Raw genomic sequence first — 105,756 nt, 5'->3', positions numbered from 1 at the left:
GCGTTAAATTGAGTACGCATGTGTTTTGTAAGACAGTTTTGTCCTTCAAAATAACATACATGAAAAAAGACTTAATTAATCTAATTTTAATACTTAAATAACCTAAATGAAACCTTTTAAAATGTGAGGACCAAATTAACATATTTTAATTAATTTATGAATCAAATTGATAATTAAATTTATAGTATAATACTTTTTTATTGTAATTATCCTTTTAAGTTTATTTTATATAGATCAAGAAAAATAAATAAATATATAAAATATAAAAAAATTACAAAATTAATTTTATTATTTTATTTTTTATTTTTTCTTCTTAACCACGGCTATGATGGGACGGAATAAATAGTATAAAAAATTTAAAAGGAAAGTAAGATTAAAATTAAATTAATATTAGCTATTTATATATAATTGCACAATTAAAATTAATCTTGTATATACTTTCATTCTATGCTGACCCATGTACACGCCGCTCCATGAGGTCCGGACTCGACTCAGATTGTACTGTACGATGCTCTGCCTTTTTTCCTTAACACTGCCTTTTTGTGTGTTTTTTCCTGTTATTTTTGTTTATCATTTTTATCCAAAATGTCAAACACTACTTAATTTCTGCATTCCGGAAAAATGAAAATATTGATTTTCTGTTAAAAAAATTATAATAATAATAAAATATAAACATCCATAACTTAACAAGTTATAAACAATTAAAATAGTCATAAGATAACGATTAAATTTTAAGGTAAAACCATTGCATATAAAAAAATAAGTTTTCTTAACTAAGCTATTTTAGTGATTTCATCTATGCTTAATAAAAAGTAATATTTGAAAATCTCTTGAATATAATAAAATTTATATTTATACAGCCTTAAGAATATTACTAAAAATCTAAACTAATGTTTCAAAAGAACATGAGAATAATTCAAATTGAGATCTCTCCGACGGCTTGACTTGAAGTCCCTTCTGAATATTGTTTATGGAAATAATTTACGAAAGATGCTACGTAGCTGTTGAACCAAGAAAGTGAACTTTAAAATTTGCCGAAAGGTGGGCCACTCGTATTATTAAAAACAAATGGATAAGTGGATAACTTACGTGCCCATTTCACTCATGGGTGCGGGTGGCCTGGCCCAAGCCCTATTAGAGTATTTTAACCCAGCTAGACCACTAAAAAAAAAAAGTTAACTTCTCAATGAGTCCTAGTTATAGAAATTTTCTCTTTTAATCTCTATACTTAGACATCTCCTTAGCTTTTTTTTCTTCTAGTCTCTATATTTAAACATCTCTTTTTATTCCATACACATCATTTTTATCTCTTGTAGTGCTCGCTGCAAGAACTAAAATGATATATGTAGTGACTAAAAATGATTAACAATTATATGTATAGAAAATAAAAGATGTTCTTTTTAAGTATAAAGACTGAAAGAGATTATTTTATAATTATAGGATAACTAAGTAATTAAATCTTAAAAAATATTACCTTTAGAAAAACCTTAAAAAAATAAACAGCAAGAATATATAGTATTGAAGTTTGTGTTGGAAAGGACCTTGTTTTTCTTCTTTATTTTTTGTCGTTTTACATAAGGCATAATTTCACACGTACGTAGCCGTGTATATTGGTAGCTGGAGATAGTCTTTATGTAAAATTGCATTTGATTTCACGTGTGACACAATAGAGTCCCAACTCATTACTTTTCTCAGTTTCCAGCATACAGGGAAGAATGTTATAATCGATGCTATAGGATTCCAAGATTTTGGAGTCGGATACAGCGAAAATGAAATTGACTTTGCCTTTTCATGTTTGAGTCGATACGAAGGAGTCTAAGTCTAGGAAATATAAGTGCACAGGGTTAACTGAAAAGAAAAATATCGAGGTTGTTTTCTTGAAAAGAAAAATAGTTATTTTATAGACAGTTATATAGAATTTTTTAATCATAAATTTATTTGCGGCTACTGTATATTTTAAATTAATGTAGTTCTCATTTAATAGGGTTGCTCATTTTTTTGCAAATATCAAGTATTTTATGTTTTTTTTACTTGACATATTCCTTTTACAGTCACGCATCATAAATAAAATTAGTTGTTAACCTAGTAAATTAGAGAATATTTATGATTTCTAACCTAAGAAAAAAACACATTTTCTTTCTTATTTTTTTATGAATATTCAATCAAGTATAAATTTACAAGAAAAACAGAATTTTGTGTAATATTTTACATTGATTATGCATATTGTTATATTTAAGGTGATAAGATGACTAAAAACATGTAAAGTACAAAGTCTCTTAGCTTAGCAGCATGTTAAAAGTAACCTTAAAGTAAAAATAAATAAATTAAAAATTACCTTAACTGGACAGGTTATTTTCAAAGCCTCAGTTTAGTGAAAAAAGTACTCCATGAAACCAATGCTTTTCCATAGATGATAACTTATTAAAACTATCGATAAAAAAAAAAAAAACGAAAAAAGTAGCTGCCATAGCAGCATCATAATTAATTCATGCTTTGACATTTGATTCTTGTTTCAACGCAAACCAGTGTAATCTAACCCGTCGGTTTAGTTTTGAGCAAAACAAGGAAGAGTCCAAACATGCATATGATGCCCCACAAGAAGAAAAGGATTGATTGGATGCTTTTGGTTTTGGGGAACCAAAGCCATCTAATCTTGAAAGCACTACTTAATGTTAATGATGTGATGGGGTCAGCCAAGGTGGTTTCATGTGAATTTCGGTTTGATTCACTACCAACTACCGTTTGATCTATGGACCATCTACTCTATATTTTCATTTTAGTCTTACCATTTTCTTTATCTTATTTGGCATGCTAATGATATTAATTTGAAGGGAAAAAGGATCCCAAAAGGAGTATAAGGAAAATCAAATCTAAGAAAAGGTTCAATGCAACTTGAGCCTAGCTGAAATAGTTACCAATTATTAATTAGTTATTGCATGGGGATCTGTTTAAAGTCTCGGGATTGCATTAATCTTTTTCTATTGAGTTGAATTTGTAACCAAAGAAATTATGAATGTTAGGAAGATGTTGATGTTAAAATTGCTCATGAAGAATATAGGGCATTGCTGCGTTGATTATTCACACTCGTACGCATTCAAACTTGGGTTATTCCATGAATTATTAATTTGTTGGGAGATATTCAATACATTGATATTTCAAAAGGAAAAACTCTCGTGTTATTTAGGGAAGAGTCCTTGAAGAATATATAAATTAACATTTGACTTAAATATATTTCTAATGCATGTCAAATGAGCAAGATTTTATATATACTAGTCTTTATAAAAAAAATTATTTTATTTTTATTTTGTAAAAGTTAAAACTATTATTTTTGTCCCAACTATATATTATGTGATAAGTGACCATCCTAATTGATACTTAGGAGTAAGTATAATACCCTGCCAACATGTGATTTTTTTAAAGAAAAAATCTACATTTATAAAATAAATGTTTTTTTTCTCAACATGAATTTGAATTCTAAATCATTAAATGAATACAAATTGTTAATATTTGTGTCAACAGTTACCGTAAAATAAATGTTTTGTTTACTTTAAAATAAGTGTTAGGAGCTAAAAATAATAATTTCATATTTTGATAGAATGAAAATCAAAGTAAAATGTTATATGGGGATTTGCTCATATTAGAGAGACAAAGAACAATGATATGAAAATTTAAAGAGATGGAAAACAAAGAAAGGGATTAAAATTAAAATTTGCCCATTTTAATTATAGAAACAAAAGAAAATCTAGTTTGTTGGCAATTGTTGATTTTAGATCAAAATCTAGAGATGAAAAACAATGAAAAAACTTGAGGGAGATTTTAAGGTCCCAATTGTTGTTTGTTGGCCGATTAATTGACATGCGTACGTCGAAGATCTTGCTGATAAACATAAAAATTCTGCAACTTAATGCACGATCTCTGGACGGGACCAGCACACATGCAACATGCTCAAATGGAGATATATATATATATATATATATATATATATATATATCACAATTCACATCCCATCTGATTAGTTGAGAGTTAATTAGTTGTATAGAAGGGTTGAACTTGTTAGCTTTTCAGTGTTGCAGTTTGGTAGTTAAGTTGGTGGACTCAATTACACATGACTTTGTTTATAAATACTACCTCACTATATAAATAAATAAGCTGGAACAACCATGCAAGTGATTCACGTAGTTGGTGTGGCTGATTAGTTTGAGTTTAAATTCAAAGTCTAATTCAATTCATCAGTAGACTATATTTTTTTAGTTTTGATTTTATGAATAGACGTTCAATAAATTAATACTAATTAATGTCTAAAACACACAATAAATAGAACAACAATGAATCAAAGTATTAAATATTCATTCCATTGACGAATATATACATAGCCAATAAACTCTTAGGAATATATTAAATAAAAAATTTAATTGCAAAATCTATCCTCTTATTCTGAAACTTGGGATAAGTATAAGATAGCTAGAAATGAAACCAAAAAGGCGGTGAGTGAGGCAAGAGCCCAAGCTTTTGACGGACTATACCAAGCTCTAGGAACCAGGGACGGAGAAAGATCTATATATAGGCTTGCTAAGGGTAAAGAGAGGAAGACTAGAGATTTGAATCACGTAAAGTGTGTTAAGGATGAAGAAGGCAAAGTCTTAGTGCATGAAAAAGATATCAAGGAAAGGTGGAAGGCGTATTTCCACAACTTATTTAATGATGGATATGGATATGACTCTAGCAGTCTAGACACAAGAGAAGAGGACCGGAACTATAAGTACTATTGTCGGATTCAGAAACAAGAAGTAAATGAAGCGTTGAAAAGAATGAGTAATGGTAAGGCGGTGGGGCCAGACAACATACCTATTGAAGTGTGGAAAACTCTTGGAGATAGAGGTCTTGAGTGGCTCACCGAACTCTTTAACGAAATTATGAGGTCAAAACGCATGTCGGAGGAATGGAGGAGAAGCACGTTAGTGCCAATCTATAAGAACAAGGGGGATATACAAAATTGTGCAAATTATAGGGGAATCAAGCTCATGAGTCATACCATGAAATTATGGGAAAGAGTGATCGAACGGAGATTAAGAAAGGAGACTCAAGTTACTGAGAATCAATTTGGTTTCATGCCGGGAAGGTCGACCATGGAAGCGATTTATTTATTACGGCGGGTGATGGAGCAATATCGCATGGCCCAACAAGACTTGCACTTGATTTTTATTGACTTGGAGAAAGCGTATGATAGAGTGCCTAGAGAGATTTTGTGGAAAGATCTAGAGAAGAAAGGGGTTAGGGTTGCATATATTCGAGCTATCCAAGATATGTATGATAGGGTATCGACTAGTGTTAGGACACAGGGTGGAGAGTCAGACGATTTTCCCATCACAATTGGTTTACATCAAGGGTCAACCCTTAGCCCCTACCTTTTTACCTTAATTCTGGATGTCCTCACGGAACAAATCCAAGAGATAGTGCCGAGATGCATGCTTTTTGCAGATGACATAGTCCTCCTTGGAGAGTCGAGGGAGGAGTTGAATGAGAGGTTGGAAACTTGGAGACGAGCTCTAGAAACACATGGTTTTCGCCTAAGCAGAAGCAAATCGGAGTATATGGAATGTAAGTTCAACAAAAGAAGGAGGGTTTCTAACTCAGAGGTGAAAATAGGAGATCATATTATCCCTCAAGTCACACGGTTTAAATATCTTGGGTCTGTAATACAGGATGATGGGGAAATTGAAGGGGATGTGAATCATCGCATTCAAGCAGGATGGATGAAATGGAGAAAAGCATCGGGGGTGTTATGTGATGCAAAGGTACCGATCAAGCTAAAGGAAAAGTTTTATCGGACTGCGGTAAGACCGGCGATTTTGTACGGAACAGAATGTTGGGCGGTCAAGAGCCAACATGAGAATAAAGTAGGTGTGGCGGAGATGAGGATGTTGCGGTGGATGTGTGGTAAAACTCGACAGGATAAAATTAGAAACGAAGCTATTAAAGAGAGGGTTGGAGTAGCGCCTATTGTAGAGAAGATGGTGGAAAATAGACTTAGGTGGTTTGGGCATGTAGAGAGAAGACCGGTAGACTCTGTAGTGAGGAGAGTAGACCAGATGGAGAGAAGACAAACAATTCGAGGCAGAGGAAGACCCAAAAAGACTATAAGAGAGGTTATCAAAAAGGATCTCGAAATTAATGGTTTGGATAGAAGTATGGTACTTGATAGAACATTATGGCGGAAGTTGATCCATGTAGCCGACCCCACCTAGTGGGATAAGGCGTTGTTGTTGTATCCTCTTATTTTACCTATTATATTCAATCAATTCCCTTATTTTTTAAATCATTATTTGAGTTTTATATATTTCAAAATACACTATCTTATAACTATGATGTTTGAAGTAAGAATTTAAAAGTATATATATTTTAATTTATGGGAAAATAGAATTTAATCTTATATATTATATTTTAAAAGATAATATATAAGATTATAAAAATATAATAAATTAAAAAAAATTGAATTTTAAATTATTTTTACATAAAATCTATATTAATAATATATTTACCTCAAATATTCTCAAATAAATAATTGAGTATTGTGATAAAAAAATATGTTTCTTACTTAAAAATCATAATTATAAATAAAAAATACTCATAGGAAAATATATTGCATAACCCACTTCGCATTCCGAGGGCTTTCATGCTCAACTCATAAGAAAATGATGACGGTAATCACAATCTTTGGCAACTTTTTGGTCCACTAAGTTTCTTTTCGTATATAATGTTTTTTGACTCATCATTTTTTTCTCCCATTCCTCAATCTTTCGCTATTGCCTTTTGTTTTCCATCATGGATATGTACACCAATTAATTAACATGATATATATATATATATATATATATATATATATATATATATATATATATATATATATCCAAAAAATATTTTTATTATGAAAAATAGGAAATTATAAATATAAATTGTTAAATATTATATTTAAATAATTAGAATTAAAAAAATATACATAAATTTTTTAATTAATCATATAATTATTAATTAATTTTAATCACATAGCCATATAATCTAAATTTGTGGATTTTATTTTTTATATTCGACCTATACTGTATTTACAGGGTCAATTAAATTAAGGTTCAGACTTCAGATGGAAGAGATTAGGGTTCAAACCTCTAAACTTATATTTAATTAGTTTTCTTAAATTTTAAGTGGTTGTAATTTTTTTAAAAAAATTCTGTATACAAAACTTAAACACGTACATATCATCAACGGAGTTAATGAAAAAGATCAATCCTTAGCATGCGTATAAAAGCTAAAATGAACAATTTTTTTCCTACATGGAACTAAAACTTAAAATTGCGGCAAATATAGCAACAAAACGAATAATTAAACCCTTTCTGAATTTGTGATAAACAGGTGCCCTATTATGTGTTTTCTCTGTTATGAGATGTAGCCGTAACTTTTTGACATTCTATGTAGGTAATGAACTGTTTGATTAACAAAATTCACAATCATATATATATACACAGGATGGATTAAATTTCATTAATGTAACTTTCATAATTATTATAATATTTTATAATTTTTAATTGAATTATATTTTCTTAAAATTTATCGGTTGAATTGAATTTTTTTTCCTACATAAATTATATATATAAAATTTTATATTAATTTAAATTCATTTCATATCTTATTCATATAAATTAGAATTAAAGTAATATAAATATTTTAAAATATATTAAAAATAAATTATTTAATTTTTGTTTGTTGTTCAATTTTGACAAAATTTGATATAGATGATCTTGATAATATGTAAATATAATTTAATGGTTAGATTAATAAAAATTATATTTTATATTAAATTATAAAAATAATATAATAATTATTAAAATTCTACCACTGTAATTTGATTATATATATCAAACAACTTTTGTTTTGTTTCACGCTATGCCGGTGCTTTATTGAAAGTAAGAAGATCAGGTGAACTTATTTGAGAAGGCAACTGTGTGCAATGTTTGATGTAAGGTTCTGAGAGGACCTCTGAAAGAAATAACGAAAGACTGAAATGTTTGAATTCTGGTTATTAGTGCTGATAAATATTCGATATCAGTCCGATGCCATCAACGTTGTAACCCATAAACATTGCAACGTATTTTTTAAATTAATGAATTAATTATATAATTAATCCCTTAATTACATTTTAACATTTAATTTAATTTCTTAATTATTTAAAAATTAAATTTGATTCCTTAATTGTTTAAAATAAAAAAATTATAACCTTAAAATATTATATTTTTTATATTGATTACTCGATCGACCATCGATGTAAAAATTTTAATTTAAATAAAAGTTAAATCATTTGACAACATTCTTATATTGGTTACCAAATAATTGATTTAAAAAATATAATATTTTATATAAGTTATATTAACGATGGATGAAAAAACATTAATTTTTATCAAATAACTAATAGATCGGACAAAAATAGTATAATTGTTTCTATTTAAATAATTGAATAATCAAATTAAACCTTTTAATAATTAATAATTAAGAGACTAAATTTAATCTTAAAATATAATTAAGTAACTCATTATATAATTAAATCTTAATTAATTTATAAAATCTTAAAGTTCAGACGGACGTCTTCCCCAATTATATATGTACTATGATAATTTATTGTCAGCATGTTTGGTTTGGCCTTACCTCACTTAAAATAGACGTTCAATTCCTATATCAGAATAAAAGAAATTCTATATAATTTTTAGTTTCATCCACGTCTTTTCTATTTAAGTTTCCAGTACTTTACTTTCCAAGTTCTTTAATTAAGTTGCACTTCTTTTCTTCATTTATTTCCTCCTTAATTATCCAATAAATTCAGTTTTCTTTTGCTAGCATTGCACATTTTACATTTTCTCATTTTAACTGATTTCCTTTTATTTATTGCAATTCAATTTATAATCCTTCTTATATTTTAAGGTTTCTTTAAATTTCAATGCATTTGATCTTTGTTGCCGTTATCTTTTGAAATGTCAAGTTTTTTCACTTACATTTTGAATTCTTTATATTTTGTAATTTGTTTTAACTTTGCAATTTCTTCACACTCTTTCTATTTGTGCTTTCATTGAGATGATTAGATTGATAAATTTACAATTAGATTCCTTTAAAGAACAAATCAAATAGATGTCTTGTTTACAAGTATTTATACTTGTTCAAGATTATAGTCACCATAATAATTAAATTCATCATCGATTGTCTGATGACTAAATCAAAATTAGCTATTCATTTATTCGTAAATCAAGATTTTTTTTTTACAAACATAGATCAAGATCTTAATATCTATGAATGAAAATCTTAATATTTTTCATAGATAAGTCATCAACTGAACTCTTAATAACTTTTTATCCTAATTTACAAATCCCCAAATACTCTTATAAAATATTTTATTGAGACTTTGAAAAGAAATTCAAATCGAATTAATAGAAAATCTCGAGATGAAATTTACTATCAACACGCTATAATATTGAATCACTGACCTGTTTTTTTTATCTATTGTACATAAAACTAAAAGCAACTTCAACCATGGTCATGATAATAATACCACTTAACATTGCCTTTTTTCTTTCATTGACCTACAACAAGCTGTGAAAGCACCATTCTATGGGTCTAACATAAGCTGCATAATTAGCTACAACAACAATATTCACAGCCTCACGGGCAAAATACCAAACGTGACTAATACATTTAATCGAGTATTAAATATGAAGCAACTAGATACTACTGGAAATCATACACAAATTTTATATCACTGGCAAACTCCTGATTGCCCCATGGATGTCTCGTATAGAAAAAGAGCAACTAGAAGGATGCAGCTACAAATTCTTTCTTCCCTCGGTAATTTTCATAGGAAATAAGATAACTGTTCTTGCTTCCTTGAACCTCCTTCCCCATACAATTCATTCCACTGCTTTAACTCACTCATTCCAGCCCCCTCAGCTGCGTAGCTTGCAGCAACCTGTGTTCCAAGAAGATGGTCAAATCAAATGAAGCAATCTTATCATCATGTCACTAGATTACTTCAAATAAGCAACAAAACCAGGCACATGCGACCAAACTCAAGGTATATAATGGTAAATCCAAATGTTGATTTAAAAAAACAAGAGAATCCTAGTGGTAATAGAGCAGTCTTACCTGACTCTTAGCCTCTTTGAAGTCCTGCATGTTCAAAGGTCTAAGGGTAATAACTCTTTCTTGTTGAACTTTCTCTTCTGTATCCGGAGCTTCTTGGACATCGTTATTCTGTCCTCCAGCATCCTTCTGCTTTTTCTCCTGCCCCAAACAAATGGAGAAATCGCCATGATAATCATAATCATATATGATTACATTAGATCTTTAAAAAGATTGCAAAGTTACCAGAGTCTTTAGTCTCTCTTGCTGAATTAACTCTCTAACAGGCCTGTAAGCAGCAGTTGTGCACAAGTTCTGCATTTAGCAATTAGCAACAGTGAAAAAATGTGTTAGGCACCTGCGCATCAGAAGCTGTAAAAGCATTTATAGTTTGTGACACGATAATTAGAAAATTGTATATACCTTGAGATCACTTCCGCTATATCCTTCGGTCATGGTTGCGACTTCCTTAAAATCAAGTTTCTCATCCACCTTCTCTTTTGCCAAAAGAGTCCTCAAAATCTTTTCCCTGTTCTCGACAGATGGCATCCCTACCATAATTCTGTAAACAAAAGACGAGCATTGTAGAAATAAGCACAAATGATCAAATATTATTACTGAATTTCAGGGCATTCAGATTGTAACAAACATATCAGCTTCTCCCTCCCTCGATTTAAATTTACATCAAAGAGGAAACATAAACATAGATGAAGAAAGTAGAAATATTGTGGCAACCTCCTTTCAAATCTCCTAATTATTGCTTCATCGAGGTCAAATGGCCTATTGGTTGCAGCAAGAACAAGGATGCGCTCCCCGGAGTTTGTCATAAGTCCATCCCAATGAGTCATAAACTCATTCTTTATCTTGCGCATGGCTTCATGCTCTCCAACTCTGGTCCGCTGTCCCAGCATACTATCAACCTCATCAACAAATATAATAGTTGGGGAGACCTTGGCGGCCAGCGTGAATAAAGCGCGAACATTCTTCTCATCTTCACCAAACCATTTAGAGGTGATGGTAGACATGGATACATTAATGAAACTCGCGCCAGCTTCTCTCGCAATGGCCTTTGCCAGCATTGTCTTCCCGGTGCCAGGAGGCCCAAACAGCAATATTCCTTTACAAGGCTTTAGAAGGCCTCCGCGGAAAAGGTCTGGCCTTCGAAGAGGAAGCATAACTAGTTCTTGTAGCGACTCTTTGGTCTCATCTAAGGCACCAACATCCGAGAATTTTACACCAATCTCGTTTGCTGGTATTACCTCAGGCCTTATTCGCTTCTCAAACTCATTGTCCGGGGGAACTTCCTGTGTCTGAATAGAAAATGTTTGAAATTATACATGTAATTTACAGAAACAATAAAAAAGGGAGAGTCAACGCTTCAAAATAGAAAAAAGGTTGAGATGATGTCCACTTGCAAGCATGATTTCAATACTATTTTAAAAAATGAAGGAGGAGGCTTACAACTTTGGATACAGGAAGTGCATTTTCACCATCAGTTTTTCCCACTGAAGTTGATGTATCTGATTCAGCCTTTATACCGGGAGCAGGATTTTCTGCCTTTTTTTCTGGTTCCCCAACAGCTCCTTCTTCGCTCTGCTTTATGCAAGATGATACAAAAATAGAGAAAAAGAATATACATAATGTTATTAGTACCTGGTAGGTATTATTCACAACTTAATGCACATTCATGTCATGCAGAACAAACCTCAGACGTGACTGCTTGGGCTTCTAATTTTAATGTATCATTTACACTGAATTTCCCCTCCTGGAATATACCCAATGCACGGGACAAACTGTTTCACAAACAATAAGTACAATAAATTTACATAGTACTTGTAATTAAAGTTCCCAGTCTCACCTATTGCATGGAATAACCAATTTGCCATTTCTGTATTCAGGATCTTTGCTATTCATTAAATGATAAGAAATTGCTGACACGACAATCTCTTCTATATAGTTACTGAGAACCATTGTATCTGCCACGCAGATGGAGTCCAGGTCATCACAATCAAGATCATTGGCTGCAAGGACTTCCATGATATGGTTCCTGTTATCCTGAATCTGTATCATCTTCATGTCCTCTTCAAATTGAGACTTCCAGCTGACAAGACAAGATTCATCTTCTGGAGGGCTGATTTCTATGTTGTAGGGGAAGAGGGAAGCAAGTCTCTCATCCACTTCTCTGTAGTCACTACCATAATCTAGAACTCGTGAACCAAGAATCAAAATTGGTCCATGTAGTTTATTCAGCATTGTCTGGAATAAATTATATATCCTTTGTGATCTATACAACAAATTGTCAACATCCCGCAAGTATAGAACAATGGGATAGGTTTTTGACACATAAACTAGAACCTGCCAAAGTGAAAATTTCACTTTTGAAATCATTCTTCATGCAAAGCCTTGACAAGTTAATGTTAAAGCTAAAATCTGTATATATATAATAAAAAAAAAGAGTTATTCTATTCTTACAACATTTTTCTACAATATTTTCTTGCAATTCATTTTGTCTATCTCTCCCTCTCCCTCCATCACATTACTAATCTTATTCCACACTTTCTCTCGGTTCCTTCTTATCTTTCTCCTAATTGTAGAAAAATTTGTAGAAAACATGAGTAGGAATATAATTTATAAATAAAAAATAAAATTACCTTGTAAAGAGTTTGTATGAGAAGCTTCTCATCAAAAGGCCAGCTGGTTATGTGCTTCTGAGGAGCTGGAGGTAGATTGAAGGATATACGGAATCAGAAGAGAACATGACCAAATTAGAATGGCAACGGTGTGATTCAGAACTAATATGAATATGACTTAACTTTACATTGTGCCAGGGCTCAGTTTAAATGAAATTTTTAATAAGCACTTACAGGGAAAAAATAAAATAAAATGAATAAAAAAGGTAAAATGCATCAAACTTCTGTTTTAAGTTAAAATCAATTTATCTACTTTAACATTTTTAGAAGTCCACCCATTAAAATTTTCCATAAATCGAAGTGTATAAGCCAATTTTAACTTATTATAGTAGTTTAATTTATTTTACCTTCCTAATTCATCTTATTTTCTTTTCCTATAAATATTTGTTGAAAAGTTTATCCAAACTGACACTAGTTTTCACTCTAAACAAATAATTTATGTACTAAGCCAATCCTATAAGACATTAGAAAGCATCACTTTGACGTATGTGTTTGAAGTTAATCCAGGAAAACATGATGACATTGTATCCTTTTTTTCTCAAATTCATGCTTCTAGCATTCATAGCATGCCTAAATCAGGTTCTCTGTGCAAAACTAAATCTCCCGCAGACGGTAACAAGTCATCACGGAAAAAAATCAAAAGTTCTAAGTTCTAACTAATCTTTTTAAACGTTTCTTGAATCAACCTGAATTTGTAGGATTGCTTTGTAAAGCAAGGCTACTGATATTTGCAGAAGCAGACGCATTCCTACGCATCTTGGTAGGATTATTAGATCCTTCAGTCTTCCTGCAAAAGAAAAGGTAAAAATTCAGTTATAGGATAAATAAACTAGAAGAGAAATTATATGTCTTCCCATAGTCAATAGATAAACATCAATTCTTCTTACATTGACAGTAGCTCAACGCCACTGCGTTGCCTGGGGAAATTCCCTGCAAGTAAAAGCTTCTGGTTAGAGATATGGTTTTTTGAGTTTTTAACAAATACGCATCAGATGGAAACGCTAATGTCCAAAATTAACCAGTAGCTATTAAAACTTGACAACACGTGAAACCCTGCCTAACTCATCCAAACCCTGAATTCTGAAGCATGCTTTCATCAAGTAGAAACAAGAAAGTATCAGCATTTACTTTTCTCCTGATAAAATGTAAAAAAACTTATTCTTGAAACCAGAACAAGGCTGAAAAATTACGTATCAAAGATTAATAAAGCATTTGGCTATTATGTCGTGTGTGTTTGGAACCTCCACTCTCTCTCTCTAAATCTACTAGAAGCAACAAGAAGTTAGATATGTGTGTGTCCAAACACACCCGAAGTAAGTTCTCCACCCTAGATCAGAAAATGTTCATCAAGTTGTACCTTTAGGCTCTCCCCTCTGTTGAAAGATAGAAAATGAACCAAATAGCTCAGATAGCCGCTCCAAAGTTGTCTCGGAGATAGACCTTTTGAAAGACTGCAATCAGAAACAAAGGAAAAAGAGTTAAACACCTGTGTTAAGTAAAAAAAGCATGACATCTTCATCTATAATGCTTAGAAGTAAACAAGCAATAAAAGATAAACTAGGAAGAGCTTACAGATTCTTTGTTGGCAAAACCATATTTACTCTGAATCTGCAAAGATGACAAAGACAAACCAACCATTATGGACATAATTTAGTTGAGAAAGTATTAAATGACAGCAAAACTTTTCATAGTCACCTTCAGTGAAAAGTCAGTTAAATCTAACAGAAGTAACTTTGCCTCAAAGTAGTGAGCTAAAGCCTTGGCAAGCACTTGTTGGTAAAGTTCTGTAAGACATGAAGGAGAGAAAACATTAACTGATAGTAGAAAGTAGAAACATTAAGCTCGTCAAATAGCATATTCCAAGTAACCAACCTGCTGGCCCTGAAAGCAGAATAGTCCGGCTTGCAGGAGCAAGATTCCGCGTATGCCTAGAAACCTCCGCATGCTTCAAATGGACATAGCCAGCACTTGTTAGCAAGACCCGTGTCTGCTCTCTGTCATCACGTGTAGAAATGGAATCGTTATATACTTATATCAGAACAGAGATTCCAAATTTAATTAATTAAAATAAGTTGTAGCATTAGATATTTCGTCAAATGAGAAAGGCAATATACTTTTTAACGCCTCTATTATTATTCACTCAAATTTATTAGAAATTATTAAATCTCACGACTCTCACTTCTTATTTACCGAGTTTCTATTAATTTTATAGTTTTGAATCATTTTTAACTAATACTTCCTCTAGTTCTTATCAGAAGACATCTTGGACACCAATCACACAAACCAATAAAAATAATTAATTTAGTTGATTTTATTAAAAAATTTAAAAAATGTTATTAATTTACCAATTATGTTCTTATTAGTAATTACGATGCATCATTAATAATAAAAAAACACATAAATACTTAAAATATTTAATAGGAATTCTAAAATGTCTTATAAAAAACACAATTTTTTTTTCTAAAACTATATAATATAATAAGAACAAGAAGAAATAACAGTGTATATGATACATTTTCTTAACATGCAAGATTAATCCTGAAAATCATCTTACCCTGCCTCTGCACCTGTAATTTTTTGACTGGCGGAATACATCTAACAAAATACTCCCAGTTATAAAGACAAATAGAAAATAAAAAAAAGAATTAACACGAAAATCTTATAAGAAAGACAATAGCCATACAAACTAAAACATGATTTTCCAGAAATTGAAAATTTTGCTATAACATAGTTACTCTAGAACCAGGATAATAGAAATTATACAATTCGTATAAATACAAGAGTTAATATAGTATACAATTCGAGCGTGTAGGAAAAAATATGAATTGACGCATTAAATATGAATACGAGGAAGCATAATAGAAAAGAAGGAAAAAGGTTTGTTATAAGATTGAGAAAATACCTGAGATAATAAGGGAATTGATCAAAAGTGACCTTGCTTTCTCTGCCATCGACAACTAGTCGTAGCATTTCGCGCTCCATGTTCTCCGGAGTAACGCCGTTTGAAGATGAATTTTCATTAGCACCCCATTTCGTAACGCCTTTTCCAGCCAAACCAATTCCCACTCCTACTCCCACCCCAACACTCAACGCCGATAACAATACGTTTTTCTGTTCCATCACTACAAATTATTATTGTATCTTCTATTTCTATTGATTAACACGAGTTCCTCTGTTATATTTTTTCAGAATGCAACCGCAAAACTTAATCTGTGAATCCCCGACATGGGGAAAATAAACGTACTAGGAATGAAGAAAAAAAGGGAAAGTTGTTTTGTTTTTTAAGGAAGCGTGTGTGTGAATGGTGTTTGAGAGCGAAATGAACGGATCAGGAAAGAGAGGGAAATTTTATTTAACGGCGGAAGGCACAGTTCCCGCTATTTGTGGAGCGGCCCTTCCTCTTCCAAAGAGGAAAAAACACTGCTGACTCATATCTCTATTCTGTAACGTGTCATTGTTTTAACAGTTTATTTGTCGGTCTAACAGTTTTCTTTTTCTGCCCTTTCTCTTCTTCAGTTTTAAAATACCGATATTCTACAATATATTTTCTCTTCTGATATTTCTACAATAATGCAATTAAAAATAAAGTACTTATATAATGCATCACAAGTCGTAGTTATTCTGTAGAAAAGAAAGTTGTAGTTATTGGAGTTGTGTTTTTGTACTAGTTGTACTAATGTGTTTTTTATTTGATTTTAATGCTGGAAGAAGATCTGCAATTGGCAAGTGAGGGGACAATGCATCAACCATCATGTAATTCAACAAGTAGTAGCTTGCTACTTGCTAGGTTCTTTCTCGCATTTAGTACTGCTGGCACACTTTCCTATTTGTATAGGAGTTGATTGATTAAATATGAATGGCACAAACTCATACAATTTACCACTGAAAGTCAGAAACGGAGTCTGCTTTGATTGGTACATGCAGATCCACCATGTTTGGGCTCTGTATGGCACGGGATGCAAGTATGGAATGCAGTGGATGAAGGACTTTGACGCATTCACGTATTCAGTTAATTGCATGAAGATATATAACTCATTTTATTTTGCCTTTATTCTCCTTAAAGTATATATTCAAAAATTGAACCATCCGTTCTTTATCCTATGTGTCATACATGAATACGTCAGTACGTGAATGCATGAAATCCAATTACAAATCCGCAGCTGTATGGAATGCACACTTTTCTATTTGGTGCTATTTTTTTAATTTAAATAAATATAAAATATACATTTAAAAATTATTTTAAATGATATAAAATGCATAAATTCAAATCAAATAAATCAAGTAAAAATATAAATAATTTATATTCAAGAAGTAAAATAATAGCTTTTAAAAGTTAACCAATATAAGTAATATATATATATATATATATATATATATATATATATATATATGAGATATCTTATTAGAGAAAATATCTTTTATAATAGTGAGAAGATTAAACTTAGATCTTATAATCATATATAAAGGGTGGTTGACATTTAATGTTAAAAATTCACATAATTCTTTAAGTGCTCACGTGATATTAAATATTGATCGTTCATGTTTAATTATACTATCTAAATTTAATTTTCTCACTCTTATATAAAATGCATTCCTCTCATATGATATGTCACACATATAAAACAATACTTAATTTGAGAATTAAAAGTTAACATGAAAAGATTGAAATCAAACAATATTCTTTTTTAAAAAATTGAAAAATATAAAAATAAATATTAAATAATAGAGTAAGTTACACAAGCAACTTATGAGATTTCATAAAATTATAAAAATTCCTCTTAGTTTTTCTATCCCTATACACTTATTAATTGTTTAAAAATGTTACATCAACATTCCTCCTAAGTTACATTGATCTCCCTTAATTGTTTGAAAAAGTAGGCTAAAATATCATTTTTGCCCCTCTATTTTTTCAAATATTCAATTTTAGTCATTTATTTTTATTTAAGACATTTTTTCATTCACTATTTAAAAATATACGATTTTAGTTTCCATGTTTTTAATTGAGATATTTTTTTCCTCATTTTTAAAAAATTTACGATTTTAACCCCTTATCAATTTTAGACTTGTTGACTATGTATTTTTTAATTCTTTTTTATATAAATTAAGCTTGTTAAAAATTAAATAATTAGTCATGTGCATAATAAACAAAGAATTGTTCGTCAACATTTATGCATGAGAGGTCATAAGAACTTAAATTGCTGATTATTAAAAAATGAGAAACAAAATGTCTCAATTAAAAAAATAAGAGACTAAAATCGATAACTTTTTAAAAGAGGAAATGAAATGTCTCAATTAACAAATGGAAAGACTAAAAATGCATATTTGAAAAAATAGGAGGACGCAAATTACATTTTAACCAAAAAAATATTACATATAAAAGAGATTTTTGTAAATGTAATCAAATAGACACCTTTGCCAAATTTCATGGATGATTAATGTAATTTATTCTAAATAATAAGAAAGTCACTTTAAAAAAAAACAGAACATAATAAAAAAAATTCATATGTAAGAATAAAAAACTTAGGTTTATAATATATGAAGGGATTGATCACATATATATGTTATATATCTTTATCAATATTTTATTCTAGATTCAATTAAATATATAATTTAATGTGTTACATATCAATTCATCATCAGCTCAACGTATTAATTTTCTTTTATAACTAAGAAGATTTTTATTGGAATTTACATGCTATCCATTTTAAGAAATTCAAGTATAGAGAAGGAAAAAGGGAGAGAAAAAGAAAGAAAAAAAATATTTAATACTATAACTTTATTACAAGAGAGAATAAGGAAAGTAACTTATACCTTCCTTTTTCTTATCTAGCTTGTAACTGTAAGGAGAATACAGGCAGATAAAATAATTTATTATTATATTTTATTTTACCAATATAATTATTAAAGACAATTTAGTTAATGTAGCCCCTAAATTTGGAGTCATTATTTCTTTCTTCTAAATTTTCCTAATACTAAAAGAGAAGCACGAAGTAAAGAAAAATAATTTGTTACACATATAACATCAACTCTTAATTATTTTTTCATGACTAGATTACTTTATCTTCTAAAGTGAGTTCCTTACCAAAATCAGATTCTATTCTAATCTTCGGTATTATGTTTGTTCTGAGTAATATTAATATACTTCGATGGTATATGCAAGAGCTGCAACATAAATATCACATGAAAGGAATCAGAACATCTATTATATGAAAGGGAAACAAATCATTTACTAAAGAACCATGTTAAAATTGAATTCCCTATGTTAAAAAATTACAAACTCGAGAATAAACTGTCCCACGAGACCAACGTACTAGCAGGCCAAGAAGCAGAAATACTTTGTTATAGAACAGCTCTCAAAAACAACAGGTGAGAAAAGAGTGTTGAATTGAATGCACAACGTAGTCCGAGTCACAAAATCGTGTAGAGCCTGAGCCTCCTCCTGTCTGTCTACGAACCCAGTAAGACTGGCAATTTATGATCAACTTGATTATTTGCGACGTCTGTTGTTTACTAAATCTGGATTGCCTTTCCTCATCATGGCTACAAACTCGTCATAGTTAATTCTTCCATCCTGCAACAAATTTGGGAATGGATGGTTAAAATAACAATTAAACAGAGAGAATATACAAACATCTAAAATGTCATTCTAGGATAAGCACCAACGAGAACAAGGATATGGAAGAAAGCAGCGTACATTGTCTGCATCAACTTCGGCAATGATTTCCTTTATTGTTTTCTCATCACCCATATTATATTTTTTAAGGGCAGACTCCAACTCTTCCACTGTGATGTACCTATGAAAACAGAAGCAAGTGCATGAAGTCAACATAAGATTCAAGGAAAGGAAATTAACATGATTTGATGTTCATTGAACGAGAGAGACACAAAACTATAGTAAGACCCATCTTTAATTTCGTATGACTCGTTCATTCTAATTTTGTGTCTTTCTCCCTCCCTTAGCATGACCCGTCAAGTTAGTAAATAATGAGATGTTTTTTTACTCCAAAAAAGAGATTACCCGCTTCTATCCTTGTCAAAATATTCAAAAGCTTTATATAGGTGGTCCTCTCTTTCCATTCTATTCATGTGCATGGTAGCTGTTATAAATTCAATGTAATCAATGGTCCCATTTCCGTCCACATCAGCCTGAGAACCAAATAATAATGTAAAATCAAGAGAAATGTTAAACTTATTATTAAACAGCTCAAAAGATATAATCCAACTATTTTCCCAGCATTGTTATACGAATAATATGATCATTAAAATTTCACAGGACAATAAGGGTATTCTGTAAATGCACAGCATATTCAAGGACTAACGGTCACCTTAATCACAATTCACAAGCACAAATCTAGGTTTGGATATATAAAATCATCAAGATAAGAGGTGAAATTGCAGGGAATGAATTCATCCATATATCAGGGGTGTCATCAAGCGACAGCATAAGAGCAGAGAAGAGTTAACATTAGTGTTCCAACTTTTTTTTAAAAAAAAGTTACCAAATGAAGAAAGTTAACTGCAGGGGATTAGGTAATACAAAAGTACCAAAAATGCTAAGGTATAATCAGACAAAATTCTTACCGCTTCCATCAATTGCCTTACTTCAGACTCAGAAACCTTAGTACCCAGTTTTGGCAGACCAGCTTTCAACTCTTCAAAAGTGATTGTTCCACTGTTATCTGTGTCCATGGATTTAAACATTTCCTTCAAACCAATGATTTCTTCTTCAGAAAGGTTTTCAGCAATAACCTGTAAGAAAATAAAAGAACTTTCATATATAATCCTTTGATCTAATTCAGTTATGAATTCCTCTCCCTATTTATTTTCTAATTTGGTATTTTGATTGACATATACCATTTTCAATCCTTGAGGCTTTTGACATAATGGTAACTTTATATATTATACTAAAAGCTTGATTATTAAAATATTGATCAATACAACAAAAATGATGATAAAATATTATTTACCTTCAGAGCAACTTTCTTTAGCTTGTTCATTGCCCTAAATTGTTTCATTCTGGATAAAACAGCAACATCTAGAGGTTTATCAGATGCTCCATCTTCTCTCATCCAAGGATGATCTGGAGTATATATATATAACATTTTATTATGGATAAAACAACAACATCTAGTGGTTTCTTTTTTTCTCACTTCTTATCATCATTCTTAAAAATAAATTAATATCTTCAATATTATAATACTCACTAGAACTTAAAATCTTCTTGAGATTAATATAATTTTTTTTTCAATTCATACTCATCCAAAGTTTTCAATTTGTAGCATTCAAATTGACTTTGAACAGAACTAAATTGATCTAATATGCATACAAAATAATCAATATGAAAATAATCTTTAGTTAAATGTGCAATCTTATGCCTAACATATTCACTAAAATGTCTTTTTTTATAGATTATACATTTATGCATGAATTTAAGCTCTATACAAATTTTAATAGTCTTTTTTGGGTGAGATGAGAAGGTTGAGTCCAAACTAGATGCAAAATCATTTTTCTTAACTTTTTTTAAAAAAATTAATAAAATTGCTCTTAAATGGTTTACATATCTTAAAAATGTGTGATCTTACTAATGAAATAATATATCACATTAAAAAAATTATCACCGAATTATAAAAATATGAAAAATATTTAAGTGAAAGCCTAAGGCAACTGCCTCAACCGCCTCACAGTTGCCACAGCCCTGCTGAGGAGAGTGAGCCTTGTCACAATGGTAAAGTTGTTGCCTAGTGATCAGATCACATCACTATGAAAGATCCTCGTGGACTGGGTCACCCTCTTTTAAAATAAAAACAACCTCTCTCCTAGTTGGGGTGGGGGTTAAGGCTGCATTTGTCCGTATACCACTATGAAAGATCCTCGTGGGCTGGGTCACCCTCTTTTAATGGGAGACAGGTTCGCAATCACTCTCAAAAACAAAAAGTTACCACAAAACAAAATCATGCATACTACTTGTAACAGGGTTGTGATGAGAGATAAAAGAGCACATTATACATGAGGCAGAGAAGAAAATAGTTACAGGAAATAGTTACACATCTCCCGTGACTTCTATGATGAAGAAAAAATGGCAGACATACATATGTCCTAACCTACCATTTCTTCTCCTTTTTAGAGGGGATTAAGTGCATGGAGATATTTTAAGATGTGAAAATAAACATCCATTCTCCTCTTTATCCTATCAATGAGACATGGTACTACATTCAATCATTCATATCCTTAACAATATCATTGATCAATCAAATGAGTAGTGACTAGTGACAGCTTTCAAAATAAATATTCTATCTCTTATCTGTTTTCTCAGCCTCACTGTTACTTTGTTATCCATCCCACAGATTAGAACTCTCCAGATACAGTTAATGTTATTAGATATACTATTTCTTATCACTTTTGACACAAAAAATTACAACTACAAGAAGAGTTAAACTTACTAAGAACTTCAACTGCTGAGAGTCTTTGTTTGGGGTCAGCTCGTAACATCTTCTTAACCAGATCTTTGGCACTACTCGATATGGAAGGCCAAGGATCTGATGCGAAATCAATATGGCCACGAAGAATAGCATCAAATATACCCTGTTCCTTTTCTTCATACAAAGGACAAAAACACAGTAAGAGAAGGATAGGAAAGGCATACTATTTGTGTCATAAAGGTAAGGCAGCAAATAAAGGACAAGAAAAAGGAAATTTCCATACTAAAACACATAAGAACTAAATCAAAGCTAAAAAATCTGAACCAAAAAACAAATGTACAACCATTTAACATCCTAAATCTCACGCAGATATACAATAACAGCAAAACTCAGGGTCAAATTGTGATGCAGGATAATCTCAATTACAAAATTAAAATCCTAAACAAAACAGTAAAACCTAATAAATTAAACATGAAATATGAAATTGGTAACAAGAAGAGGAAGTTTACCTGACCAGAAGGGAGGGACACCAGAGAGCAAAATGAACAATATAACGCCAGCACTCCAAATATCAGCTCCGGGTCCATAGCTTCTGCGCAGCACCTCAGGAGCAACATAGTACGCACTCCCGACAAGATCCTTAAACACATCGCCTGTTCTGAAAATGGTTCGTTGAGAACCGAGACAGCACACAGCAGACAGTAACAAGGCGAATTTAACGAAACGGAACTAACCGGGCTTGAAGAAGACAGAGAGACCGAAGTCCGTGGCCTTAAGCGGCGAGTTCTCGTCCTTGCTGAGGAACAGGAAGTTCTCCGGCTTGAGATCTCTGTGCATCACTCCCATGGTGTGGCAATCGTGGACCACCGTCACGATCTGGCGGCAGAGATCTGCGGCGGCGCGCTCGGAGTAGTGGCCCTTGGCGATGATGCGGTCGAAGAGCTCGCCGCCGCCGCAGAGCTCCATGATGAGGTTGACGGAGTGGCGGTCCTCGTAAGCGCCCTTGAGCTCCACGATGTTGCGGTGGCCGGTGAGGTGGTGCATGATCTGCACCTCTCGCCGGACGTCCTCCAAGTCATCGCGGTGGACGAGCTTGCGCGTGGCGATGGATTTGCACGCGAATTGCTGTTTCGTGTGTTTGTGGGTCACTTGGTAGGTCACGCCGAATTGGCCGCGGCCCAGCTCGCGGCCGAAGGTGTAGGTGGAGCGGGCGTCCTCCATGGGCCGGCCCAGAACCCGGCCTACGGAGGGCTTCGAATTGGGAGGAAGGACAGTGATGCCGTTGGAGGGTTGGGGGTGATGATGGTGGTGATCGGAATGTGGCTGGGTTTGGGAAGAGGGTTCGCTGTTACAGTTCCCCATGGAAACGGTGTGTTGATGCTTCTGCAACTGCTGCTTCTTGCTGTTTACTCAATCAGGACTGAAACGTGAAACCATATGGACTTTGATGACTCAGTTGAACGTTCGTTTTTGGTACAACCCATTTTTACGCATTGATGGATAAGGTGTCGTGCAAGATTAATTAATTAACTAACAGTTTAACACTAACCTATGCTCAATATATATAGAATAAAATTAAATAATCGCAAATTCACATATATGGAAGATGTGTTCTGATTTCACAGGGTTAATCACTCGGAAGATTTAGATCAATATATTATGAGTAATTATGCAAATGAATTTAATATTATATTTAATTTAAAATCTTAAAATTTAAATTTATAGATTTTTTTCTATTATTTTATTTTTTTTATTTCTGACAAACGTGAATTTTACTTTTAAAATAGACCAACTTAATGCATTTGGGTCCTTCATCCTGGTTCTTTTGCCACGGTCATTGAGCTTAATTTGAAGAAGCTTCTTGATGCTTGTTTTCATGTTCCAGTTCCACTGCATGTTGGCTACTTGGCAGTGACACGTTCATCCGTTGAAGATGCTCATTCTTCTCAATATGCACATTTTACTGTTTTCTCTTGTGAAAGTTTTTCTGTATTTTAATATTTTGTTTAACAAACAAGGAAAGTAGCAAATTAAACTTATTCTTACTGTTTCTTGTATATTTCTTTGAAATTAACAAATGAAATAAAAAGATGATGTTATTTACATAGTTATTTATTAAAATAGGAAATAGAAAAAACCCCTTCAATGTTTTTCATAAGATTCAATTAACTTTTTTTCATCATGATATTTTGTTTAATAAACGGTAACTAATCTTTATAAAAAAAAACATAAACGATAAGATTCAGTCAACTACCACCAGCATTACAAAACAGTTAATAACATTAAAATTGTATTAAAATTGTTATTTTTTATAAAAAAAAATAGCAAGCATGCTTTAATTCCTTTTTCAAATATTTTTATTAGTTTTAATTTCTATAATCTCTCTCGTCATTAATATATTTATATTTTAATTTTTCTTGACTATTCATGTGAATAATCAAATTAAAATTTTTAAAATGCTTTTTATACAAGATAAAATTAAACAACAAAAAGATATAATGATAACCTAACCATTAGCTACTTCACTTTAATAAAATAAAAATGCATGTCCTACAAAGATATAATTTATAATTTTTTATACTCTTGTCTAGCATGCAAAAGTTTACTTCTGGGACAAAGGATGATTCATTGAAATCGATATGAGATTCCAATCACATTGTATGGTCAGAACTATGTTATATATTTAAAAGAGAATGAGCTCGTTGCTTGTCTCATATTACTATATCTTACCATTGACACAAAATGTAAGAGTGGTGCAAAAAAATAGCATAACTACAAAACTTTCTAAAACCAAACATAGTTGCCAGAGTCGTGCGTGGCTGCCCCAAGGGCGAATGGAGCGATAGCCTTATGCCTCAAATTTATGTTGTTGATTTTTTAGTTTTTACGTATAATAAGTTTATTATTATTTTTTAAAATTTATTTGATGATAAATTTTACTATATTATATGTACTTATTTTATTAGTGAAATTATACAATTTAAAAATATGTATAAGCATAAATATTGTTATAATTGTCAAAATAAAATTTTCAAAATTATTTTTATATTCAATTTGATATAACAATATTGTAAGATGTTGATTAAATGAATGGCCATAAGATGAGATATTAAAATTACTTTATTATTAAATCTTAATTAAAAATAATAAAATATAATTTTTATCCTCCTATTTTTTAAACAAGTGATTTTAATCTTCTATTTTTTAATTAAGATATTTCATTCTTCACTTTTAAAAAATTCATAATTTTCATTTTCATTTTTTATTTTAAAATTTTTATCTCTCAATTTTAAAAAAAAAAAATCAACGATAATCCATGTGACTAATTTCAAAAATTGACTACGTATTTTTTTATATTATTTTTATATAAATTAAACTTATTAAAAATTAAATAATTAAAAATATCTTCTGTTACATGACTAAAAATTTAAATATAAGAACTAAAAACATGATTTTTTTAAAATAAAAAGATAAAATATCTCAATTAAGACATAAAAGGACTAAAATCACAAACTTAAAAAAATAATAAAATAAAATAATAAAATATACTCATAAATTATATTATAATAGACTCAACATAAAATTTGCCTAAAACCAAAGAATAGGTAGACGCAGCCCTGATAATTGCTGATGAAGACCAGAAGAAAACTCCTTTGATTTCTAGCTTACTCCCAACTTCCAATGCCCATCCCATACTCACATCAGCAACTATGCATATGATTTTGTTTGTCATCACCATTCAAATGAATATCTTCTATGAGCTTCTCAAGCATGGCAGAGAAGGCCATTACATAGTAAGAGAAGGCTTCCCTATATCACTTTTTGTTAGAAAAATAAAATAAAATAAATGAGTGAGAAGAAAATGCAAAACCTTAAATAACAAAACAATAACAGCAAAGTAATTTCAGAGTATGACAGAATATGGATCAACAATATAATATAACATACAATAAGTACAAAGAAAAAATAATTTTAAGGGAGAAATTTTAAATAATTTGGATCAAAGTATACAAACGTTATCCTTAGAGAAAAAATGTTCACACTGCACTAGTAGGATGATTGCGCTATTCTCCTAAGATATAACAATTCGTTGGTTTTAATAGTGTGCAGCAAAAAGATTTTTAACCTTTTGAACACCTTCTTGCTCTCAAACAATAATTTTTTCATAAGAAAAAGAAAAGAAGAAATTAAAGAAAAGTGCAAATTGTTTTTCTATTGTGTTTTTTTTGGCTAAAAGAGAGTGATATTTATATACATAACCCAAGTGTAGTATCTTAAAAAAAAAACTGCAGCTTAGAGGTTACTCCCAACTTATAATGTGTAGTGTGTAGAAGAAACAAAATCTCAATAAACCAAATATAATTAGAACTAACCATTGAGCCTAAAAAAAATCTTGTTACATTAAAAAATCATAATAAAATAAAACAAATATTTTATTTTATAACAAAAATTTAATATAAATAATATATTTTATAAATTTTAAATTATAAAACAAATATTTAGTAACACTTTTATCGTCCTCAGCCATTAGGCACTGAGACCAACTCGATGGTGTGATTCATGAAGGCTTTCTTGCTCGACCACTGAACTCATCACCCGTTTGTCGGTGAAGTTTTTCACAAAAGTTTTATTCGGGGAGAAATGGAACTGAAATAATGAAATTTTAATTTAAAAATTGCATTGCAACATTTACTTAAAAAAGCCATTAAAAAAATGGTGTTGTTAATCTATTTAACCTAAATCTATTAAGCCTTTACTTATATCCAGCCTCAAGACAGAAACTCTAATTCTTTGCACTTCCAGATTATTAATGCCTTCTCTCTTGCACTTTGCTTCGTTGGCCTCATGCCTTCATTTCAATCTATGCATGTGTTGGATTCATTGGTCTTCTTGTTCGCAACCATTCTTTTGCTCTTATTTAGTAGGAAAGAAATAGAAGAGAGAAGATAAAATTAATTTATGTGGTTTGATGGTATGAAAGAAGAAAATTGAAGTATTTTAATGGAACCTATTACGTTACTTCTCACTTATTTTTTTTATTTCTTTTTTATCTTTTTTCTATTCATGGTTTATCTAATTAACGCCTTTAATTTTTATTTTATTTCTCACTTTTTTCATATTTTCTTATTATTTTATCTAATATTTTTGTTTTTAATATACAAAACCTTACATTTGCAGTAGATATGGCAAGAAAATCCGTATCCGCGGGTACACGTCCGAATTCGTTCCGACTTTGACGGGTAATATCCAAGTTGACCGGATATGGATTTGAGTTCGGATTTTCCCCGATAACCAAAAGTTGGGTGCAAGTATGAGATTATTAGATTCATCCCGAACCCGAACCCGAACCCGTCTTGCCACTTAAAATCTTTAGAATTTTTGCATAGTTTAATCAAAAGGCATAGAATTTTTATTACTAGTTAATTTTATTTTAGAATTTTTACATAATTTAATATTATTTTCTTAACTATTTTTGTAGACACGCGCTATAATAAATTTATTGATATATAAGTAGTTAAAAATAAATGTTTAACGATCAATTTATTTTTTCTAAAATCAAATTTTTAATATTTTTTTTTAAAAAATATTTTTCTAATTTGAATCGTGTATGTAACTGGTCGGAGATACTCGATACTCGACGGATATGAAATAATAACCTTAAACTTGTCGGGTATCATGTACGGAACATGTACGGATATGAGAATAAGTTGAGAAATCGAGATAAGGGATTAGGGAGACAATATCCGTACCACCTCGTCCCATTGGGTCTAATTTGCAGTCCCCTGAGGTAGTACATTGTTAGCTTTGTTGTCCTTACCCTAATCCTCCTCATAAAAAATTACTTAATAAATAAAGAAAAAGAAAAAGTAATATAAAAAATGACCAAACCCTTAAGACAAAATTCTCATTTAGCAGGAATATCTTATTCATCAAAACCTGTAACCAAACATGCTCTCTCTCCACATAGACCCTATAAAAAAACACAAACCTAGTCACGTTGCCATCCTCTCTTCTCATCCTCTAAAGGCTGCACTCTCTTTTATCCCTCAAAAACCAAAACCCTAATGGCAGAGCGCGGAGGTGGCGACCGTGGCAGCGACCGTGGCGGTTTCGGACGCGGCTTTGGTGGGCGAGGGCGCGGAGGTGACAGGGGCCGAGGCCGGCGCCGAGGTCCCCGCCGCGAGGAAGAGGAGAAATGGGTCCCAGTGACCAAACTGGGCCGCCTGGTGAAGGAGGGAAGAATCCGAAGCCTTGAACAGATCTACCTCCACTCGCTCCCGATCAAGGAGCACCAGATCATCGACACGCTCGTGGGTCCCACCCTCAAGGACGAGGTGATGAAGATCACGCCGGTCCAGAAGCAGACCCGGGCCGGGCAGAGGACCCGGTTCAAGGCCTTCGTCGTCGTCGGAGACAACAACGGCCACGTCGGGCTGGGCGTGAAGTGCAGCAAGGAAGTGGCGACAGCTATTCGTGGCGCGATTATTCTGGCGAAGCTGTCTGTTATCCCCGTGAGGAGGGGGTACTGGGGGAACAAGATCGGGAAGCCCCACACCGTCCCGTGCAAGGTTACGGGGAAGTGCGGCTCCGTTACCGTTAGGATGGTTCCCGCGCCGAGAGGTTCGGGGATCGTGGCGGCTAGGGTTCCCAAGAAGGTGCTGCAGTTCGCGGGGATTGATGATGTTTTCACCTCCTCCAGAGGATCCACCAAGACCCTCGGCAACTTCGTTAAGGTTTGTGTATTTTTTTACCAATTTGTTACTTTTCATATTTTAGATTGCCGACGACATTGTAAAAATTTAGGGCAAATTAGGGTCGTGCTTCAAATGTGACAATTAATTTTTTCTTATTTATGTGGATTTTAATTTTTATTTATTTTAAATTCATTCGAGGTTTTTTGCGATTATTGTCTGCAATGCGTGAGTGTTGAAATTGGGGAAAAAATTGTCACAGTTGCAATTGCGGAGTTCAATTTGAAACCTTTGTGTTTTATATTTTTTATGTGAATTTTTATTTATCGTATTTGAGTGTTTCTGATGGGCTTTGTTTTGATTTTGTGTTTTGGATTATCTTTGTTTAATGGAATAATTCGTTTTCTTTTTGTTTGAATGTTTCGTTATTGATTGTTGATGAGGATGTTTTAGACTACGGAATTCATGTATAGTTCTACTGTTCTACCTTTTGCCTGTGTTTCTAACTTAGAAGACAGTCTACTCTTCAAGAGAGGTAGTTCCATTGTATGGCTTTTTGTGTATGAATGTGTTTGAATAAACTACCAATTTTGTCTCTGAAGTATTACTGTTTCTTCTAAGTAGTTTCTAAAGCAATAAAACTATTTGAGTAATTTTCTAAGTATTGATTATTGAATAATCTTCACCCAGTACCTATGTTAATGTATTTTAGTAAAGTTTGGAGCCCCATTTGAAAGATCTTTTAATATTCGAGGCACTATTTAGTATTGATTTTAATGTATTTGAGGCACTATTTCTCAATGTAAGTTAGTCTATGGTGTCTTTGCTGCAATTGAAGGCATTCAAAATGCATCATGGATCACTTGTGTGATTTGTTACTCGTGTGTCTATGTGCATGATCCTTTGTTAGAGAGGCCAGTGTGTATCTATGTGCATGATCCTTTGGTATAGAGGCTAATGTCCATGAAAGAATTGCTCTAATATTGTTTTAGTACCCATAATGATGTTGCTTTGTATTTTTGACAGGCTACTTTTGATTGCTTGATGAAAACCTATGGATTCCTGACACCAGAATTCTGGAAGGAGACTCGCTTCTCCAAATCTCCATTCCAAGAGTACACAGATCTACTGGCAAAACCAACAGGAAAGACTCTAATCTTGGAGGAGGAAAGGGTGGATGCTTGATTTGCTAGTTTTGCTTTATGGATGTTTTAGGAACTTCATTACTTTACATACTTTGTTGGTTCTGTGCTTTACTTTTGGTTTTGATAGACGGTATGTCTCTGTATGCATTTTGATTGTTTCCAAGTTTTAATTGACTGCAGTTGAGTACCATAGATTTCTACCTGTTTAATTTGGTTGTGTCATCCAAATGACAGAACTGCATTACCCCGGCTAGCTTCTCAGTGGAAATATAAAAGTGATTTTTTTTATAAATGAAAATAAAAATGAGGAACGGCTTGAAAACTATGCTTCTGCGTTACTTATACGACGAATAAGGAGATTGTAGTAGTTATTATCTTTCTATCTTGCCAATTGAGTTGCATCTAAAATTTTCTGCTCAAGATTATCTACTCACATAGGAAGTCTCCAAGTTTTTAATTATAGTCTCTAAGAATTATTTTAGCATTTATTTATTTAAAATGTTAACAACTCATTATAACTAATTACAATCACCATTAATTGATAATGAATTGAATTCATTTTAGACTAAATTAATCCGGTTGATCTCTATAATAATGTTAAATTTAAAATTGTAACATTTTTTACAGATTTTTTTTTGTAATATGTTTTATTTGTTAAAAATAATTATATTTTTCATCATAAATCCTTATCCTTAATATTATAATGTTATATTATATTTAAAATTTTAATATTTTTACAGATTTTATTTTATGATATTTAAACTTGATTAAACACACGGTCAAATTTTATTAAAAACGTTAACAACTCATTATAACTAATTGCAATCACCATTGAATTGAATTCATTTTAGACCAAATTAAATCGCTTGATCTCATAAATCCTTAATATTATAATGTTATATTATATTTTTTTTAAAATTTTATTTTATGATATTTAAACCTGATTAAACACACGGTCAAATTTTATTATAAACGTTAACAACTCATTATAACAAATTGCAATCACCATTGATCCAATAAGGCAAAAGAACACAAATATATATTAAAAAAAACTGCTTGATCCAATAAGAACAATAATTTAAAATTGATATTTTTATTTATAACACTCAGCAGTTAAACAATAAAATTGATTGAAAAAGATATCCAAGTCTCAATAAAATAAGAAAACCAAGACGAAAACCAGTGACTCAATTCTTGGTTCATGTTCCACATTTTAATTTTGAGTATCAGAGGCAGGGCTGTTATTTTAGAGATCAGAAACAGAAGTTTACTTTTGAACAATAACAACATTATTAATTATTCCTTAAAAATTTGAAATGTAATATCTCCCCCTAACAAGCCAATTCAATTGGGGATGGACACTCACTCTCTCAGATGCTGCCACAAGGGAAAGTTACAGGGGCAGTTTTGTAAAATTTCCCCCAAAGTGACAACTCAAAGATTTGATCCGCATTACAAGTAAAACTCACAGGGTCTAGAGTCTAATGCACTAGAAAAATATATTGGTTAAATTCTTCCCTTTTTTGCACTTCTGAATCCCTAAAATAAAGGTTATTAGTAAAATTAAGTTTCTTATGTATAGATAAACGTATTTATTGTATTTATTTTAGCATTTTGATATAATTTTTCTTGTATTAGGAAGACTTTTGATTTTGTGTAATTGTGGGATATGCCCCGTTTATTGGTGTATCATTTTGAGTTTAATATAATTTACATTTTTTCAAGAAAAAAAAAAAACAGGATTCTTATAACAGATTCAAACCAAAATATAAAATGACTCCTCAAGCATACCATATGATGAGGAAAACAAAAAAATATGCACAAACAGAACAAATAAAATAGAAACAGAGAATTTGAATTAACACAAAATATAGTTTGTCTTTGTGGAAATTATATGGAAAGTGAAAGCCAGGTATCTTCCATAGGTTACCTTGAAATTCAGAATCCTTCACTCAACATAAAATAACCTACCTACAAAGCGTAGAGCAGAGACCGAGAAAAAAATATATCTCAGTTAACGGCTCCAAGTTCATTCAGCAAATGCAAATCAAATAAATAAGATTGAGATGGAAAAGGCACACAAATGATTGACTCGAAAAACATAACAGCATAGTGTCGTAGATGAACAAGATCAACGGCGAATTAAAGAGGAATTAAGATTTAATACCTCGCTGTAATTAATAGTAATTCCTCAATTTGAAGTGATTTAATTATGTTGTTTCCGCAGAGCTTGGGGAACGATTCTAGCTAGGGTTTTGACTTTCGACACATTGGGATTATGAATTTTTTATGGAAAAAAGGGTAGAGAGGAGGGCGACACAAGACATTGATGATCGAACGACAAAGCCATCATCATTTCAGGTAATGGCCGTGTAGTTTTTTTAGCCTTGAAAATTAAGCTAAGTTTTTTTATTCCTTTTTAAGTTATCAACTTTGGTTGACACGAGTAACAGAGCAACTTCTATTTTTTAACAAAGTATTTATTGTTCAGGATCGAAGTCATTTTCTCAGCCCCTCAAAGCTATTAATTTATATAGGTTCACTTCAAATTCTTAGTTTATAATAGTTTATATAGGTTCACAATTTTTTTTTTCACCGTGTCATCTCAAACATACTCTCAGTTATACTACAAATCGCTTCACCCGTACTAGCAATATGTGTGTAGTATCTACTTTTAAGCTTAAATCTTTCTCATAATTTTTTATTATTATTATTAAAAGACACTGGTTTTATTTTAAATTTTCATAAATGGTATTTATTACAAACTTCTATTTAAAAATTTCACTTGTTATATTAAATAAAATGGTTAAATATTGTTATAAAAATCTTGATTTATAGTATTAAATTATTATTGTAAAGATAATCCAAATTTAACAAATTATTCCATTAATTTAATATTTTATTCAACTTCACAGTTAAACAATTTTTATCAAGAAAATGGGTAAGCTAACATTTTGATCCTTAAATTTGGCGGAAATTAGTCACTATTGTAATTATTTATTTTAAGTGTACTATCGTAACTAATTTAATGAAACAAAAGAAAAACATCTTTGAATTTATAATTTGCTGTTATTCATGTTGCTCGATCCATTAAGTGGTCTTCTTTGTTTATTTGATGAAGCATCCTAAGTGATTTTTGTATCTGTGCAGAAACTATTTTAAAGATTTTAAATCCAAATGTGAAAAGTTCTAGCTAGATGCTAAAGTTTATTCCTTGAATTTGATATCAAACTTATATTAATATCCGAAATAGACAAAATTAAAAAATAGTTCCTAAATCTATATTTCCTCCTTCTTATTAGTTTACATATTAACTCATAGTTATTTTCTTTAATAGAGGGTCTTAGTTGACACCCCAATTATGTTCGTAATACACACCTCCGCGTTAGATAAATGACTTACATTGATAAATTATTATTCAAATAATATTCCGTTAACTAAACTAATTTTAATTTTTTCCAAAATTAAATGCTTTTTAAACTAATAAAAATGATAACTTTGATTACTAATAAAAAAGAAACTTTCTTAAAATATATAATACTTTTTACATTTCATGTTCATTTACTAATACTGGTATACTACACGGAATAATTATCAACAATTAAGTCATTTTTCACATAATTTATAATTTATGTATTTAAAATGTTCGTTTAAAATGAAATAACAAAATTTCAATGACTAGCATGACATAATTTATGAGGCTTGCATTAAAAGGTAATAAACTATTCCTAAAACAGATGCTGTATTATACATTTTTTTCCCCTTCTGGGGCCGCCATTAATAATGGGAGTGCAGAATCATACAACTCTAGAGGTCATTACGTTCTTGAGCCCTTTGCACCGAGATTATATTGCATTTCCTTTAACCCTATTGCACAATTTCAAATAAGGTTATTGCCGCAAAGACGAGAAAGAGAACACCTCCGATGTAGGCAATAACCTTCAAAAGGAATGAAAAACGGTGTTTTTAGTTTATGGCTGCATGAAGGTAATATTCCAAAACAGAAACACAAATGTAGGTCCGAGCTTCAATTGTAGTGCACTATCTACAGAATATAAAATGTGTGATTATAAGAGCATCCGCATTTTCGTACGCTTAAAATAAGGTGCTCTTTAGTCTTAAATCTTAATACAAACCAGCATGGAGACTTCAGTTGGCTATATATATTATCCGGGTGAAAGAACATATTCATTCCCAATAAGGCCCACTAGATGAACGTCTAACATTGCACTGTTCGTAGCAATCATATATATTTTATGCAGGAATAGTGGAATTCCATTGCAGAAAATTATGTACAGAAGAGCTCCATGAGCCAGATTCTATAAGTAGCAACGATTTAAGAAAAGCATGTTAAAGATCATAACTCAATTTCAGCTATTTTCCCTAGTATTACGCCCTTTTGGTTAAATTGGTTAGTTATCTGCTTGAGATGATAGCAAATGTCTAGAGAGTTTCATATTTATAAAATCTGGTTGGGTTACTCAACAGGGAGAACCATGAGATTGGAACCAACAAAATACAGCATATCAAGCAAGAAGTTACCTTCTCTGACAAATACGTCCCAAGTAAAGAACCCCCAAGTACAGCTAGCTGCAGCATATATGTAAAAGATACATTGAGAATATAAGAGCCCAAAGATATTGCAAATTGAATGTGTGAAAGGACAGTCGGTCCAGAAAATATGAATCACATGAATTAAACTCTACCAAAATTGCCAAGGTCTTCTTCAGATAGCCTCATTTTCACTATTTATTTATTTTGAGCTTGTTGTGGGTATTAAATATAGCTTCTCACGTATCAGGAAACAACAAAAATATAGCTTGAGACCTGCTTTAGCTATTTTTATATTATCGAGTAAGATGTTTTAGAATAAATTATCAAAAGCCATCACGAAAGTGTTTGTTTAAACTTCAAAGAGCACTTAGAAAATGGGTACAACCGTACAAGTAATCAGCAACTCATTTTGCACTGGGCCTGTATTTACGGCCAGTTTATTAATATATTTCCTTTTTTCTTTGTTGCCCTTCAGTTGCAGATTTTGGCAAATCCAATTTTCGTATACTGTTCCAGAAGCTTAAATTAAATATTATCATGCATGTCAATGTTAAACAAAGCATTTACTGTTACTTTGAAAGAGCAGATCCCCACATTTAGAAGTTCTATCAATTTATTACTGAAAAAAGAGTTACCAAAGTTGCAACACCATGACCGGCCAGTGCTCCAGCTATGACTCCAAGGGGAGAAGAAGCTGCTGCTAGGGCTGAAAAGTAGGGGAAAAATAATTCAGGATCTTTGAAGATGAGTTCAGTGCATGACAAGAAGCAAGATAACATGTCTTGGTATTTGAAAAAAAAATGAAAATTCAACAAGAAAATTATATAAACTGAAATTGTACTGATCCAAATCAATTGACACTCAACTCTTTACAGGACAAGCAGATAAGTTATCTTCAAGATTTGTCAATATCAATATTTATTTATTTATACATTGGTTTGTTTAATAGGGATTTCAGAGCAAGATTTCTGTCAATATCATAAAAGAATGATACTAATGAGAAGAAAGGTGTTATAATTATAAGTGGTCCATATATAACAGTTAGTTTTTGTGAACCAAAATTTCTAACTTTAGAACTCACCAATTGTGGAGAAAAATGACTTATCGCCCCATTCAGCAACAAAAACCAAGAGAAAAGTACTGGCAACTGTGCTGGCAGCTGATAGTATCCCAGCCCCATTTCCAGAAAAATCGGAAACTGCTAGCTCTGCCTGGTTAAGAACGGAAACATTAAATTGTAGGAACCATATAAAATATTGTGAACCAGTTCAAAGTGAAGAATAAAAAAACTGAGCTTAAACCAATATTCATGTAGGCACATTGTGCTGCAGTAAATGATGATTAGATACCAAATATTATCTCCTTCTGCTCTTCATCGGATTTTTGGCTATCACTGGATGAGGCATCCAGCAGGGTAGAGACCCCAAAGTACACCTGAAGTCAATTCAGTACAACTTAAGAGAGGGTAAATCTAAAACAGAAAATGTAAATAATGTGTGCCATAGCAAACACTATTAGTCTGTAAGCATTTTACTACACATGAAGGTGATATTTACCAATAGGCCAACAGCAGCAATATCATCAATAGGTAAATCAGTTTCTCAAAACCTGTGCAAAGCAACCTATTAGATGAAGTTTTTGAAAAGTCTTTCATAGTCAGATTAATGACTTCACGTTACATGGTTTTAGACCCGAACCCAAAGGAAGGCACAGAAGTAACGACATTTATAGAAAACAAGGAAGAACGTCAACAAACTAAAGATATGTATGCGTCACAAGCAAATAATTTTTTGCAAATGATTAAATATGTGTTAAGAAGAAATTTGACGTTGTATTATGATAAAACTGTTTCATAGTTGGTCAAAGGTTCGTAAAGGTTGAAAAACAACATTTCGAGTTATTTTCAAACCATATCCTAGACAATGTTAATCATATTATTTAATTGTAAACATGTGAAGAATGATTGGAAGTTTGGAATTATTTTCACTCTCCCAGTATGGCCAAATCATATTTATAAGCACACAGTTCATAAATGAATCAAGGAAATAAGAAAAAACCTGAATGGCAAGATTTCATCAACATAATGAAAAGTTCGTCCAAGGACAACAGATATCAGAGTCATTGCCCTGCCAATAACAAATAAACTCTAATATTAACGATTTAAAGAGAAGTGTATAACTGAAGATACATGCATCTTATAAATAAAAAAAAATTAGCATTTATAAAAGTGGCACTCCGTAAACGTTGATATGGTTCTTTTACTTCTAGACACAACATAAGCCAGAAGAATTCTGTACAAATGCACCACTTTGCCTTTCCAGAAGGTACATAAAAAAAACCATTAAAGTCTATTAATATTGTCCACAAGCCAACTCCCTGCAGGATTTTACCATTCTAGGTTGTGAATATTTTCACCATAGTTGTTTGAATAGACTTATATGCATGGCGAGTAATCATAAACAAATTTAATTAGAATACATTGAATGGGTAAAGGTATTTTTATATTGTCATTTAATCAAATATGATAAATTTATTGACTTTAACAATAACTATTTAAAAATTCATATCTAAGATTATTTCTTATTGACCGTGTCAGTGAATAAAAATTAAATTTGTCACAAAAAAACGCCATCAAGTCAAAAAATAAAGTGCAAGGACATTTAAATCACCGTGAAACAATAAAAAATACGCAAGTGCGCCAAATGTTCCAATAAAAACAACACCAGCTGAATTCCTAGCTGCTAGTAGCGCCTGCATAAAACATCAAACACCCAAATCAATAGGATCGTGTTATTTGCTTAGTGATAATGCGATTAATGTGCACTTACTGCAATGAAAAAGGTCTTGTCTCCCAGTTCAGAGAAAAATATTAGCAGAAACGCCTGTGACGGAGCATAAAAGAAGCAAAAGTATATTGTTTTTGAGTAGCGCAGTAATTTATATCCAAGTGATTCTAGATAAAATGGTAGAGTACACTCTAAATCACATAAGTAATAATAAATGTTTAAGTAATGGTAAAGAAAAGCTGCATTCTCCATTGTCAATTGCAATACATCAAATTACGGTTCATTTGTCCGCTTTTTATTTTTTAACGCATTGTAATTAAAAAAGGTGACAGGGAGATTTTCCTAACTGAAGCAAAACCTGTGCTTAAGTCACCAATATCCCCAAATATAGTGGAAATGTCAGAAGAAGAAGCAAGTGCTGGATAAGAATCTTGAAGTGTGAGGAAGCCGAAGAGCAGCATAAAGTTGAGAAGTTTGGTGGATAAATTAGTAATAGCAGGAGCAGAAGAAGAAACAAGAGGAGGAGGAGGAGGAGGAGGCAAGGAGAATTTCCAATTGGAGATGTGAGCAAGTGATCCAGGCGAATTGTTGGAATTCCTGTAAGCTTGCGTTGGAAATTTGGTTTCATTTCGGGAGGTGGCGAAAGTTGAGGTGCGGAGAGTGGAAGGAGGAAGAGGAAGAAGAAGAAGAGTGGAGTGAATGTGAGTGTAAGTGAGAGTGCATTTCTAATTTCTATGGCACTTCCTTCCTCTGCTCCTGCCTTGGATAAGCCCCGTGCCATGAAAAAGCATCCGTGCTCAGAGTGGCCACTCCCCTTGCCATGAAAAAGTCACCAGTCCCACCAATAACCGAAATGTCTCTGGTATTGTTCATCAAAGGATCAGCACCAGCAAAGTTTATGGTACCCTTGTGCATGGTGGAATTGAACACCAAGGAAAAACCAAGCCAAGCAGTTTGAAAACGTCTTTCTTGTCGTACATGTAAAATCCCTGAGCGCGTCCAACTTGGGGCGAGTCACCAAAATGGTTCTGCCCAGCCAAGATTGTTCTATTGGCCCATGTGGGTGCACCCACAATGGCCGCAGTTGCATTCTCTGAGTTGTGACCATTGTATATAATGTCGTGAAAGTAAAAAACTTACTTCTGGCATGGCTCACGAACCTTTTTTCTCCAACTGGTGGTTGGAGTAGTGGAAGATCCGAACGAGAAGAGGAACAATAGGAAAATAGATGAAAATGAGTCTCGTTGTTGAAATTAATAGTTTGTAACTAGTGTCAATGCAAGATATTGGACTTTGAAGTTGAGATTGATAGGGAGCAAATTAAATAGACGCATAAAGCAATGGGTGATGAGGAGCAAGTGGCAAATAATTAAAGACTTTCCAGCTCAACATATATACGTGAAGTTTGTGCAAGTCTGTTTGTGTTGAAGCAAAAAAGAACTTGTTTTGGTTAGCTTAACGTCTACGACTAGCAAGATGGTGCATGTTTGAAAATTGAAATTCCGTTCATTACCTTCCAAACGTCCGTTTAAATCAAAAGATAACTAGGAGTGCCTTTTGCCAACGTCCGTTCAAGCTTGATTCAACGGAATTCCAAGCATGCTCATGATTGGCGAGGCACCAGAGAAATTAGGGACCCTCTCCTATAATATTAGGTCTTGATTAGATTACGTGTGGATTCAAAGAAAATAACTCTAAATTTTAAATATAAATAAAGGAAGATAAATGTTATAGCTAGTCAATTAAGGTGGCCATCAAGATTTTTTTTAGCTGGTCAAGGTTGTTTTTGTAAAACCCGAACTGTGTGGTTGGTGCAGAATTCATCTTCTAAATTCCATGCTACACTTAGAGTAGGTGCTCAAATACGGATAAAAAAAGTAGGGGTCTCAAATTTAATGCATTGACACTATGAGTCAAATAACATGAATCAGGTAGATTGAGTTGTAAGAATTCAAGCTGAATTTATTTTATGGTGGCTAAGCTCAATTTAACCAAATAGGTTATATTAGGGTAACTTATTTTGCTTGGTGTTTATTTGTTTAAATAATAAGTCTAATATTACATGTGTTGTTAATTTCTATTATATGTGTGTTAATTTCTATTTTAAGATTAATTGTTTATATATATAGAGAGAGAGAGAGAGAGAGAGAGAGATATTTTAATTTCCAGCATTTGTTTTATTGTTATGATTGATGCACTCTCTTTTATTTATATTATTATGTATTATCTTTTGTTATTTTATAGTACAAATGACAACTATTATATTTTATATTATTATAGAAACACTAAAATAATATAAAATACAAGATATTACTTCCATAATTTTCTGTTTTAATTTATAGAGATTAAAAAAATTATTGACATGTTATATATATATATATATATATATATATATATATATATATATATATATAATAATTTGATTTTAATGTTTATAATTATTTATTTTTTAAATATAAGTGGTTCATGAACCAACAACTTGTTTAAGCTGCAGCTCACCAAGGACAGAGATATAAAAAATTTATGCCACTATTAGTCCAACTCAACTCAAAAATGTTTTGACTCATGAATCTCTAATAAGTCGTGCTTTATAAACCAAACCAATATTTTAAGAAAATAATTTTATTTTTTAAAAAAAAATTATATTTTTAATTCGATTTTTTCAATCTCAAAATAATTTAGTCTAAATACTTATAATATGTTTTTATTTTGTATTATATTATATTATAGTTATTTTTTAAGATTAAAATAATAAATTAAGAATTAAATAACTAGAAATGGGGGAAACTATGTACTACAGAACTACAACTCCCACTTGCTAATGTACTAATGTAGCAATCATCAAATTTTAATTCGCAAATAGATTTTAAGCCACTACAACATTGTTAATGTTCCGCTCAATGAATTCATCCCCATTCACCAACTAGAAGTCGGATTAAAATCACGTTATTAGTTTTATTGTCACATCAGCTAATCGTTTGGTAATTCAACAGGTTTGAAATCATAACCAATAAATGATAAGAAAATTGGGTAAATGATGACAAGCTTTTCTATGTGTAGACAAACATGATTTTGTGCCATGTAAGCTATTGTTTTTATATGACTAGGAATGATTTATGCAATAAAAGAATTTATGTTTGATTTTATTACGTGTAAAATTTTATTGAATGAATAATAGTTATACATCATAAATAAGATTAGCCTCTAATACAGAGAATTAAAGAACGTTTGTGAACTCTTAACGTAAAACAAAAAAATATTAATTTTGGTTCAATAAAAAATGAGACATAAAGTAAAAATTATAAGAGATTTCTTCTACTTCAAAAAAAAATTTGATATGTGAAATCTTTTATTTAACACGTGTATTTTTTTACTTGAAAAAAATTAATAACAAGCATTAATATATCTTAAAATCAAACTTTAATTATTTAATTATTTTATCCTTGCATCGACCTGCATCATCCGAATCGATTTCATTCAATTTCTTCAAATCTCATATCATCCGATCAGTTACCTCCCTCCTTTAATTTGGCTTACCAAAATAAAACCTCCCTCTTTCTAAGTCTGGCAGAGAATTACCCTACTCCCTAGTTCCAACAAATACCATTCAACCCAACCTTTACTCCACTATAATAATTTGAAAAATAAAAATGAAATTTGGTATGAATTTCAAAAATGAAAAGGGATGAAGTTACACCCATATAACTAATGTGCAATTTTTGTAATCAATGTAACTAATGTGGGAAGTTGAAATAGAATAGTGAAGTGGTATGTAATAACAATTAAAGGGTAAAAGATTCTAAAGAAAAGTGGAAAATATACTGGGATATACCTTTATTACTATTATAGATTTTACAACTACAAAATAGAATTGGAATTGATGCTAGAATCCTAATTTTACACCATAAATCTTTGCACAACTCAGTCCTATAATAAAAATTCCAATTCTAAATCAATTCCAATTCTAAGGAAAATAAAATTTTGAACTATTAAGTACTACTGTAAAGCAAAGCTGCATGGAGTTCAGAAAAGCCCAAACAAGTTGGTGCGATCCTAGAGAACCGTTAAGCAGATTCTGAATCCCGATCAGGTACGTGTTCCTCCATTTCTGAGTCCGAGATAGTAAAATTTATTGGCGCCCCATTTTGAAATTGTTGCATCACCAAAACGGATGCAGTTGTGGGGTAATCTTGTGATGCCAACAAACCACCAACAGGTCCAAGTTCAGGGCATTCACTTCTTTTCATAGCACTGGCAACTTCACTGGCTGGCCTTGAACCCACAAGAAACAGATTGCAGCTTTTCAACTCACGGATAATAGCAACTGTTTCTGCACCATCTTTTACTACTTTCTCTTCATAGATGATGGAGTCATCATTGGCTATTTTCGTCTTAATTTCATCGAGGAATTCCTCATCCTGTGAGATTAATTTGGTGCTAGTGGAGTCACCCACATCAACTCTTACAATCTCTCCATTCATTGGTTCCCCTACAAAGCGAATAACCAGCAATCTGATGCCAGGGTGCTCAGCCATACGAGCTCCATAAGCAAGGGCTTCATGATCATCACCACCACCAAAGAAAAGCACTGTAACACGATAAGAAACATTACTTGCGGAGACATGGGATGTACCACCAAGCCCACGATCAACAAAAATTCCAACTGAGCATGGTGCATGCTCAAGTACCCTTTTGTTAACCCATCGAAAATCATTTCTGGTGATATTTAGTGAACCATCCAATCTTTGATGCTTATGAAATGGAAGAATAATGACTGCGGCTCCCTTCCTCTCAGCGGTTGCACAAATGTCTTCATGTATGTTGTTCATAGATGAGATTGCAATCATTGGCCGAATAGACACTTGGCTTAGTTGCCTGTAAGCCTCAAATGCCACAATAACATGGTTAGAATCTGCATGATGGCCTTTGTTCCAGAATGGCAACCCATTTCTTCTTGCCTTGTGTACCATTAACATTGATGAGGACCTCTCAGAGAATTCTTTAAGGTGCATTGCATACACACAAAGTGCATCACGCTTCTGTATTCCTCTTGAAGCCTCAATCAAATTTATCATCGATGGAATATTTCTTGCACCATGGAAGCAGGCAAGAATCCTCAGTTGGCTATTTGCATTTTTCCTTCCAATTGTTCTATATTTGTAATTTGTTATTTTTCCCTTTCTTGCAGGCTTATACACAGCAGTCACGAGAGGAGTGGTGATGAAGGTAGTAAAGACAGCCATAAGAACCATAATGGCAAAGGTCTGATCATTCAAAACCTGCAAAATGCATGATATATTAAATATCCATCATGACAATAGATAAGGAAAACGCACCTTGTTAAACAGATTATAGGGAATAGTGAGAGCAAGAATATTGAAATACCTTTCTATCTTTACCGATGTTGAGGACTATTAATTCAACCAAGCCCTTGCAATTCATCAAGAACCCCAACACCAAAGCTTCATTAAAAGGAACTTTACAGAAAAGTGAAACAAAAAGAGTCCCAAGAATCTTCCCAAACGAAGCTGTAAATATAACAAAAGCCAGAAGACCCCATGATTGCGCCCCCTTGATGGTGGCTACATTAGTCTTCAATCCACTTGAAACAAAATAAAGAGGAAGAAATAGACCAGACACTAGATCCTCTACTTTCTCCACTAGAGCACTGGCAAACGGTCCATCATTTGGAACCAAAATTCCGACAACAAAAGCACCAAACATGGCATGGATTCCTATAGCATCTGTGACAAACCCAGCAGCCAGAACAGCAGCTAATGTAGCACATATGTATACCTCTTCAACTGGTTCACCTTCATGGCATCGTTGGCTCATCCATTTGAAAATCGGAGGGACAATAAGGATTGCGCAAATGACAAAACCACACCCAGCTAAGAAGACCCACAATGACACGAGTGGAGATCGATCATGACCTGACAAGGCAACAGCAAGAGCAAGCAGAATCCAGGCAGCTATATCATTAATTGCTGCAGCTGACATAGCTGTTTTGCCAACATTTGTGGTTAGAAGTTTCAACTCGGCCAAAATACGGGCTAATACGGGAAATGCAGTTATGGACAGAGCAACACCCATAAATACAAGGAATGCGGCATTATCTGAACCTTTGGCAATAGTTTGCTTTAGAACAAATGACGTACCAATTCCTATTACAAAGGGTAGGCTTATTCCAGCCATAGCAATAGCGAGGACTCGATTTCCAGATTGACGCAGAGATTTAAGATCTAACTCCAGGCCTGCTAAGAATAGAAAGAATATAAGGCCAATGTTTGCTAAAGTGTCTAATACTGGAAGACTCCTGGGTGGGAAAACTTTCTGCATATAGCTTTTGTTCCGTCCAAGCACTGATGGCCCGAGAATTATTCCTCCCTGTCAATAGCAGTCTTACACATTTTAAAACCATTGTACATATTTTGGCATGTGTGTTTCTCTAACATCTCTACCCCGACTTATGAATTGTTTTAAATCACATTGCATTATACACGATAACTTTCACATTATATATATAACTCATTTAGACTAGTGAAACACAGTGAAATCTGGAGACTATGAAATTATATAGAAATTGGATACGAAAAACTCTTGTCATATGCCAATTGCCTCGTGAACTAGTAGCAATTCAACTTGATTACGAAGCAAATGATGAATGGTTTATTCCCTGTGAGTCATATTGCTCTCTCTTAGCCCTATTTGCTAGGGACTCTCTTGTAAGTTGTAACTATTAAACAGAGAAAAAGAATTGGATCTTACTAATTCAAATAACTAGTTTTATTTTTTTCTTGAAAAAAAAAGTTTATTAGGGGAAGGCACACCCCCCACAAGGTCAGAGAAGACCCCCAATCTTAGCGAGGATTTATAGTAGAATTTAAATATCACTTGCAAACAGGAGAAATCTGAGAATTGAATCCAAATCACAAGTGTGTGAAGAAAACTCGATCAGATGTGTCAATCCTGTTTGCTATTTATTTATATTATGAGCCAGAAAATATAAGCTAAGTTAATTAGATTGATTAAAAATCAAAGAAAAGAAATGAACTTACAATGATCTCTGCAATAACTCTAGGTTGCCTTAAAGGTTTAAGAAGATATGCCAGTCCCCTTGAGACTACAAGAACAAGGCATATCTGCAAAATAGCCAGGGGAAGCGCGAAATCAAGTGGATTGTCACCCTGAAACGCACCGTTTGATGTGGCTTTCATTGGCTGCGGGCAAGCATTTCCAGATGTAGCATTGGAAGCCATTTCAACAGTCCAAAATCCACAACTAACAGCAGATCCAACTAAATTTCTGCAGAAACATTTATCTTAAATTCTTAATCTTATGTTATGTAACTCTGATATAGAAAACAGAAAACTAATAAAATCAAATGAAAACCGTAAGTACTCATTGAAAACACACTCCAAATCAGGGTAACAAATCTTTTGAAAGACGGCACCTCTCCCGCACAGTCAAAACAAGTCACTCACGCAACGCACAAACATGTCCAGCAAGACGAACGTATTGGAAAATGCATCTCTCTTTTTCTCAACAATTTGTTATGAGTCTTATAACCCCAAACCTTTGAGTGCCTTTGACTAATAATAATAATATAAATTTGTCTTGTGTAAACAATAATAATAAGTATTAAGTATATTGATTAGAGAGTGGCTGAATTTAACAAGAGCAGGTTAAAAAGGAGGCAGGCATTACCAGTCATTTAGTTTGCATGTTGTGCTCATAATCGGCAGGAATATTTGAAAGCAAAAGTAATGATTACCAAAGAAAGAGAGGAAGCAAATAAAAGAAGAGCACCTGTTTAACGTCAATGGTTGGTGAAGGAAGAAGAAGAATCGGATTCACTTAGTGGTTCTGAGATTTGATTCCTAGAAAAAAAGGAGACACATAAGAAGACAGAAAGGGGAAGGGAAAAGAAACTCAGAAAATCGGAAAGCAAAATGGAGAACTTACTTACCTGTGACTACGAAACAGAGGGCACCGAGTTGACCACCAAATAGAACGCCGTATTTTATTCACATACGCGCTTTTTTGTTTCTGGTGTTGTATGAAATTGACCTTCTTTAAAAACTTGAAAATCTTCGTTCACGGGCCCAATCCTTATCTTTCAATCAATTTTTCTGCATTAATTGTTGTTTTATATAAGATTCAATCTCTCCGTCAAAAAAATTGTTTCTTGCATGATTTATTTTTATATAAAAATATCCCTAATTAAATAGTCAAAAGTTATATTGACACATATTTGTGAGAGAGAAAAAATATTAACAACAATAAATTTTTAAAAAAAAATATATATATATATATATATATATATATATATATATAAATTGAGGATAAATCTATTACTTTTTTTATTGGAACACAAATTTATTATTATTAATTAAATTAATTATTCTTCTCATTTCTTGTTAATTAGGTAATTGGACTTTATAGATAAAGACATATGGAGTAATCTTTTTATACTTTTACTAACATTAGAACTTACTTATAGCAATATATTAAAATTTAACAAAAAAATATACTTCATTATTAATTTTGTCCACTTATTTATAGATAAATATCTATTTTAGTTTTTAAAAGTGTGTAAGACTCACATATTAATATTTTAAATAAAAATGAATTAAAAAATGAATATATAAAAGTATAATAAATTAACACATCTTTTAATGTATATGTTTATTTGACTCATTTTCATGTCATGTCTCATTGATGTAAATTTTTTTACGTGATTCTCATGTTTCTAAAAATAATTAACTTTTTAATTTAGTTTCCAAGCTTAACACTTTATTATTATTTTAATTTTTAAAACTTAATCACTTATTGATATTTTAATTAAAAACTTAATCATATATTATTATTTTAATTCTAAAAAATACTTTCCAATTTTCAATTAAATCTGATTTTACTTATAAATATTAACATAGACATTACGTTTATATTTAAATTTTAATATAGAAATAAATAAATATTATTTTCAATTAACTTCTTATTACATGTTTCCATAGATATACCAGGTAAACATCTCCTTAAAATATTACCACCATAACAAAATTTTAATAATAATAATAAACTATCCCCATTTAATATACACATTAGACTAATTTACCTATCAACTGCTCTCTTAATCCCTCGTTAGTCATTAATATCGTTCAACCTCGACATCGTGTTAGTTTCCTTCCTTAAAACTTATAACAAAATCATGAAAAAAGATTTTCAACCTAAGATTGAAAGACCAATGAAATTATAAAAATAGAGAAAAAGAAAGTTGAAAAAAGAGATTAAAGAAGTAATTATCATACTTAATCCAATCATAATAAAATTAAATAAGAATGCTTTTCAAAAAATTGTGTATTCACATTGGACAAAATACTTTAAAAAATTAAAATAAAAGACTCATAAAAATACATCTATACTGAAAAACTAATCCCTTAAGTTAAATGTGCATGATCGCATATGTATCAACGCAATAAACTAACGTTAGAAATCACAAAATATTAGATAAAAATAAAAAATGAATAAAAAAATATAATAATATTATGGTCTACAATTCCAGTTTCATGTGAGGAAAGATGGATAAAAAATGAGAGTTGTGCGAGATGAAGGGTAAGAGTTGTTATGGATGATAAATTATATATAATTTTTTTATGAAAGAAAGAAAAAATAATTAAATTAAAAGTGAGATAAAATAAAAAATAAAAACTGTCATATTTCATGTGACAAAAGATGATAAACAAACAATATTATAAATGGAGTCTTATAAAAAATTAAATATCATTTTAAATTTAATTATTATAAATAGTAAAGTAACAATAAGTTAATTAATGAAATATCTAGTTAGTTGTAAACGGTTGTATACTTATACCTCTGTACAATTAAATTTATCACCGACATAAATTTATAATTTAATATCTGACTTTCTATTTTATACATATGTGATTCTCCTCTCCAAAATAGATTTCACTTTTCTCCTCACCAAGATAGATTTCAACCATATAGGAGTAATGTCCATTGCAACTCCGTGTTGGCTATTTTGATGAACTAAATTATCTAAACATCATTTTTCTTTACTTTTCTTTAACAAACTTTTTTTAAATTTAAATCTTCAAAATTTATATATTTATATTATAATATGTATATTTTCTTAACAAGATTTAAAGTCATTTACCTATCTATCTATTTTTCAATAAGAATGCTCCCTCCATTTCTATATACTCAAATTACTGAATTCATCAACATTAAAAAAATTGATTATTTAGTTTATACCAATAAATGTATCTTAAATTTATAATTTATTTTTAGAATTATCTTTATCATTAATTTTTCTCTCTTTTCTAATTATTTATCAATACATTGTTTCTCTTCTTCCAATAAAGAATATTTTTAGTATAAAATAATTAATATAAAAAACATTATTAGTTAAGTTTTATAAAAATAAATAAATAAATTTTAAATCCAGGCCTTATAAATAGAAACAGATAAAATAATATTTTTGAGATAAATATTGGTTCTTCTATCGTTTTTTTTTTCGATACTTTCTTCCATCGTTTCTCAATGACATTTAAAGTTGATTACATATGAATGTATTTTTTCCCCAAGAAAGTTTGATGTTTTTGGCATACTTATTAAATTAGCTACTACTACCATTCACAGCAACATGACATCTCACTGGATATACAAAATTGTCTATGATATAAGTATATTTTTTCAATAATGTCAGTTAAATATATTTTTATAATGTATAATTTTCACTGCTATTCATTTATAAAATAATGATAGGAGAAGGTACACGAAGATACCTATCCCCACACAAGATTAAATCAGTATCCTACATTCATAATCCCACCGAGAATGGTTAGTTATATTTATGTAAGTATTACACATAAATAAATTCATCCTATACGTTAATTTCATTGTAGGCTTGAATAGTTACTTTCAGTAAGATGTATTGTTCCCTCCACACGCGCGTATATATATCTTCAAAATTAAAAGTTTAAAAGCACAATTTTAATCGTATCACCTAACAGTAGTTGTTCTCATTTCTTCTTATACACTTTATAAATAAAATCTCATAAAAAATTATTCAAGTAATTTTATGAATAAGAAGTTCGGTCAGGTCATTAATGTCTTATAACTTTTAGCTTTTGTTGTTGAGGGTCAAACGTAATGGGTGTATCATTCAACTGGAACTTCAATGGTATTATAAGGAAACACAAACCACGTTCTCATAATTTAAGAGAGGATTTAGATTAATAATAAAATTATTATAAAAAAACTTGATTCAAAATTTTAAAAAAGATGAGTATAACGTAAATACGAGGTTTATTTTTATTTCTTACAAAATAAACAAGAGGGTAATTAATCTCAAGAAAATAAGATCGATGAGATTACAATATAGTTATTTGTGAATGAATCAAGCAGTAGTACTAGTAGCAGAGCGCACCGAACAAATTTGGACGCCAGACACAGTGTTAGACGCACCCACGTGTATTAACAATAACAAAAAGGGGAAAGAAAATAATAAATGAAAAGATAACAGGTAAGTCGATGAGAGAGAGAGAGAGAGCCATAAATAAAGGTGGTAGAGAGAGATGAAAAGCGAGGAAGGTGAAGCGGAAAAGGAGGAAAAATTGGGAGAAAAGTTAAGGCGAGGGGTATTGGTAGGGAAAAGTAGGGGCCCCTTTACTCCAGTGCCCTCTTGGTCTTGGGCTCACAACAACCATAGCAGCAGCGTTCTTTCTCTTTCTGCTAGAAAGCTCGCCGCGGCTCTCTGGGAATTCAACCACTCTTTCCCACTCTTTCAAATGCATCATCATCGTTCTGCTAACAACGCTGCCGCTTGCGGCGGAGTCGGCGCTGATCCCAGACTTCGCCGCCACCACCATTACATCCTTCATAAACACAGGGCTCCGGACATCTCCAACTTTTTGGCTGATGCTTCTCCCAGTTCCCCCGATCAGGTACTCCTTCTTTTTGTCTTGGCGATGGATGATCCTTGAAGGATGTTGGGGATTAATGTTTACTACTACTTCTACTAGGTTAATTAATAATATTAGTTTTTTTTCTTCTTTCTTTACCGTATCTTTGTTGACTTGTCGTTTATTATATTAATGACAAATGCTGTTTCAGCATCTGTGATTTATACTTTATATTTGTAAAATTTCCTTCCTTGTCTGTTTTTTAAAGGACACACTGAATCTAAATTTTGATGTACCTGATTCTTTGACCCATTTTATGCTGATGCTGCTTAATTATGAACTGACATTTTCCCCATTACTTTTGTGTAATCTGAAGTTCATTTAAACTGATATTTCTCTGCTCTTTCATCAGCCTGCTAGCGCCAGCAGTTTGAGGAGGCATGTTGCAGCACCCCTGATGCAGCATCATCGGGCAATTGAGAGAAACAATCATGCACTGCAACCTTTATCTCCTGCAAGTTATGGTAGTTCCATGGAGGTGAGTATCAACCTTGCCCCAGACCTTTCTTTTTCTTTTCTACTGGCTAACACCTTTAAAACTTAACTATAATGAGGCACATGATAGTATCCTTCCAAGTAAACATGTTTCTTTTGCGGGATTTACCAATTTGGCATCTTGTATAATGTGGATACATCGTAGTCACAATTTCAATGTACAAGATCGGCTAGGCTTTAGAAGTTATCTGAATAATAATCTATCAGTGTATCATGGGAGAAATATAAATTATTATGAGTAACCAATTTCCCTCGTACTGGGAAATTCAGTCAATAACTAATTTTATCTAATATAATGAAATACCATGCCAGGAACAGCTTTGTTGTAGTTTAGCTGGCTGCCAAAATAATTTTTCAGAATGATATCTATAAATGGAGCATATGTAATAAATCGTAAGTTTGTCTAGAGAATGAAACAAAATCCTAGTTTGAGTCACTGTGTTTGTAGGTATACTTTCAGAATAAATTACCACTGAAGTGTAGGTCTTTCTAAACATTGGTTCAAGAACTACCTTCTTGTGCCAGAGTGTTTTCTAAAACATTTACTGCAAATACTAGGTCGATCATTCATCATCTGTTGCGTACAAAGGATAGTTAATATTTATCCAATACTTTATTGAATGCTGTGCTTGTCCTTTCTTGGATTGCAGATGACACCCTATAATCCTGGAGCCACTCCTACTAGTTCCTTGGAATTTAAGGGAAGGATTGGGGAGCCACATTATAGTCTCAAAACATCTACAGAACTTCTAAAAGTGCTAAACAGAATATGGAGCTTGGAAGAACAACATGCTTCTAACATTTCATTGATAAAAGCATTAAAATCAGAGCTAGATCATGCACGTATTCGGATCAAAGAGTTGCTTCGAGACCGACAAGCAGGTCGACATGAGATTGATGACCTGATGAAGCAAATTGCAGAGGATAAATTGGTTCGGAAGAGGAAGGAGCAGGATCAACTCCATGCTGCCATTCAATCTGTGAGGGATGAACTTGAGGATGAGAGGAAATTAAGAAAACGATCAGAGAGCATACACAGGAAACTAGCTCGGGATCTTTCTGAGGTGAAGTCCTCTCTGACTAGTGCCATAAAGGAATTGAATCAAGAGAGAACAAGAAGAAAACTATTGGAGGACCTATGTGATGAATTTGCTAGGGGAATAAATGAATACGAACAAGAGGTGCATACTGTCAAACACAAGTCTGATAAGGAATGGGTTCAAGGGGCTGATCATGATCGTTTGATCCTCCACATATCTGAATTGTGGCTGGATGAACGTATGCAAATGCAGCTGGAAGCAGTTCATAATGGTTTTATGGATAAATCCATAGTCGATAAACTAAGTCTTGAAATAGAGACTTTCCTTAAAGCTAAACAAAATAGTAGGAGTACAGAAAATATTGCAGTAAGGAATTGCCGTAATTCCTTGGAATCTGTACCACTGAATGATGCCGTCAGTGCACCACAAGAGGTTGGTGATGACGATGATTCTGTGGGCAGTGATTCAAATTGTTTTGAGTTGAACAAGCCAAGCAACAAGGGATCTAAGGTACATGAAGAAGAGCCTGTCGGCAAAATTTTTGAGGAGACATCAAAAACCAACCAACCAAAGAAAAAACCAATACCACGAGAAGGGTTAAAACATCGTAGCCCATGTAGCCTGCAAGTGGAGTTTGAAGAACAGATTGCTTGGGCCATGTCATCTGATTCGCATAAGAAGTCCCAGTCAATTGATGCAGATCAGGGGAAGACCACAGATACTAGGCCAGTTGAAGGAATTGTATCTGAAAAGTCTGAACACTTTGAGATTTACGAAAATGATGATTCTGAGAGAAAAAATATCCCCACTGAATTGCACAGCTCCAGTAAAAATCACATTATTGATAATCTCTTAAGAGGTCAACTTTTGGCATCGGAAGGTGGCAATATGCATGCTGAAAATAATTATGGTGAGGCTTCTTGCAGCAATGCTGGATGGAGGAATCAGGCAAGCCCTGTGAAGCAGTGGATGGCAAAACTTGCATCCCAAGACCTTGACATATCAGAGGCTTCCAAAGTGCCTTCAGGATCAAAGGAGAGTAATAATACTTTGAAAGCAAAGCTTCTTGAAGCTAGGTCCAAGGGGCAGAGATCGCGTTTAAAAGCCTTGAAAGGTTCCTTTTAGAGGTGGTTTAGCTTAAACATAACATGTTGGAAAATTCAGGCTAAAGGTAAATAATAAGTTGTGGGGAATTTGCATCCTGTTGATGGTGGTCATTACACTTCCCCCTCGTCTCTTCCTTTCACGTGCAACTTTTGTTCATAATTTTCACTTTGTATCTGTAACAAATTTCTCCTTTGGGTTTTATTCTCTCTCTATATATACTACTGTAGATGTCACGCATGTAGCTAAAAGAATCGGATCGAGTCTTGAGAAGTGAAAAAACAAGTATACAATTTTGGATAGTTTTTTGTTTCTCATTATTATGACATGCTTGCTCCAAAATTTCATACTGTGATGCGTTATTAAGACAAACCATGATTTGATTCATGGATATTATTAATCTATAATTATATATGTTTATTTGGCCGCGCATCACCATTTTTGTTTTTGTAAGTTACAAGATTAGGTTACGTGAATAGTATGAATAACTTACAAAAGAGTTTCTCAAAAAAAAAAAAAAAAACTTACAAAAGCAGTGATAATAGTATAATATGAATGAGGATTTCAATAAGTTTGTGGTTCATTTATTAACTGCTAATTTTTGTTGGGTTGGGTTCAAAATAATCGACTAGCTATCCATTCTTGACTATGGAGCATTTTTTTTTAAATGTGCTCCTAGTTATGTTCAATTTAGATACACTAAAATAATTCTTTTAGACATTTAAACTTTTTTTTGTCTAAATCATGTATATTTTTCATTGGAAATAATCTTGTTTAAATGTACTCATGATTATGATTCAAATTCAAAGCCTTTGATTGAGTTAGAACATGTGGGTTGATCCATGTATTTAGTGGAAAACATTTAAACTTGAAGAGAAATATTATGGAAATATATTTTAAAAGCGATTTTGCATTTATTAATTAACAAAGAATAAGGTAAAAATTAAAATAGAAGCTAATGACAAAGCCTGTTGAGGTTAAGGCAACTATCAAAGAGGTCCTGTGACCTGTGATAACCGGAGAAAAAAAATAATACGGGCCAAATTGGTCGGGCCCAATGGTAGAATCCAATTGAAGAGGCGTGACGTGACTCGGGACCACACGTGTGTCTGAGAAGAAGATCGAAAAGCAGACGGTGTCCCTAATGGCAGCGTCCTTCAGGTGGATATTACAACTACACAAGGATGTTCCAAAAGCCGCACGCTTCTACTCCCAAGGCTTGGACTTCAGCATCAATGTCTGCAGCCTTCGTTGGGCCGAACTCCAATCCGGTTCTCTCAAGCTTGCCCTCATGCATTCTCCCAAGTACCCTTCCTTTTTCTCACGCCCTCCATCTGTTCGATATTTTGTTCATTCCAAATTAAGCCTTAATTAACAATGACTAATAACAAGATTACTTTCTTATTCAGTTGTTTTTTTTTTATTCTTTCTTTATGATTTTAATAGAAATGTTTGGCGTGCAATATTGGTCCATGGAGTGGTCAGCTGCTGATTCACTTTCAAATTTCAATTTCACAGTGAGCAGCAAGCCACACAGAAAGGGTACTCATCGCTTCTGTCATTTACTGTGACTGATATGAACAGTACATTAACTAAATTAATGGCGTTAGGAGCTGAACTAGATGGACCCATCAAATATGAGGTCCATGGAAAGGTATTGCAATTCATTCATAGCTTTGAATTTGATATTGCTGAGGACTTATAAGTTATAAGGTCTGATGTGATTTTCTTGTGATCAGGTTGCAGCTATGCGGTGTATTGATGGACATGTCTTAGGCCTCTATGAACCCGTGTAAAGATACATGACATAGGAGATTCAGTATCAACAAAACCCTCTTTAGTCATGGTGGATTCCCTGCAATAATTGATCATGTTCTCGTCAAGACCTGAGAATAAGGCAAAATGATTAGAAGATTGAAAAAAGCTATTCAATTTCAGATATCTCCAAATTATCTGTCTTGTAGATGGGGGTTTTTGGTGCCATCCATATCTGCTAGAAGTGACAGGAATTCACCTTTTGGTTTTATTTTATTTTTCTCTTTAAGGATGACAGCTTCTCCTTCCTCCATGTTGATATTTTTTTATTGAATTTTCGTCTCCCTGTTGAAACATTGTAACTTGACGCTTTTAATTGTAGACTTTGCCCATGCAATTACTCAACGATTGAAATATTTAAGGATTAATGTATTTCTCATGTGCTAATACTTGATTTGGCGTCTGATACAATCTCTGCCATCCGTAGAAAAGATTCATATGTAAATAGTAATTTTTTCATGTGATACATGAAGATGCGGTGTGGTCTTACCCAAGCTGCTGCAAAACATGATGTGTTGTATCACTTGTCACGTTTTCGATTCCAGTTTTGAAAAAGGGGATAGTATCACACATTTTCATAGCTCCCGTTGATGGAAATGAGGAAAAGAAAGAAACAACAGTGGAACATTTTCTCATTAACGGGAGGGATTCAGATCCTCTGCATAGATTTGAACGTTGCTGTAATGTTCTAGAAAAATGCTAAATTTAAAATTATTGAACAAAACAACGTGAATATAACAACTCAAATGTGATTGGTTACTTAATTTTCACTCCAACCAACCCATGTATGGTTATTACTTATTGGTTCTATGATTGGTCAAATCATTAATTTTTGCTTTCCTGTTTTTTCATAAGAAATAGCATTTACTGAATTCTCTATTAACTTTTATCTCCATCATTATTTATCCTTAGCAATTCCACTATTCTTATGGTGTGTTTGGTATGGTGGAAATAGAAGAGAAGAGGAAAGAAATGAATTGTTTAACATGTGAAAATGAAGAGAAAGTTTTTAAAAATTTAGTGGGGCTCATCAAATGTTTTTCTTTTCACGTTATAATTGATTATGACATGTCTCGGCTCTCTTTTTATCTTGTATATGATTTCTTATATAATAATAATAATAATAATAATAATAAAAAAAAAATTTATTTTTAAAATCAAATAATCTCAAAAAGTTAATTTTCACTTTATTTTTTTGCTGTATTTTTTTCAACCAAATAATATCTATTTCCAATCTATTTCTTACCTATTTATCTTCTTTTCTTTTTTCACCTATTCATTTCCACAATGTTGAGAAAAAGGAAAAGGAGAGAGGAAAAGAAACTAAGAAAGTGTCCGGCATCAATATTATTATTATTATAGATATGTAAAGAATAAATTAAACGAGTGATTTCTTTTCAAAAAAAACTTTTTTAAAGTAGATAATAAGAGGAGTTATTATTGTGTGAATATTATAACCCATTTGAAAATTCGGGTTTCACTTGTTGGCTATGTGTAGGTGTAGCTTCACGAACATCCCTGATGTCACACAAGATACAATTTCATCTTACGTGGGAATACAAAATATTAGGAGAGAATAAAGCAAATTTTAGAAAAGTTAGCATTCTTGTACTTAAGATCAACATTTAGCTCGAAAGGTTTTAAGATCAACATTAATTTCTCACAACGTGATACATGATGTACCCTTGTTTAGTAAAGGGGAAATATCATGGAGAAGATTGAAATAAGTGAGAAAAAAATAAGGGAAAAATTATAGAGAAAAATGGAGACAAGAAAAAAATCAAATCTTCTGTAACTTTTATCTAGATCCCATCTTCACTATTAATTAGGAAAAATTATATTTTCTTCCCATCCTCTCTCTCCACTAAACAGTCCATTGGTGATCTGTGGGGTTGAGGTTTGATCACATTTCATACCCTCGTTTAAACTTGCATGGTCCACGAAGGTTTGTTCTCTTTTCTTATTGCTTCCTCTTTATCAAATAAAAACTTGACCAAGAAGGACCGAGCAACCAGATATATCTAACATTTTTAATTGAATCCGAATTGAACAAAATGTTATTTTTCTTTCGAAAAATAAACAAACTAGTAGTTGCATACGGATCATGCCTTAATGGAAGCATCTTGAATATTGATTTGAGAGATAACCAATGCCATTCACTAAAGTTTAGAAATTAAATACCAAATAAGGAGACCATATGTATGATTTCCATGTTCTCCACTAATAAAGAAAAGAGCATAATGATAACGTTATTATTGTCACATCAATTCAAATAAAACTCCCTTGCAGCATTATGATATACGAACATCCAATTTCAGTCACTTCCTCAGTTCTCTGGCTCCTAGAAGGAAAAACAACTAGAGCCACCTATTGTATTGACTAGTTCCTAACATATTGTTTCCGTAGTATTGGATGAGTGCACTCTACACACAGATTCGCAAGTGGACTATGATGATTTATTTATTTCCATATCTTCAGATGATACTGGACGAGACTTTTGTGATAATAACGGACAGATCCACTTCACTAACTCTTGATACTTTTCCAGATGGGTTGGAAACATCTAGGCCCCGGAGAATAAAGGAAATCAAACTTTACCTAAATTAAGTACATTTGCACGCAAAACGCAATGCAAAATTCCATTGTCAAATCTTGAACACTATAGCGTGTGTCTATTAAACGTGGCAACGGTTCACTCACTATAGGTGATTAGCGCGATGAAATTCGGGTATTTTGTTTTTCTTAAATCGCTTATAGTCTGAAATAATAACTAATTGACAATTAATGATAAACAACTTTAGTTAAATCTTGTACGTGTTTAGAGAAATGATCAATATAATCATCAAGTGATGTTAGATTCTGTACAAGGGGAAAGACTACTATTGCCTTGTTCCAGATTTAGACAACCGCATGTAGGGTCGAACCCCCCACTCATTGCACTTAGACACAATGTCTGAATTATTATAATTTTTTATTATTTGTCTTCCACTCTTATTAATAAAAAAACAAAAAAAGAAAACCTTCACTTCTGTTTTCTAAAACTACATGTATCATTACATTAATGTAAAATTTAGTTATTAAATTAATCTTCTTCAAAAATTTAGACTTTAGTATTATATTAATCTTTCAAAAAATCTTATTACCCAATTATTCTTCCAAAGATTTAACCAAGTTACTGAGTTACTCTTTCAAAAATCTAAAATATCATCATATACGTCTTTATTAAAAATAAAAAGATTTTAATAGACTAATTTGGTAACAAATTAAATTTCTGAGAAATTATTTTGCTGACAAAAATCCTTTAGAAAATTAAAGTGATAAAAAGAATTTTTAAAAGACTAATACGGAGATATACGGTGATTAATTTAAAAAAAAAATTAAGGTAGCATTTTCATAGTTTGAGGTTTTTGTTTGATAAAAAAGTGAAGCTGCGTGCTGCCTGATGTTTTTGTTTGAGCTTGATTTCATACTAATTATCTTTTCCATACTGAATATCATTTGATGTAGTAACAAAGAAAAATACCATTTGAAGTTTTCATACGAAAAAAATTTATTAAAATTTATTAATTTTAAAAACAATAAATCTATCTAATTATGTTATCATTCTACTCTATTGATAATCTATTATTTTTTAATAAAAAAATCAAAACATAATGACGAAATGAAAGATAAGAAAAATGATGAAAAAAACTCAAGTAGCAATAAAAGAAAATTTTAAGAGATTAAATTTATCGAAAAAATTATTACAGAACAAATCTGGTTTATTATCTATAGGTTATATTATATTTGGGGAATGTAATTGATACTTAATATGTTGGTTAAAATTTAATTTAAAAATATTTAATAAATTAATTGTTTAATCAGCTGATAAATGTAGAAAGATATAAAAACATGCATGCTCATATATTTTTTGTATATCTAATATATATTTTATGTAAATATAGTTTTAATGATTTTAATTGGTTTTGAATTCTTATTGTTTATATTTGTACATTAAATATTTTATTAAAAAATATAAATAAATATTATAATATTGAAGAATTGAATAAATGAGGAATTTATTAATAGATTGAAAGCAATAATAAAACAATAGTAATAAATTATACACATTTAATATAAATATCTCAAAGTACAAATTTCTAATTATATGAGATAAACATATTTATCAAAGGCATTTATAATGCGTAAATTAAAATTACAATTAAATATTAATACATTGATAAGTAAAAGTTATTTCCGTTATTCAATATCTAGCGCGCTATCTCCTGTTCCACTGTTGTGTTCCCTGTCTCCCAACGAAAAAATGAAGTGCGATTGAAATCTTTCTTTGACATTCTTTCAGAACAGTGCAGTTGATTTGTGTCGGAGTTATGGGATCCCGGCTATCAAACTTTTCCCGTATGATTTTCAAGAATATATAGGGACAATTCCAAGAACTAGCTCCTTGCAGCCTCATATATATCATATGCATTCCGCTCTTAATTACTTGAGCTTCATGTATATCAAAGGCAAACATCTTCATGTATTGGAAATCAATCTTCACATCAAATAAAGAAACATATGTAAGATCATTGAAAAAATTTAAAGAAACGAAAAATAAAACAGCAGTAGCACATATGTTTCATGGCTGGCAATTATACATCGGAAATGCAATTATTATTGCACCTGCAAGTGTGGAACTACACATGTACACAATCAAGGGTTATATATATGACAGATTTAATCTTAATCATCCGCTTCATAAGAAAAAAAAATTCTGATTAATTCAGAATTTTTATATATATATATATATATATATCATTGCACCACTGTGAACTTCTTCTTCAATGGGGCGAGACTCATTACGGTATGCTCAGCCTGTTGTTACTACTTGGTGACACAATAATCCTTAACCTAACTCTACTTGGAAGAGTAGAAAACCATGAAAACAAGGTATATACTAATATACGTGTGAACCTTTTTTAAGGAATTTAATCTAATGTAATTTATTTGTTTTCATTTTTTTCTTCTAAATTTTTTAACTGTAAAATTATTTACCAAAGTTTGAGGATACAATAATTTTAACATTTAACTCCCTCAATAAAATCCAAAGAATAAAAATAAAAAACAAGTAAATTATATTTCAGATATTATCGGTTATCCCCTGACATTTTTTCTACAAGTAACAATTTGATATTACTAAATTAATTGAAAATTTTATTTGTAATAAATGTAAAAGAGTAAAAATATAAAGACAGAAAACGTAAATTGAATTAAATTTAAACCTAAAGTACAGTACTTCTGGTTAATATGCCCTTTCCGTATCAACTTTTGTGCAAACTCCAAAGTTTAGCAATTACTACCTATTCACCTGAGTGAATAAATGATTAAAAACAAGTATATATAGATAAATGAATATGCAACACCCACCACCAGATGTCCAAATCTAATATCATGTAAATCAGAAGCTAGAAAAATATAGGAGAGACAGAAACGAGCGAGAAAAGGGAGCTCCCTTCAGTCCAAGTACAGAAAACATAAGATTCAATTTGTCTCCCGTATCATTCACTCATTTACTGAGTATTATTCATTAATTCACTCAGCATGTGTATGAATGAGTCGGCAGCTAATTAAATCCTATTATCACCTATGAGTGGGCTGAAGAGAGCTCTCTTACCTGATCAACCATCCCAAATGGTTATCATGACTATCATATACATGTGTCCATTAGATCAGCCAATGATATTTGTAATCTGTTTGATGTTCTCGTTGGAAACAGACAGAGCCATGTCCAAGACAGTGAGCAAGACCATCACATGATGAGATGAGAACCTTAATCTTATTGTCGTGTAAGCTTCTCACAGAGGCACTGAGGGAACCAAAGGCTTTTTATAAGCTGATCACATCAACAGGAACCAGTAGAACCACTGCTGTTAAGGTGCGTCTATTATCATTCGGCTTTATAATTTTTTGATAAAATCTAAAATAAATAAATTATGAGTGTAATTTCAAGGGATGATGCGTAAACATTTTTATACTTTTTATACTGTAAACTAATTAGAAATTATAAATAGATATAACTTTTAATAGTTATTACAAAAATTAGTAAATTTATCGTATATATATATAGTAAATTGTGATCCAAAAATAATGTAAAATATATACATTATTTTTTATTAAATGATAAACTTAACACAAAATATGAATTACTGAGACAACTTTCTTCTTCTCTTTTTTATGAAAAGAAAGTTATTCATATTCTCCTTGTCAGATCATTAGCCCTACCAATTAGTTTTCTGCATCCTGAGTACAGTCGCGACTTGAATATATATAAAACAAAAAAAAACAAAAAAAAGAAGGGAAGTGCTCAGCGAAAAAGGAAAAGAATAGAATACATGACCTGTGAACCGGATGCCATGCTTCTAATTTTATAAACAAGTAAAATTGGATTTAGCTTGCGCTTGATTGTATTAATTAGATCGTGATAAAACATGTCACGCTGTGTGCTTTACAAGCTAGTAGAGGCGGTATTATTTTCTTAATTTTCAGAAAAGAATTATATCGCCTAATTAATGTGTGTCCATGCTACCTTTACGTATTCATTTTTTTCATGCATGCCCAACTTTTTTCATTACGCAGATTAATTTTGCATATACATTCTTCCGTATGTACTCGGGATATATATATATATATATATATATTAAAGTTTGTTAGTTAAAAAATGAATGACAAGACAGATGAAACGCTGGAGATTCCAATGAAAAACCTAATCTTTCTAGGGTTTACCCTGTGAATTAAAGACAATACTTTAGCTGGGTATAAACCTAGTTTGACAAGACCAATTATAGCCTTTCTATGTCTGCCATGTAGCTATATATATGAAAACCGAAAAGTTAAGGGGAATATTCAATTCTTGTAGGAGAATATATTTTAGAATAATTTTAAAGTTTTTTATAACATCATTTTGTAAATTCTCCCATTTATTAAATAAAAATAATGAAATGTATTTTATTTTTTTAAAATATTAAATATATTTATTATTTATTTCATATTTACAATATAATTTTTTTATATATAATAGGAATATATAATATTACTCGATATTTTAAGAATGAATTTGGCAGACAAAAAATCTCATATGCTCCATACCCATATTTAAAGTAAAATTGGATGAAAAGAAAAATAATAATTAGATTAAGAAAAAAATGAGTTTTATAAAAAGTTTTTTCTCCCTCAATATTATGTGTAGAAAATAGATGAAATAAGAGGCAAAGAAAACAAAGCATTATTAACAAAGAGATATGAGTAATAGGTGAATTCTTAAATTTCTGATTAATGGGTAATGAGGAGATACAAGGTTATATACAAGGTGTTTTAACCAGCTTAATAGTAACTAACTTTCTATGCCAGTTATTCTAACTCATTGACAGCTATTCTAACTAACTTTCATCCTGTTATACAATTGTAATAACTAACTTCCTATATCAGCTATTCTAACTAACTTTCATCCCTTTATACAATTGTAATACCCCCCCCCCCCCTCAAGTTGGAAAGTAAATGTTAATGAGTCCCAACTTGCAAATAAAGGAAGAGAAAGTTAGAAGTACTAAAGGCTTTGTGAAGACATCTGCAACTTGGTGTTGAGATTTCACATGAACAAGCTTGAGGATGTTGGATTGCACTAACTCACGAATGAAGTGATAATCAATATCAATGTGTTTTGATCGTTCATGGTGAGATGGATTGGATGCTAGATCTATGGCAGATTTGCTATCACAGAAAAGCATGACAGAAGGAATAGTAATCTCAAAGTGCAGTAAAAGTCTTCTTAGCCAAATGACTTCACTGGATACTGAGGAGAGTGCCCGATATTCTGCCTCAGCAGAAGACTTAGACACAATGGGTTGTTTTTTTTATTCCCATGATATTAGAGTATCTCCTAGAAACACACAGGAACCAGATGTTGATCTGCATGTGTCCAATCATCCTCCTCAATTAGCATCTGCATAGGCAGACAAATTGAAGTAATTATTCGGCTGAAAATGAAGACCCTGACCTAGAGTACCTTTGATGTATTGGAGGAGATGATGCACAACATCTAGATGAGGTGTCCTTGGATTCTGAATATACTGACTCAGTTTGTTAACAACAAATGTAATATCTGGCCTTGAAATAGTTAGATACATTAGGCGACCAAGTAAACGCCTGTACATTGAGGGATCAGTTAGTAACTCACCATTGAGCATGTTGAGCTTTAAATTTGGATCCATTGGAAGAGAAGATGGTTTGCAGCCAAGGAAGCCAGTATCTTCTAATAGGGAAAAAGCATATTTTTGTTGTGTCAGTACAATGCCCTTGCTGGAATTTGCAATTTCTAGTCCCAAAAAGTACTTTAAGGGACCATGGATCTTTAGTTTGAACAGAGCTTGAAGTTTGGCCTGAATAGAATGAACACATGCAACACTTAGGCCAGCAAGTAGAATATCGTCTACATATACTAACAAGATAACCAAGGAAGCACCTTTGTCAATGGTAAAGAGATAATAGTCATTCTTTAACTGAGAGAAACCATTACCAATTAATGTTGTTGAGAATTTACAAAACCATTGTCTAAAAGCTTGTCTAAGGCCATAAAGGGATTTTTTGAGTCTGCAAACAAGAGTTTTGTCAACGGAATTGTACCCTTTTGGAAGTTCCATATATACTTCCTCAAATAGATCGCCATTAAGGAAAGCATTATCCAAATCAAGTTGTAAGATGGACCAATTTTTAGTAGCTACAACAGCCAAAAGAACTCTAATTGATGTAAGTTTAGCAACTGGAGAGAAAGTATCAGAAAAATTGATGCTAGCCTATTATGTGTAGCCCTTAGCTACCAATCTGGCTTTGTGGTGATCCACAGTGCCATTAGGTTTGAATTTCACCTTATACACCCATCTACAGCCAATGCATTGTTTTTCAGCTGGAAGGGGAACCAAGGTCCATGTGTTATTAGATTCTAAAGCTTTGATCTCAACTGTCATGGCTTGGCGCCATTCTGGAAAAGGGACAACTTGATGATAAAATTGTGGCTCATAAGTAATGGAAACTTGAGCAATAAAATCCTTATAAAGAGGGTTGAGATGAACTAGAGAGCAATGGTCTAGGATAGGATGAGATCTTTGTCTAGGTTGTTGTCAGTATTAGAAGAAGAAGGCTTATTCTTCTTGTAATTTGGGGGAAAACCATGTAACTTGAAGCACTTATCCTGAGTATGGCTAAGACGACCACAATGTGCACAGAGGGGTCGATTCTTGGAATTAGCATTAAACTTGTGATCAGACTGATATTTGGAGTCCTTGACAACAAAGGTATGAGATTGTGAAGCATCATTTGTGGAGTTGAAAGCAAAAACAAAAGCACCAATTTCTCTTTGTTTTTCTTCTTGAACCACTAAAGAAAAAATGCGATTAATAGAAGGGAAAAGGTTTATAGAAAGAATCTGACCTCGAATTGAACCGTAGGATTCATTGAGGCCCATCAAGAAATGCATGACATACTCCATCTGTGCATAGTTGTGCCAAGGACAGATGCCGTTGCAGGTGCTTGAATGTGCAGGCTTTAATTCAGAAATCGATTCCCAAATTGATCGCAACTTGGAATAATAGGACGAGATGGACATAGAACCTTGTTGCAAGGTTGCTAGTTCATGTTTCAACTAGAAAATCAAGGGACCATTTCCCTATTTAAATCTTTCTTTAAGATCATTCCAAATGGCTTGAGCAGTGGAACAATGAAGAATGCTTATCTGTATCTTTTTTGTAAGAGAATTGAGAAGCCAAGATGCAACGATGCTATCATTTCGTTGCCATAAAGCATGACTGGACTGCTCCAATGGAGGTTCAAGAATGGAACCATCCACAAAACCAAACTTATTCTTGCCAAGAAGTGTCATCTTGACAGCTTTCTTCCAAGAATTATAATTCTCGCCAGATAAAGGATGAGTCACAAGACTCAATTCAGGACTATCACTGGGTTGTATGAGAAAATGATTGGAATCATCCATGGCACCCATGGGGGAACTTCGAAGAATTGAAGAAAATGAGAAGAAAAGTTATTCTAACTCTGATCCCTTTCTAGCTCTGATAAACCTTTTTTGCTTTCTTTGATCCCTTTCTAGCTCTGATACCATATTAACAAGAGATATGAGTAATAGGTGAATTCTCAAATTCTGATTAATAGGTAATGGGGAGATACAAGGTTATATACAAAGTGTTTTAACCAACTTAACAATAACTAACTTTCTATGCCAGCTATTCTAACTAATTGTCATCTATTCTAACTAACTTTCATCCCTTTATACAACTGTAATAACTAACTTTCATCCCTTTATACAACTATAATAAACGTTAAATAAAAAGCAGAACAGTTATTTTCAATCATCTATTGGGGTGTGCGAATCGAATTGATTTTGTTCTATTTGCATATACTACTAATATTTTTACTTGATTTCAGTTAACTGTGATTGAGTTTTTTGAGTTTTGAATGTATTCTTGTATAGATTTTATGATTTTTAATTTTTAAATGTTATTATAATCATTTTTAATTAATTTAATAATCTAAAAAATATTTTTTTATTAAAAAAAATTGATTGATTTAAACCTAAAATATGGTTTAAATTTGAAATTAAAATAAGTACTTTGATTATAATTTAAAATTTAATATATTTTTACTTTAAAATATATTTATTTTTCTATATTTTAAGACAAAGACAGAAAAACCCGCGAGAGCATCATGCTTCAAAACCTCGATTCGAAACTGACTCAAGACTCAAAAAAATAACAGCATATAAGATCGAGTAAGCAATGTCCCGAATAAGACACTAGCATGCATGCATATGAAACTGTAATTAAAATTATAGTGCTGTTTTAAAATTTCTCACAACACTTTTTATAACAAATATATAAAAAGAAATATACATGATAAAATAAGAGATTTAATTAAATAAAATTAAAAAGTAAACTATAAAAATTATAAAAAAAAATTGTATGAATTTTTAGTGAAAATAACATTAATAACAAGCAATGCGCTGATTCTCAAAAAAAAAAAAAGAGAGAGAGAGAGAGAAAGAAAGAAGCAATTAGCTGTCTGAGATGTGATGATCACCCTCAAATAGAAATAAAACCAGTGAAGGTTTATCTTGTGCGCATATTATCATGTAATGCTGCCTAATAAAATATGGATGAATTTGGCGATCACTTCTGTCAAAGGGAATACCGGCCAGCTGTCTTGCACTTCCATAAATTAATAAGACATTTTAATTTATACAAAAAGTTTGCACATATTCTTATAATTAAGAGAAAAATAAAATAAAAGATAATATATATATATAATAGGAAAAAATAAGTTATAAAAAATCATTCCATCTATCTCGTTTTATTTATCAGTTTTAAAATATTTTTCTGTTTCAAACTATTTATCATTTTAAATCATTAAGAAAATGTTAATTATTTTTTATAATAATACTATAAGACATAAATTAATTTAACCTTATACCTTTATAATTTTTTATTTCAAAACACAGGGTTATTTAATTTAGTCATTACACTCTCCTTCTCTCCAAATCTTCCAATATTGAAGAGCATGAACAATTGAATGAGGAAAGATGGCTCTCCTTCATTCATTATTGTTCTCCTTCACTTGCCTTCCTTACCTCCTAAAATTTAAGAAAGATTTAGAAAACTGCAGATATATACTCCGTCTAGGACACTATAATTTTAATGAATAATGAAAAGTCAAAGACCATTAAAGTTCTTAAATTCTGTGACTGCGTCGTGTGTGTGTATATATATATATATATATATAAAATGTATATGCATGTATAAATTAAATAGGGACATGATATTATATTTTTAATTAAGAATAGTGGAATAATATCTTATAGTTAAGGAATATGAAAGGGAATATATGACATCATATATAGGAGAAAGAGTCGGCAACTTGGACCATTGTTAATGTCGGAGATGATCGTATAAATTAAATTAAAGCAGAGAACCCAGCAGATAACTGAACATGAGGTGGGTAAAAAAATTCGTGCGTTATTATGTTAACAACTTTGGTATCTCCATTCCCTCGGGACAGAACAAAGAACAAATTTGAGACATGGAACTATGGAAGTCTTTGTCAAGGGGAAGACGAAATTCCTAATAAACCCGGGTTTTTTACATGAATAAATCATTGTTCAATATATATATTCCTTTTGGCGCGTCTCTCTTTTATATATATATATATATATATATATATATATATATATATATATATATATATATATATATATAATTGAAGGGACTCCTTTAAAGTATATATATATATATATATATATATATATATATATATATATATATGATGTAATAATAATAAAAAAATTACTTTTTTATACAAAATTTACACAGTTAATTTCCCTTGTTCAGTTATAGCATTGTTCAGGTTATAACATGAAGACTTTATATATAATTTCATTATATTCAAACGAATGCGTAGATAACCTGTGCTTACAAACCACATGTATATTTAATTAAGGGAAGACAATTTGTTGAAATCAAATAATCATCCATATAACATTTTTTTCTTTAAATATTTAATGTAACTGCATTTCTAAAACTCAATTTTTTTAAATATTTGAAGCAGCTGCATAATCCACTAATCATGTCTATACTCTACAGTCATTAGTCATAACGATGGGCCTTCGATAGAAGTTGACATGCAGTAATCGGTTTTCGCTCTGTACTTCCATGGACCCCAACGTATGTGAATTTGTGTGCACATATATACAGTTTTAATTATTATTTTTTTCCTTTTCCCTGTTATTGTCTGTGTCAGTTTGGAAACAGCTTGGTTGAAACTTTCCGATTCTAATTCTTCATATCCATGCATGCATGGAGTATTGTTGAGCCTAATAAGCATCTTCTTTATATAAAGGTTGTTTTCAGCTTTATTTTCGCTAAAATTATTATCGTATCAAATCTTGTATTCGATATATCCTGTAGCTAGACGCCTTTAGTACTGCTAGTTAAAATCATTCTCTTAATTTTTTTCATCGCTTCATCATAATACATAATATCTATATATATACCCAACTCAAGCTGATTCCTCCATTATTAATTTTTGTTATTTGTTTACTAGTTTAGTCATCATTAGATTTACATGTAAAGGGCCTCTTGATAGGCAAGAGAGCCTTGTACCTATTGGGAGGAATGAACACAAAAATGGAGAGCATTTAAATTAGTATTCCTATCTATGAAACACGGACACTCCAGTCCCTTATCGTGTTCGGTGTCCGACACGTGTCCGTGTCAATGTTTGACACCGACACGACACCAATATTATGTTCTATATTTTGAACATTACAGGTGTTCGATGTTCATGTGTTCATGTCGTGTCTGGTGTTAGTGTCGGTGCTTCATATATTCCTACTAAACCTGAGTTGCACGAGAGTGGCACGAAATCTGGAGCCAACAAGGCTTGGTTTCAGTTTCAGAGTGTGTGGGAATTTTGCAAGGAAGACACTGGTAGAGAAATATTTGCACTCAAAGCTGGTCTAGCTGTTCTTCTTGTGTCTTTGCTTATATTATTTGAAGCCCCATACCAAATCTTTGGGCCCAATATTGTATGGGCCATTCTCACTGCTCTCCTTGTATTCGAGGACACGTACTGTTGGTATGTTGCTATTATCGTGCCATTGCGAATTACTAATTTGTTGCTATACATCTAAGTATAATATGCATTATATATATATCAATGTGTACAATACACGTATTTTGTATATTGGATTTTGATGGTTACATGGTTGTGAATTTTAAAGGAGCAACATTTAATCGAGGGTTTAATCGAGCACTTGGAACCTTGGCGGCGGGAATCTTGGCCATTGTTGTTGCTGAGACAGCACTTTCAGTGTGAATCACAATTAATCATATACAAAATAAATATACACGGTGTGAATTTACACTGTCTAAACCTGTACAGTGTAATTTTATACAATGTAGAAGTCAATTCTAATAAAATTCTAATTCCTACTAAACTTAGCACATAAAATAATATACATATAATTGAAATTTTAAATTAATTACTTTAATTAAATTCTCATGAAAATTAATTTTCAATGTCAATTATATTTCTTGAGATTAAAGATAAATTACAATTAATCATACACAAAGTAAATCTACACATTTACATGGTTTAAACTTGTACAATGTAAGAATCAATTCTAATAAAATTTTAATTCCTACTAGATTTAGCACATAAAATAATATACATATAATTGAAATTTTAAATTAATTACTTTAATTAAATTCTCATGGAAATTAATTTTTAATGTCGATTATATTTTTACATATCACACAACATAGAACTTTCTATAATGAGTTATAATATAAAAAATAAAAAGGAGTGTGTATTTTTTAAATTTTAAAATCAAATTCACAAATCATTTTCTTTGGTTTTGAAAATGAATATAAAATATTAAAATATTTTAAAAATCATTCTAGCTTTATTTTTGTCAAACACATTTCTTGAAAATTGTATTTAAAAATAAAAAATAAAAAACTTGCAATCACCTCAAATTACCTCAAATGAGCTCAAAACTATTCATTTATAATTTGTAACAAATTTTACCCACGAGTATTTGTATGTATTAGTTTCTTTTTTATTTTTACATATCTATATATTTCTTTTGCCCCTGTTTAGTAGGAAAGAAGTAGAAGAGAGAAGATAAAATTAATTTATGTTGTCTAGTATAAAAGTGAAAATATTTTAATGGAATCTACTATAATAATTTTCATTTATTTTTATTCATTTCTCTATTTATCACTTTATATTTTCTCTATTCATATAGTTTTCTTAAAAATGCACTCTCAATAAATATTTTCTATGCAATATAATTTTTTATATAACTTTTAGTTTATGCAAATTAGTTCAAATATCCCCTAACATTCTCACATGCATCATATGAGTACAATTTCTAGTACTTTATATAAAATTAAAGATATTTAAGTAATTTTAAATTATGTGAACTCACTTACATGAATACCTTAGGCCCCTTGTAAGCTTTTTTTTTTTAAAAAAAAAAAACAACAACGAACTTTTAGATTTTAAATTTTGGTTTTGGTTTTTTTCTAATTTTTAGTTTTAAACTTCAAAATTTTTAAAAACAACAGCCAGCGTTTAGATTTTAAAATTTGGTTTTGCTTTTTTTTTTTTTTAAATAGTTTCAAAATAAACTTATTTTGAAAATTTATTGTCCAATTAAAATGGAATCATGGGTGTTATTATGTGGTGTGATGATGACGAAGACAATGACAACAATTGCGGTGACAATGTCATCAGTGGTGATGGTAGTGTCTGTGATGACTATAATGGTGTTGCCAATGCGAGTGCTGAAGGTGGTGGTGACAACAACAATGACAGTGATGATAACAGCAACAATGACGGTGGTGATTGCTATAGTGGTGGGAATAGAAAGATCATTGTAAAATATAATGAAAGCAAATTTTTTTAACGTTGAAAATCAAGTTAAAAATCATTAATCCTTTTATCTTGGTTTTCAAATGAGAAAGTGTTTTAAAATTGAGTTAAAAATCATTTCAACTCCCTTTTTTGCCAAATGTGTTTTGGTTTAAAAATAAAAAATAAAAAACTCACCATCGCTCCAAACGAGCCCTTAATCATTAAGGCCCAGTTTGGGGGTGATTTTTAACTAAGTTTCAAAATTTTTAAAAAAGAGCCAAATTTTAGTTTTTAAATTTAGTTTTTTTTTCTTCCAAATTTTTAGTTTCAAAATAAACTCACTATAAAAGTTTCTTATCCTACTAAAATTAGTCTTAGAACGCTTTTGATATTGTGGTGGTGACGATAATGACAATGATGGTTATAATAGTGCTGATGTTAGTGGTGATAGTGACAACGACAACCATGACCATAACATTGGTGATAGTGGTAATAACGATGATGTGAATAAGTGGTAGTAATAATAAGAGTAATGACGATGACGACAACAAAAGGTCCATTGTCAAATGTATGAAGTGTGTATTTTTTAATACTAAAAATTAAATACACAAATCCTTTTTTATTGGTTTTGAAAATGAATAATTATAATGGTCACAACAGAAAAGACTATTGTTAAATGAGTGAGAGTACCTGTTTTCTCAAAACTAAAAATTAAATTCATAATTTTTTTCTTGGTTTTAAAAAACAAATGTAAATATATTTTAAAATGAGTTAAAAATCATTTTAACTTTATTTTTGTTAAACATTTTTTATTTTAAAAATTGCTTTTGAAAACAAAAATTTCCAACCACCCTAAATGAGTCCTAAACTACTCATTTCTAATTTGTAACAAATTTTACTCACAGATATTTGAATGTACTGGTTTCTTTTGTATTATAAAATTTCTTTTGCTCTTGTTTAGTAGGAAAGAAGTAAAAGAGAAGATAAAATTAATTTATGTTGTGTGGTATGAAAAAAGAAAGTTGAAATATTTTAATGGAACCTATTATATTACTTCTCATTTATTTATTTATTTTTATCTTTTCTCTATTTATTCTCTATCTAATTAACGCCTTTAATTTTTATTTTATTTCTCACTTTTTTTCATATTTTCTTATTATTATTATCCAGCATTTTTGTTTTTAATATACCAAACCCTTACCTTTGCAGTAGTTTGTCCCCAGCAGGAATATCTTATCCCATCAAAACATATACCCAAACACACCCTCTCTCTCTCCACATAAACCCTACAAAAACACATACAAACCTAATCCACGTATCTTCTAAACGCCGCACTCTCTTTTCTTCCTCAGAAACACATCCTAATGGCAGAGCGCGGAGGTGGCGATCGTGGCGGCGACCGTGGCGGTTTCGGACGTGGATTCGGCGGGCGAGGACGCGGAGGTGACAGGGGCCGAGGCCGGCGCCGAGGCCCCCGCCGCGAGGAAGAGGAGAAGTGGGTCCCAGTGACCAAACTGGGCCGCCTGGTGAAGGAGGGAAGAATCCGAAGCCTTGAACAGATCTACCTCCACTCGCTCCCGATCAAGGAGCACCAGATCATCGACACGCTCGTGGGTCCCACCCTCAAGGACGAGGTGATGAAGATCACGCCGGTCCAGAAGCAGACCCGGGCCGGGCAGAGGACCCGGTTCAAGGCCTTCGTCGTCGTCGGAGACAACAACGGCCACGTCGGGCTGGGCGTGAAGTGCAGCAAGGAAGTGGCGACAGCTATTCGTGGCGCGATTATTCTGGCGAAGCTGTCTGTTATCCCCGTGAGGAGGGGGTACTGGGGGAACAAGATCGGGAAGCCCCACACCGTCCCGTGCAAGGTTACGGGGAAGTGCGGCTCCGTTACCGTTAGGATGGTTCCCGCGCCGAGAGGTTCGGGGATCGTGGCGGCTAGGGTTCCCAAGAAGGTGCTGCAGTTCGCGGGGATTGATGATGTTTTCACCTCCTCCAGAGGATCCACCAAGACCCTCGGCAACTTCGTTAAGGTTTGTGTATTTTTTTACCAATTTGTTACTTTTCATATTTTAGATTGCCGACGACATTGTAAAAATTTAGGGCAAATTAGGGTCGTGCTTCAAATGTGACAATTAATTTTTTCTTATTTATGTGGATTTTAATTTTTATTTATTTTAAATTCATTCGAGGTTTTTTGCGATTATTGTCTGCAATGCGTGAGTGTTGAAATTGGGGAAAAAATTGTCACAGTTGCAATTGCGGAGTTCAATTTGAAACCTTTGTGTTTTATATTTTTATGTGAATTTTTATTTATCGTATTTGAGTGTTTCTGATGGGCTTTGTTTTGATTTTGTGTTTTGGATTATCTTTGTTTAATGGAATAATTCGTTTTCTTTTTGTTTGAATGTTTCGTTATTGATTGTTGATGAGGATGTTTTAGACTACCGAATTCATGTATAGTTCTACTGTTCTACCTTTTGCCTGTGTTTCTAACTTAGAAGACAGTCTACTCTTCAAGAGAGGTAGTTCCATTGTATGGCTTTTTGTGTATGAATGTGTTTGAATAAACTACCAATTTTGTCTCTGAAGTATTACTGTTTCTTCTAAGTAGTTTCTAAAGCAATAAAACTATTTGAGTAATTTTCTAAGTATTGATTATTGAATAATCTTCACCCAGTACCTATGTTAATGTATTTTAGTAAAGTTTGGAGCCCCATTTGAAAGATCTTTTAATATTCGAGGCACTATTTAGTATTGATTTTAATGTATTTGAGGCACTATTTCTCAATGTAAGTTAGTCTATGGTGTCTTTGCTGCAATTGAAGGCATTCAAAATGCATCATGGATCACTTGTGTGATTTGTTACTCGTGTGTCTATGTGCATGATCCTTTGTTAGAGAGGCCAGTGTGTATCTATGTGCATGATCCTTTGGTATAGAGGCTAATGTCCATGAAAGAATTGCTCTAATATTGTTTTAGTACCCATAATGATGTTGCTTTGTATTTTTGACAGGCTACTTTTGATTGCTTGATGAAAACCTATGGATTCCTGACACCAGAATTCTGGAAGGAGACTCGCTTCTCCAAATCTCCATTCCAAGAGTACACAGATCTACTGGCAAAACCAACAGGAAAGACTCTAATCTTGGAGGAGGAAAGGGTGGATGCTTGATTTGCTAGTTTTGCTTTATGGATGTTTTAGGAACTTTATTACTTTACATACTTTGTTGGTTCTGTGCTTTACTTTTGGTTTTGATAGACGGTATGTCTCTGTATGCATTTTGATTGTTTCCAAGTTTTAATTGACTGCAGTTGAGTACCATAGATTTCTACCTGTTTAATTTGGTTGTTGCATCCAAATAACAGAACTGCATTGCCCCGTCTAGCTTCTCAGTTGAAATATAAAAGTGATTTTTTTTATAAATAAAAATAAAAATGAGGAACGGCTTGAAAACAATGCTTCTGCGATGCTTATACGACGGATAATGAGATTGTAGTTGTTATTATTGAAATTAAAACAACAAAGTTTAGCTGGGCAATATCTTGTGATTTTGTAATGAAGAGGATCGAATTCGGTGGATGATTTTCTCGCATTTTCTAATGAAATTAGGGGAGAGATGAAGTAAACATTAGATACGGTTGTCGCTGAGCCTATCATCATTGGCCTTAGTATTTTCATGATAGGTAATTATAATTACATGTTCTCCAATTTTGTCAATATACATAAATATAAGACCGAGGTGGGTTAATTATGAATGTGATAGTGTGACATCGTTCAGTATTTACACCAGTTCGAGTAAGCAATGTCATGACAGTCAATGTCTACACCAGTTCGGAACTATTCTACAATCAAATTATTAGTATGTATAATTACACCAAATCCTATTCTTTCATCTCCTTAATGCAGTTAGAGACAGAAAAATATAGGACATTAGTCATCAAAAGCTAGAAAGTAGAGAGCACCAATCCTACAAAGGAGTCATTGTCTAATAGTAAGTTCAGCCCTTAGATGAAGTAATCCCTTGATGAAAAAATGGCTATCGTCTGCTATGAATGCAGTCCATGGAATACCAAACAGGTTCCTATACCCTACAGCCTTGCCCGCCGTGAAAGTATAATCTCCCTTGCACCTGCTTATATACTCCTCAGTCGATTTTGATCTAGCAGCAAATTCATAGTCAACATGAAGAGATACTGATCCCTTGAATTGCACTGCTAAGAAAAGCCCAAAGCAATGAGATGCATTTTGCTGGTCCATATTGCAGCGAGCTGACAAGAAAAACCATTGCTCCCCTAGGGGGAATGCTTGAGAGTAAATTCGAGCATTAGGAAAAAATTGTGCACATTCTTCTTTCTTTAGGTCCAGGTATACCACACACCGTGGACGGGGCAATGCAAATTCAACCACCTTCACATGGCGGAGCTTGTAAGCTCGCTCCACCAATCGAGAGTAGGTGGTGCCAGCATCTTGTGCAGCAAGAGACCGTTGTCGATATGGTGTCTCTGCCTTGTAGAAGAGAGCTTCAAGAACAACATTTGATGCAAAGTCAGGATGGAAGTCATTGCATGTTAAGACCTTCTTAAGCTTTCGGGAGCTCATGTATGGAAAACGGATGAGTCGACCAAGGCGTGCTTCAAGGACATCTTTCCGGTCCTCAATTTTTGGATAATGTATCCTAGCCCACTTGAGCACAAACTCAAAGACAACATCCTCTGAAGGCATCTGGAGGTCATCACTAGATAGCACTGCTTCAATGCCAGCCAAGGGTAAATTCAGCAGTTCATCTGCAAACCTAGATTATTCAATGAAGAAGAACTTCTTATAAGTCCATGAGTTTGCAAAGCAAAATAAAGTAGGAGCCAAGAAAAAAAGAGAGGAAACTAAGAATGGAAATAAGAACAAAAATTGCAATAACTAATGGTTGAAGAAAAAACAAATCACCCAGATAAAAGGAAACATTTAGAAGTAAGAAACTTACTTTGTTATGTCTCTGTAGTGTGTGGCAAGAAACAACTTTGCTGTGTCTACCAGTGGTTGAATTGCATCTAATGTCAAAATGTTTGAAGGAAGATCCAAATAAAGTAAGGCAGACTCACAGGTCATAGGCATTAACCCCAACATCCTACTGCAATACCTTATGCATGACATAACCTCAAATTTATCTGCAGCCATCAGCACGTCCAATACAGCAGCAGATGTCGTTCTTGATAAAGTATTACTATACATAAAATTAAGTAGGTCCATAACGGCAGCCTCTTCTGCTCCAATGATAATTTAAAAAGGAGAAATGCGTTAGCTGACATTTGTACATTAAAAAACTAACGTAAGCATTATAAAGTCTACAAACTAAAGGAGAGGGTGGGCAAAGAGAAGGACAAAAACCTTCAGCTCATACAATCAATTCTTGGAGAAGGGAAAAAAAAAACCACAATATTATTCTCATTGAAATATTACATATCCTGCAATTACCAGAATCATGGATTTGAAGAGTCACATTTTGTTGCTTAGACTCTCGCGTCACATTTGAAAACAACTACAAGAAGCATAAAACAAGGAGTCATCTAATGTAGGAGTACTTGGAAACAACCTCAATAATTAAAAAGCAAATTAACAACAAAGGAATTTGAGTTGAAAAGGAACACAGGGCATAGTACAGCACCATACCTTGTAAAAGAAGGGGCTTTTTTCTGCAAGAATTGGAGAACTTATCTGTATGGTCCTAACTCTAAGAACTTTTGACCAACTCATGCCCAATGATGAATCATTGCCATGAGAAACTTCATCACCTACAAAAGTAATACTGTAATCATAAGAACCATATCACAAACTGTGACAGTTAAATTAATACATAAATATTTAACATTTTTACTGCACAGAAGATGCAGTTTACAGATGGACATATTCATTTTCAACCAGCAACGTGTAAGATTCTTGTGTCATGATTACCACTGAAAGCATCCATAAATTATCAGATCATAATCAATGAAGGTAATCAGAAAGTGTTTCCAAATCACACAATGGACTCATCAGTTGAACTTGTTTTGATGTGTTAGATTTGATTTGCTTGTACTAATAGTCACACAATGACCACAGCACAAACTCACGAGTAAGTTCCAATCATTACGACAGTAAGGCCAAATCTCTTTAGCCACATATCCTTGTCACTAAATTTATCATTCCTATATTGCCTGGACAAAATCCATTCAATATTAGTTTCTACTATCACAAAACTGAATGATCAATTTCCTCCTAAAATTAAAAAATCTAGACATGGTAGTTAAAATCGGGATTCAAATTGTAAATTCCCACAATTTTATGATTTTATCCCTTTCAACAATTCAAATTATAGCTAAAATCGAACATGAGGTAAAATCCTTCTAAAATCGCAATTTAAATCCCAAAATTGCAAAAATCATAAGAATTTATGATTTCTCTGGCTATTCATTTTGGCATTTGACCAAATTCATTTTTTGCTGGCCCACTTTTTGGTTTTCCTTCTCAACTCAACCTTGACACTGTGGGAAGCATTATCTTCTTTGATTTGTCAGGTGAACCCTAATTGCTTTTCTTCTTCCTCTGTTCAACTTCACAGTGCTTCCATTATTCTCCAAGCATTCTTCTTCCTCCGTCTGAGGCTCCAACTCCAAGCCATTCCATTCTTCCTCTGTTCGAACCTTTGTTTGCTATACAGGTTTGCGTTTTTTCACTTTTCGGCTTTTGCTGTTGCTTGTTCAAACCAACAAAGACACATCCAGTCATCTAGATTGTAGGATTAGAGTATTACTATTTGCATTTGGTGTTTAAGTCATATACCATGTAATTGTCAGGTTTTTTACTACTTTATAGGTTATGACTTATGATACATGACATTTTATGGAATACGGATTGAGAATATGTGATAGAGATCCAACATGCCATCCCAAAGACACTTTGTGACATGACATTGGTGGTCCAATGACTAGGTCCAAGACTAAGAGGGTGAAGCAAACTTTGCAAGGACTAATGATGGAGATCAAGTCAGCTCAAGCTGGATTGGAGGCTACACAGAATGGGTCACTTTTGGGATGGTGTGCTGGATCTCTATCAAATATACAATTTGCATTTTTTACCTCTCTTCTGAATTTAAGGTAAAATGCAGATTTTAACTACCTTGGTCACTCAAGATTCATATACATAGCAGACAAATACGTGCAAATATTTATATATTTAATTATATTCAGTATTTAAGACACAAGAAGAAACCAACTACACCAAGTGGGGTCATGAAGCATTAGCCTGAGATTTGATAATAATAATAACAATCCAAGCTATTGAAAAAAAAGGAATAGATCCACATGTTATGAGTTATCACAAAACCTGAAAGTGATGCCTCAGTGATTGCCACAACTTCCTCTGCATCTGGTAAATTACAATTTAATTTTTCCTCAGGTTGCAAGAGGACATCATTGGCTGAAAAACAAAAGCATTTGAATTTGTCAGGGACAAGAATACTGCACTTATCAAACCAAATTAATAAGTTGTAACTTGTAACCTAGTAAAGACTTTGCTTCCCAATTCCCAAGAATCACACCCGAATTTGAATATTCAATAAACCAATTGGAGAGCGTCTAGGGTTGGGATACCACAAAGACAACAGAATATAGTAATACATGTGGTAAATTTGAGTATATTATTAGACCTAGCAAATTTAATTTAAGAAGCAGAATTGAAGTGTTTGTGTGTGTGTGTGAAAGACTCAAAGTTACCTTTCATAAGAGAGAGTCTGCGTCTCTTACGATTTGGAGCGAGGGTAGAGAGAGAATGGGATTGGGCGCGGATGAAATGAGGGTCGGGTATAACCTCAATGTTGAGAATTCGGTCTGAGAAATTGATGTTGTTGAATGCGAACGAGAAGTTACACTTCGTACCAACATCATCTGTGTCGGCCTCTGTCATTTTAAATCCTTTGAGTATTTTGATTTGTTATTTGTTGTTTGTAATAATAAGCATCTCGTAATATAGCAAGGACAGACACGGCCCAGAGGGGGTTTCGAACACTTGTATGAGAAATAGGAGTAACCAACAAGCCAGACGCACAGTTTTGTTTTATTTTATTTTATTATTTATTGCGGAAAACACAGTTTACTTACACGTGTCATATGTCATATAACAATGATAGACGAACACGCATTTTAAGTGCGTTTTTCTAATAAATGCGTGTTTTGTTTTCACTGAGTTACAATTGATTATAAGTTAATCCAACTTAAGATAGCTTAAGTCATGAATCAAAAAATTTATATTAAACTTTACTTAAAGATCAATTCTAATCAAAATCATTTAAAATTACATTACAACCAAAATCAATTAATTTTACTGTCGTTCATGGAAACACTTTAGTATTGGAGCTAGCCAAAATATCATTTCCACCGGCCTTATGGGTCCAATCTACAACAGAAAATAACACCAACAGAAATGCTTTTTATTACAAATTTCGCCTAAATTGCACGAATGACGTGACAACGAGTCCCCTTTTAATGTTGTGTTTCAATTGTAATTTTGCGTTTCTGTTTCAACTTTCGATTGCAACAGAGGACCCGTTAAATAAACTTCTTCAAGATCTGCAATTCCCTTCCTCGCTCGATTCCTTTCAATTCATAGATTGGAAAGGAGTAAAATGCGATGGTTATCAGGTCTTGACAGCTAATAGAGTCATTATTGTGGCATTTCACCGAACGTCTCATGGACGGTTAATAAGGGTCTGTGTTTGTGTAAATTGGGGGAGTGCGGTTAGCCAATGCCCAATTATTTCAGTTCGAATAAACAACCATAGTCTCAATTATATGTGTTGTTGAGGAACAAGTCTAACCTACATGCAGTAACGAGTTATCAATTTGGGAGAAAGCAATAGCGGCAGAGATGATAAAATTGATGAGCTGCTGTCGCAACGTAGTAAGGAGAACCAGAGAATACAAGCGCGTGGGAGTTCTAATTTTGTTGTCACTTTTTTTTAAAATTAAATTAAAATAAATAAAAAATACAAACCCATGCGTGGAAAATAATGGTTAACCTCTTGTGCATTTCGTGCCAAAAAATTTCGTAAGAAATAGCCGTGCCGATTTTTTTATTATGAATATTAATTGGGTAAAATATATTTGAGTTACAATAAAATTTAAAAAGTATCAATTTCCTCCTCATAAAAATTTTCATACTAATTTGGTTTCCTCTAAAACTAAAATATAATTTTTGTTAGTTCTTAATTGTAATCTCATTAGGGAATAATACAACGTGATTAATAAACTTAACACTTATAATTTGATTATAATTAAATTAAATAATTCTGTAAAAATTAAACCCCAATTAAACAATTTATAACGATTAAAAATTTAAAAAAGTTGTAATTTTGTACAGGTAATTAAGCAATTCTGAGGTTTTTTAAATATGCTTTTGATGGTAAAAAGAAAAAAATAATTAAGTCTTTGTCAATTTAGAAAATCATCTAACAGATTATCAACAAAAATATTTTTTTATTTTATTAATATGAAAAAATTTATGAGTACAAAATTAATATTTTTAAATTTTAAGAGAATTCAAACATATTTTACTCATATTAATTATTAAAAATTATTAATTATAATGTTAATTAAGCTTATTGTTTAAATTAGAATAGTATATTTTAAAAATGAAATATTATAAATTATTTTAAGAAAGACTAAACTACTTGTACAGTCTATCAAACATTTGTTTTATTTTTATATCAATTTTTTTTTTCAAAGAGTTATAACAATATATTTCTTCTTCTTGGATAAGTACTTATGAAAAAAAATTATTTAAATGCTTTTGTAAAAGTTCAACAAGACAAAACGCAATCTAAATGTACATGGGGTGAGGCTTGGTTTAGTTTCCAATTTTTGTAAAATAGAATCAATTTGTTTACATGAAGTTTGATTTTTTTTATCTTGATTATAAAATAGAAAATTAGGAATTAATACACTAAATTGGATTCATATATTTTTACAATAGAAAACAGGACTGGAGAGTGGAGGGAGTGTATTTCATTTTATTGAAGAAAAAATGAAAAGACAAAAACTTAAAAGAAAATATTAATTTTCTTTCTTTACAATTTTTTTTTTAATAGAACACTAGTGCAGTGCTTGTTGGGTTTGGTGTTGGACGCATATAGAAGAACCCAGTTGAAAACAAGAAAGCAGTTTCTTAATCAAATGAGGTTGCAATTGACATTGAATTCCTTTACATGTAACCAAAAGTGATTATTAATCTCAGCTTTCAGATTCCTCCATTGAAATGAAAACGGTTCTAACGTCATTTTCACAGTCCAAACTGAAAACATCAAGCCCCAACCAAACACTCATCTTCGTTTCATAAACATCGATATACTCTTTTTTTTTCTCCCCAGATCTGACACTTAGATGATCATTTCTTCGACAAGAAGAAATGCGTAGCCGGGGATCACAGAACCGGCTATCTGGTGACTCGTTTGGATCACGAGTTTCTGCTCTCATGCTCGCCATGATTGCTACCATGGCTACCGTTTATGTTGCTGGCAGGTTAGTTAATTAGTTAGTTATTCATCATCTGTCTTTATAACCTCAATTTTGGATTGCGTTTCGAGTTTTTCATGTATTGTGTGATGCGCAGGCTATGGCAGGATGCGGAAAGTAGGGCATATTTTATTGAAGAGCTTGAAAAAAGAACTGGTCAGGTATGCTGTTAGTTTTCTTCATCAAAGTTAGTATGGTAATGTTCTACATTGCATAAATCATGCAGTGGAATGTATTATGTTCTGTTATTGTGAAGTGTGAACTGTACCTCTCCTTGTTTGTGTGTGAGTGCGATTGCTGGTGTGTTTATTTTTAAAATTTTAGCTGTCCTCTTAGGATATCAATGAGGCAGTATAGTTCATCCGATTTCAGGGTCAATCTGCTGTTTCTGTTGATGATACACTGAAAGTTACAGCCTGCAGGTAACTTTCTTATGGTTGTTGTCATTTTGGTTGCTGAATTAGAATTTGGCTGTGAATATTTTTTTACCTTAGGCTGTTGTTCGCTTATTTTCAGGGAACAACAGAAGAAGTTGTCTGTCCTTGAGATGGAACTAGCTGCAGCTAGACAGGAAGGTTTTGTTCCAAAGCGTTTGCCAGGAAATCATGGGAAGCATCCTACAAAGAAGGAACTTTTAGTTGTAGGAGTCATGACAACCTTTGGTCGGAAAAAGAACCAAGAGGCAATCCGCAAGGCGTGGATGCCAACAGGTACCTTTTTCGTTGTTTTGGTTTACTTTAGCAAGATTACTGCATATTGGCAGTCTCAGCTTTATTCAGTAGAACACCTGCTGCTATCTGCAAAAGCATTTCAGGGTAGAATTAAATTTTGTTGTTTAGTTTCTTCTTTCTGTGATCATTAGCTGCTACTGAATAATCATGATTATCAGGTGTTCCATTATTGTTTTTGGTGTTTCTTCAGTTTTATCATTTCTAATATTGTATCTGAATGAAATATTGCCAATAATTGGGCTTAGGATGCATTCCTTGTGAATTCAGAACTCAAGTTTTGACAATTAGGTGTTGATCACTTCTCAATTTCAAGCAATCCTCTATTCCCTAACAGCCTCTTTTTTTTTTTTACCTATTTATGTGGTTTAATAGTTTATTTTGGTTTATAAATGTCAACGTGATTACTTATATGTTCAAGCAGTCACATTAATAATTTGTTTTTTGAAATTCTCTACTATAAATATAGCTTCTCTTTTTTTAGTCTTCTAACTTTTTTTCATCTAGTCTGCAGAAACCTTGTCAGAACTCATTGATACCCTATTTGTAGGTACACCTATGAGAAAACTGGTTGATAAGAAAGGCATCATTGTGCGATTTGTTATCGGAAGAAGGTACAATTTTGGTAGTTCAAATTCAATTTTACCACATGATTGGCTTTTTACATTTTGATGCAGTGCAAACCGTGGAGACAGTTTGGACAAAGAAATTGAAACAGAAAGCAGTCTCACCAATGATTTCATCATTCTTGTATGTTGACTTTTATAATGATAATTTCATGCAGGCTATTTGATGTGAAGTACAGATATTATAACTTTCCACATGTGACTATATGGTCTCTGATTGAATGTGTAGAGCTGACACATGCATTTTAGATATACTCTGCTTTGTAAAAAATGCCTTGGTAGTTGGTTTATAACTATGGCTTCAAACTTCTTTTTTTAAACTCAGAACTTTGGAGTGCAGTTAATAAAGGTTTTGGTCAACATATAAACTTTGGTCATACCCCTTGTTTGTAGATTATTGAGCTTGATGTGTTGATAAGACTCTTGGTTGATATTTAGATGTTTAGCATGAAGTTATATAACATATAATTTAATGCATGCAACTAGCAAATATGATGATGTCATTTAGCTTTATTTACTTTGCAGGATAATCAAGTGGAGGCACCTGAAGAAAAAGCAAATAAGATAAAATCTTTCTTCATTTATGCAGTGAGCAACTGGGACGCTGAATTTTATGCCAAGGTCAATGATGATGTCTATGTTAATCTTGGTATGTGGCCCTTAATTCTGTCTGGCACAATAAAATATAATGCATCATTGCATCTCTATCTCTAGTGTATATATATACACATAAGGTTTTCAGCAAGCAAAAGGCTGTTTTTAAGAATTAGAAAAATCATGCATAAAATTCCATAGTTTGCACTGTAGCTCCAGAGGGACTGGAGAGCATACCATTCATGAAAAATAAACAAGGGAAACTATTGGTACCGATAATTTGTTGATGAGCTGAAACCCACCCCCAAAGTTAGATAAATTTCTTGAATTCCTAGAAAATTGTGAAGATTCAGAATTGATGGCTTTTATTAAATCAAATTGGATTTAGCATTATTAGCTGTTGTAGCCTTGTAAGTTCTTTGCTGTGTCATTGATTGTGTGAAATAATTTCTTCTATAGATGCTCTTGGAGGAGTGCTAACTTCTCATTTGGACAAGCCCCGTGTTTATATTGGTTGTATGAAATCAGGCCAAGTTTTCTCTGAGCCGTGAGTATTTTCAAAATGCTTCAATGGGAAATAATAATAGTTTATTATGGTATTAGAATTTCTTCCCTTTTCTTACTCTGAATCTTATTTTATAGGACACATAAATGGCATGAGCCGGACTGGTGGAAATTTGGCGATGGAAAATCGTGAGTAATACAGTCTTAACTGTTCTTTTTATTTATTTTCTTTTATGATGAGTTATTGATAATAAAGCTAAACTTGTTCTTTCTAGGATATCACCATGTTTGGAAGAAATTGCCAGTTGTTTTTTACTTATCACCAGTCTGTATGAGGCTATAACTTTTATTTATTTGTTTCTGAAAAATTTACCCAATCTACTGATACCTTATTAAAAGATGTTTCATTCCCATGATTAGAATTCCTTGGTGAGATTATGCAGCAGTAAAATTTTGATCAATAATGATAAATAAACTGGATTTTTATTTATAAAAATTAAGCATTGACAATTTCCACTGAGAATGATGCATCCATGACTATCAAACAACACTTGATTGTCAAATGCCTCAGATGAATGATACTTTTTTAATGGTTTTCCTCGACAGGATTGTGTATTTAAAATAAAAAAATAAAATAAAATAAAATAATTAGAAAATCTTTTTTGAAAAAATGAAAACCATAAAAAACTGTTCTTTAAAGATTGAAAAAAAAAAATGCACATAAAAGTGTTCTTTAAAAACTTATCCAAGGACACCTATAAAAATACTTTGTCTAAATCATGGTATTAGATCCAGAAATTGTTTTTCTCCCTCCATCTTCTTGGACTTTCTTTATTGACATTCATGTTCATGCTTGTTTGATTCAGATACTTTCGACATGCTTCAGGTGAGGTCTATGTCATTTCAAAAGCATTGGTTCAGTTTATTTCAATAAACAGGTATACCTTTCCTTTTTGTGTGTATGTATGGTTGTAATAATTTCCTTAGAATGTGGTATCAATATGAAATGCTTACTTTTCAGATTTATTCTTCGTACATATGCACACGATGATGTAAGCATTGGATCATGGTTTATTGGGCTTGATGTGGAACACCTTGATGAAACAAAGTTTTGCTGCTCCTCCCGGTGGTCCCCAGGTTAATTTCTTTCTACCCTATTCTCTCTCACATATACTAGACAATTGTGTTCACTGTTCAACCCAGACTACCATGTAATCAGATTCACTAACAAAGTTGACATACTGGATGAACAATAACATGTTAAAATTATAAAGGGACTGAAATGGGACGAAAAACTTTGAAGGAACCAATTCCAGATTTCACATATTTTAGAGGGATCAAAAGCATACTTTACCCTTAAACAAATCACATTGGATGTGTACTTAAGTTTACTATTACGAAGTAGTACTAATCTTGATTCTAGGTTATCTTAGGTAACAGGGCTTTTAGGCTGGAAATGGGTAAGTATTAAAAAACTAATGTATCCTTGTTTTTTTTTTAGCAAAAGAGATTTATCATGTACTCGCACACCAAAGGTGATGTATTTTCACTTTTATATATTGTTTTCTTCCAATCTTTCAGGGGCAATTTGCGCAGCAGTATGACGACTTTCCACTAACAATTAAAGTGACAGAAGGATCTATAGCATACAGAAACCCGTTACTTCCTCCATCATCATTTTTATCTCAGGTGATTTTCCGTTATGATAATTTCAACCAGCAGTTGATTCTGCCACTTGAATGCAGGGAGCTGTTGGTTAGGAGCTATGCCTCCTTGACAATAGATACTTACATGCTCCTCAGAATGTTCAAAGGTGTTGAGAAATTTGCATCATGGTTGTCTGATTTTGAGAAACTGTTCCTTCCCCATTTAAACCATCATTTTTACCACATGGAATAAATCAAAGAGAATTTTGTAGCAACTTAATTATAGGCAATATTTTTTAAGTTAGACTTGAGAACGGCCATGTTGAATCCACACTTGATTTTAGGTTGTCATTCCTGGATTAGACAAATCTAAGCTGTATATAGCCTGTTGCATTCATGCCACTTGCGCAGTTCATTTTTCTCTCTCTTAATACATGAAAAATTTAAGCCACTGTCACTTTTTGTACAACTATTTTTATAACTAAAAGAAATAAAATGGATAATATGATAGAAAGGGAGATAAAATGTGTTGTAAAATGCGCATTAGAATAACATTTAACTCTTTTTCATGGCTTGACTTCGGTGTTTTAAAATTAACTTTAGGATGACTTAAAAAGTTCTTTTTTTAGTCCAAGGTTTATTACAAAGACTATTTTGTGTTAGAATACTTTTTTGCTGTTGGCTTTAAAAGACTACTTTATAATAGTCTTTTAAATAGGTTAACAAGTCCATTTCTAAATAGTCTAATTAAATCTTTAATTATATTATCTCAAAATAAAAATGATATAGTAAAAATTATCATATTGTATGAATACTTTTATTTAAATAAGTTGATCTGTTTAACTAACAAATTTCATATAATTGATAAATAATTGACTTTTTTAAGCATGTTAATCAAGGTCTTATTCTTGATTATATACTAGTATAAGAAAGGTTTTGTGAGAAATTACTCATTTCGATTATCTATTCGCTTAAAAAAAAGAATTAGTCCATTGTTGTCAAAGGGAGACAAAAAATTGAACAAACTGCTAGGTTTAAAATATTTTTTAAATAACTTCAAAACTTGATAGTTAAGTAAGCTTTTAAAAACATCAATAATAAATAAATCGAATTAGATTATTAGAAGTATTTTCATCCCTATTTATACTCAGTTGCTTTGGCACGAGAGGTGAAAAGAAAAGGGTTATTTTCCTCGTAAATTCTCAAGTGGAAGTTGGACATCTTCCCCCGTACATCAATTGGGAACTTTTCTGGTTAACGGCAGTTGTTGGAACTTGAAGCAACTTCCGGGAAGTTCCTCAAAAAATTATTTTAGAGGACACTTTCATTTGCGAATCTGACCGGGTGTTTTTCTTACGTTTCTGTCTAAGAAATACGAAACATTGAAGTTACGATGTTCTAGCTCTAACTGAAACCAACCTCGCTTAATTTTATTATATAGTCTGATCTTCAATTTTGCTTCTAATTGTTCGTTCGAAGTAGGGGGAATTATTAATTGGTTGTAAAGAATGATAATATATTTAATGCTTTAAAATTTATTATCAAGTATCAGTATACAATTTAAAAAAACATTTTATTTCAAAACATACTATATCTTTGTTATAAAAGAAAAAAAAAACACTATATTTTAATTAGATGAATAAGCAACTTTAATCATACGATATTTTCCCTAAAATGGCCGGCGCTGTTGGACTATCCTTCACGCGTGAGACAAGTTTTCGGTTTATGATTTGTTAACTAATCGTATTCGTTAGTTCCTTTTAGATCCAACAAAGCCAATGGTCTAGTCAGTAGCCACTATCTCATGTTTTGCCCTTTTTGCTGTATGACTGAGTGCGGACTATATATTCTCCTTTATAGCACTAGCTATGCATGTTGACCTAGACTTGAGGTCTTATTTACATGTTTCACAATTCACACAATCCATTAACTTTACTCGAACTAACCATTAAAAAAGAAGAATTCATGTTTGAGATATAACTAAATTAAGTTATATTAAATTTGTGTTTGAAATGTGAAAACTCACGTCCAAGACGTAGAATCAAACATGCAATTAGGTGCATGTCTAATCTCTTGGGGGTTTGAAAGGACATATTCTGATTTGTCACGTAACTGGGTCGTTAATTCTGGTACTGCAGAGTCCATGCCAGGCGTTGAAGCTTGAAACCCTTCAACGCGTCTATATAGACCATATAGATCCCTTGCTTGTTGCTTTTCTGACTTTTAAACCAATAACCTTATGGCCTATAAAATGTTTATTAGCCTAATTTGAAACTAGTCATACCCATAACATTATTTCGTTTGAAGATTATGTTTATGACCCCTTCAGCATATCACTTTTTTCATTTAACTAACCCATTTCATTATTCTTCAAGATCCGCCCTTTATTATTGAGTACTAGTTTGTAAAAACATACTTATTTTAAAATTAATGCTACATTATATATCCTAATAGCTAATTTTCTAAAAAATAATTCTAAAATGTTATTATCAAATACAAATTATTTTTAGATAAATAACACTTTATTTTAACATTACTTAACTCTCTTGAAATTTGGATTAAAAGTAAATATATGAGATGAGGTAAGGTTAGTTCAATCCAATTTTTTTATCAGCAAATATAAAATTTTATTAGATTGGTACCAGTGGTACCATGCCCATGTACAGGATATATATGGCAGTTACAAAGATCCCCATAAAAGAGGAGAATCCCACCAAAGGCAAAGACCCACTCGGGGAACAGCATCATCTACAAATTTAAAATCAAATCCCAACTAGAACAGTCAGTGTTCCATGTGTAAAAAAATAATCAAATCCCAGTGAAACCCGTATCCCATTAGTATTCCAGTGTAGAGACAATAATACAGAACAAAACCTTTAATTCTTTTTTCCCATAGCCTTCATGCAAATCTACATCCGTATACTCAATATTCGATCCAATTCACTAGTATATAATTAAATGTATAGCTAATTATATATATTTCAAGATAAATAACACTAATGTAAATATAATAGTACCATTTTATACAAAATATAACTTATTTAAAATACATCAAATTTAATTTCTAAAAGACATGCCCGTCAAGATAGGATGATCCGTGATAGATAACTGAAAATTGATTACTCTTTTTATCTGTTGTTTTGGATAGGAAATTGCTCCAATTAGATTTAGTCGCACAACATCTGTTCTCTTGATAAACCCTATTCTTTCTGGGTCAGCGCTCAAGGTAGTTGCTTGTTAGTTGGGCTTTTGTTTTCAAGCTTCACGAAAATACTCGTCTGTCACAGGAGTCATGGCAACCCCATGACTGCTCAACCTTTTCCCTCACGTCAAACTTGCTTTCACTAACCTCTTTCAATTCATTTCTTATTTCCATAGCTTACAGACAAGTCACACACTGAGACGACACCGTTTCTTGAATTAAAGATGAAGACAACTTCTGGAGGAGGAGGAGGAGTAGGAGCAGCAGAAAGTGATAACAGAACTGCCACCGTGGGAATTGAATTTACCAAAGACAAGAATGGAATATCCCTACTCGTTCTTCGAAACCACCGTGGAGCTTCAGCAACTGTTAGTTTGCACGGAGGCCAGGTTCTTTCCTGGAAAACAGAACTTGGTGAGGAGTTACTCTTCATAAGTAACAAGGTAATCATCATTCATTCATAATATCAATATCCTCACAACCTTTTTAATCATTGAATGAAGACATTTTAATATTACAATAAATATTTCAAGAAGATATGACATTGAGTCACTTCTTTCTTAATCTTGAATCAATTTTATGAATTTTTTGTTAATGATATTTCTCTCTTTTCAATTATTAGTCAATCTTTTAGTCCTCCCAAAGCAGTGCGTGGAGGAATTCCAATTTGTTTTCCACAGGTATAACTTTTTTTAAAAATTAATTAATATTGCATATAACTGAATTACATAAAATAGAGCAAAATCCTCCACTGCTTCCGGGGGATTTCAATGGAAAAGTTTATATTAACTTGCTGCTCAAACCATCAAAAGATGATATAAAAATATAGCCACATAGGTATGACTTATTTACCATTTGATCATCCTCTTTACCTTACTAAACATAATATTTTGCATTTGAATTTAGAGGTCTTGGATCAATTGGAAAGATTTATTGAAAACTCTTCTGTTTTAGTCCCAATGGCTGCATAAGAATCAAAAGACTAGTGGATTTTGTCAAAGACTGACCTACAATAGCAAAAATCAACATTTTGCATTTGAATTTAGAGGTCTTACATAAAGTTGCAGAATATATGTTTGGAGTTTCAAATTCTGAATGAGAATATTTTATGCACCATTTTAACTTCTTATTTTATGCACCATTTTAACTTCTTATTTTATTCAGCTTTGAGTTTCGCCTAAGGGTCTCTTTGGCAACAGATGGCAATCTAACTTGACATCTCGCATCAGGAATGTCAATGGCAAGAATTTCAGTTTTTCCATGGCCTATCATACATATTTCTCCATTTCAGATATAATATATAAATATATTGTATGTAGGTTTGGTCTATTTACTAAAGGACTACTGTGAAAGAAAAAGAATCAATGAATATGTAATGAATTGCAGCCATCAATAAGAGACAACCTTTTACTTACTCTTGATAGTGAAGTGAGGGTAGAAGGGTTGGAAACTCTTGACTACCTGGACAACCTGTACCAGAGAGAACGCTTCACAGAACAAGGAGATTCTCTGACATTTGAATCAGAGGTGAGACAACTCATTCAAGACAATTCCTATTCATGGTCGTGTAAATAACAAGATCACCAAGATGTTTGTCTTATAAATGTACTAAACACTAAAATAGTTGCCTAATGTTTTAATATTGTAATAATTAATTGGTTAGAGAAATAAATAATTGAAAATTAATTAAAAGTAGGACTATGAATTGCGACAAATGCACATGTACACACATATGCACGCATTTGCACATATTATAACAACTTATTATAAAACATGAATTAATAATTTTGAAAAAATTTAGAAAATTAATAATGAATTACTTTAATTTTCTTTAAAAAAAATTTCTTTACAATTACTTAGGCACAACCTTATTCCTAATTTTATCAAATTAAGGTTACTCTGATGTGACTTAAGATTTAATATGTTTTTTTCATCTTTAGGTAGACCGGGTCTATTTTGATTCTAGCAATATTGTAATTGTTCTAGACCATGAAAAGAAGAGAACATTTGTGATACGAAAGGAAGGACTTCCGGATGTTGGTAAGTTTATTTGTAAACAATACTTACAACTCAAAATCAAATACTGTTCTTAGATTGTTTCTCTCTTACACAAACTAAAAATTCATTTCTGATTTGACATTGCATAGTTGTTTGGAATCCTTGGGAAAGAAAATCCAAGTCCATATTAGATTTAGGGGATGAAGAGTACAAACAGATGCTATGTGTTGATGGTGCAGCAGTTGAAAAACCAAATCACCTTGTGGCCAGGTGAAGAATGGACAGACCGCTTGAGCTCTCAGTTCTTCCATCTTCTTAATTTGCAATGAATTTTATATGATGACTGAAAACAAATCCTAACAAAAATAAAACCACTAGGCATTGTTTTTTTAGCAAGTGATACTTTTTTTGTAAATCTTGTAACCTAGTATAAGTCATAAGCAAGTCTATAAATAAAAGGGGTACTCATATCAAAATTGATGAGTGTAGACTAAACACATGATATATAGTTGAAGTAGAGATGTGTATGTTCAAAATAAAACTCATTTCCAATTTTTCACATGTAAGTGATGTACATGAAATTGTTGTAGTTAACTTTTGAAAAGTTTATGGTTATGGAAATTTTTTATTAGTATATTTTATGATTGTTTATGAAAGTTAGTGGGTACATAAAATAATTTTTTTTACAAAAAAAGTGAATTAGTATATTTAGAATTTTTCTAAAACAATTCAAGACAAAGTTTAAGATATATAACAAGGGCATGTATTATTTACCTTACATACTAACATAAGAGTTATATAATATGAATTGTGTCACACACTTAATGATCATTTTATAGAAATAATATATGTAAACTCATTCTTTATTTCTTTCAAAAAAAAAAATTGTTGTAGATGGTGTTTTTTAGATTAAAACACGACAGTACATGTTTATAAGCAATTTTTTTTGCACATTTTCATGAAAAATAATTATATAAAAACTTATGTTTGTAATTTTTCATAAAAAAAAGTTTAAAGAAAAAATCTCTATTTGTTTGGTTCAGCAGCTTAAAAAGTCATAAAAATCTGAAAAGTGTTGTTAATAAATTAAGAAAAATATTTTTATTTGATTATTTTAAAATGGATTTTGAAAAAATATTTTAAATTAATAATTTTAATTATATAATGCAATTTAGCACAGTTCATAATTTTTTTAAATAATAATTAAAATTAAAATATAAATTGTTATATATATAATAAAAAGTAAAAAAAAAATTATAAATTTATATCTTTTTTTCAAAACTTTTATTATAAGTAATATCTTATCTCTCTTTCATTTTTTTAATGGACTTTTCTATTTCAGAATTCAAGTGACAATCAAACTTTCAAACACCCAATTAATAATTTACCTTACATATTGACATAAGAGTTATATAATATGAAATGTGTCTTACACTTTTTTTAACAACTTTCAAGACAAATCTTAAGATAGAGAGATATATAATATCATGAAAATGATATACACTACTTATAATAATATTCTGACAATATAACAGATGATTTGTGTTATGCAAATCAAGATGATGTCCTTCAAATAAAGTCTAACTATAAGGTAGACATGTCATACAAATAATATATACCTAGCTAATCATAAATTTATATACTTCATAATCTCAATCTCCATAATTTTGTAAGCAAAAAAAAAAATATATATATATATATATATATATATTTCATAATCCTAAATCTTTATGTATATACCAGAGATTGTTCGGGAGATGAAGATGATGTAAGATGATAATCCACTAAGGTATTTATTATCACAAAGACATAAATACTTTATTGTTATATTCTCTATAGTTTCATCCGATTACATGCACAGAAGGAATTTATTTGTAGGGAGTTCCAAGCACCAACTTTGTCAACAAAGTTATTTTTGCCTTCCTAAAATCCATCATAATATGAAAATCAAGAGACATAGCAGTTCAAATGATTTTATCAAACATAGGCATGATGTTGTTTATTGTTAATCCCTAGAAGACACTTTTGTCTTTGTTACTCTCCACAAGAATGGAGGAGTAATTTCTCATTGACACAGTATGGTTATGAGAATTCAATGGTGAGGCGGGCATGACTCCAAAATTTTATCATGTTATACATATAATATATGTAAATTTTTCTTGCGTGCAATCTTTTCTTGTTGGTTTTTCTTGCAAATTGTTTTTATGATTTTTTTTACTTTCTTCCAAATTTTATTTGAAAAATTTACTATGATTTGGGGAAAAAATATGATTATTTTTTTAATTGGTTGAAAAAATCCATAGAAATTTTAATGGTTTTTTTTTGCACATTTTCATGAAAAATAATTATATAAAAACTTGTTTTTAAATTTTTCATAAAAATAACTTAAAGAAAAATTCTCTGTTTTTTTTGTTCCACAGCTTAAAAGTCATAAAAATCTGAAAATGTTGTTAATAAAGTAAGGAAAATATTTTAATTTAATTTTAATTATATATATATATATATATATATATATATATATTGAGAAAATCAATTAGATACCACCTCAATTCTTATGTTTAATTTTATTTTTGTTACATATATATCATTTTTAATTTGATTATTTTACAATATTTTTAAAATAATAATTTTAATTATATAACCAAATTTAGTATAATGCATAATATTTTTAAAAAATAGTAACTAAAATTAAAATGAAAATATAAATTTCTATATATATAATAAAAATAATACTTTTTTCTAAATTTATATCTTTTTCCAAAACTTTCGTGGTCAGTTATATCTTCTCTCAGTTAGAGACAATATTAATTGAAATGATTATATTTATCAATCATAATTTCAAACACCAAATCATAAAGTGCTAAGAAAGTTCAATTGATCTTAAAAAAGAAAGAATCTCAAGCTAGATAATGCAACAAAATTAATACTTTCAAGGAAAAGAATGTTTTGTAAAAGACATTTTCAGACAATTTAAATATTTTTGTTTGTCTATATTAATATAAATCATCTTTAATCCATACACATTTTAATATTATGTTTTTTTTTCTTATTTTCTTTTAATATATTTTGTGTTTTAACGAATTGAATTCAATATGATTTTATTTATCAATTATTTTTGGATTTGTACATTAGTTATACGAAGTTTTATAAGTTTCTTTTTTTAGTTAATATTTTACTAGATTTTAAAATAATTAATTGATCAAAGATGTTTTTAAGCAAATTTTTAAATAGGCCTAAGTCAGAGAGTCTTTGGTTTAGATATTCAATTCATACCTAATAAAGTTTGGTTCGACTCGACTCATTTTCATCTCAGACAAAAGTGATGACGATAAATTAAAGGAATCCAATTTTTTTTTTGAAGTAATTAAAGGAATCCCGTGCCTACACCTGATGCAATAAATAGTATTTATAGTTTCAACTTAAAAGTACTAGTATATTATCTCGCACTCAGATGACACTGACATTAACTTATAAGCTCAGTGTAATGAACTAGTAGCAGTAGTAAACTACATCAATCCCCTCACATTCAGTTACAGCAAGGTTCGGTTTGGGAACAGTTAAAAACTGGCATTCACCTCCGTTCTCTTCAACCTCTTCAACGCCGTTAGCATTTGCATTGGATGCTATACCTTTTTTACCAATGGCCATTATTTCTATCGAATCATAATAACTCGTACGTTTTTTTTTCTCTCTCTCACTCATTTTCGATTCACCTCATTTTGGTAATCGCAATGCCGCTAAAGGATGACTTTTGAGGAACAGAAGGCAGATCTGGAAAGTAGGAAAAAAAAAACAAAAAGTAAACGACATGTGTCGATAATAGGGCCAAGTGCAGAGCTTCAGCCTCGAATTTCGTTTTCCTTCTAATAAATTTTACTAATTTCTTTTTCTTTTTCTTTTTTCACCATGTTATTTTTGTCAGATTATTAATCTATCTTGAAAGTTGAAAAATCTTGTAAGAACTTTTAATGAAATCTTTTCTTTTATTCGAGACTACCAGTGTGTTTAAAGAATTCAAATTTAACTAACTTTGTGTTACTAGAACATAAAGTGAGAAACAAAGGTGGCTTTACAGCTGAAAAAGTGAGTCCCCTCATTTGACTTAAGCAAAGACAAGTTGGCACAATCTTCTATGCAAGTTTCTGAGTGTTCGCCTCTGCATTGATTTATTTTTGTATTGGCTTTTTGGAGGTAAGTTATCCGTGTCGTGGCTGGTTTGAGTGTGTGCAGCAGAAGCAGCTAGTTGTCTGCTGGAAGATGGAACTTATTTTGTGCTTCGTCTACTTGGTTTCTCTCATGCTCTTCCAAGCACAAGCAAATGCAATCTCTGACAAGCAAGCATTGCTTGATTTCGTGGAAAAGTTGGCTCCTTCAAGATCCCTGAATTGGAACGCAAGCTCTTCCCCATGTACCTCCTGGACCGGTGTAACCTGTAACGGAGACAAGTCACGAGTTATAGCCATTCACTTGCCAGCATTCGGGTTTCACGGAACCATCCCTCCCAACACAATAAGCCGCGTCACGGGGTTGCGAACACTCAGCCTCAGATCCAACTTCATAAATGGTCACTTCCCTTGTGATTTTTCCAATCTCAAAAACCTTTCCTTTCTCTATCTTCAGTTCAACAACTTCACGGGTCCCTTACCTGACTTCTCTGCTTGGAGGAACCTCTCTGTTGTCAACTTGTCCAATAATTTCTTCACCGGCACCATTCCTCTCTCTCTCTCCAATTTGACTCAGCTAACTTCCATGAATCTCTCCAACAACTCCCTCTCCGGGGAAATACCTCTCTCTCTTCAGAGGTTTCCCAAGTCAGCATTCGTTGGAAACAATGTCTCCCTTCAAACCTCCTCTCCTGTAGCTCCATTTTCTAAATCTGCAAAACACAGCGAAACGACCGTGTTTTGTGTTATTGTTGCTGCTTCTCTTATTGGTCTCGCAGCATTTGTTGCATTTATCTTTCTATGCTGGTCGAGAAAGAAGAAGAATGGGGATTCCTTTGCTCGGAAGTTGCAGAAGGGAGATATGTCTCCGGAAAAAGTAGTGTCGAGGGACCTGGATGCAAATAATAAAATTGTTTTCTTTGAGGGGTGTAGTTATGCTTTTGACTTGGAGGATTTGTTGAGGGCTTCTGCTGAGGTACTAGGGAAGGGGACGTTTGGTGCTGCGTATAAGGCTGCGCTGGAGGATGCTACCACTGTTGTTGTGAAGAGGTTGAAGGAGGTGGCTGTTGGAAAGAAGGATTTTGAGCAGCTTATGGAGGTTGTTGGGAATCTTAAACATGAGAATGTGGTTGAGCTGAAGGGGTATTACTATTCCAAAGATGAGAAACTCATGGTCTATGATTACTACACTCAGGGGAGTCTCTCGGCTTTCTTGCATGGTATGTAGCAGAATTTTGTTTTCCTACATTTTCAAATTAATATCCATGCTCAATTGTTTAGAGTCTTTCATTTTATTTTATTTTTGGTGCTTTGTATGTGGTTTTTGCTTCTTGGTTTTGATTCAAAGGAAAGGCTGCTTGCATGTTTGGTAGGTTAAACAAGTTAAAATTTTGTCTCTGGATAAGCTTCATCTCATTCAACTCAACTCAGCTATGGAAAAATTTAATGGAAAGCATAAGATTTGAAATTTGAAATATAGTTTCTGATTGTAAGTATGTCCTAAAGCCAAAAAGATCTCTGCTTCGTCTACAGAGCCAGAGGGATACATTAATCTATGGTCCAGAACCATGGTGGTCCTAATCAACTTCTATATGACATGTAGTTAAGTATTATAATATTTTCTTATAAATTGAAAATCTTGGCAATACTTCACATAGAGATTGATGAAGACCACGTAATAATTTCTCAGAGGGAGGGCTTATTGTCTGACTGCTGCAATTGTATATTTAAGTCTAAGTGTTGTTGTGTGAACAAGCTCAATGCTTTCATGATACAAGTCTGAAGCTCTTGCCTTGTTTTCATGCCAAAGAAGACAATGTATCAAATTAATAAAGAGATTAAAAAAATCTGTCTTGAAAATTTTTGTATTAGTAATGCTACATATAAGTACATACCGCACAACTACAGAGATTAATAGTGTTTTTTTTTAGTATTTTCAGGTAAAAGAGGAGAGGATAGGGTGCCTCTAGATTGGGATACTCGGATGAAAATTGCTTTGGGTGCTGCACGAGGCCTTGCTTGTATACATTGTGAGAATGGTGGGAAACTTGTGCATGGCAATATCAGATCCTCAAATATCTTTCTCAATAGTAAACAGTATGGTTGTGTATCTGATCTTGGCCTGGCAACCATAATGAGTTCAGTTGCCATACCAATCTCGCGAGCCGCTGGTTACAGAGCACCTGAAGTCACAGACACGAGGAAAGCGACACAACCATCTGATGTTTACAGCTTTGGTGTGGTGTTATTAGAGCTTCTCACTGGGAAATCCCCTGTCTACACAACTGGTGCCGATGAGATTGTGCACTTGGTGAGATGGGTTCATTCGGTTGTGAGAGAGGAGTGGACAGCTGAAGTGTTTGACTTGGAGCTGATAAGATATCCCAATATAGAGGAAGAGATGGTGGAAATGTTGCAGATAGCCATGTCATGTGTGGTGAGGCTTCCTGATCAGAGGCCTAAGATGTTAGAACTTGTAAAAATGATAGAAAGTGTCAGGCAGATTGAGATAGTAGTGAATCAGCCATCAATATCATCTGAGAACCAAGTGGAAAGTTCAACACAGATCCCTTTAACCACTTAAGATGAATGATGAATCCCCTCAGTGTGATATTCACGACTCACTCCCTTCACAAAAAAGAGAGCTATCTGAAAACGTTTTGTTCCAAATTGTGAACAAGACCATGCTTCTTTTCACCAATTTTCCCTTTGTAATTCTTGTTCAGCACATTTGCTTTTACCACAAAAAAAGCCAAACTAATTTAATTGATTTTCTATCATTATAATTTTACTGAGTGGAGGGAAGGAAGCACCAGATGATCATTGTGCAATCATGTGGTTATATGTCTTGCTAGCTGTTAACCTGATATGAAACATTTCGATCTTTTTCTTGAGCTTGGGCGCAACTGGGACATGGATGGAAACAACAGTGCTTTTGTTTGTTTCCTTCACTTTGCCATCTGTGGATGCATGACCCGTTTTCGTTAATCAACTACGTAACCCCAGCGAGTTGTTAAAAATGTATTTGTGATTTTCCATTTTGACACTCTATCACTTGATGAATTTTTTTTCCATTTTTGGAGGATTCCGGAATGTCCTTTTGGCATTTGGTGGAGGCTTAAGAAATGTCCATTTGCTTGCGATTCTTGAGCTTCTCGATACCGTAGGTTACAAGCAACTTTAAGTAAAATCCTCTATCTGATTAGACTACAAGATTCATGGAAGCAATGAAAAGAAAAGAAATTAGAATACATATAATAGATTTTCATCAATTATAAATAAATTTCAACCAGCTCAATTAAATTTCTTTCTTTTTATATAGAGTTGAACTTCATATTTGAAGGGTTAACATTGTGATAGTTAAGTCTTAAATGATTAATACGGTGATAAAAATATTAAAATTATTAGTAAAGTAAATGCTTTACTCATCAAAATAAAAAATTTGAAAAATATATTTATACCAAACACAAAATTGCCGAAGGCACATATACATTAAGGATCTATATTAATGACTTCTGAGTTATGCCTGAGTAGCAAGAAAGGGATACAATTAGAACAGACCATAATTAAGTAAAATTAATTGTAATTGTTTGAATTAGTTAGAATAAATATAATATGATTTTGAGAGTTATTATTTATTTTGTAATTGTGTTTTTGTCTAATTGTCTCTCCTAGGGAGATATTAGTCTAGTACTTGCTAATAACAAGAGAGAAGATTCAAATCCATTAGTATTATGGTGATGGTTATGGTATTTGCAATTGTTCTGAGTGTGATCACCTTCCGTGGAGCTCAGGTCTCTTTAATTTGACCCATCTCTGCCTACAATCAAGTGATTTATGATTCCATTTTTGTCATTCTCCTCATAAAATGTTGGTGACCATGTATTTCCCTCATTCCCTTTAAATTATCAATTCAAGCTGGTCACCTAAGTTATATCCTTAAATTGCTATTGTGTGTTTTCTGTTTCCTATTTTCAGAACCTCTAAAAATTTGTGATCGTAGTTACCTGTTAAATGAATAATTTAACATTTAATGTTACATTGCATCCTCTTGTGTGTGTTACGGACAAAACACAATGGGCTGAGATAGTTCACCATTCTAAGTTCGTAAGTGAACAATTGCTGGAGTTACGCTTTTCTCTCAAATGAAACAACGAGCTAATGCACCATGCTTAGAACAGTCCGTTGCCCTTTGAATATGACAACAGAGTCAATACTTGATAAAAATTCTTGTGTTCATTTTTAAAACGTCTTTTTTTTTTTTGGTAAGTGGTGTAGAAGTTCTAAACTTAAGTGTTACCCATAATTTCTTACCTGCTTAAAAGTGTAAAATCTATTATGCTTGTACGTGTAGATTATATGATTGGGGATATTTTCCTATCTTGATGTGAATTGACTTACTTGTATGAATTAATTTGCAGATTAATTAACTCAGAGTGGAGCATTTGCCTGACGTATAGAAGGAGACTATAAACTAATTTGAATATGATGTGGAGAAGTTCTTGGTAGGTTGAATAGTTTGAAGTCTCTTTATTGAGGATTAATTAACTCACAGTAAGTGTCAATTTTAAGAGATTGATACACAATCACTTAATTCTTTAAAATAATAACATGCGTGTCATCTAGATGAATAAAGGTTCACCATGTCATTGTATATATATTCAATTCCTCAATTTTATGTATTCATACATATTTATTTTAATGTATATTTATAAATTCTTGATATTTTTCAATTTTTTTTTTAATTTTACTTTTTCAATCCATATTATTTATTATTATCGAAATTATTTACAAATTAATTATTGAATCGAAAACACTTTTATCAAAAGTTATCTTATTATCTTGTGAAGTACAATCTTATTATAATTTAAATTGACATATTTATTGAAATTATAATCGTGATTTACATTAAATATTAAGACAATTATGTTTGATTAAAAAAAATCATAATCAAAAATAGATTTTATGTCTCACTTTTAAATATTTATTTATTATTACAACCATTTAATAAAAATTCTTTTTTGTCTTAAACATATTTTCCTTTCGAGTGATAAATATAACATGTAAAAATATTAGAATCTCTAACGAGATAAATGACGTTTAACCAATTCTGGCAAGAGATCTCAACCACTTGTGCTTGTCATAAAGCTAATTGTATGCAAATTCGGAAAAAATCGTGTATGGAATTGCTCTTCGAACTTTGGTTTACTTTTTGGTCGAGACTTTAATGTTATTATAATTTCTATATTTTATTGACAGAAAATTTTACAAAGCTAGGCTCTAACGTTTAGCTAGGCTCGGTTTTTTAATGGGATTTGGAATACCAAGGATTGATACGCTTGGTTTGTAAAGTTTAGACTTTAGACTTGATTCTACTATCAGTTATTTTCTTCCGTAAACAAGTATTAAGCTCAATAAATATAACTATATGATAATACTTGTCTTTGATGAATATGTATTTGTATGTACTTTTTTATTATAAATAACTATCGATGCTTTTATGTATTTAAACCATCATAATTATATCTTGGGAAACATTTTCATTAATTTATCTATCATTTATAAGGATTAAATATAGTTATTGAATAAAATGTGAGAAATTCTACAAATTTTTATTCCTTTTTATATCAATACAAATAATGGTAATTAATAAAATTTTATTATATTTTCTATTTTATTAAACCAAATATAACTTTGAAGTATTTTGAAATTAAAAAAGAACAAATTGCTTAAGCTGGGTTTGTTTGTTAGTGATGGCTCGGGGACTGTAGGAGAATAGCACCAAATAGATGTTTCTTAATTTTCAGTTTGAATGTTTTTTAACATAAAAAATTAATATCAATGCAACATGGTGTATAATTGTGTTTATTTAAAAAAAAAAACCATTTTTATATATATGCGCATAGTACCACTTGGTCCTTTATTGTTCTACCCCTATCTCTTTCTGGTGAGGATCTTAACCATATTCCGATACTGTTGTTGCGGCGAGTGACAACATCGTGCACATCGGAAGCCCATATCTAGTTTTTTTTTTTCGTGGGATCTGAGTTTTTCGTCGAAGATATCACAATGCCGGCCACCATTTCATTCCGTGACGCCCCTTTTCGTCCTTCAATGGCAAATGCTAATGGTGGTTTAGGCGTGAAAAGGAAGCTCTGTCAAAAACGTTACTGCAATAGTCAATGCGTGCTTGCAAAAATTCTCGCTATTCTTAGATCTGCGAGATGAGCGCATTTTGAGGTTTTCATGAATTTCTTCAGATCTGTTAACAATTGTTGATTCTATTGGTTAGGTTTTTTCGTGAAATTTTTCAGATCCGTTCTTGAAAATTAATTGATTCAATTGGAAATTGTTTAATTGGATCATGATTTTCAGATTCTGCAATTGTTGCTTATGATTTCTGGTTAAGATCCTCACCAGAAAGAGATAGGGGTAGAAAGGAGAAAAAGAGGAGGAAAAAAGCAAAAAATAATAATAAAATAATTAATTTTATGAATAGGAAGTGATATCCTACGGTTGAGATCAGGAAATTTTGCTAATGCATTGAGTAACAGATACATCCAAAGGCCAAAAAAAAATTACACACGGTACAAGACCTATCTAACTAACCACGCTAGAAGCCGTCATGTTTGGAAAGCATTGAATCCAAAGTCAATTTCTTTATTGAACGTTATTTTAAGGCTAATCTAAACACACTCAATGTCCTGTAGAATAAACAATTAACCCATCCCCACCCACCTGAAAGACGTTTAATTATGTTTTTGTAAAGGCAAGTTATTTAATAATAATATATTATTATTATTTTATGTAAAGATTTTGATATATAAATGGCAATTCAGTTCTGATTTATATTATCACTCTTGTTGAAGGGGGGTAAGTGTAAAGTCCATGCCCATGATAGTTTATTTGTTCAACTCGTTGAATTATTTGTGAAGGCTTTTAATGTTTCCACAGTAAAACATTTAGGTGTAGTAGAAGTAGTATAATTTAAACAGCAGATCTTAACTATTTAATTTTTATCATGTGATAAAATAGAGCATTAAAACGAAATTAATTTGATGAGTTGAGCGGTTCGATCAACGCGGGGAGCATGCAGTTCGCTTTAGATTACTGCCTACAGGGGTATCCGGTTCGCCAATTGGCCTGCCACTTTCCATTAAACCAAAATAATGCCCGTTATAATTGTGAATAGCGAAAATAAATTGAGTTTACATCAATTAATGAGACAAAAAAAAATTAAAATCCATAAAATATTTTACTACTATTTACTTTTGATAATTGTTTATACCATGCGAGTTAAGATGATATATTAATATTGGTAGGGGAAAAAACTTTTTTTTGCACTAACTATATATGAGTCACTGATCTCTGTTTGGTGGTGGGATTAATCATAGTTAACCATGCATATTTATTGTGATCAATCTTAGTGTCACTAAAAAAATTATAATGTTTGGTTGCCAAAATAAAATTACTTTCAATTAAGAAAAAATAAGTTAGAGCTGAAATAATAAGAAACTGTTTTTGCTTCATTTAAAAAATAATTTTGAACTTAGCAAAATCAATTTTATATTTTTAGTTGTTGTTGCATTTTTTTCTAATTTATCCACCAATCACACTCAACATATATGAGATTACCAGCAACACGTTGGTCTCAAGGAGAAAAAAATCATCACAAAAATCAATCAAATTTTTTTTGAGAAAGATTAATCATTAATATATTTAATGGATATTTCATACAAATAAAATGATTATCAAAATATATGCGCACACTAGAATTAGTTCTTTAAATCAAGGAGAGTATACTTAACAAGATTATAAAGACATTAGTAATCGTTAAAAAATAAACAACTGATCATGAGATTTATATTGTAATCTTAGCGGTTGATTTGTTAATCAACAGTTAGAAATTTGATGATCTGAGAGTTAAAAAAACACACGTAAACACGTGATACATTTTCTCTGGCATTTATTTGAAGTAGTACTGGTGGCAATCCGCGACTGATGCTGTGCATGTTAAACAGTCGAAGAAGAGATCTGAGCGCGTAGAAGGGGATTTAAATTTGAGTTGGATTATAGAAAGAAATGATGGTTTATGTTTAATTCGATGCAGAGGCGAGTAGTTATTATCAGATGGCGCAATTTGCAGCTCCAACTAATAATAAGGCTGGTTACGTACGATCGAGTAGCAGATGGAGCACATGGTCTCTCAGAGATTTATTAACTTGCCTAATGGACACCTTATGCCGCCCCACTGCTCTTTTCTGCATCACGTGCCCCTACTCTTACCCCAAGACCACACTTGGACACTAACTCCAAACTTCATTTATAACACTGGTTATAATTCATTCTAAATTATAAAATCAAAGAGAGACTCATTACAAAAATTTGTAATTTAAATTATATTACCACTAATAAGAGAATATGTATTCAAAAGAGTATCTTATGGAATGTGTTTTTAGTATTTTTCTTATTTAATTGGACAAATCTCACAATAATGGCTTAAGGTCGAGTGTTTAAATGGACTGTATTTTTTATTTTTTTGCTGTATTTGGAAGTGTTTAAATGGACTGTCAATTACTAGTAATTGATGTTTTTAATATGATTATATTTACACTATTGGGTAACAAATGCAAGTTTATGTATTCTTTAGGGGCATTTAGTACGGTACAATTTTGCCCCCAACTTCCAACACATGTAAAGACCTCGATTGTGACATTGGATTTAACTTGTGGCCGGATTTAGTGGTAAGTTTCCCTGAAAATCTCTTTTTCTTTCTTGGTGATATTCTCAACAATTTTTTATGAAGCATATATGTCATTTTTCTTTACAGAAATTGAATCATGATATTTCATTGAAAATAATTTGAAAGATACAGGCAGAAATATGCCGAAAAATCTTGAGTCTACCAGAAGTTGTCACTCTTGTTAGAGAATGAACAACAACATTTAATTTATGTCTCCTAATAAACTTAACACTATAAGTAAGCTTTCACATTGAAGAATAGTTACACATATTTCTGACTTATGAACAAAATCATAATCAACCTCATCAACAACTACCTTGCAGTTAGATTTAAAAATCATAAATTAATCTCGTTTGTAAAAAGTGGTTTCACTGGCTCAATGAAATTTTATATATAATGTGAATTGAATACAAATTCTTTTAATAAATAAATCATTATCATTTATGTAAAGACAATAAAAATTTTACATTATTATATTAATCCTTTAAGTTATATATATGTATGTTTGAGATTCATCTATGAAATAAATTCACATCAATTTATTCTCAAAAGGCAAAAGTTAGTGTGGGAGCATTAGCCATGACTCGTGTATACGATCTTATCTCATACGATTACAAACATAATGAAGATTACACTATTAAAAATGAGATTGTCGTAGTTCTTGCGTAGTTCATAATTTTAAATTTCTATTACATGCACTATTACCCCTACGTTTTTTTTGGGATTTGGTGACATACACCAGATGGTAGTTAAAAGTTATTAAGATAATTGAATTATAAGTGTATGCCAAAATTCATATATAAATAAAAATAATTAATTTTACATTAATTAGGAAAATTAATTAATATCATTTAATTTTATTAATTCCAAATAGAAAATAAAATTATTTATAAAATATCATTCATTAAATTATTTTATCATAAATAAAAAAGTTATTAAAAAAATAAAATTAAATAAAAAATGTTTTCAAAATAATAATATTAAATAATATAAAATTAATTATGTTTGTTTATATTTAAGTCCATCACTACAAATGACTAAGTTAAATCCTGATGGTTAAAATGATATACCAAGTAACTGAAAAAATTAAATGATAAAAACAATATATGTTTCTAAGATACTTGATGTAGATTTGAATTAATCTAATTTAACATAAACATTTGAATAATTGGCCTCAAATTGAGACAAAGTGAGAAGCGGTGAAAATGACAGCAAAGGCTGACTCTTGTCCAAAAAATCTGCCCGATTCGCCACATGTTCCTGAAATTGCCATATGCTGACGTGGACTGGTGTAACTTAGATATTGATATTTGTACTTTTTAATACAAGGGATTTTTTTATTAAGGTAAGTGACTGAGTGTTAAATGTAAATATGAGTTTATGATACTTCTTCGTATAGTAATAATTCAATTGCTTCCAGACATTGATTTCTTTGCTAGCAACTTTTTCCTTTTTTTATATTATTTGAGGTCAAAAGTCGTATTTAATATTTTATACAATCACTTTCATCTATTTACTTTTTAAAATTAAAAAGAAATTACTTTTGTCATTCTATTTATGACGTAAAATTTATTTATAAGTATTTCCCCGTGTGCAATTTTATAGTAGTATCATTTTATTATATCTTTTACTAAGCATTTAAATAATTTTTATAGTGTAAGTATTAAATAAAAATGAATGTATTTAATATTTTGAAAAGGTAATATACATAAATTTTTATTTAATAAATAAAATAATTTGTAAAAGAAATTATTAAATTATTAAAATCATCGTTTTCCCTGATAAAGATATGTGGTCCTCGATCATACGCGTACGGTAGCTGGCATGGAATGTCACGGGAGATAAGACTATTTTGAAATATGTGTGCGACAGGGAAACACAATTAAAATGTGATTCGTCCAAAATAAAAGGTTAAATTGGGTCATAATTTTAATTTATTAAAATTTGATATTATATATATATATATATGTTTTTTAAAAAAACAGTTCTACATGAATTTGTGTATGGCCTTTGTTGTAATAGCTGCTTGTACCACCTTATAATAAAATAAAGTTATAAAATTAATATAATAATAAAGTAAGAAAGAAAAAGGCGAGGAATCATAAGTTAGACTATTTTCACTAATAAAATAATAATAATTAAATACTAATATTTTTAATTAAAAATAAAATTATTCTTTGCCAATAAAAAAGAATAGTTATACTCTTGTTAACTTATATATTATAAATTTATTGATTTTTAAATATTTACATACAAATTTATATTAAAGATAATGTGTCAGTTTGTTATATATAGTCTACAAATTTAACATAAACTCTCTAAAAATGCTGTACTTATAGAAATATATTAAAAGTCAGTTCTACTATTTGGCAAAAGAAGATACGTTACGAATCTATTCGAATTATCATCTATATATTTTAGATTTAAATATTTTTTTAATTTTTTAAAATTTAACCTTTTTTATTTTTTATTCTTGCAAAATTATTTTTTTTTTCTTTTAGACTTTGTAAATTATTCTTATTTTATTTTTACTCCTTAAAACACTTTAAATAACACTTTGAAAAATATAAAAAATATTATCTAAAATATTATTAACACTAAAACATAATTTACAAAACCTAAAAATAAAAAAAATAGAAAGATAAAAAAAATTAAATTATAAGAAATAAAAAAATATTTAACTCTATATATTTACAACTACTTGTATCAGCTGTTAATCAGGGGTTAAAGAAAATTTGTAAGTTGTCAGAAAAATATTTACATGTATATGACCTTGATATATAACTTCGTTCAATTGTTTTTCTTAACAATGGATTCTTAAAAAATAACAAAATATGCACAAATGTACTGTTGCAAGCATTTTATACATATACATTTATTTCCGTATTAGCGCCAAGTTGACTAACCGTAAAACCAAAACGTCGTTTGAGCCTACCTACTCCCATAAGATAAATGCTAGAAATTTAAAATTTTAAAATTTATAAGTTATTTGATTTAATTCAATATATTTGCTAAAATTAATTGGTAAAATAATTAATATATAATGTATAATGACATATTTAATATTTTAATTTATTGTTGATAACTTGTCATCTTAAAAAATAGGACAATAATTTTTAAATTTTATATTATGAAAGAATAGTAAAGTTTTGGTATTTTACTCATGGTTTAAAATCAATTTTTTAATAAAATAATAATATTATTTTAAATTAAAAAAATGAATTAAATTAGTAAACTTATATGGTTTAAATTAAATTTTTATATTTAATTTTTTTTATTAATATTCGGATGCAAATCAAGCAAATAATTATAAAATTGTCACTTTGACATGATTTAAATATTTTTAACCTTAACCAACAATATGGTAATATCAATTTATTTAATGAGTTAATTGTCATATCCGTGTAAAAATGTTAAAATAGATAAAATAATTTTGTTTAAGTTATGTAAAAGAATAAAACAAAATTTCAAATAACTTAGCAAGAAAAAAATTGTAAAAAAATGAAAGAAGAATCTAGCAACTTACTCGTATAAGTTAGCTTATTGTCATAAAATACTTTAAATGAAAATAGGTTATTATGAGTTATTAAAATAAAATCGTATATCAAACAAATATACTTTTTTTCAAAATAATACTTCAAATAATCTATGAAGATAAGTTATAAGTTATTA

The 105,756-nt window shown here is 31.6% G+C and overlaps 12 protein-coding genes, 1 non-coding gene and 1 pseudogene across 20 annotated transcripts; 7 read left to right on the top strand and 7 right to left on the bottom strand.

Annotated features, from left to right (window-relative positions):
• Nucleotides 1-9,574: 9,574 nt before the first annotated feature.
• On the bottom strand, nt 9,575-16,174 carry LOC100783137 (uncharacterized). Its single transcript, XM_003538640.5, has 16 exons — nt 15,745-16,174; nt 14,715-14,836; nt 14,538-14,626; nt 14,415-14,450; nt 14,200-14,293; nt 13,730-13,772; nt 13,529-13,629; nt 12,804-12,868; nt 12,011-12,507; nt 11,858-11,945; nt 11,614-11,745; nt 10,888-11,462; nt 10,576-10,714; nt 10,399-10,467; nt 10,177-10,314; nt 9,575-10,000 (listed from the first exon to the last, which is right to left on the bottom strand). The coding sequence occupies exons 1-16, from the start codon at nt 15,960-15,962 to the stop codon at nt 9,887-9,889; spliced, it is 2,520 nt and encodes an 839-aa protein (XP_003538688.1). The 5' UTR covers nt 15,963-16,174; the 3' UTR covers nt 9,575-9,886.
• A 2,893-nt stretch (nt 16,175-19,067) lies between these two features.
• On the bottom strand, nt 19,068-23,796 carry LOC100817321 (calcium-dependent protein kinase 1). The gene is made up of 8 exons (XM_003538208.4): nt 22,996-23,796; nt 22,771-22,914; nt 22,283-22,435; nt 20,810-20,922; nt 20,424-20,591; nt 19,861-19,988; nt 19,537-19,636; nt 19,068-19,413 (listed from the first exon to the last, which is right to left on the bottom strand). The coding sequence occupies exons 1-8, from the start codon at nt 23,621-23,623 to the stop codon at nt 19,330-19,332; spliced, it is 1,518 nt and encodes a 505-aa protein (XP_003538256.1). The 5' UTR covers nt 23,624-23,796; the 3' UTR covers nt 19,068-19,329.
• Nucleotides 23,797-28,182: 4,386 nt separating this feature from the next.
• LOC100820352 (40S ribosomal protein S2-4) lies at nt 28,183-30,288 on the top strand. The gene is made up of 2 exons (XM_003538214.3): nt 28,183-28,995; nt 29,980-30,288. The coding sequence occupies exons 1-2, from the start codon at nt 28,327-28,329 to the stop codon at nt 30,136-30,138; spliced, it is 828 nt and encodes a 275-aa protein (XP_003538262.1). The 5' UTR covers nt 28,183-28,326; the 3' UTR covers nt 30,139-30,288.
• Nucleotides 30,289-33,763: 3,475 nt separating this feature from the next.
• Nucleotides 33,764-35,920, bottom strand: LOC100782599 (GDT1-like protein 1, chloroplastic; the record flags this gene model as incomplete). Its single annotated transcript, XM_041006775.1, has 4 exons — nt 33,764-34,037; nt 34,641-34,688; nt 35,288-35,358; nt 35,734-35,920. Coding segments are annotated over 4 exons (378 nt in total), but the record flags the coding sequence as incomplete, so codon positions are not given.
• A 5,328-nt stretch (nt 35,921-41,248) lies between these two features.
• On the bottom strand, nt 41,249-45,525 carry LOC100781515 (cation/H(+) antiporter 18). 5 transcript variants are annotated; one of them, XM_003538637.4, is made up of 5 exons: nt 45,408-45,525; nt 45,248-45,318; nt 44,497-44,743; nt 42,824-43,825; nt 41,249-42,717 (listed from the first exon to the last, which is right to left on the bottom strand). In XM_003538637.4, exons 3-5 carry the CDS (start codon nt 44,695-44,697, stop codon nt 41,503-41,505), a joined length of 2,418 nt encoding a protein of 805 aa, XP_003538685.1. In that variant the 5' UTR covers nt 44,698-44,743; nt 45,248-45,318; nt 45,408-45,525; the 3' UTR covers nt 41,249-41,502. The 5 variants fall into 5 exon arrangements, with proteins under 5 accessions (XP_003538685.1, XP_006590501.1, XP_014619256.1 ...); XM_006590438.4 differs by having other exon boundaries at nt 45,404-45,422; XM_014763770.2 differs by having other exon boundaries at nt 45,248-45,432.
• A 3,446-nt stretch (nt 45,526-48,971) lies between these two features.
• LOC100814663 (uncharacterized protein At5g41620) lies at nt 48,972-52,366 on the top strand. The gene is made up of 3 exons (XM_003538203.5): nt 48,972-49,407; nt 49,778-49,903; nt 50,571-52,366. Exons 1-3 carry the CDS (start codon nt 49,039-49,041, stop codon nt 52,083-52,085), a joined length of 2,010 nt encoding a protein of 669 aa, XP_003538251.1. The 5' UTR covers nt 48,972-49,038; the 3' UTR covers nt 52,086-52,366.
• Nucleotides 52,367-53,020: 654 nt separating this feature from the next.
• Nucleotides 53,021-54,247, top strand: LOC100812515 (uncharacterized). 2 transcript variants are annotated; one of them, XM_041006547.1, is made up of 4 exons: nt 53,181-53,369; nt 53,511-53,606; nt 53,675-53,718; nt 53,804-54,247. In XM_041006547.1, the coding sequence occupies exons 1-4, from the start codon at nt 53,249-53,251 to the stop codon at nt 53,858-53,860; spliced, it is 318 nt and encodes a 105-aa protein (XP_040862481.1). In that variant the 5' UTR covers nt 53,181-53,248; the 3' UTR covers nt 53,861-54,247. The 2 variants fall into 2 exon arrangements, with proteins under 2 accessions (XP_003538247.1, XP_040862481.1); XM_003538199.5 differs by having other exon boundaries at nt 53,021-53,369; nt 53,583-53,718.
• A 5,111-nt stretch (nt 54,248-59,358) lies between these two features.
• On the bottom strand, nt 59,359-59,537 carry MIR319J (microRNA MIR319j). The gene has a single exon (NR_048891.1). It is a non-coding gene; the product is annotated as a microRNA MIR319j (primary transcript).
• A 2,312-nt stretch (nt 59,538-61,849) lies between these two features.
• Nucleotides 61,850-62,881, bottom strand: LOC102669353 (uncharacterized mitochondrial protein AtMg00810-like). The gene is made up of 2 exons (XM_006591459.1): nt 62,735-62,881; nt 61,850-62,416 (listed from the first exon to the last, which is right to left on the bottom strand). Exons 1-2 carry the CDS (start codon nt 62,879-62,881, stop codon nt 61,850-61,852), a joined length of 714 nt encoding a protein of 237 aa, XP_006591522.1.
• A 7,677-nt stretch (nt 62,882-70,558) lies between these two features.
• LOC100810363 (40S ribosomal protein S2-4) lies at nt 70,559-72,663 on the top strand. Its single transcript, XM_003538196.5, has 2 exons — nt 70,559-71,371; nt 72,355-72,663. The coding sequence occupies exons 1-2, from the start codon at nt 70,703-70,705 to the stop codon at nt 72,511-72,513; spliced, it is 828 nt and encodes a 275-aa protein (XP_003538244.1). The 5' UTR covers nt 70,559-70,702; the 3' UTR covers nt 72,514-72,663.
• Nucleotides 72,664-73,164: 501 nt separating this feature from the next.
• Nucleotides 73,165-77,410, bottom strand: LOC100780975 (BTB/POZ domain-containing protein POB1). The gene is made up of 6 exons (XM_006590437.4): nt 77,088-77,410; nt 76,699-76,791; nt 75,007-75,128; nt 74,812-74,875; nt 74,321-74,600; nt 73,165-74,134 (listed from the first exon to the last, which is right to left on the bottom strand). The coding sequence occupies exons 1-6, from the start codon at nt 77,275-77,277 to the stop codon at nt 73,321-73,323; spliced, it is 1,563 nt and encodes a 520-aa protein (XP_006590500.1). The 5' UTR covers nt 77,278-77,410; the 3' UTR covers nt 73,165-73,320.
• A 1,994-nt stretch (nt 77,411-79,404) lies between these two features.
• Nucleotides 79,405-84,375, top strand: LOC100802753 (hydroxyproline O-galactosyltransferase HPGT1). Of its 2 annotated transcripts, none has more exons than XR_005887067.1 (12): nt 79,405-79,886; nt 79,978-80,041; nt 80,253-80,302; nt 80,397-80,590; nt 81,159-81,222; nt 81,286-81,358; nt 81,760-81,883; nt 82,288-82,375; nt 82,471-82,521; nt 83,199-83,218; nt 83,354-83,469; nt 83,914-84,050. XR_005887067.1 is itself a non-coding variant. In XM_003538182.5 (12 exons), the coding sequence occupies exons 1-12, from the start codon at nt 79,774-79,776 to the stop codon at nt 83,934-83,936; spliced, it is 1,032 nt and encodes a 343-aa protein (XP_003538230.1). In that variant the 5' UTR covers nt 79,405-79,773; the 3' UTR covers nt 83,937-84,375. The 2 variants fall into 2 exon arrangements, 1 of the variants encoding a protein (XP_003538230.1); XM_003538182.5 differs by having other exon boundaries at nt 83,199-83,270; nt 83,914-84,375.
• A 3,029-nt stretch (nt 84,376-87,404) lies between these two features.
• LOC102662056 (putative glucose-6-phosphate 1-epimerase) lies at nt 87,405-89,959 on the top strand (annotated as a pseudogene).
• A 2,572-nt stretch (nt 89,960-92,531) lies between these two features.
• Nucleotides 92,532-96,235, top strand: LOC100780435 (probable inactive receptor kinase At4g23740). 2 transcript variants are annotated; one of them, XM_014763769.3, is made up of 2 exons: nt 92,532-94,561; nt 95,273-96,235. In XM_014763769.3, exons 1-2 carry the CDS (start codon nt 93,436-93,438, stop codon nt 95,923-95,925), a joined length of 1,779 nt encoding a protein of 592 aa, XP_014619255.1. In that variant the 5' UTR covers nt 92,532-93,435; the 3' UTR covers nt 95,926-96,235. The 2 variants fall into 2 exon arrangements, with proteins under 2 accessions (XP_014619255.1, XP_006590496.1); XM_006590433.3 differs by having other exon boundaries at nt 92,636-94,561; nt 95,282-96,235.
• Nucleotides 96,236-105,756: the final 9,521 nt, after the last annotated feature.

Source organism: Glycine max, chromosome 11, assembly GCF_000004515.6.
Source record: "Glycine max cultivar Williams 82 chromosome 11, Glycine_max_v4.0, whole genome shotgun sequence".
Taxonomy (NCBI): domain Eukaryota; kingdom Viridiplantae; phylum Streptophyta; class Magnoliopsida; order Fabales; family Fabaceae; genus Glycine; species Glycine max.
Note: the sequence above shows the minus strand (reverse complement) of the source record. Positions and strands in the feature narration are given on the sequence as shown.

Bases quoted from the DNA above. Each gene is read 5' to 3' on its own strand.
- LOC100783137 (XM_003538640.5), bottom strand. From the start codon at position 15,962: ATGGAACAGAAAAACGTATTGTTATCGGCGTTGAGTGTTGGGGTGGGA. The intron at 14,451-14,537 runs GTGACTATGAAA...TCATCTTTGCAG, and splicing joins TAACTGACTTTTCACTGAAG to ATTCAGAGTAAATATGGTTT. The intron at 10,001-10,176 runs GTAAGACTGCTC...CTTGGAACACAG, and splicing joins TCAAAGAGGCTAAGAGTCAG to GTTGCTGCAAGCTACGCAGC.
- LOC100817321 (XM_003538208.4), bottom strand. From the start codon at position 23,623: ATGGGGAACTGTAACAGCGAACCCTCTTCCCAAACCCAGCCACATTCC. The intron at 19,637-19,860 runs GTAATCTCTTTT...CTGTTTTCATAG, and splicing joins TTTGACAAGGATAGAAGCGG to GTACATCACAGTGGAAGAGT. The intron at 19,414-19,536 runs GTACGCTGCTTT...AATTTGTTGCAG, and splicing joins CCGAAGTTGATGCAGACAAT to GATGGAAGAATTAACTATGA.
- LOC100820352 (XM_003538214.3), top strand. From the start codon at position 28,327: ATGGCAGAGCGCGGAGGTGGCGACCGTGGCAGCGACCGTGGCGGTTTC. The intron at 28,996-29,979 runs GTTTGTGTATTT...TATTTTTGACAG, and splicing joins CCCTCGGCAACTTCGTTAAG to GCTACTTTTGATTGCTTGAT.
- LOC100781515 (XM_003538637.4), bottom strand. From the start codon at position 44,697: ATGGCTTCCAATGCTACATCTGGAAATGCTTGCCCGCAGCCAATGAAA. The intron at 43,826-44,496 runs GTAAGTTCATTT...TGCTATTGACAG, and splicing joins GAGTTATTGCAGAGATCATT to GGAGGAATAATTCTCGGGCC. The intron at 42,718-42,823 runs GTATTTCAATAT...TGCATTTTGCAG, and splicing joins ACATCGGTAAAGATAGAAAG to GTTTTGAATGATCAGACCTT.
- LOC100814663 (XM_003538203.5), top strand. From the start codon at position 49,039: ATGAAAAGCGAGGAAGGTGAAGCGGAAAAGGAGGAAAAATTGGGAGAA. The intron at 49,408-49,777 runs GTACTCCTTCTT...CTCTTTCATCAG, and splicing joins CTCCCAGTTCCCCCGATCAG to CCTGCTAGCGCCAGCAGTTT. The intron at 49,904-50,570 runs GTGAGTATCAAC...CTTGGATTGCAG, and splicing joins GTTATGGTAGTTCCATGGAG to ATGACACCCTATAATCCTGG.
- LOC100812515 (XM_003538199.5), top strand. From the start codon at position 53,209: ATGGCAGCGTCCTTCAGGTGGATATTACAACTACACAAGGATGTTCCA. The intron at 53,370-53,582 runs GTACCCTTCCTT...TCAATTTCACAG, and splicing joins GCCCTCATGCATTCTCCCAA to TGAGCAGCAAGCCACACAGA. The intron at 53,719-53,803 runs GTATTGCAATTC...TCTTGTGATCAG, and splicing joins AATATGAGGTCCATGGAAAG to GTTGCAGCTATGCGGTGTAT.
- LOC102669353 (XM_006591459.1), bottom strand. From the start codon at position 62,881: ATGACAGTTGAGATCAAAGCTTTAGAATCTAATAACACATGGACCTTG. The intron at 62,417-62,734 runs GTAGCTAAGGGC...GGTTTCTCTCAG, and splicing joins ATCACCACAAAGCCAGATTG to TTAAAGAATGACTATTATCT.
- LOC100810363 (XM_003538196.5), top strand. From the start codon at position 70,703: ATGGCAGAGCGCGGAGGTGGCGATCGTGGCGGCGACCGTGGCGGTTTC. The intron at 71,372-72,354 runs GTTTGTGTATTT...TATTTTTGACAG, and splicing joins CCCTCGGCAACTTCGTTAAG to GCTACTTTTGATTGCTTGAT.
- LOC100780975 (XM_006590437.4), bottom strand. From the start codon at position 77,277: ATGACAGAGGCCGACACAGATGATGTTGGTACGAAGTGTAACTTCTCG. The intron at 75,129-76,698 runs GTTTTGTGATAA...TTACTTTTGTAG, and splicing joins CACTGAGGCATCACTTTCAG to GTGATGAAGTTTCTCATGGC. The intron at 74,876-75,006 runs GTATGGTGCTGT...TGCTTCTTGTAG, and splicing joins AAAGCCCCTTCTTTTACAAG to TTGTTTTCAAATGTGACGCG.
- LOC100802753 (XM_003538182.5), top strand. From the start codon at position 79,774: ATGCGTAGCCGGGGATCACAGAACCGGCTATCTGGTGACTCGTTTGGA. The intron at 81,223-81,285 runs GTACAATTTTGG...ATTTTGATGCAG, and splicing joins CGATTTGTTATCGGAAGAAG to TGCAAACCGTGGAGACAGTT. The intron at 82,522-83,198 runs GTGAGTAATACA...TGTTTGATTCAG, and splicing joins AAATTTGGCGATGGAAAATC to ATACTTTCGACATGCTTCAG.
- LOC100780435 (XM_014763769.3), top strand. From the start codon at position 93,436: ATGGAACTTATTTTGTGCTTCGTCTACTTGGTTTCTCTCATGCTCTTC. The intron at 94,562-95,272 runs GTATGTAGCAGA...GTTTTTTTTTAG, and splicing joins TCTCTCGGCTTTCTTGCATG to TATTTTCAGGTAAAAGAGGA.